Source organism: Phasianus colchicus, chromosome 3, assembly GCF_987193195.1.
Source record: "Phasianus colchicus chromosome 3, bPhaCol1.hap1.1, whole genome shotgun sequence".
In the NCBI taxonomy this organism is placed as follows: Eukaryota; Metazoa; Chordata; class Aves; order Galliformes; family Phasianidae; genus Phasianus; species Phasianus colchicus.
The window spans coordinates 36,602,054-36,745,711 of NC_143438.1; the positions used below are offsets into that span (position 1 = coordinate 36,602,054).

A 143,658-nucleotide genomic window follows, 5' to 3' on the forward strand; every position below is an offset into this window, starting at 1 on the left:
GCACTGTGAGGTCAGGAGAGCCTTACTGAGGCTGAAGGATGCTCCTTTGGAGTGCATGCAATAGGCTTCAGCTTATAGACCTCGTCAGAGATGGTCCCCACCTGCAGAAGTCACTTCAATAAATGGGAGAAGAAAAAGGATGAAGAGAGGAAGTTTACAAAGAAGCCAGCCCAGCAGGGCCAGAGCCAAGTCTTCTCCCTTAGCCACTAGGCCAAACTGCCTTATTTTCCCCACGGGGACTTGAACAAGTGTGGTGTTAAAGCAAAGACAAGCAAGAGAGAGCCTCCTGGGACCTGAGCTCCTCAGGGAGAAGCTTACTGCCTGGAACAAACAGCAGTTACACCAAAATTCATACCTAGGAGGCTCTCAGCCTCTTCCATACCCAGTTGGGAAAACAGTTTCTCTCCTGGGAAAGGGGGCAGAAGGAAGCCTGGCCATGTAGGCAGCATGAAGGCAGGGGAGAGGAGGAGGTACCTTCCAGGGAGCAGAGAACAGTACTCAAGGGGATTTAGGCCTTTCTGTATCATCAAAAGTACCGCCACAGGATTTGCTCTGGGACAGATGCACGTGGCTCTGAGGCCTGGGCTGGGGTTAGGTTTAGGTGCCCTAATGGGGCTTGTTCTGTCTTCTGTCTCATCTTCTCCACTTGGGCCTATTTAAGCTGTGTGCTGCTTAGGAGGTCAGCTGTCTTTCAGCCCTGCAGAAACCCAGTGGCAGAGCTTTCAAAAGGATAAAAAAACCAAAACATTAATTAGGGATGAACTCATCTCTGGTTGTTACTCATCTGCTGGAAGCTACAGTGACCATTGCTGTGCTGGGAGTTGCACTTTCAAGGCTGTGGTGGCACATGCGGTTACAAAACCAAGTGATCAGAGCTCAGTGCAGGTCCGCTGCCATCATGCTGACAGCAGATGGGGCAGGCTACCACTTTCTGCCCCCACACCTGTGTGTACACATATGCACGTGAATGCCATGTGAGTGGCCTCATGAAGCACTGGGACTATCCAAGGCTCGAGCATCACCTGAGCGTATACACCAAGTGTGTTTTTATGCAAGCTTAAGTTCCTAGGTATGGCCCTCTTATAAACTGAGGGACCTGGCAGGAGGAAGTCAACTTGCTTCACAAAGTTCAGAAAACAGCCAGTGAAAGGGATGGTGAGATGCAGAATTAGTAGTGACAGAGATCTACATATAACATGCCTATTACTGACAGAAAGTTTTGCGCCAGATGTCTACGGTTCTGCTGATCTCTCCTCTCCCATCCTATCTCCTCCTCTCCCCTCTGCACAACTCAGAGCTGATCCCTAGGCCTTCAGTAAGACCATGGATCATTATTTCATAGAAATAGAATGATAGAATCACCAAGGTTGGAAAAGACCTAAAAGATCATCCAGTCCAACCATCCACCTATCACCAACAGTTCTCACTATTTGTATGAATGAGTCTGCTTTCACAAATGCAGAAGCGGAAACTGTTGCAACCACGATGTTTAGGAAACCAGTGAGAGGAAATAGCCTCTCTTAGTGTAGGAACTGGTGTGAGCATTCAGTTCTGGCTGCTGCCCTGAGCTGCACCCTCACCACGATGCAGCACACCCAAGAAGACCCGGTTGCATCTGGGGAAGAAGATGATGCCTTTGAAGAAGGTAAAGTCGTCTTTTATTCAACTAATTATTCTCCTGCACAGACTAAAGGCAGTTCCTAGCTTGGGTGGTATTTCTCGGGTAAATCTGAAGTTCTCTACTGAATCCAAAGTGTCAGGGTAATCAGGCTTTCTTTTCCCTGAAAGAATAGGGAACAAAAGCAACCCCAGACATAATAAAAACAACTTTCACACTGCTCAGCAGCTTGCTTCCTCAGCAAGGAGCTTATTGCAGAAGAAGAAAGCGGGGTGGACACACCAAGCGTGTTTTCTACAACAGCTGCAAAGCTGCACATTTGCCATTCAATGCCACACGTGCAGCTGCCCTTAAAGCATTAGGGGCTGCCTACAGGGGCTGAAGGCAATGGGCTACCTAAATAATCTCTGTAAAAGTAGCTTCCTCCTCTCCAGCCTCTGCAGCCCAGGGTAGAGTTGGTGCCGTAGTTTCTTGTCCCGACAACTGGAGGGCCCACAGGTTGTAATTTGTGCCTTACTCATTGCTCCCACTTGCACTTGAGCGAGGCTGGGGGATATGGCTCATGCAAATCTCCCAACCCTAAGCAGTTTCCAAGGGAGCTGGAGGCACAAAGAGCCACCTGGACCAGCTCCAGGGACTGTGACCCTTTAAACTCACTTGCAGCACTGCTTCAGCAAACCTCATTTAAACAAAGCTCAGCTGCGGTTGGTATGGAAAACTTAGCAGTGAATGGTGCCAAATCAAGTTATCCGAGCCTCACTGAAAGGCATCAGCCCAGAAAAGAAAGCAACTTCAGTGATGTACTGTCTGTGCTCAGATACATTTCTCACGTATATATGACCCGGCTCCTTGCCCTGTGTCATAGTTCTGGCTCAGAGGGGCAAAGGATTTGCAGAAAGGAGAGGTCAGAGCATTTGCATTTGGGCAAAAATCCCAACAGCCCAGGGAGGAGCTGGCACCCCTGGGCCAGATCAGCCTGTGCTGGGAATTGCATGCCCACAGTTCGTAAGGGGAGACTGCCTCTTGCAATGATCAGCAACCTGCTCCTATTCCATGTGGATTTCTGTGACGGGATTTAGGTGGGTGTTGCTGCTGCTTCTGAAGTCTGTAGCCCATGTTCTTAACTAGCAGGGTAGGAGGGGAAGAGAAGAATGTATTAGATATTTGTATCAGGAAAGATACAGCTCTTGAAAAGTCCTTTTGAGCCTCCCAGCTATGTTGATTCTGGCAGGGCTATTCAGCACAGCTAGCTAGAGCAATAGCTAGAGGAGGCTGGCTTTTCTAAGGCAGGGACATTCTTAGAACCTCTCCATGACCTTGCTGGGAGCAAGAGTCATTCTATGAGGTCCCTTCCAACCTGGATCATTCTTTGGCTTAGGGGCTGGTGCCCACATCTTCCACTCCATCCACATGCAGCTCACAGCAGGATGCTGGCTCCCAGACCTACAGCTGGAAGCCCCATGTTAGTATGGCACAGCATTCACCCTCCCCTTCATCCATCTCTTTGTTCTCCTGAGCAGGTTAGCAGGTAAATGTATTTTTGGCTGGTTAGGATTGGCATAGGGAGATGCAACACCAGTTTTAATTACAGGGTATGGGGGAAAAAAATGGGTAATAGCAAAGATAGACCTGTGCCTGACAAAACCTCTGGTGGGTCCGCTGGTGCTCCTGTGCTTTGCAGTGCTCCTGCTGAGCTTCCAAGACCATGTAAGTCCACCCATACTGGGGGTAGACCTGCTTTTCTTATAAGAGTAAGATGTCCATCCTCCCTGGTAGGGTTTGGAAGAGCCCAGCTCAGCAAATGAACTTCTCTAACTATGTTAATCCTACCAGGTGCTGAGCCAACACCTGTGCTCTCATGCTTGCTTAGGCTGAGACTGGAAATTAAAACGCTGCTGCTGTGTAACTACACAAGAAATCTATTTCTGTCAGAGGCTTGCTAAATCTGGTGGCTGGGGGCTGGGTGCCCCCTCCCTGGTACCTCACAGGGAATGTTAGGCAGAGCCAGCACCACTATGATACCTGAAACCCCAAACTGCAGAGGGCATGTACCAGCTAAAACCTTGCTGTGGGTTTTTGGGCCAGCTGGAGCTATTTGGCAGCTGCTGACCTGGGACTTTCAAACCATAGCTCTGAGGGTGTGGGCTTGTTTTGTTCTCTTTTCTTTTTTCTTTTTTTTTTTTTTCACATCCGGCATGGTTTGGAAATAGGTGATGGCAGAGCTTCCATGCAACTTCTAAAGTTGTCCCAAAGACAACTAGTCTAGTTTAGTTACTATCTAAGTTATCCCAGAGATTAGTTAGTTTAAAAAAGCTGCATCTTCCTTGTGGTGTTAATTTGTCTTGGTTTTGGAGTTTGTTGCCCAGGAGAGCAAACAACTTACTCATGCTGTAGGTGTGTGCCTCATACAACTGCACACAGATTGTACTCACACCACTCTTATCCTTGTCAAACAGACGATTGTCAATGGCTCTTTCTGTATAAGGTGTAAGTTCTAAGGCTTTTGAGCATTTTCATGGATCTTCCTGGGACCAGTATGTTGGAGATGTAGACATCAGCATGGAGCAGATTGTCCCTGTTACACCAGGAATAAATCCAGAAGTTAGATGATCTGCCACTCATACTTGTGTATATCTATCTGTATCAGGATTGCTTCAAGGATCAGTTAATATATACAAGGACTGCTTGAATCCTTTCAGGCTCCAGCATCACATGAGGATATACTCCTCGTAGGATTTTTCTCTACAATCTTCAACACATTCAGCATCAAAATTTGAGAATACCATCAACGCTATTCCATAATCATGGCCCACATCCTTCAACTGCAGATATGCCCATCCTAAACCCAGATGAATCAGCTCACTCTCCCAGTAGTCTTTTCTCCCAGTTATTTACCACTTCCTCAGACATAGAGCCATCAGCATATAGTCATAGTCCGATCTTGGGCTTTAAGAGAGTTAAATCCCACAGGGATAAAACCAGTCTGTGTAGGTTCACACAGTATGTGGGCATCCTTGAAGACTCCTCAACTGGTTTACTTCTGTCCCTCAGACTTGCTTTGAATCCATCCAGCACGCCCCCAAACTGATTACATCATTTCAAGTTTCTTAGTCAAGCCCTCATGCAGTACCAAGTATTATTTCTCACGGAAGCCCAAGTATAGTACCAAAACAATTCTTTTCAATAAAACCCTAATTAGTGCTGCTGGTTGTATTTAATCTCCTTTAATTTTGCTTATATTACTCCTACATCAGCTATTCCTTGAGGAGGTCAGGACTGCCTGCCAGGCTGTCTCTCCATCACTGACAGAGCACTGTGAATTCCCCTCCCTGGAAGCATTGAAGGCCAGGTTGGATGGAACCTTGAGCAACCCGATCTATAGGGAGGTGTCCCTGCCTATATCAGGGGAGTTGGAACTAGGTGGTCTTAAAGGTCCCTTCTAAACCTAAGCATTCTATTATTCTATGATTAACTCAGAGTTCCCTGAAGTTGAGACATGTTCTTCATTTAGCAACAGTTCAGGTTAAGCAACCTTTCTCTCCCCCAAAACAACAGAAGACATTACACTTTCCTTGGAAGTACCTCTCAGGCACCATATCTAAAGCTGCACAAGACTGGTGCCACAGCTTGCCCACGGTCCATGGGGCCAGGCTCCTTTCCATGCATCTTCTGTGAGAGCCAGACACTGCACAGCCCATGGAGCACATCAAACTCCTGCTATCTTGAACAAGCTGCATCCACTAAAGATGTTCCCATGTGCACAACAGTGCCATATTCCAGCAGGTGTGTACCTCAGAGATATAATTTATCTTATATTTTCACCCCAAACTGTGTCTGAGATGTCTATCTCCCAACATGCTGAGCACCCAGCACATGGGAAACCCTTAGCAAAGACAAGCAGTCTTGCGTCCCCAGCATGACTACTGGGGAACAACGGATGGTTGTCCTGCAGCTCCCAACAGCCCTTCTAGCTTATCTCCCATGCCCGCAATGGAATAGGCATGTGGCACATTCACTGCAGTGCAGAGGAAGGAAAAGTCCTAATTCCTCATCACCAAGGCAACCGTGCTTACTTGAACCAGATAGACGGATTTTAATAAGAGGTGTTTGGCCTATAAACTTGGGTTTAAGAACTCTAAGAGCATGGACAGACCTGTTCAGTCCAGATGAGGGCAGAGTTGCAAGGTGGCTGCACAGCATGGAGCAGCTGTTCTTGCTCCTATCTATGCGGACTGCTTGGATCCCCTGCTCTGCACAGCTGCTGTTCAGGGTTGGGTCTGTGGGCGGTGTGGGTAGGTCCTAGCTGACCCAGAGCAAGAGGCTGTGTGGGATGCCCATCACCACCCCGGAAATCCCACAGCTGTCCTGGAGCAGCTGGAGTCCTATTTTTAATGGGGTGTTGCCGCAGAGATGATCAGGTCTGGAATTTAAAAATAGCTGGAATCAGGGGCACATTGTCCTTTGTTGTCTCCCTCTATTCTAATTGAAGATCTTTGATCTTTTTTTCCTTTTCTCCACGTCTTGAAGGCAGCTTGTTTCATTTCTGTTTGTCTGCAATATTTCTAGATCACTAATAATAACAGCAGTGAGGGAAAAAAAAAAAAAAAAACAGGTCAAATAATAAACAAGTGGCATTTAACCAGTCCTCACAGAAAAGGAAGTAACTAGCCTGTCAGAGACTGCAGGTGTTGGTGCTCGGACAACTTTCTAGGCTCTCCAAAACAGCATCTCACCAAAGCCTGATGACAAAGTGCCCTCCTTCCCAATTTTTGGTTCCTGTTTTTGGACAGCCCTCTTACAGAACCCTGTAAACACAAGTTTTTTTTTTTGTCATCCAGCCCCTTTCTTAAAGCCACAAAATGAATGTGGCCTGGCTGGCTGGGGTGGGCTGACAGAATAAACAGCTTCCCCGCTTAGTGATGCGAGGCACAGCTCGCTGCGTGTGGAACGCTTCCGCCTCTCTGTGCTGAAAACAAAGGTCTGAGGCTGGTGTGCTGAGGGTGTAACACCACAACACAGCCCACCAGGAAGCATGAGGGTAAAGGCTGTGAGTGAAAATGAGAGAAAAACAGAGAAAACAGCATGATGACATGAGTTAAGGGGATAGGATGGAGCAGCCGAGCACTTGGCAATATTGCTAGAGCACTGTAATGCTGGTAGTGGGATGGTTTCCTGAGGATAGGACTTTATCGTAGAAATACAGAATCTCAGAATGGTTTGGGTTGGAAGGGACCCCAAAGCCCATCCAGCCACATCCCGTGCCATGGGCAGGGCTGCCCCCACCAGCTCAGCTGCCCAGGGCCCCATCCAACCTGACCTTTGGTGCCTCCAGGGATGGGGCACCACAGCTTCTCTGGGCAGCTGGGCCAGCGACTCACTGCACTCTGAGTGAAAAATTTCCCTGACTTATAATCTAAATCTCTCTTTTTTCAGTTTTAAGCTGTTCTCCCTTGTATCACTGTCTACCCATGTAAAAAATTGATTTATCTTTCGTTTATAAGATTCCTTTAAGCATTGGAAGCCACAATTAAGACTTCCTGGAGCCTTCTCCAGACTGAACAAGCCCAACTCCCCCAGCCTGTCTTCATAGGAGAGGTGCTCCAGCCCTCTGAGCATCTTTGTGGCCCTCCTCTGGACCTACTCCAACAATTCCATGTCTGTCTTGTGTTTGGGATCCCAGGTCTGAACACAGTACTCCAGATGGCGCCTCACAAGGGCAGAGTAGAGGGGGACAATCACCTCCCTCTCCCTCCTAGCAACCCCTCTTTTAATGAAGCCTCATTATCACAATAGGGTGAGGGGTGCTGTCATGCTCCATAGAATTCAGAGCAGTACTTTCAAACCTTGGACCAGCCACCTAAGAACAGTAAAATTATTTGAATGGGAGCCTTGTTGTGACTGTCACCTCAAAAACAGCCCTTCTGATGGGTGGAAGGCACAGCTGCAGCAACAGACCTTCTGCTAAGGGTGCAGAAGAGCAGCCACTGTGTGCACAGCCACTGTGAGCCCCCTGCACCTCATGGCTGGGCAACAGGTGGAGCAGCTTTGCCAGGAAATGCTGAGTGCAAGGCCTGTGCTGTGTAATGTACAGATGTGGGGGATGATGCTGGCTCACTCTGGTTTAAGTGCAAGGAGCCTGGAATCAGAAAATTCAGAGCTGGAACTTGAAAATTAGGCCTGGAGCTCAAAAAGTAAAAAGATGAAAAGGCAAAAACTGAGATGGAGTTTTCCTCTAATTAATAGCAATCTACCTCACAGAGAAGGAGACACTGAAAATAACCCAGCCCCAAATACTGAAGCCTCTCCTTGAGGCAGGACTTACAGTGAAATGACTGCCCTGGGAAGCAAAGCCCTCAACTTCCCTAAATGCTTATGCCTGCCCAAGGTGCAAGTGGCATTGCACACGAGTGCTTGCAACACCTCTCGTTTCATCATGTGAGCGTGGCTCGGCACACAGCGTTCAGGGAGCAAACCTAAATTTTCTTACTTGGAAAGAAAAAAGAAAAAAAATAGGAGAGCACCCAGGTGATGCCATGGAGTTAACAGAAGTAGCACAAAGCAAATTAGATCTTTTACTGCCTCAGAAATCAGCAGATCAGAGCCCATTGCAGCTTCTTAATGGAGATGATGTGCAGAGCACAGCCCATTCCTCTAGGGAACTGCTGACTTCTGTGGTGGCATCTGGAGGAGCTGCCTTATTTATAAACAGAACAGTTAGGGGAGCTTTTGTTATGTCAGGTCTGGTGATCAAGCTATGACATTTGGCATTCACACGCATCTGACAGATTTCCTTCCAGGAGCAACTTGCATGAAAGATTTTATGGGTGGACATGGATTTGGTGCTGGATAGCAGCTCTGAAATCCCATTGCAAATGAAGCTGAAGAAGTCAAACCTCCAGCATGACTGAGCACAGCTCTGGAGTTGGGTGGCCATGTTTTTTTTCAATTTTCCCACGGAAAAGCAGGCAGCTGGGAAGGTCTTGAGCTGCTCTGCCTCTCCTACCGCTCTGGGGAGCTTCCTGCCCTTTCTATTCCTGCTGCCGGCCATGAGCCAAAGAAGAGTTAGCTTAATCAGCAACACCAGCCACTGATCAGTGCCAAGCTGTTGTCATTAATCGCTTCAAAAAGCACTGCACTGAATACACTACCAGGGTCGGATGTTCAAAAATTGGCCCCGTTTCCCTGGTGTCGTGTAACCCCATTGCATTGCCATGTCACACCCCTGGGAAGGCAGCTCCTGCAGCTGCAGGGCTGGCTGGATCATAGGCAGCCTGCCTCCTCCCCAAGAGATACCCCTTAGAGATGCTCACAGCACCAGCCTGAGGGCCTGGTCAGCACTGAGGACTCCTCTCTTCTTTGGCATCTCAGCCCAAATATTTGGCAGATGCTCTCTGGGCTCCTTATATTACTCAGGCAGCATGTTCAGCGCGCTCCCCCGAATGGCATTTCATATGCGCTGCACTTGTTTTATATCGGCTATATTTAAGCCACAGAAATATGCAGCAATGAGGAAGAGGGCTGTGGGGTATCTCAGAGGTATCTCACACTGGGGACCTGGTGTGGGTCAACATGCTGCTGTCTGGCTGGAAGAGATCTCCAGGCAACTCTGCTTTTATGCTGAGGATGGAAACTGCCCAGAGCCTCTGCACCCAGGGGACTCCTCTTAGGTTTCTGTAATGAAACTGTCATATTAGGAGCCTGTTTTAGCATGAAGTTGGACTTGATGATCTCCAGAGGTCCCTTCCAACCCCAGAGTGTCTCACCCCTTGTAACAACTGTCCTTCATGACCTTCCGGGCCTGATGCCCTCTTGGTAACATAAGGTGAGCATGGATAGGGCTGGCCCAGACAGTTCCAGGCAGTCTGGATGTGGTTGGGCCCACATTTCAACTGCAGTCCTGCTGAAACCAGCAGGTTTTGGAAATGGACATTATTATCCATCCCAAAGAGACACCCAAACATAGCAGCAGCTCAGCCTGCTGCAGGAACACACGGATTGGGGCAGATAGTACCCAGGAACCAAGAAGCAGGAAGGAGCCAAGAGAGGGCTTAAAGATTCAAGATGATCCCAGAAGGAAGACTTCTGTCCACACGGATGAATCCTGTCCTGGAGACAATCTGATAGGGCACTCTTGCTCCTGTCCTGTGGAGGCACCTGACATGTGAGCCCATACCTCATTCCCCTCAGGAGCCTCCCACCCTCCTCAGCCCTCTGGGCAATGTGGGAGCCAGGTTTCAAGGCCATCCAACACCAAGGGCTCAGCTCAGCACAGAGGAGGCTGTCTGACAGCCACGCTCCTAAAAAGCAGCCTGACACCATCATACCTCTCGCTCTCTGATCACTACAGTGGCTTTGATCATTGCATTGCTTTTCTGACTTTCAGCTGTTCAGGAAAGCAAAATGAATTTCCAGCAGATCTCAGTGTAACTTAAATTAGCAAACTAGGGATACGTTTTGAAAACAACAAGGGACAAAGCTTAGGGTAGAACTGCAGCAATAGACATGCCATCCACACACTTGGTGTGCACAAGAGCAACTCAGCCAGCCCTGGTTGCTAAGCAGGCTGAGGAACTGGAATGTGCTGCTCCCTCCAACCCCTCTGCTCCTTGCCATGGCCACCAAAACCTGCCTGGGAGAGGGGCTGCCCACTGGCTTGACTCTAAAGGGAGATGGTTCAGGGCGAAAAACAGTATGGTCAGTGGCTCCTTTATCCTGCTTCCCTAGGGCAGGTATCTGAGGGCAGGTAGGGCGTCCACTGCCACAAGACACATCCACATTCTTATGTACGCATCAGTCATTCCCAAAGACCCAGCTGTGCTGAGCATCTGGCCAGAGGTTCTGGGAGATTTAATTTTTTCCTAAATCACTGCAAAATATCAGCTGAAGTGACCTTTTTATTTCCCGTAAAGTGCCGTGAGAGCTGCAAAAGCGACGTGATGAAGAAAGTAAAATGGGGAACCTGAGGGTGGAGCAGCCACACAGTGACGGGAAGTACAAGGGGGGAAATGGTTGCACAGTGGTTAAAGGGTGTGAGCAGAAAAACAAGTGACTACCAACAGACTCCAGAAGGTGAGCAACAAGCGCCGCAGGAGGGCAGTGAGCACAGGCTAGATGTGCCGAGCAGCTCCATCTGACAGAGAAAGACGGGAATGGGGTAACCAACTTGAGGAGCGTGTTTAGCTGAGAAAAAAGGTGAATTTGTACATGGCCAGCCCTGCCCAGGTTGTTTCTAATCAGCATCAGGTCTTTGGCTTTTAGCTCTCCAATAAAGGCCTTTCCAAGTGGAAGCACCTGTCTTGCTTTCTGCTCTCAAACTTGATCACTCCCTTTCTTTTTGCACTGAGGTCCCAGGTTTGTTACCTGTGTTCCTAGGGAGCCTTCCCGGGCATGCCACCTGCTGTAGGCATCTCGTGTGGATGTCTTCCATGAGGTGAAATGTACCCAGGCACTCCCTCCCACACAAATTGGAGGAGACTTCCACAGAAACACAGCAAGGAGCTACAATAGGAAAAAACATACAAAAAGTCTTCCATGAAGGCTGGGGCAGGCCTAATCTACCTCAGACATCCAGGGCCCCAGGCCACCGTCTAGTGGCCACTTCCTCTAGCCTCTTGCTCACACAAATGTGCTGATGAGAGACATCCATGCAAATTGTTGTCTGCACACTGTGCTGAGCACTGCCACTGAGCTGTCGGCCAACCCCAGCCCCAGATTCCAGGTGTCTGAAGTCAGCCAGGACTGGGATGTCTATCTGCATAGCAGAGATGTGTCCCTGTGGTACAACAGGGAAAGTACAAGGACATCCCACACTCTCACTGTGATCCTCACAGGGTCCTCCCTCAGAGAATATGATGAGGGGAGTGATTCCCCACAAGCCTCCATCTTTCCAAGTTTCTGTAGAGGACAGTGGCAGTGGGCCTGAAGCTGACTGCTTTGCTCTGCTGTTCTGGGGAGCCAGCACCTAACAGGGACTACAGAAAAGACAAGGAAAGATTCCTTATTGGAGAGTGTAGTGACAGGACAGGGAGCAATGATTTTAAATTCAAATGGGAGATTTAAGTGAGATGTCAGGAAGAAATTAATTACACAGAGAGTGATCAGGCGCTGGCACAGCTGCCCAGAGAAGCTGTGGTGCCCCATCCCTGGAGGCTCTCAAGGCCAGGTTGGATGGGGCCCTGGGCAGCTGAGCTGGTGGGGGGCAGCCCTGCCCACGGCACGGGGTGGGGATGGAGGGCTTTGGGTTCCCTTCCAACCCAAGCTGTTCTGCGATTCTATGATATCTATCAGCCAGAAAATCCTGCTCGGCCCTTGCAAGAAGCCTTCCAGGTGTCTGGGAATAGCATAGCATTTAGGTGTGCTCTAATCTCTCCCCTGGTAAGCATGATTTGCTCTCTGGACTGAGAGCAAAGGCTAATAGAAAGCAGAGTGCACCCATGAAGCCCAGCAGGTAATTGAAGAACTCAGGCTTAGATCTCTCAAGTACAGCGTGGGGCTGCCATTGCTGGAAGTGTTGCTTGTAAAGGTGCACGGCAGCCCAGCAGGCATGTAAGTGCAGCACAACTGGCAATTGCTGTTTTGCAGAGGTCATTCTCTCTTGTAGAGACAAAGCCAGAATCGGTTTTGCTGTTGTCACTTGGAAATTGCACTGAGGACATTTGTGTTGACCTATTTTTAACATAACAGCAGATTACACTGCAATCCAGTGAATAATTTATGGGGGTAGTAGCATGACCATGGCCACAATACAATGGCAGCCTCGGGTCTGGACTAATGACGGAGGGAGGCAGAGCTCTCTGGCATTTTCCACTGAATTAGCAAAACAAGACACACGTGGAATGACTGACCCGATCCTTTCAAAAGCATGTCTGTCATGATGAATGCGTGCTCAGAAGGACTGTGTGGAGCAAAGATTTTATCTAGAGCATCCTCAAACCTGCTCAGCCTTCCCTTTGGCAAGCAGCAGCCCTGAGAGCAGGGAAGTGGGAACACATGTAGGGCTAGAGGTGACAGGAGGGAATTAGACTTCCACGTTTGCTATGCAAAACAGTATTGAGAAACAGAGAAACAGATCCCACATCCCTCAGCACACGTATTTGCATAGGACGGAGAACATTTCCTTGAAAGAGGAGGCTGCAAATGAAGGAGGCATTTACATCTGCAACCTTAGGTTCAAAAAATCTTCTGAAAGTAAAGACTGACGAGGCCAGAGGGAATTTGCAACATGGAGCACATGGAGTAATTGCCAGGAACTACTGTGGGAGGCACAAGGTTGAAGTCAGATGCTGCAATTAGCTGACAGCACTGAAAACCTATAACAAATTAACTAGTCTTCCACAGTGAGAGCTGCCACCCCCTAAAAGGCTGAAATGGACTCAAAAGCATATTAAGTATGCATGATGAGACATTTATAGCTTTCAGCATTGCCACAAATATTCCCTCTCCTCTTCCCCTGACATTCCACAGCTCGAAACACGCAGCTGCTTTTTTCCAGAAAGCGACTTCTCTTCCATGCCTTCCTCATTCACATCCCATGTGGAGCACATGGAGATGGTCCAGGCAGAGACCTGCAGGGATGACCCTAAAAAATGCCCTGAACCCTACAGCAGCACCATGGTGGCAGTGGCAGCCTCTATACTTCTCCCTTTTAGAGAGTCTGGAGTCATTTTCTGTTGTTTCTACTTCTGAAGGCTTCAGGGTGCTGTTTATTTTCAGCATACGATATAAATACCACATGTTCATTAGTACTGCTGGAAATTACTGAAGATTGTAGGTCAGCTGGAGTTGGCAGCTGGGATTTTCTTTTATTTGGTGATGCTTTTTTTTTCCTCTGAGCACAAGGGTTTGTGGAACCCAAACTTATTGCCGTTTCACAAACTCCTCCACACAGTATCACCCTGTGTGCTCCACAGACAACACCGGCATTTGGAAGGGTGAATGTGACCCAAGTAGGGAAGGATTCAGGCATAAAGGAGAGTACCAATAGGGTCTTCTTGAGCCACCACCCAAACTGTGCCAATTTACCAAGCCCACAGCCTTGCCAAGGGGTCCCCCTGTCCCTCTTCCTCTCCCTCTTCCTCTGCTATTTGCATTCAATACAAAAAACAAGTAAATATGTTAATGAGGTGTTAAGGTGCATCTACACGAGGCACAGGTTTGAATTTTGCTTAAAGTCAGTTAAAGAAGGTGTTGGATCAATACCTATTTCAGAGAAATGGGAAGAGCTTGGTGAAGGGCTGTGCAGCAGCTTGAACTGTTGGAGGAGGGACAGCAAATCCTATGGCAAATAGGGCATAGGTGTTGGGTGCTGCTGTCTGGTGATGGCTGAAGTAAAACCCTGTAGAAAAAGAGCTGTGGAAGAGAAAGATGAAGTCAGCAATTCAGAACCTCATCGCTGAGGAGATGCATTTATAGCAACGTGGACTGTATATTTTGAATTGAAGACTGAAATTGAAATATTATGGTTGAATATTAGGAAAAATTACTTATCTGAAAGTGTAGTGAGGCAGTGGCACAGGCTGCCCAGGAAGGTGGTAGGGTCACCATCCCTGGAGGTGTTCAAGAGCCATGTGGATGTGGCACTGAGGGATGTGGTGAGCGGGCACAGTAAGGGTGGGCTGGTGGTGGATTAGATGGTCTCAGTAGTCTTTTCCATCCTGAATGATTCTATGGTTCTATGATCCTATTATTAAAATACCCTACAATCTCTGTGATGATGCAGCATTCCTATATTTTTGTCTTTCCCACTGAGATGCAGGATAACTCTCAGTCCTGTTCATCGGTGCGTTCTTCCCTCTGTAACACCTTCGGCTGCTGCCTCCTGCCCTCGCAACACTCCATTTTTGGACCTATGTACATTACTGCCAGCAGCAGACAGGGCAGCAAGAGGGCAGGAGACCGCTCCTCATCCCTCTCGCTAAAAAAAACACGAGAAAGATACCATGGGGCAAGTCAAAAGTACGGGGCTGGCCCCGGCGCCGCATAGCCCTCTCAGAAAGAGGTGCACAGCCGCGGGAGCGGCACTGGGAACGCGCCGGGGCCCCGCACCGCCCTCACCGCGGCGGGGGCGGGCAGCGCCGCGCCTCCTCCTCCTCTTCCTCCTCCTCCCGTAGCTCGGCGAGGAAAAGCCGGCGGCGGCTGCGCTGGCTGCCAGAGCAGCGGGCAGTGCGAACGGAGACAGCCCGCACCCCTCCTCTTTAAAAACAACAACAAGAAAATTCTGTAAATTATTATTGTGAATTTTTCCGAGGATGGAGCGCCGCTGTGCCCGAGGAGCCCGGGGCTGCGGAGGCAGCGGGCAAACCATATCCCAGGGCGCGCTGTGAGCCGGCGACAGCTGCAGGTATCGAGGGTCGAGAGCTGGGATCCGCCGAGCTTCGCCTCCGGAGCGGCCGAGCCGAGCCCGGGGCTGCGGGGCTGGAGAGGGCGCGGGGTGGGCGTTTGAAGAGGGGAGCGGGCGTGTGCGGCTTTTGCCGTGGAAATAAGGTGAAATTCTCGGGGTGTTCGTAGAGGGTAGGGAGAGCCACGCGGGGGGCTGCCGTTGTATTTTCACTAAGTGCTCTGCTTTGGTTCCGTACTAAAATAGAGTCTCGGCGTTTCCTCTGGTGCTGTCTTTCTATTTCCAGTGAGCTTCCATGGTATTACGGCTGAGGAGAGCTCAGACCCTCTTAAGTTCTCCTTTTGGTCCCTGGCTCATTCCCAAGGGCTGATGCAAACCCATCACAGCCTGGCACTGCTCCCGGGTTTGCCCCGGTTACAAAAGGTCGCCCTTATCCTGGGGCCGACCTTCCCACTGCTGAGCAGCCGGGCACCCTGCTGCCCCTCATTCAAAGTTTTGCAAAGCTTTCTGGAAACGGTGTGCGTGCGTCTGTGTGCGTGTGTGGCCATTCCTCCTGCGCGCCTTTTCATCCATCCCCTCAGTCAGGAGCCCGATGTGTTCCCAGCCTGATCTCCGTGCCCACTCATGTGGCCGTGCACACTGCCATGCTCACCTTCGTGACTGTGCTCTGGTGCTATCACACGGTCGGAGCCCCAGGCAGGAGCACTCCCAAGCAGCAGCATTACCTTTGTATTCCCCAGCAGCTAATTAGGTTTCACCAGCATTGCTCTCTTCTGAATAAACAAAAGGTGGGGGCATACCTCGATAGGGGCTGGAGGAAGGGGTGAGATTCCCATGCTGCCTGCCCTACCTCCTCTGGGGTATTCCCTTTCATTTGCCTGTCACAGGGCAGGAAGAGATGTAATGTAGTCCAGGTTGCCGTGGCCAGGTTGGAGGATGTTGTCCGCTATAGCCACAGTGGCACAGATCACCCCACACAGCCTCCACACCTCAGTAGGCACAGGTGGGTATATATGGGGCAGCGTGAGTCCCAAGGCACCACATCCACATTTTCTTCCATAAATATGACATTTTCTCAGTCACTGACTAAATCTAACTTAAGATGGTGCCTGTGCTGCTCATTAGTACAGCAAGCACTTGCACAGGGTGGACTCTGAAAATCTCAGCATCCATAACTTTGCTTTAAATTTCAGCATTTGAGCAGCACTTCCTTGGTAGGATGAGGAAGTTTTGTTTGTTTGTTTGTTTTGGTTTTCCTTTTGAGGAGCAACAGGTGGAATGCATTTCCAGGTTCCTGCTTAAGGAACAGAACAGTTTGCTTTTCCGTATCTCCTTACTGCTCTCTAGAATAACGATGCAGTTATGGCTTAGGGCTTCTCTGTAACAGAATGAGCAATGTAACGGGAGAAGTCTGTGGTTTGTGCACAAGGGGTGCCTGGCATTCCTGTATGAGAAGGGTGCTCTGCCCCTCTGAGCTCCCAAGGCGCACGGCCATTGTGTTCAACTTTATGAAATCACCTGACTCTGCTCTCTGTGACAGCGACAGGGCCTGAGGGAGCAGCATGGAGCTGTGTCAGGGAAGGGGCAGTTAGGGGTGAGGGAAAGAGTCTGCACCAGGGGGCGATGGGCATGGAACGGGCTGCATGGGGCATGGCCCCAAGGGCCGGAGTTCAAGGAGCGTTTGGACAGCACTCTCAGACACAAGGTTTGGCTTTCAGATGGTCCTGTATAGAGCCAAGAGTTGGAGCTGGACTCAGTGATCCTTGTGGGTCCCTTCCAACTTGATTTATTCTAGGATTCTATGATATTTTATCAACTCTATTTTATTTATCAACTCTATTCTATCTTACTACAGAGCAAACACTCAAGGTGATTGTTGCACAAAGCGTGCCCCGAACCTCACTGCGGTGCATTCATGAACCCCCAGAGCTGCCTTTTTCTCTGTTCTTCTATAGCCCAGCCAGAAGCAAGGTGACTCGCAGACAGTGCCCCCACCTACCCGCTGCGAAGAAGCGGCAGAGAAGGCGAGAGGCAGTGTTTGCTGTTTCCAAAAAAGGGCTGGTTGCTCTGCCTCTGTGCCCGTGCTATGTGCAGCGGGCAGAGGCAGCCCATGGACAGATTTTGGAAACAATAAAAAGCAAGGGGATGCACCAGCTCCTCCCTGTACAGCTGTGCCTCAGGGAGGGCTGAGCATGGAGGTCCCTACTTGTGTGCTCCCCACAGTGCTCTGCACTGCTCTGGTTTTACTGCAGCTGTGCCCAGCCTGGGACGTGCTGCCCCAGAGCAGGGCCGATCCCTTGGCACACTGCAGTTGCTTTTTGGCAGCTGCATGCACCAACCTCGCCTCTCTCTTTGTATCCAGGCTCTGCACGCGGTGGCCTCTGTAAGGAGCAAGTCCTCTAAGTGTGACGCAAGAACTGTCTGCTTTTTTTTTTTTCTTTAAATTTGTCTTTTACTGCTCTGTTTTCATGTTACAAGGAGATCCTCTCATTCTTACCCCCACCAAGTACAAAAGAAATGACAGATTAGCCCCGAAGTACGGGAGCATCTTTCTTCTCCTCAATGGGAGGCACAAATTGAAGCTGACAGTTCCCTGGAAGCAGCACAACCCTCGGAGCAGCCATAATAACACATGCCATCTCCCAGCCCTTTTAAAGCCTCAGCCTTGCTGCTGGATGCCTGCTCTGCCGGCCCCAAGCACCCCATGTACTGCAGCCACCAGAGCCTCCTGGGTCAGACAGCTGCTGGTGGGCCTCCAGCCACCGATTGATTTCAGATAATCACTTCTCCGAAGTGCTTTTAGTCTTTAATTCAACAAAACACACGACGCAACCACTTAGCTGCAACACCCAGAGATTGGTCAGACTTGGTTTTGTCCTAAAAATAGCACTGATGGGAAAACTTCAAGCTATCCGTCAACCCCAGAGAGGCTTGAAGAGTTGCAGCAGAGAAAACCTATGTAGTTGTCCCTGAGGTGCTGGGTTTAGCTTCTCTGTCATGTATTCTTGCAGCTTGCCTTCACGCCCACAGAAGGTCAGCCTGGGCCAACCCTACCTATTCATATTTAACCATTCCTGTTCAAGCTGACCAAAGGAATAGAATCACAGAATCATTCAGATTGGAAAGAACCACTTAGATCATCTAGTCCAACCACCAACCCACCCCCACCATGCCCACTGACCACGTTCCTCAGTGCCACAGCCACACATTCCTTGGACACCACCAGGGACAGTGACTCCTCCACCTCCCTGGGCAGCCTGTGCCATTGCCTCACCACCCTTTATAAGAAGAAATTTTTCCTAATACCCAACCTGAACCTACCATAGCACAACTTGAGGTCATTACCTCGTCGTATCACTGAACCTATTTACAGTGTTGGAGGCTGATAGGCAAATAAGCACTTGCAAAATCCCTGTGGGAGGTTTGCACTTGGACGGATGGGGCAAGGCTAAGTACTGCTGCTGCCTTTCTCTCTCCCTGAGATACCTCTGAACAGCCCTCACTTCTTGCTCTGTCTCCCAGTACCTCTCCCTTCAGTTGGGTTTCCCTTTACACCTACTGGAAGACTGAAGCAGTACAGAGGGCAGATGTGGTTTGTGGAGCTGCTGCGTAGGAGTGCATGGGGCTCAGGCCCTTGGTACAACCTGGGGCAGGCAGATGGGAAGGGGGATGTAGCTTTGCATTCACAGATGGGCATTTTCTGGTTGTACGACAGTAGGGAAAAGACTTTTTCTTTAATTACATAACTTAATCTCCTCTGTTTGTCTCTAAGTTAAACATGTTTGGGCTTAAAACTGTAATTGTAGGTGCATCTATTGCATGTTTGTGCATTGATATCCCAGCAAGTGGTTTTTGGCCGGTACATCTCCCTGGGTGCAGAGGCACCTTCTCTGCCCATCACTGGAAGCATCATTGGGTTTTGGTAACAGAAGCCATCCCAAATGTACAGGCATGCTTGTGGGTGATGGAGCTGCTGAAAAAATACTGCTGCTCAGTCAAGTGTATGATATGCCAAGCCCTGCATGAATGAATACCCTTTCCTTGTCTTGATCAGTACGTCCGCAAAATGCCATTTTGTTGGTTCAGAGAAGGACTTAGGTTTTTGCACAGGGCTGACTGTGGGCTGGGGAGCAATTGGCTGTGAGGTGCTCTTTGAAGCATGAGGCATTTTCCTGAATTCAGCGTAACGCTCGCAGGCCACATCTATTTAGATAAACGCATCTTTTTAATCAGAATAGACATCTGCCAAAGTGAGCAGAGGGGACTGCTTGGTTTATCAGACGTTTAGATTAATGAACCCAAGAGCTGGAAACACTCATTAAATCATCTGTGCTACACAGAACCAAACTGAGGCCATATTAAAAATGGTAAGACCAGCTGATGCCATGACTGGAGAATAATCAGCTTAAAAGCCTGCGTGCAAAGCCAAGATTTTGCTTTCTTTGCATTCAGAGAGCAGTGAGATCAAAGAGCCTTGCTGCAGGCGCAACCAGGTTGGAAGGGCTTGCAGTGCGTTTGGCTTCCATGCCCTACGCTGCAAGCAGAAGCTGCCCGATGTTCTTTTTAAGGATGGAGTCTTTGCTTCCTTGTTTTCTTGTACCCAGAATGCCCATTGTTGCTGTTATGTGAATTGGAAAATGCAGAAACCTCAACAGAGAACAAAATGAGAAAAGAGCAGGAGGGCAGTGGAGGACAGAGTGTGGTGCCGTGCCTGGGAAATTTTCGTTGGCTTGCAATGGCCCCGGTGGGTTCCTTCTTTAAACAGCAGAACATGGAAAAGTGGGCCTGTCCCTAGATGCACACAGCCCTCTTTTATGCAATGAAAAGTTCTGCCAGATAATTGCCTTGTAGTTCAGCAATATAAATGCTGTCAGATCTCTTTAATCCAGCCTTGGTTTATCTTTCATGTCTCTGTATCTACACAGACTTAAATGGTAACTAGTAGCAATGCTGCAGTGTATGGCGTTTGAAATTCAAGATTTCTTTTTTTAGTATTCATTCCAGTTGAAATTTACCAATTGAACTCAACTAGCTCTACTTACTATATACTCAAGAGTCTCATCAGGTTTGCATTGGCCATGCCTGTAGCAGTAAACTATATCAGCTCAGGGTTGCTCTCCGGCGTTAATAGCAATAGGCACTGGAACACGCTTCCCAGGCAACAGGCACTATTTCATCCTAATATCGATTCTGAGTCTCTTTTCTTTTAGTTTTCAGTTGTTCTCCCTTGTCCTTTTGCTGTCAGATGATGTAAAAAGTCCCTCTACCTCCTGTTTAAAAGCTCTTTTTTAAATACCATAAGGGCGCAGTGAGGTTCTCCTAGAGCCTACTCTTCTCCAGGCTGAACAAGCCCAACTCTCTCAAGCCTTTCTTCACGGAAGACGTGAAAAGATTGTCATCAGAAGAATACCAACCTCTACCTTAACTTCAAATTAAAAAAAATAATCGAGGTCATCTACATCAGCTGTTGTCTAATGTGAGATTCAAGTTGTGAGCGCAGATGAGCTGAAGCCAAGGAATGGCAGTTCCATCAGAGCACACGGCCTCGCTGGGCTGTGCACGGACAGTGTTCCATTGTTTGATGTTCCAGAGAGGAACTTCAGCCGTACACCATGGCCAAGTATAAATGAAGTAACATGGGACTTCTATGGCAATGCTTTGGGAACAGACACACTTGTCAAGTGTTGAAAAGATTAAATAAATAGATTGCTTCGGTGCTCACACCTGGGACAAAAATGTCCGGCTTTATGGACAGTGTTCTGTCCTAAACTGTGCAGCAGTGTATCTTCAACAATATATTAATGGGCAGTGTGCCATTAAGACACTCCTGGAAACAGAACTATCATGTAAACATTGAAGGCATTTTAAGTCTCCCTAATCCCAAGTATTTAAAGAGGAGCAGCAAAGTGTTTGCATCTCATTAGTGCCTGAAAGGGTTTGACAACAGAGATGTTTTACTTTCAGGGATGAAAAGCCTGCCTCACTTGTTTAATTTATCTCACGCCTGCTTATGTTAGAGTGAACATGGAGGGGATACTGAGTATGGCAGTGGTTGGTTCGCCTTGGCTGGAGCAAGCCCAACAACCCCTAGAGCAGCCCACCACTTACCCACACAGTCCTACACAGAGCTTGGTGCGTTTACTTTCTTGAACAGGCAAAGAAATGAGGGTTGTAAACACAAAAACTGGTGCAAAGTGAGAGGAGAAAGCAGCACTCTTCAGAGTAGTTTTGCATTAAACGCTGCTACGCCACTGCTTTTCTCTCCCGACACAGGGAAGATTTTTATGTTCATTGCTTACACGGTCTATGAAATCAGGTCACTCTCCTGCTTACACCTGACGTACAGCTTTAGATCAGTGCTCATCATGGATTTTTGCCAAATGACTCCCACCGGAATCACATGTCATTACATTAGGGCTGGCTCACCCAACTGCTTTCGGATCCCACTGCTGGGCTCATCCAAGGGTGACGTCTGGTCAGTAAGGGAGAGCACCACTCACTGAGCCACCGAGGGCTGCTGACTCCCCAACTCCTACTGTTAGTGCTGGCAAATGTGCAAGATGGCTTCATCACCTTTTGTGATCCCCGCTGAGAAATTGCAATTCTACCCAACATATATGGGCAACCTTACAGTAGTTGCCTGGTGATGGTTGTAGAGGTAGAGAAGCAGCCTGACTGCTACCAGCGGTAATCCCACAGCCCGTTCTGCATCCTGCTAGTTTTATTACTTCTCACAAGACCACATCTTTTAGTATATCTCCTGCTACAGTGAGAGATAACACCGCAGCACAAAGTCTACTGCATTTCTCCCCACAGCACTGCTAAATGTCGGTGTGATTCAGCAAGGCACGGACTGCTTGCACTGAGCTACTGCTGCAGATGCAGTGAAAGCTGGCTTTCAGGCACAGGGAGATCATCCTCAGCTGATTTTCAGAAATGCTTTTCTTTACGTTATTTTCTTACACTCGAATGGCAGGGGGCTTTGCTTTTAATTAATTCTTTAATTGACATGAAGAACAATCGATGATGAGTAGAATTGGAGTTGACTTCTAATCAAAGATAATTCTGCATCCCAGGGTTAGTTTTAAATGAACGAACGTGAAATCTAATTAGACAGGCAGGCCCTGATCTCTCGGCCGCACTCTCGTGTGCCGTCCCAGCGCCGCTTCTGCTGAGCCGCGCTAATACCACCTGGATGTGGTCGCTCTGCACTCAGAGAGCTGTAAGAGAACGGCATTAAGGACGGCACTGGGTGTATTTCACGCTCACAGTTGCTCCAGCTGCCAGCACGAAACAAATGTTGGAACTGAAAAAATGAGGTCAGCCACCGCGAACCCATCTGTCATGTGTGGGAGCCATTTAGTCTCAAATTTATTTTCCTTGGGTTTGTTACAGCAAAATAACTCCTTAGCGTTTCCCTCGCCTTATGTTTTTGGCATGTGCTAAACCAAAATTGAGGAAGATGCTGGAGGTGTTTCTTTGAGGGGGACTGAAGCAGAGGAAAGGGCTCCATGTGCCGGCAGCTCTGCCGAGAGCAACCACGGCATGGCTGCGAGGCAGCAACATGCTGCTTTGCTGCAGCCACCAGCAAAGCAATGGGAGTGACAGAAAAGAGAGGTTTTACTGGAAAATAAAAAAGCAAGTTAGACGTCCCCACGTTGAATTTGGCACTGTACTACTGTAACAGATTGATACGAGCTGAATTTGCTGGAATTATGTTACAATAGAAGTGTCAACCACCAACTCCCATATATGCACGGGCACAGATGTCATCACCGTTCTGCTGGTGACCTGAATGCTTAGCTTTCTTCTTATTACTGTTGGTACTGCTTTTTGGTTTATGTGCTTCATCCAGTCAGGTAGGAAGAGCAGAACAAACAGCATGAGCCACTCCAGATGGTAGACAACTTGGGTTTCTGCTCAGGCTGTCTTGTGATGAGCTAGCAATTACTGCAGCATTTCAGGTGAAAACGTCCTTACATGCAACAGAAAAAATGTTCTTCCATAAATGGAACAGTAAAGTACAAGTCTTGTTATTAGTATCAAGCCTTGGGAGGATATTATTTGACACCAAAGCTAAAATTTGTCACCAAAGTACCCAAAGCTGACACTCATTTATTAGAAATAGGTAATGGCACCTTGTGCTCACTCCCAGGGTTTTCTGCAATCAAGCAGAGCTCTCAGCTATGACTTTGGCAGAGCCAGAAAGACCTTGTGCGCTATAAAAACTGAATCCACCCAAACTGAAGATATAAAAATACAACTAACAAAAGAAAGTATCCCTGCAAGAGGAGAGCTGTCAGCCAGCAGTGGGCCCACACCTTTGGGGAGATTCCGCTGGCGAGGAGACCCACCTGAGGCGGTGCTGCTTCCATCTCAGAGTCTTGGAGCTGCAAAGGGCTGACCAAAGTTAGCTCCTTGTGCTGGAGCCAACAAGGCTGCTTACTGCCTAGATGCCCTCCCCAGCACAACCCAGGCACTCCCGCATCTCCCTTCAGAAGGAGAGGGAGCCAGCTTGTAGTTCCTCCGTGTGCAATACTGTTCTCCGCAGCCGTGCTGATAAGCCCACGTGTTTCTTTTTCTGTGCTAAAATTAACATTTGAAGCTCACAGATCTGCTGGCCTTTCACTGGCTGATGTAGGCTCGGGAAGTGTACTTCTCAGTGTAGCCATATGCTCCTATTTAGGAGTACCTCTGACTTGGACTTTGATGGAAAAAATGCACATGATTTTGTTCTGGCAACCCAGAATAGTTCTTCAGATGGAGCTCAGATGTCTGTACTGCTCTAGCAAACTCTGCCCCGCACAAGAAGTAGCAGCTCAGACACTGGGAGCATAAAAATGCCATCAAAGTTGTACTATATGTAATCCAGTCATCTTCCGATGTTTCCAGGAGATTCCAGCCCACAGAAATGATCCTGACACATTTAGAAAGTAGGAGCCTATGTGCTAATGCATAAGAGTTTTTGTCCTAAAAATGTTAACACTCCTGTAAGAGAGTTAATTTCCTTGTGGAAGCTTTTATAATGCTTCTGGGGGCTCTTACCCCAAAATTATTGTCAACCTTTTATATTAAAAATTCATCCACAAGAATGTCTAAATTGTCATCCAAGATACGTACCTCTTTGCCTCTCAGGAGTCTGGGGAACATGGAAACAGTAAATTCCATGTGGTGGTTTGGGCTACTGGCCATGCTGGCCTTATATTGCCAGGGTAATTCAATCAAGTCAGAAGGAAGGAACTGGGAAATTGATATTAATGAAGACTAGATTGCAGACCACAAATGCAAGCAGCACTTGCTGCCTTCTTAGGAGCTTCAGGTTGGGTATTAGGAAAAATTCCTTCTCAGATACAGTGGTGAGGTAGTGGCACAGGCTGCCCAGGGAGGTGGTGGAGTCACCATCCCTGGAGGTGTTCAAGGGACTTGTGGATGTGGCACTGAGGGTGATCAGTGGGTATGGTGGGGGTGGGCTAGTTGGACTAGGTGGTCTTAGTGGTCTTTTCCAATCTTACTGATCCTGTGATTCTATGAATGTACACCGAATGAGCTTGGAATTGGACTGAGAAAGAGTGCAGAACTGAATTGTGCTCTTCAGGTTTGTTCATGCAAAGCAGAAAGAATTGGCTTGCTGTGCAGGGACCGTGAATTGTAGGGGATAGTCAGTTTCTTCCCTTGTTGTACTTACTCTTTTGGAGGTGTACATTACTAAATGAGATTTTATTGCAATAAAGCATTTTACCTTTTGGAGTTAACAAGCTACTCTGATAAGCACACCATAATCCTTGACACAAATGAGATATGAATATATTCTTTCATTATTCAGTAAGTTCCCAGTTCATTTGTTAGATGTATCCAGTTGCCAGGTTTTTGTTTAAGAGGGGTTCCTCACATGCACAGCTGAGCCCTTTGGCTGCTGCTGCAATCTGCTCAGAGCAGTTTAGTGGACCCTCTCATCTTACCTTACCGCAAGCAATCATCAATAAATCTTAATGCACAGTCTTCAGACCGCAGATCTGCACAGGGTACATCAGACAAAACACTTCACTATGGGGATTACATCTTTGCAGATCCAGTGGGGGCCTTGAGACGCATGCCACATAAAAAAATAAGATAGGAACAAAGGATTATCAAGGATCAGATCGGCCCTTGAATCTACCCCCACATTCCCATTTAATCAAGGATTATATTTAATCCAAAAGCGTCCCCAAAGCCGCTGTGCCGCAAGCCCTCAGCTTCAGCTCCGTAACACTCTACAGCAAACCCAGAACCTAGAGCCATAACTGCAGATGCTGTGAGAGAGCGGGATCTACCATAGGCACCGCCAACATGTATTTATTGGTGGTCTCTAGGTCAGTTAGAGGGGGAAAGCCAACAAAAAGGTCAGTCTTGATTTAGCAAACATGTTTCCGACTGAATTTCCCATCTCTTAGCTTGAAACCTGCACTGTTTATAATATATGTTGGCATTACAGGAGGTGCAAGTCCATTCAGAGGGTGACTGAAAGAGGGCAGCCCTGTGGAAGTGATGGGCTCAGCAGTCACTTCTCCTCTCATTAGCTCAGGCTCAGCTGTTTTAGCTGTAAGGAGAGATGAGAGCAATGGGGCTTTATTTCTCCAGGGACAGAGGCACCGTCAATTATCTGCCATTCCCCACTGCGCACTGTCACTGAGTCAGGCAGGAAAAAATACTGATACAATTTCACCTTATCCCTCAGCACTGCTGCTAGACTCATCACTCAGCTGCCATACACTTAGCACGGGCAATACTAATTGTATTAATTATGCTCACACACACATAGTACATGTTTATCTTAGCAGGAAGTGGACTGATGATTTTTTAAAGTGAAACGTTGGCACTTCATCAGCTATAGAGATTTTAAAATGATAAAATAAGATTTCAATTTCTGCTGGTTCAATCCACTGCTGAGGCAGAATCTTGAATCTCCAAAACTTTTCATACCATTTCAGATGCACATTCTCATAAAATCATAGAATGGCTTAGATATGAAGGGACTTCAAGGATCATCAGGCTCCAACCCCTCTGTCACAGGCAGGGCCACCAACCTCCACATTTAACACTAGACCAGGCTGCCCAGGGCCCCATCCAGTCTGGCCTTCAACACCTCCAGGGATGGGGCATCCACAGCCTCTCTGGGCAGCCTGTTCCAGCATCTCACCACTCTCTTGGTAAAGAACTTCTCCCTGAAAATCCAACCTAAATCTTCCCTCCTTCAACTTGAAACCACTTCCCCTTCTGCTATTGTCTATCCTTCAAAGAGTTGGTTCCCCTCTTGTTTGTAGGCTCCCTTTAGGAACTGGCAGGCTGCAATGTGGTCACTCTGCAGCCTTTTTTTCTCCAGGCTGAACAAGCTCAGCTCCCTCAGCCTGTCTTCACAGGGGAGGTGCTCCAGACCTCTCATCATCTTTGTGGCTCTCCTCTGGACCCTCTCCAACAGCTCCCAAAAGCATACCATGCTTTAATATTGAGAGAAGAATGCATATTGTAACTAGAAGATGGTTGCTTTGTATCAGATAACTATTAGAAACTTGGTCACTATATCAGAGCATCACCAGAATCCCCCTGGAGCTGTGCATCTGTAGGGACAGTGGTCAGTTCTGTAACAGATCTGGGTGAATACTTGTGGACAGAGCCTTAATGAAACTACCCCAGTAATTACATACATGCATACAATCAGCATACAGCTGTATTATTCAACTCTGAGGTAAGCTTGTTTAGCATGGGGGCTTGTGAATGGTTTAATAATAAGCAGGAATATAACTGCTCCTCAGCAAAGCATTTTCCCACAGCATGGCAAATACTCATCACCCAAAGGGTATTTGCTAGATGTCAGTGTCGTAAATAATCCATGAACGTGAACGTGGTGCCTGTGCAAATCTGGGCTAAGGGGCTGCTGCTTCCAGAGGGGGTCCGTGCAGCTGTGTGCGGTCAGCTGGAAACATTTGAGGTGTTGGCAATGTAATGTTAAGTCTTAACAGCAGATTGTGTTTGTATGGTAGAGGCAAACTCTAACCTGATGAACATATATATTGAGCACAAGCCAGTGTGGGCTCTGAGTTCTGACTGTTCTATGCAATAGCAAAGCAGAAGTAGCTCCAGGCAGGTCTCCAGTTTGCATTTCAGTTGCACTTCATCCACATTTGCTTTTGGTACTGTGAGCAAAGCCCTCACTACTACAGCACTGCAAAGCCCCTGAGAACTTCAGCAAAATAAGTAAAATAAATTAATCAGTAAATTCCTTTTTCAAGATTGTTGCATTTTTAAGCTTCTCCAAAACAAAAGAACTATGTTTTTATGGCCAACATATCCATGATTAGCACCCAGCATCAGGTTTGCTCTTGTTCCCCTTGTTTCCTGAGCGTTTGTGAGCTGATGTTTTTTGTCAGCGGGATTTAGCTTCCACCCTCACATGTCCCTGGAGGTGTTCAAGGCCAGATTGGATGGGGCCCTGGGCAGCCTGGTCTAGTATTAAATGGGGAGGTTGATGGCCCTGCATGTGGCAAGGGGGTTGGAGATTCATGATCCTTGAGGTCCCTTCCAACCCTGGCCATTCTGTGATTCTGTGATGCTGGCCAGGCTGTGCTATCCATCCTGCTGGACACCCTCAAGGCTTTCTGCTCCTCTCAGGGGGTTTTGGGCTGGTTCTCAGAAGGGTTTTCGCAGCATGATCATAGCTGCATAGTGAACATAATGAATACAACAAACACGCTGTTAGATGAACAGGGTGCAAGATTTTGCTTCCAGGTTATGGCACTGGCCTGCTGAAGACAATTCTGTATCCCAAAGTTGATCCTAGCAGGTACCAGTACCAGCACAGCGGAGGTGAGAAGTGATGGCTGGGAGCTGGACAACTGGCAGCCAGGGCTCACATCTGCAGATACTCCTGTGGAGCTCTGCCATAAACCCGTCACTCCTGCTCCTGTGCTCCAGGCACAAGGCCAGATGAATTGGAATGGTCTCCAGCTATAAAAGTCTCCCAAAAAAGGGGTCTGGCCACATCCAAGCTGCATGCTGGAGTAGCTGGAATAGCCTCTAGCCCATGCTAATTCCCTAGATGTGCCTGGGGATTGTTCCGGAAGGCTCTGGTTGGCATAGCTAGCTTGAGAGAGACCTCAGTGGTTGTTCTTGTCCAGACATGAGGCTGGATGGAGACAGAAACCTTTCCAGACCTTCCCAGGTAGATCACAGCTACCTGCTGGTCACAGCAATGGAGAAAATTTGGCTTAAGCACACCTATCACAAAGCCAAGGCTGCATCTGTGAGGGCTGCCCAGTTACAGGGTACTGATCAGTTCTCACTTCCCAAATCAGGAGATCGATGCTCTTTGGGTTGTGTAACGGAGAAAATTTCACATCGCTAATAGCGCTGACAATTCTGAGGCTGGAAGAAATACTTTTGGCAGAGCTCTTGTAGAAATATTCCTGACAAAGCAGCTCTTCTTGGGCAATATAATCCTCTCCAGAGAAAAGTAGCAGCTCGCTACGGTGCTGAATGCCACCTCAGGGAGTATTTGTCCAGCCTAGCATTACAAATCAAACATAACTGGACTGTGCACGACATTTCCCCACATATTTGCTTTTTCCAGTGAGTGTTTGCCGTGGAGGCACTGCATAGCTCTGCTCCTTATCTGCAATAAATACGTTTGGTTGTGAAGGCTCAGGCTGCAAATCTGTGGTCCTCACACGTGGCTCCCTTTTGGGCACTCAGCTATGGATTATTCATTTGTGGGGATGAGAGGCTGCTTTAAATTTACCCACTGAGTCCCATAGGCTGCAGTGTCGCAAAGCATCAGCTCTGCTGCCTGCAGGCAGCTCCAGCCCTAATACCTGGAGTCCTGCTGCAGCCCTGTCTCAGCCCCAGACTCATCCACAGCTGTGGAGGAGATGCAGGGTGAAATGAACTAAGGATATGGGGGTGTGCCAGGGTCTGCTTTTAAAATAAATGGGAAAACAATATTTTTGTTCATTTTTTTTGGTCAGGTTATTTTAAGCTGGCTTAGTTTCTCCATGTGTTTCCCAAAGCAATGGTGTTAGCACCCCAGGAAGGAAGGCAGTGGTGAATGGATGGGTCCTGTGAGATAGGGATTCAACAGGGTCCGGGGTCCTTCTTAGTTCACTGACCACCTCAGCGTAGTGTAGCACTCAAGGGGTAGCACTTCTGGTGTGGCAGACGGTGACGCTGGAGCTGGGGGAGAAGCGTGCCAGGCATGGCATGAACTGGGGCCACTGTTGGGATTAGCATATCACAGCAGCTGGTTACCAGCCCCACACCCAGATCCTCATTGCAGCCACAACATGGCTTTCATAGTCCAGGACAGGCATACAGCTGTATGGGCTGTAAGTCAGATGTTGAAACAAGGCCACTTCTTTCCTGAGGTGAGACAAATGAGCTGGTGAAACCCTCACCATTTCTGCTGTTTTCCATGAACATAAGACATCCTTGCAGGCACTCCTGTAATTTATTCTGCAAACCAAGCAACAGACCTCAGCAGACTGGAGTTGAGGGTTGCATTCATGCCCTGGCTCACAGCCCCTCCTAGGGTTGGGTTGCCCTTTTTCCTTTCTGATACCCCTGCTTCACAGCACGCCTCCTGCCCACCCCGATCCCTGACCTTCTTTCTGTTGTTTTTCAGGAATATCCTCCCGGCTTCCGGAAATCATGTCAATAGGATCACATTCATTCTCTCCAGGAGGTCCTAATGGGATTATCAGGAGCCAGTCCTTTGCTGGCTTCAGCGGTCTGCAAGAGAGACGCTCCAGGCAAGTACCATGTTCTTTAAGTGGCTTTCACAGTCAGGTGCTAAAGGGGCCTGAGGGCTTAGAAGGAAGAAAAGAGGTGATGGAGAACTTCCTTCTCCCCAGCTTGCAGGAATAAGTTTTCTAGGCTAAAATCTCCTTATATATTGGCCGTGTCATTAAGCTGTTACCCTGCATCTTAACTACGAAGTACTTCCCCTCCACCCTTAATGCAAGGCTTCCTCACATTCCTCAGAGTTGTGAGAACATCTCAGAGAATGATTTTAATTTAATTTCCTAACTTATGCAGCAATCTTCTCACAAGTAAAATGCACAGAACTATGATAAGCTTTCCACCGCCCCCAGCTTCACACTGCTGCTACCTAAAAGTCAGTTTTCTCATTGCTGCTGTGAAGTCAAAGCAGCCCCATTTTTTTTTTGCAGAGCTGTTTCATCATCCTGCTGGAAGCAGATCCTGGTGCAGAGCCTTTCCATGCATGGTCCTTTGGCTAGACAGGACCTCAGGCTTTGAGCCACGTACTTTACCGGGTCAGCCAGAGGCTGCTTTCCAATTAGTTTCAACTTGTGTGAACCCCACCAAGCTCCAGATCACCAGTTAGCAGTCAGGGAGGAGCCGCAGGGTGAAGAGGTCACCTCCCGATTGCCAGCAGTAGGGTTAGATGCTGACCTGTAGGAGGGGAGCCAAAGAGCCACCTACATGCAGCACAGCTGTCCTCCATTTGTGGTCCACAATCAAGACCAGCAGTATGATAGAGAATCATACAATAGCTCGAGTTGGAAAGGACCCACAGGGATCATCGAGTTCAATTCCTGCCCCACACAGGACCACCCAAAATTCAAATCCTATGTCTGAGAACGTTGCTTTGAACTCTGGCAGCCCACTCCATGCCCACCACCCTCTGGTGCAGACCCTTTTTGCCGAGCCCCAGCCTTCCCTCCTCTGACACAGCTCCATGCCGTTCCCTCGGGCCCTGTCGCTGTCACACAGAGCAGAGCTCAGCGCTGCCCCTCTGCTCCCTGTGAGGAGATGCAGCCACCATCAGGCCTCCAGACACACATGTAACCAGTCCCCAGTCTTAGGAACCTCCAGACTTTACACCTGAAATTATCTAGGCACCCCTTTGCTCTTAGCCCTTTCATGGCTGCATCTAAGCAGCAGGAGGCAGGACAGGCACGGGATAAGACAGAGAAATGCCTGATGAGCCTGGGACTTCATATCTGGGAAAGGCAACTGGCACATCAAAAGCTGATGGCACACATCCCAGAATGCTCAGACCTCTCAACCTGTAAACAAACACAGCCCTTTAAGCGGCAGGCATGTAAGCAGACCCATTTCTCTAGCATAGATAAGATCAGGAAGATCTCTTTAAGCTATACTTCTTTGAGATTGTTATGATTTATAGGGATTTTCTCCTCTTTTATGTTCACTTTGCAGGTGTAATTCTTTTATTGAAAATTCCTCTGCGCTCAAGAAGCCCCAAGCAAAGGTGAAGAAAATGCATAATTTGGGCCACAAGAATAGCACCACCCCCAAGGAGCCCCAGCCCAAAAGAATGGAAGAGGTCTACAGGGCCTTGAAGAATGGCCTGGAGTAAGAGCCTTTATTGTGCTTGTTGACTGAAGCCTTCTGGGACATTTTAGTGTCTAGAAAAACATTTCACAGAAGCAAAGATCCTTAACGGTAGGATAGAAAAATGTACCTGTTGGAGTAACACTTAGGACTGGAAACATGTAGGGAAATTCAGTCCGGAATTCCAATTCTGTTTGCTTGAAAAAGTCCCAAGGACAGGGATTTCAACAGTAGATATTTTTTTTCCCTTCCAGGTTTCCTGGAGTCATATCAGAAGCATGTATCATCCTTAAGATAACGCTTCTGATGATAAGGGCTCTTACCAACCAGACACAATAGCAGCAATTGGAAAGCACCAGCCTGTAAACTAAGCAGAAGATAGCTTACTTGAAGGTGGTTGTTTAACATCAGGAAAACACTGGGCTGCTTAAACAAGTGACTTTGACTTATTCTCAGAATGGCAGCAGGGAAACTGTTTTTAGAACAGATCAACACAGATCAGCTTTTTGAGGAAGGCCATTTGTTGCAGAAATTTCCTTGTATAGCGCTCAGGAAGCGGCTCCATGATGCACTGCAGAGCTCATGCCTCCCTTCTCTGGTTTGTGTTTACAGCGAGTATCTGGAAGTGCACCAGACAGAGCTGGACAAGCTGACTGCTCAGTTAAAAGACATGAGAAGAAACTCACGCCTGGTACGTGTCATACTTGTGATTGTGTTGAGAAGCACAGTACCTATCCAGAGGTACTGGAACAGGCATGGACTGGGAGTGGGAAATCAGGCATGTGCATGCATGATCTTTGTCTCTTCCAGCTCTCATCTTGGTTTCAATTTCTATTCACTGATAAATATTATTGTCTTACAGTGCTCTAGCACTGTTATGTTTCAAAATAAATTACAGTTTCATCTTCTCTGTTGCAGGGAGTCCTGTACGATTTAGATAAGGTACGTTACCCTTTTTAACACTTCTTGCAAGGTGGCATTGGTATTTGTATGATTTATGGAGCTGGAAACTCTCAGCCAACTCTAATAGCCAGGCTAATGTCATTGATACAAAAGTTACCTGCAAGCCATTTAATCAGTTGCTTTGTGCAACTTTGCCCTGTAACCCCCAGTAGGGGTGGGAGGCTGGCAAGGGCACATCCTGGGTGTCTGCAGGTCAACCTCAGAGGAACGAGCCAAGGGCTCAAGCAGCTGCCTTTCCTCTCACATTATGCTCCTCTGAGTGAAAGCCAGCCAGCACTTCATGGCATGGACATTCAAAAGAGCAGGATAAACTCCCCAGAGGATTGAAATGTATAGAGGTGGGCTTGCTGATAGCTGCCCTTGGAGTAATTCTAGCCTGTGTGGTCACTGCTTACTCCTGCTCTGGCCACTGCTGGGAGGAGAACAAGCTGAAGAATTGAAAGTATTCTTTCTGTATGGGAAATTTTGGCTGAAACAAAATAAAAGCCCTCAAAAGCTTTTCCTGAACTATCTGGCTTTTTTCAATTAAAATGACAAGCTTGATTTTGCTTTCAAAAACAGTTTATTCAGGAGAAGAATAGGTTTTTGAAATGCAAAATCTTACCAGTTTTAATATAGGCTTTCAAAGTAGTTAAAATACAGAGGTTTTTAAGCCAAAAGTGCTCAACTTATTAATTTCAAATGAACTAGGGAACTTGCATCAAAGAAAATTGATGCAGACTCCATCAGAAAGCATGTTTTCATACCTAAAAGCATATTATGTGCAGATATCAGTGAGCTCCATTTTCAGCAGCAGCTTAATCACAATAAGGTGGGACAGTTGAGGCTGGATTCGTGGTCAGCAATGGCTTGCGTGTGTTAAGGAGGAGTTCCTCAGACTCCTGGGAATCTGAAGACCACAAGCTAATGTGGAGATATCTTGCAGACATGTTCACATGTGCCTCACTCTCTACCTTTCTGTTTCCCCCAGCAAATCAAAGCAGTTGAGCGATACATGAGGAGGCTGGAGTTCCACATCAGCAAGGTAACAAGCACCCCAAGCATGTCCTACATTAGAAAAAACAACCCCTGGGCCTACTACTGCTCCCCTCCCTCCACCTTCCAGGGAGGTGGATTTGACAAAGCCTCTCCCAGATTCAGTATTTTTGCTCTAACAGCTTGGTGCTCAGAGATAAAGAGGGTTTTCATTGGTAACCTCTGATGTCCAGCTCCTCTCCATGCCCCACAACACTCCCATGCACTTTTAGCCATAGTGAGAACATAGGAACAGATGCTTTCTCGGGCAAGTCTCTCAGAGTGTGCTTATTTATAAACTATAGGTAAAAGTGGAGTGACAGTTGAAAGCCATCTACTTCTCCAGCTGTAACTCCACAGCACATCACACCTAGGATGTTTTTGCTGGTCTCAGTCATCTTGTGCATCTTCTGCTGCATGGTTTGGTGGGCTCACATCCTCTTGATTGCACTGGTGAGAATGAGTCTTGTACCCAGTAGAGGTACTTTGTGATTTATACCTATACAGTTCAGAGTTGGATGAGGCTCACGACATGCGTTCTCTTGGTTATAAACATATCTGCTAGCTATTAGTTACTTTTCTGAGCCTGACAAAAGAAGGAATTATTTTTGATGGAGGAAATGCCTTTTGAGAGCCATTTGAAAAGCATTCATACAGCTTGAAGTGCTCCAATTATGACAGCCCATCCAAACCTTTTAATTTTGTGTTCTCTTACTCTGAGAGCTGAAAAAAAGTCAACAGGCAATAGACTGAAATTTTGTTCCCCCACCCGCTTTCTTTCTTGCTGGCAACATGAATGGCAAAATTACTGCTTGGGGAACATTTCCATTGAAGGCCTTCCCACTCCAGCCCTGTTAGAGCTAATGGTTTCTATGCTTATAATAGGAATGAAAGGCACCAAATGCAAGAGGATAACGCTGGTCATCTGAGCACATTAGTTTTCTTCCTGTAACCCACAGCAACAGAGGCAGGAAGAGCAGAGTTGCATTGCATTAAAACTTGTGGGCTTGTTCAGGTGACAGCACAGTTTTGTTTCAGATGCCGAAGGGCTCTTTCAACCCTGTGCTGAACAAGGGCACCCGCTGTATAGGAAGCAAAGGGTGGGAAACAGCATGCAGCAGCAGACCATACTTATTTATCAGGGCAGATGAGTATGTTCTCACTGGAGATAGCAGGACGAGCTCAGTGCTCCACCCTGATGGCAGGAGTCAACTCCAAGCAATGGCAATTTATAGGAGCTGTCTTTAGCATAGGGAACAGTGCTAACCTAGAAGTGGTAAAGTCGTGGGTACATTGCCAAGAAGGTTTTTCCTGTAACTCTGAAATGTCAAGATGCTGCCTAAGGCTTCCATTACTCTTCGCTGCACCATTTCACTTGGAGAGTAGTTCCCATGTTGGTTGGAGAACCAACAATAGGGGCTTCTGCTATCAGGAATATAAGTCTGCCTTATACATGTCAACGTTGTGCTTTGAAGAAGTCAGGAAGAGCAGTCCCACTCCAAACAAATAATCAGTGACACCTTTCGCTAGAGATTAAGCAGGCTTGAAAAAAAAAAAAAAAAAGACAATTGTAGGACACCTGGATCAGGATCATTTCTAGCACAGCAAAATGATCATAGGCTAGCAAAACCAAGGTGCTGGAAGCTTCCACAGAGAGAAATTCTGCTGCAAAAATCCATGAGAAAGCACCAGCATGGGTAGGCCAGACGCTTAATGTCAGAGAACAACGGAAAACAGTTATTCTAGATAAAGAACAGATATCATTCCATCCTCACAGGGACATTAGAAGCAGGAAGAGATGCATCTTTCTCTTTTCCTCTCCTCCCTCGATAACGTCAGATAAGAAAACCTGTCTTCTCAACCATAAGTTAAACTATACCATTGTAGACTTCTACTGGACAGCTTGGATGGCGTAAACCATATACATTCAGTGCAGGGATTAGAGAGAAAAGGGAAACCAAAACATAAGACACATGTAAATCCACTGCAGGCTAGATCCATGTGAAACTTTACATTGTACGTCACCAAGTATTACAAAACCTTCAGACTGCTTACTGAATGACTGGTGCCTCGGCCATGCCAAGGACTCTGAGAAGATCACAAGGAAATTACGCAAGAATCTATGGAGCTGAAGTTCAAAATACTTAATTTGACATTAGTTGTTTCTAAACTTTTTCTTATTCAGATTACAACTCCTAGTTCTTGAGGTTTTAAAACCACTCCTTTCTCCCACTATTACCTGTCAGTCCAATATCGCAACAGTCTTAATGCATGGCTGGCATTAGCAATACTGAAGACACTGCCATCCCTAAGAAATGTGCCAGTTAACATGCCACTCCCATCTGGCAGTGTAGACATTGTCCACATCTTTGAAAGAGCACTTACGACACCAATATATTTTAGAAGCTTGCTGCATTCCTCCCGTTCAGCTGCAATTGCACATGTCTCAAACTGGAGGGAGAGGCACCAGCAAAACTTAAGGCATACAGGGTAAGCAGATGAGTTGCTGCAAAGCATCTGTTATCACGGTAGTGAGATTTATGCAGTAGAAGACACTTTTATCTTGTGCTGATTTTTTTTTTGGTCAGCTGTAATAGTATGACAGCTTCATTCATCCACTCACTCTCCATCTGAGGGTTTAACCACTTGTTTGGCTTAGTTTCCTTGTAACACAATTGTTTTACTTCATTGAGTTCTCAGTTTATCTTTTTTTTTTTTCCCCTCCCTTCCTCACTGTTCCTGTTGTTTGCTCTAGGTGGATGAGCTTTACGAGGCCTACTGTATTCAGAGACGTCTCTGTGATGGTGCCAGCAAAATGAAGCAGGCCTTTGCAATGTCTCCTGCCAGCAAAGCAGCTCGAGAGAGTTTAACCGAAATCAACAGGAGTTACAAAGAATATACAGAGGTATGTCCTCATCCATTTGGTCTTTCATTTTCACTGTTGAAAGGCCATGAAAACTTGGCCACTCATTTCAGTGATAATCACATCCAGATAAAGGGGTTAGATGTAAAACTAGTGAAGGAAGATTGTTAATTATTTATTTGTCCTCAAGTGAATGCCTGCTATCTTATAAAGACAGGTGACATAAGCCCATAGAGTTCTTTGAAATAATAATAGTTATGTTCCAAAAGACCAGGACTATACCGCAGGAACCACTGCTTGTAAAGAAGTAAATCTGCCCTGAACCTACGTGTGTTGCAACCATACATGCTCCTTCCCACCCTGCAGACATTAGGGTGGCAGGGTAGCTAGAACAAGCAGACATCTTGTGCTCTGCATCCAGTTTCAATTGCTGTGATTACTATCTCATTTTATTAAACCAGCAGTTTAATTATGGAAAGTCTTATAGTGCTGCAAACATCACAGTGCACAAGCTGTGGCATCTTGCCTAGCTCTTCTGGGGAGGGTCAAGTACCCATCTCACACAGTCTTTATTTTTAATGTAGTCCATGTTTCTTGGGAGATTAAAAACACGCTGGGAGCTACTCTGGCACAGAGCTGCTGCTGGCCCACGTTCTGGCTTGGAGAAGACAGGGACAGTAGCCATGCTATTCTTTAAGGGCCACAGCTGCCCACTGCTAATGCCAAGATTAGATCTCAGGGTTACATTCAGCTTCAGTGTGAGCAGGCATAGCTCAGCTGCTTTTTAGGGCCAGATTTTGCTAAAAACAAGAGTAGCTCTTGCATATTGATTTTAATGAAAAATACCTTTCCTTTGCATAATAGAAGTGTTTATTTATGAAGAAAAAAAAAAAAGACGGTTTTTCTGACCTCGCTATTCTGTCTTTCATAACAGAACATGTGTACCATTGAAGCAGAGCTGGAAAACCTGCTGGGGGAGTTTTGTATCAAGATGAAAGGTAATTACTTTTTCACTTTTCCTTTCACTGAACAGCAGAAGTCAGTCTGTGCCTGATACTGAGGGCACTGAGATGCTTTGTTTTTATATGTACTTAGAAGCATGCTTTCCCCTCCACTGCACTAATTGCTGAGCCTTCAAACTCTGACTTGCACCTCTGCCCTTGGAAAGGATCACAGAGCTGGGGGCAGTTTGCAGAGAGATTCTTCCAATAAGATGATTCATGTTTTCAAGGGAGATGTGCTAGTTAGGTTCTCCGAAATGCTCTTCCCAACAGCCAAAGCAATTCAGCTTGAAGGCTGCTGCACCTTTTGCCTCTATCCCCACAACCCTTTAAGAGCTACACGAATGTCCATGGAGCTGAACTTCAAAATAGTAAACCTGAGGCCATGCAGCACAGAAAGGAAATTGCATCAAGCTGCACCCCTCATGGTATTTCCATAGTTGCTGCAAATGCAGTGTAATGCACAGTTCAAGACAAGGTGATGTGTCATAGAAGGCATCAGGGCATCACAAACAACTGGGCTGAAAAGGCCTGGCCCCTTCTCTCTTATATGCCCAAGTCTTCTAGGAATGCCCGTGGGCTACAGTGGAGCAGATAGCTGTTATCTGTGGTTTGCTCTATCTAAACATTCTTGTACCATAAAGAAGCCAAATGAGAAATTAACAAAGAGAAATAACATATTACTAAGTATTTTCTAATTAGGACACCATGACTCCTACCTAGGTTACTTTCCCTAGGAATGAGAATCCAGTAGGACAATCCAACTTTTGCTATTAGCACAGCTAGAGCAGCTCCAGCACAAAAGCCTAGTGATCACATAGCAAGCATCCTTTCATTGCACCACAGCACAGCCAACTAATTTTAGAATCTAATGTTAAAAATCAAGGTATTCCTCCCCCCAAAGCTTACCTGTTTCTAGCCACTCTAGTGACAGTTATTTTAGTGTATACTCTGTTGCTTACATGAAAAGCAAGCCAACCCACACAGCACCATCAGGAAGCAGGGAGCCTATGCTGTGTTTTTATGATTGATATATGTATGGGAACTGTTGACCACGGCCTGAACCTCTGATTGACCACCTGAGGCAAGCAATGAGTCAGCCACAGGAGCACAGGTGAAGGCAATTCACCTGTGCTACCAGAAGGGTTGGAGCCTGACTCCACCTCTCCTAGAGCCCATTTAAGTGCTGACTTCCACTGAGGAAGGATCTCTTCTTGGAGATTGCTCCTCGTGGAGAATATTGTAAGCCTACAACATTAGTGAGCATTTTTCATTTATTGTCTTTCCACCACGATAACCCTACTTACCCTAACCACTGTATACCTGTTGATCGTACAATACATAACTTTTTTTTTTTAAAGCCTAATGAATTCTCAAAATAAAGATAACAAACTTGCAAGAATGAACAGTAGCTCAGGATTAATCAGCTGAAATTAAACAAGAAAACCCAATGTGGGACTGTAGAAAGTCTGCATGGGTAAGCCAAGCACCTTGTTACAATGCACAGAGAAGTGCCCTTGCCCTTCTTTGAAGCCCCGGAACAGCAGACAGCAAAACACTCAGCCATCTCAGAGCAACACTGGTCCAGCAGTGAAGTCCACCTGCCCACATTCCTGCACTCGAGTAGAGCTATGCATGCTGCAGAAGGCTTCAGGGCCCTGAACACAAAATATGTTTGTGTTCTGATACCTTATATAGCCACCTAGCAGCCCTGTCCTGCCACTAATTGCACTGACCTCCCAAAAGCAACCACCTTCCCCTCCTGTATCTTGAGCCCAGGACACTGCTTTTACAAAGCTATTTGAAGTTGTACAAGCAGGAGGTGGTAGGGAGATGGGGATTAGCCTCTGCTCCAGAGGTAACAGCAATAGGGCAAGAGGGAATGGCCTCAAGATGCATCAGGGGAGGTTCAGGTTGAATATTAGGGAAAATTTCTTCTCTGAAAGAGTGGTAAGGCACTAGAACAGGCTGCCCAGTGAGGTGTTTAATAACTGTGTGGGTGTGGCACTGATGGATGTGGTTAGTGGAGATGGGTAGATAATTGGACTAGGTGATCTTAGTGGTCTTTTCCAACCTTAATGATTCTATGGTAAGAGCCGTTGGTTCCTGCTATACACTGAGGCCCCAAGAGCCACTCATGTCACCAAAACCTACGTGCCTTGTGACAGGGATTTGAGCTCAACAGCTGTGCACTGTTTGGTCTGCCCATCATCTGGCTGCAGAGACCTGAACAGCAGCCTTAAGACCTCATTCCTAGACCTCAGCTCCTGCCTAAGCTGGTGCCTGGCAGGGCCTGTCACTGAGCATAGACCTCAGCTCCAGACAGCATGCACACAGAGGCCCCAGCCACATCCCCCATCCAGTGAGCAAAGAAGGGGCCTTTTATGTTCCTCAGATGTTTTCAGAGATGCATCCCAGCAGAGATCAAATTCCTTTGTAAAAGTGTGCCTAGGGAGAGGGGAGCAGCAGTGGAGTGCTAGAAAGTTTGAATTATTTATAAACAGTAAATAAATTAGACAGGAATTGGTAATATGAGCTCTGAACAAGGGCATCTTTATTCAGCTAAGCAATAGGATGAGTGAAGAAAACTATTTTCTGATGAAAGAAATGAAAGATCGGCAGATGACAAGTACAGGCCATGACTGCACAAAAGGGATCTAGTTGGTCCCACAGTCCAGCTGCAGCCTGGTAGTAGAAGCCAACACTGGGGCACATCTTAGCTGTGCTGATGCTAACACACCTCTTTCTCTCTCTCTCTGAGAGTACCAGTGGCAGCTGGTATGAAAAGACAAAAAAAGATGTGGTATATGCCTGGGGTGGTGAGCAGCTGAAGGAAATGAAGCAATTAATTTTTCTTGATATCAAAATAAATGCAGTTGCTATCTAATGAAGAGATCAGTGAGGAAGAAGAGATTCCCTATGCAGAGAGTTGGGTGACCAGAAAGCAGCCAGTTGTCCCCATCCTGCAAGAGGGCAAGTTACAAGGCAGGAGGAGGGTGGTGGCTTCACTGGGACTCCAGAATGGTCACAAGCCCCAGGAAACGTTCCATTTCATATGTATGGTGCCTACACAGAAATAGCATCATGACATCCTTTTAAGAAAAGCTCTCAAGCAGACAGCACAGCAAAGCTGTTGTGGCATATATCTCACCCCTCTGGGGAAAAACAGGATAAATGTCATATTACAGAGGTCACTTGTGGTTCTTGATGTAGTTAGTGCTCAAAGACACTGGGGTAGTACAGCAGCAGTTACATTATGGATGCAGGAGTTCCTCTCCCTCACTGTGTTTCCACTAGGAAGTTATAACACAGACTTCTTGTTAGAACTGATAGTTGGGGCTGATTTGAGTTACCATGCAGTGCTTGCTGGTTAACCAGCAGCTCGCCTACGCCTTGTGATAGAGCATGAAGCCCAGATTCTGAAGCCAGGAAGCTATTTCTTCTGTTTTATATAGTTATTACACAAAAGGGAAAAGTATGCTCGGAGGAAAAAAAGCTGGGAAGTGCAAGTCTTTGATATGCACAAAACCACTACATGATGAATTTCTGTATCAAAGAAAAAAAAAAACCAGCCCTCTCCTGTCACAGCTGGTGGCTACCGGGTAGACCCAGAGGGCTGTTTGTCTGCACTGACCCTTTCTCCCTGTCTCTCTCTCCAGGTCTGGCTGGCTTCGCTCGGCTCTGCCCTGGGGATCAGTATGAGGTATGTAGCACTTGGCTTCCAGTTCAACAGAAGAAGAATTACAAGGGAGGCAGGCTGCATTTTACTCCACATTGAATAAAACTTACTGACATCTCCATACCAAGAAACAGCTGCTAGTTTTCCTGTAAGCTTTCTGAAAATCATTGCAGGTCTCTTATCTTCCTTTGTTAGGGCATCTGTCACAAGACTTGAAAATTACATTTGGAGCACTGGGTGATAGATATTCCATGAACTACAAGACTTCTTTTTTTTTTTTAAAAAAAAAACAAAACGAAAATAAGGCTTTTTTCTTGTGTTTAAGTGTCTCCCAGAATTAGGGCATGCTTTTCACCATCTTGTTCTCAACAAGCATTTCTAATTCTTCTGGAAATAAAGCATATGCCTCACCCTACGTATGCAGCTCACTGAACAGGTCCTTGCAAACATTCTTAACTGCATGCTGGAGTTTTCTTGATGAAGCAAAAAGACACAGAATCATTTCTTTTGAGACCCCAGTGCTACACGGTGTGAAGCTGTGTCAGTATCTCAGGTCATTGCAGTGACCTAGAGAACATCAAAAGCAGGTTCATTAGAAACACGTTAAACTAAAACCCTCCAGCTCTGTCCAGCAGGGAATTTGCAGTGGTTTGATTATGGATTCCCCCTACAGTCTGCACTTCACAGCTGTCTTGGTCATTGATTCCCCACTCTGGCTATCATCAATTTTTCCCACCACTTTCATGCCTACAAGCCTCTGCAGGCCCAATGTTGGTGCTGGTTTCACCCAGCCAGCTCTGAAGTCCGTGCAGCCATACCAGCATACCACCTCAGTTTGAGGTGTTGCACCACTCTGTTTTCATCATCAGCCAAAGCCCTGCAACTGCAGAGGCCTCTCAACAGGGGATGGCCAAACCCCACCTAGCCTACCCATCAAGCTCTAGGAGTTAGGGAACTGCAAAAGGGGACCTTCCCTTTCTAGTATTCAAGCATTAAGGGAGCAAATTTCTCAGGATAATAAGAGGACTTCTCTTTTTCAGATTTTCATGCGTTATGGTCGCCAGCGATGGAAATTGAAAGGCAAAATAGAAGTGAATGGCAAGCAAAGCTGGGATGGAGAAGAAATGGTCTTCCTCCCTCTCATTGTTGGACTGATCTCCATAAAGGTATGCATACTAACTTGTCTGCCTGCAAGCAAGACAAGAGCCAAGAGACTTCTACGTGCACGATCAGCAAAAATACAGTAGACCATGTAACTTCTTTGAAATGAGTCATAATTAGTATTTCAAGCACACTTCACTGAATGAAGTGCCATAGTACTATGCAATTCTAGATGCTACAAGGCTAATCAGTTTGGTAGCCCTGTGGGAGAGGTTGTCTTAATGCTCCCTGTACAGGTACCTTTACTAATGTAACCCTTGCCTCACATTGCTCTCCAGCAACTCTTAGTCATTTGCACTAAAGCAACATAAATCTGTAGAAACTTATTTGCTAACAGTATTCAGCAAAACAACAACAAAAGCAAACTGAAAACCCCAAAAATCCACTGCTGATGAGTTAGTTAATGCTGCTCAGATAAAAGAGCAGCATCTGTTGATCTGGAGAAACGCAGAGGTCTCTAGTTCAAACACATATAGGGGACAATCAGGTGTAAGTTGGAACAGCCCAGAGCTCAGTCCTACCACCCAGCTGCGCTAAACAAACTTGTGCACCTGATTCTTTTTGCAATTCCCACACAGCAGTTCCCAAAGTTTAACATCTCTCTTCATGCCTGACTCCAGATCCTGTCCTCTGTACAGGATCTGCATGTATAATTATCCCTCTGAATTTTCAGGAAAAGAGATATACACACACATAAGCTTGAATAGCGCTATACTCTACTCTTACTATAAAAACTTATATGGTTTTATGAGGGATTCTTCCCTACTAGATTTGTGCAAGTCTTTTCCAAACACCATTGTAGATGTAAGGATTACATATGTTCAGAGTTACTGGAAACAAATACAGAGACATGAGTCCCCTTAGGAGTTACTAGGTAGGCAAACTTTATTAGGAAATGCCCTAATATGAAAGCTGCCTATTGCAGAGAGAACGTTAGATGAAATAACACCAGATACACTATGCCTGCTACTGCCATTCCCTCAGACTCTGCATGCAGTCACTGCTAAATAACAAGTACAACACAAGACGGTCCTTGGTCTGACCCAGTCTGCTTGTTCTCTTCTGACACCAACAAAAACCATAAAGTAAACATACAAGATATGCCTATGTTTCATAAGCATGATTGTGTGCAATTATACATCTATGAAAAAATTTCATTTTTCTCCTAAGTAATGAAAACGCAACAAATATAATCATATTTTAAAAGCCTTCTAGCAAGAGACCCAAGACCAAAAAAAAACTAAACCATTTATTGTAATTAAGGATTACAGTACCTTGCATGATCATGGATATCCTGTTTTTTTTTTCTCTCATAGGTGACAGAAGTGAAGGGACTTGCTACTCACATCCTTGTAGGAAGTGTTACCTGTGAAACAAAAGACCTATTTGCAGCTCGGCCCCAGGTGGTTGCAGTAGACATTAATGACCTTGGCACAATTAAGCTGAACCTTGAAATCACCTGGTAGTAAGTAAAACTGGTTGGATGGTCTCTGGGTCAAGTGGCTGTTTTAAAAAAAAAGTAGATAAAAATCATACAGTCTATCAATATGGTCTCTTTGTGGGAAAAAAATATGGCTTCAAAGCTGGACTTTGTGGTTTTTGTATGTGGCATGAGGGCAGTGGGAAGTTTCTTTCCTAGCACTGTCTATCTGTAGTGGCGAGATGGGTAAGCTGATAATGTTTGGATTCAAACCCAATTCTCAGTGTGTTTTAATGAAATAGATAACTGTCATTTCTTAAGTAGTATTAATGTTTTTAAGTTTTACAGTCATGTATGCTGTTTCTTGTAATGCAATAAATATGAAGCTAGCAATGGCAGCATCTGATTTCCTTTATAGTACAACAGCTCTATTAGCTACTGTTAAGTCTGCTGAGCACCTACCTTGTTATCACACGTTCTATCTGTCAACTCAGCTCCAAGAATATTCTTCTTGTGAGAAGCAGGCAGTACTGCATAAAAGGTTTCTGAGAATAAAATGCTTTTAGAAATGAAAACTGTACTTCTGAGCCTGCTGCTTAATTAACATTTTCTTTTAAAACACTTCAGTTAAAAAAATGCCACCTCTGAGTTTTGATGTGCTAATAAACACCCTTTTCAAAAAATCCTTTCTGCGGACCTGAAATTCCTTCTCCATCAGCCTAACAATGCTTTTTTATTATTTTTTTTTAATTATTTTTTTTATTTTCCCCCTGTCCGTGTGCTTGCAGCCCCTTTGATGTGGAGGACCTGACCCCCTCCACGGGAAACGTGAGCAAGGCCTCTGCTCTCCAAAGGAGAATGTCCATGTACAGCCAAGGCACTCCAGAGACGCCAACCTTCAAGGATCACTCGTTCTTTGTAAGCCTTCCTTGGCTTCATGTTTATGTAATGAGAAACCCTAGCACAGTTCAAACACTGCAAACGCTTCATTGCTTTCTACATCTAGGCTTTTTTTCCCTGGTGTCAGCAAGTTACCCTCACAAATACTTACAAAGCAAATGCATTTCTAGCTCCTAATCCTCAAAGGTGGCGGTAGTCCTGGCATGCTATATGGCCAACTACCATGTAACTACTCTTCTCCCCTGACTGCTGTGTTACTTGAGTAATCTTTATAAAATATCTGTTCCTCCTGTAGCAGTGGTTAAAGAGCCGTTGCAGCAGTAGTATTTTTAATGTGTTCCCTGGTAAAAAAGAGATTTGTAAGGTGCTCTTAGATTTTGTGTGAAAGAAATTCTGAATGCTTTATAAGGACTGTGTATTAAGCTGAATAGGTCATCTGTAGAGATATGAATTTTACAAGTCTATGTCCCATGCCTGTAATTTAAATACTCTGCTACAAAGCATTCAGTTAACCTGCCCTCCTCACCATGTTTGCTTTTAACTGTTGAAGAAATGGCTGCATCCCCTGCAAGACAGGCCAAGGTTGGCAATCTTAGATGCTCTGCAAGACACTTTCTTTGACAAGCTTCGGCGCAGTCGCTCTTTTAGTGACCTGCCATCGCTCAGGCTAAGCCCCAAAGTGGGGCTAGAGCTATATGTGAGTCCTGGTATTTGTGTGCTAAAGGAGTTTATCAGTCCCCATCTGGCATCTCCATTCCCATGCATGCCTCGTGTGCTGCTCTCTGGTGCAACTTGCTTATTTTGCTGACTGCTGATAGGGGTGTGAGTGTGAGACCATGCTGCTTGAGGTAAAGCAAAGTTCCTCTTGGTTTTTCTTCAGGGGTAATGTTCTGAGTGCAGAGGGGAGTGCAGAGCAGGAGCACAACCCAATATGGTATTCTTAAAAATGGAGTTATTAAAAATGGCGTGCCATACTGATTGATGTTATACATTTGCTGAGTGACTTGACTTTCAGCAGTAAAGGAGAGGCTGAAAGTATACTCATGTGAGGGGAAAGAAGAAATAACTCTTAAGAGTATTGTTATGTTTAGGGAAAAAAGCTGCTGGGAAAATGATGAAAATTTTGAACATTTTAACTGTGAGTACCTTGCCAACATGGGAGTGCCTATAGTTCCTTCCAGCAAATTGTCAGCAAAATACTAGTTGTCATTCATCTGTGCTGTGCTTTTGCATGAGTTTGACACGTAATGAAGGCTAAAATTTGCTTCAGAGCCCATCAGTGTGAAATTTCAGGCTTTGATTTATTACATTCTGGCTCCAGGCAGGTTCTTGTACTTCCCCTCCTTACTGCTTTTTGCCTTTCTTTCTGTTCTAAAAATTGTGTAAAATAATCGAAGGATGTGTACTACAGCTCTGAGATGCTCCAAACCTGATAGCAGGGAAAAAGTCAGCAGAAATGTTCTAACTCTCTCCAATGTGCAGTAAGTGAATTTAACAAGAGATAATAATTAAGGCAAAATTTGTAGGTCAGATAAGCAGTGGGATCAGGTAGACAACCTGCAGTGAGTATCCCCGTAGGTGAGCCAGAGGTGAACATATGTATGTGCTGATAATCACTTTGAGAGGTACATATGATATCATTTTTGGATCTATATATTCTGTTTTTGTTTCCTATGTGATCAGTGTCCTGGTCAGTACACCACCACACAAATCCTTCTCTTTCCTTTTGGATTAAATTCGTGTTGAACATGATTCTTGTGTAGCTCACGTTCAGCAATAGGCAGAGGTATCTGTGCCACATGCAGAGTGTAGTTTCTACAGGAAAGGAATAGCATGGTCATATCCCCATTAAAATGATGTGACACTGGAGAAACTTTTGGAGCAGACTGTTTTGCAGTTTAGGGATTGCTACTTTAAAAGTCAGGAAATAAATACTACAGAAATCTGTAAGAGCATGAAAATGTAGCCAAGATAGCTTGAGTGCAGCCCACCAAGAGGATTTCCCACAAGAAGTGGGGCAGTGCCATGGAAGTGCTGTCGGAGTCAATTTGCTTAGACAAACAGTGCTTGGGGCTGCTGTGGGACATACTTACCAGAGCTCTTGGCTTACCCCAAAGAGATGTTGAAGCTAGCGTTCCCAGCAGAATCCTACTGGAGTCAGGAACTGTGCCAGATGAAAGCACAAGTTGGATTTCAAGTGATTTTCCCAATTCTCAAGTCTTGACTGCTTCTCTAATCTTATTCCTTGCATTTGTCTTGCCCAGACACATAGATTTTTTTTTCTTTCCAATGAGACACGAAAGACATTTTCTCTCTTTTTCAATTATCTTTTCAGTCAAACTTGCCAGATGATGTCTTTGAAAATGGAACGGCAACCACTGAGAAGCGGCCTCTCTCCTTCACTTTCGGCGACCTGCCTTATGAAGACCGCGTGCCCCCTGCCAACCCAGCAGAGCCCTCCTCTGCTCACGTCAGCTCCAGCCCCGATATCACCACCACTGCTACTCAGCACCGAGCTCTCAAGTCATCCGAGAGCTCGAGCCCAGACTGCAGCAGCAGTGACTCCTGCAGAGATTCTGTCCCTGAGCCCAAGGACCTGCCGTGCCCGGGAGAGGCAGCAGTGACCAGGATCAAGGCCACCCCTAGGGCACATTCTGAAGTTTGCCAAAAGCCCTCTGATGCCAGGAGTGATCGTGTCTTTATAGAGGCGAGCGTCCCGGTGTCTCTCCTGCAGGACACAGATGAAGGTTCTGAGCTAAAGCCGGTGGAGCTGGACACCTATGAGGGCAACATCACCAAGCAGCTGGTGAAAAGGCTTACATCTACTGAGGTGCCTGGGACCCCAGAGAGGCTGCCGTGTGAGGGGTCCATCAGTGGGGAATCAGAAGGCTACAAGTCTTATCTCGATGGAAGCATTGAAGAAGCCTTGCAAGGGCTTCTCTTAGCTCTTGAGCCGCATAAAGAGCAGTACAAAGAGTTTCAGGACCTGGACCAGGAAGTGATGCATCTGGATGACATCCTAAAAGTGAGTACGTTTTCGGAAAGTACTACACTAAAGGAGGTCTGAGCAAGCAGAATCTCTTCCTCTTCCATGCAAACATCAAATCAGAGATCACTAAACAGGTTTGCTCCTGTTGGAGCACCCTTTTACAGTGTTGTATTTTTAAACTTGTCTGCAGTGTGCTGATGGTAGCCTTGTATGCTTGAGCAATGGATCCTTTAATCTACTCAAAACGTGGGGGAAAGAGAAAAAGGTACAATGGCAGAGGGGTAATTACATTATGCCTTTCTCTGCAGAAACCGCTTGAGAGCCTGTTAGTTGTGCCATACTGGAGATCAGATTATAGCCAATCTTCTGCGTATGAAATTCACAGGCCGCATCCTTGGTGGGTGTACTTTGGCATTGAACTACACAAAGCTCTGCAGAGCTACACCAGCTGAGGATCAGGCAATGTATGCATGGCAGCTGAATTTTCTGAATTGCCAAAGTAATTTTTGAAGCACAGATCCTGCTGAAGGTTGCCATTCCTTTCCTGCTTTTTTCCCCAAGCCTTTTCTCTTTTTCCCCCATGCATTTTTAAAAGAAGAAATCCTGTCTTTACACCAGGATGAACCAAACACATTGGAGATTGGAAAGAAGTAATGAATTTTGTATGTGTGTTGTTAATATGTTGACTGCTGATCACTGTGACTCATATCTCCCCTGTGAATAATAGCTCGTGATGTGTTACTGTGCAAATAGTATCACATGGGAAGTAATCATTTCAAATGCTTCATATTCATATGCAAGTTGGTCTGATAGTCATTTAAACCTCATCCTTTAAAAACAAGGCTGAGGAGGAAGGAGGGAAGCATTCATCTTTTAACAAAAAAAAGCCCACAGCTTTGTTAACATCTTTGTTTCCATTGGTGTATGCAGCTGCATGGTATTTCCCCAAGTTAGGTGGGGTTTTTTTGACAGCCCCTGATTTTCGTACTATTTCCCCAGTATTTGAAGCAGGCAAAGCTACCATTGCTGTTAATTTTCAACTTCATGGCTGCTCTGCCATGAAGTTGAGTGTCCAAGCAACACAGGGACAGTGGAGACTGCTCATTCACTTTCCTTTTATCAGAAGCCATAAAGGGACAGGCATGGTGGGGGAGAGGACAGATGTGCAGACAGGAGCCCTGGGGATGGCTGCTTCTCCCAGACCTGCTTTCCATCTGCATGTGGCTATTAACCAGCTTGCAAGTGGATGCACAGCATCCCCAGTGGCTGTGCTGGGCTCAGAAGGCTGAGCTGGAATCCAGCTGTGGCTGAAGAAAGCTCTCTTGGCCGTGTCAGGTGGTCAAGAGAAACATGAAGCCCACATGTTGCTGTTGCTCTTGCCTGAAGAAGCTGCACTACCAGACTTGAAAGAAGTGGCAGCTAAAGCCATCTGTGCCACAGAAGTATGACAGCCCTGTGGAGATGTTGTGGACTGTGTTTGAACAGCGAAAGACTGTGCTGTCAGTTCAAGGTGACAAGCATCATAAATGCTAACATACAATTTGTGCAAACAAACTAGAAACAAGACTTCAAACATTGACAGTTCTAGAGGAGCCAAGTCCAAACTCGGAGGCCAGCTTGTTTCCTTTTACAAGCTGAAACAGAGTCCTGGTTCCTACTTGGGACTGGAAGATGCAGCTTTGTGCCTGCATCAGTGGTCATGCAGTGCATGAGGTGCAGAAGTCCTCACACAACTCCAGCTGCTGATCATCATTTGCTCTGGCAAAGTAACCTTGGCATCAAGTCTGTGGGCACAGCTGGATGAAGCACCACATGTAACCAGGGCTTTGGTACTTCCTGCAGCGCCAGCAATGCCTTGATGATATTTCATCCCAGAAGTGAGATAGGATGATTTCCTCCCTCTCTAGGCACTGTTGGTTTGCAGGTTAGAATGCTACCTTTTTCTGTCACCTAGGAAATCAATGCATGATTAGCTTTTCCTTCATAAGCAATGTGGCTTCAAAGGCCACAGAAGTCCTCTGTCTTCCATCACATGTATACATCTGCAGATGTGGGACCAATGTGGCTTAGCTTCATTGGAGTTATATCTGGAATACATTCAGTAGTGCCATTGTATATGTATTTACATATAAACCTGCTTTTGTACCTCTAACAGCCATTATGCAATGTGCCTTTCTTTTTCAAATTCCAGTGTTCTAATTACCATCTCTCCTTTTGGAGGGTGTTGAAAGCTGTGTCACTTGGACTTGAGATGTACCTGTCCTTTCTATAAAACATGCTGACTTTTGCCTTTGCAGGTCTTCTCTTTGGGCAAAAGAGGAGGTAGGAGGGGGAGGGGAGGAGAAAGGGATTTTCTAGTTCCCAGGCTTTGATTGTGTATGCTATGAATATGAAGGTTTGAAATGAAATACCCAATAAAATGAAGTATTATAAATAAAATGAAGAATTTGAAAATTTTAAGCTTTATCCTCTATGTTTTTCTTTCAGTAGTAGCTAATATCTGGGGTTTTCATTGGTTCGTTCTGCCTTTGCAGTGCAAGCCAGCAGTAAGCCGAAGCAGGTCCTCCAGTTTAAGTCTAACAGTTGAAAGTGCTTTAGAAAGCTTTGATTTCCTGAACACCTCTGACTTTGATGATGAGGATGGTGGTGGTGAGGAGGTTTGTAATGGTGGAGGAGGTGCAGACTCAGTATTTTCAGATACTGAGGTTGAGAAGAATAGGTAAGTTTGTAGCAACTGCCAGCTGCGCTTAAGCCAAACTGATCCCCCAGCTCTTTGTTGCTAACAGAGGATCCCGGTGCACACATTATTCAAGGAAGACTGACAAATCCTGGAGGAGTTTATAGGGTCAGAGGGTTAACGGTGGCTGCTGCGTACCAAATCTTTAGCTTCCAGGATAATCTTTTCAAATATGCACAATCTGCCCCCTCAAAAGAGATGGGTAAATTAAATTAAGCTGTCATCGATACTGGCAGAGCCTCTTCCTTGACATAGGTTTGGACCTGGCTTTCCTTGGATGTAATTACTAATTCCTCTGTGGTTTTTCCCCCCCTCCCTTTGTCTTTTCTCTCTAGCCGAATGAGTCTTTGCAGTGGATTAAGCTTGTCAATAACAATAACACAGGGCCAGATTTAAGCAGCATGGTGTAGGTTTCCTTTGGAATGTAAGAGTGATGACTGGTACTCTGTCCATGGCCCTGCGTGTTACCTGCCCTTCTTTCATCACTTCTGGTCTTTTTGAGGGAAAAAAAAGAGAAGAAAAAAAAAAAGCTGTGGTGTTTTGTGTCGTGGTTTGCCGTTGTTGTGTGACCGTAAGATGCTGTGTTTCAATCATTAGATCCTAAAAGCACATCTGCTTCCTTACCACTGCCCATGTGTGGCACTAGAGCAGGAAAAAAAGAAAAAGCAGAGCTCAGCTCCCATGCTTTCCAGCAGGGGAACTCTGCTTCTCACACCTTATTATGGCCTGTTCAAAACAATTCTGAGTGCAAACAAGCAACAACCATTCAGATCCCATTATTTCACTGTGTTGTCTCTTCCCAGGCTGGGAAGAAAAACTCAGAAAGTTATTTTGCTTGCTGTTCTGGTATTCTGAGCTTAGGTCACTGATTTAAAGATTTGGCTTTAAGCAGGCACTTCATCATAATTTTAACTTGAGCAGAAGAAATTGAAGTTAGTTGTAAGCTAACTTGGAACCTAACTAAAATCTTAAAGTAGAAGTTAAAAATCTCATTTTTTCCCCCTGGGCTCATCCCAGACAACGTGGATTCCTGCTTCCACTTTTAGCTGCGTGTGACTCAGTGTAAGGATTGCAGGCGCTGACGCTCCTAGACCTGCAGCCAAGCACACTTGTAGTCTGGGACCTGACCTTGGGCTTTGTATTTAAACACAGGGAGGATCATTTGTACAAGACGAAGCTGGAAATAATGATTTAAAACACAGTGAGAACAGCTTTACGCTCTTACAGAAACTACTGGCAAACTAAGCTGTACACAGTGTGCCTAAAACAGCCTATGAAAATATCATGTCCCTTATTCCAGCAGTGGTTTCCCTTTCTTCCTGTAATGACCATTGAATTTGGCACCAGAAAGATGCTGATAGCCTAAATCTGCTCTCAGCAGCTCAGTACTTGAGACCAGACAACTGTAACGCTATTTCTTCTGGACTAATATGGGAGATAATTTATTGAGAGATGGGTGTTTACTCCCAGTGTTTGTGCTCTATGTGACAGAAAGGTTATAGACACTTGCTGGTGCAAACACCATGTTGTTCAAGGTCTGTCCCTACCGTGCCTCACATACCACTGCTCAAGTGTGACACGATGTCTTCATCACCATGTTTCTGGCTTTCTAAGGGCTGTGTGGTCCCAGGGCGCTGCTTTCAGCTCTGCTCCGTGCTTGTTGCCCATCTCTGAGTGAGCGTGTGTCTGTCTGCCCAGGCAGCCACAGCCCCACACTAACCTTCTCCTCCCTCTGCAGTTACAGGACTGAGCACCCCGAAGCCAGGGGCCACCTCAGTGAAGCCCTGACTGAGGACACAGGAGTAGGCACCAGCGTTGCTGGCAGCCCTCTGCCCCTGACCACAGGAAGCGACAGCCTCGATATAACCATAGTTAAGCACTTGCAGTACTGCACACAGCTCATCCAGGTACTGAGCATAGTTCATTTTCGCGTTATATTTTTACATTTTCATGGGTGTAAATGGTTTAACAAGGCCAGCAAGTGCTGGGATGGCTGTGGTGGCAATGGGAGCCTCCCCTCCCCGTATTCTTCACCCCCACCACAACAGTTGCAGCATTTTGGAGCAGACTGACCTCAGATATAATCAGCAATTTTTTTCCAGAAGCCTACTGGAGCAATGCAGAACAACTCTAATTCCAGTACCCTTAGCACTGAGCTGGACACTCCACTGACTCACAAGTATGAGAAAAAGGGAGTTTGGGGCTCATATACAAGAGCACACAGTGAATATGCAGCTGAGGGAGGCAGGCTTGATCACTGTCCAGGTTTGATATGAATGATGTTGGACTGCTGAAGGAAATGCAGATGTCAACAGCAGGGAGTATTGGCCATGGGAAAACACTAAACAAACACAGGCAGCTGGGCAGGGGATCGGAGCCAAAGCAGAGCAGAGCAACAAGAAATATTTGATAATTCCAGGCAAAGAATTTGCCATTGCATTTCTTCAGGTGCCAGGTGTTTCAGAGGTTTAAGTTTTGAGGCTTCAAAATGACTCCTTTTCCTCCTTTCCATCTTGTCTCCATTAGCAAATTGTCTTCTCCGGTAAAACACCATTTGTGACAAGAGACCTCCTTGATAAGCTGTCCAGGCAGACTCTTGTAATGGAGAATATTGCAGAGATCAGCACCGAGAACTTGGGAAGCATCACCTCCCTTACTGATGGTAAGAGACACATTAGGGGGTCTTCCTTCTGAAAAGGGCTGGTTTGGGCAGGGGGCCTGCTGAAATAACCACCGTAACTGCAGGGAGTGCACCATAGCAGTAGACAACTCATAAACAGATCTAGCACTCACTGAAGCTAGTCAGGGACCTTATTCATAGAATCCTTAGAGTTAGAAGGGATCTCTGAGGGCCATCTAGTCCAGTTCCCCTGCAGTGGACAGGGACATCACAGCTAGATCACGTTGCCCAGGCCTTATCCAGCCTCTCCTTATTCTGTCTTATGTGCTCCTAGTCAGAAATAAGCAGGTGAGAAGGGGTTGTACTGATTCTTATCTTGCTTGACGCGCAGAAGGTGGGCAGGGGGAGCTGCAGCAACAGGGTGGGGATGCTGCCACTTCAGCAGCCAAATTTGTTCTTCACCTCTTTCCCAAGGAAATTCAAGATCTGCCTTATGCTACAGGAGTCATAAGACAACTCCTCAAACAGTTTATCCCAGATGGAGTAACTTACTCAAGGCTACAGAGCAGTGCTTGGACAGGGACCAGTCTCATGCAGATCATTTATTTTCCCTAGTATTTCTCCTAATAATTCATGGTATTTTAAAGAGACAAGACAGTATCCAGAACTGGATCAGGAGCAGATTTTCTCACATCTTCCTTCAGGAAACAGAAACAACACATCACAAACTTGGGGTCAGCATGTGACCACCTCTGTGAAGGCAGTGACACAGGGTGACCTACCTTCCATCAGCGAGATGGAGCGGACGTCCTCCACATGCATCACATTTCCCTTTAGGAAGACAGTGCACTGAGCACAGTTTTGTTTCATCGTTCATTTTTTCTTCTTCAGCAATCCCAGAGTTCCACAAGAAGCTGTCACTGCTGGCTTTCTGGATGAAGTGTACTGGTCCTTCAGGAGTCTATCACACGACTGCAGACAAGATGATGAAGCAGCTGGATATCAATTTTGCTACCACTGTGAATGAGGAATGTCCAGGGCTTGCAGAAACAGGTACCTCCTGCTGCAAAAGAAAAAAAAAGTTATTTGTCATCAGAAGGGAGAACAGTTTTGCACTAGGCTTTACTCAGCTTTCATTGCTTTGTTTTCCAACCCCTGGAGGTCTGTTTGGGCATGGTTCCAAGATGTTATTTGAAAACTAATACAACAAATTCTTGGAACAATTTTGGCCTGAAATAATCAGATTGGAATAGGAGAAAAAAGTGAAAAGAAATCATTGTTTAAAGACTCATGAGGTAATCAGAAAGTGCATTCCCAAATACAGATTTGAAAGTGATACAGTGCAGTAGGAATCCCCTCAATTTTATACAATCATTAAGGTTGGAAAAGACTACTAAGATCATCTAGTCCAACTATAATGTGTTTACAGAACATCTGTGTCCCATTACAGTTCACTGGCATGAAATGTGTACAACTTCAAGTGTGTCTATCTCAATATAGGTTTCTTTTTGGGGTTGGATATACCACTTGTCAAACTCCAGCTCCATTGACTAGCTCTCCCTGGGCAGGAATAGGATGGCTTGCTCAGACTGCAGATGCCCACCCAGGGTGGGGTTTTCCTTCCTGTTCCATTCTGCTGCTCTCCAGGACATTCCCAGGCTCACTTTCTGCCCACACACCTGGGCAGGAATGCTAGCAGCTTCTACTCTCACTAACGCATCCTTTTGTCCCTGCAGTTTTCCGAATCCTGGTATCTCAGATTCTGGACCGAACAGAGCCCGTCCTCTACTCCACCATGTCTTCAGAGATCATTACAGTCTTTCAGTATTACAACTATTTTGCCAGCCACAGTGTTAATGACCTTGGAAGCTATTTGCTGCAGCTTGCAAAAGAAGGTAGGGTATATAAGATATAGTAGCTAACAGGGATTGCATTGATGTCCTTCTGATTTTACAGAAGAGGGGGGGAGAGGCAAAGAAAGGCCTTGGATACTACATGTGACTGCACCCCAAATTGCACATATCAAAAGGGAGGAGCTGAGGTAGATTCACTCTCATTCATTTCTATTTCTACAAATGAATAAGAAAAAACTGTTAAGTTACTTTTTAGGAAATAGCTGATAGTGCTGAGCCAGGCCCAAGGCCTGGTTAGTTTTCCATGCCCACACCTTTCCAGTCTTTCATCCTCTTTTATGGAGACATCTCATGAATTCTGTGATTCTATGAAGTGCTGAGATCTTCTCAGGAGCCAAGGGATCGCAGCACCTAGATCACTGGTAGCTCTGCCTCCAAGACTTAAAGAGAGAAGCAGATGTTCCACAAAGCATGCTAGACTGCAATTCCTGGAAAGTAGAGTTTTCACAAAGTCACAGAAAGGCTTATGTTTGAAGGGGCCTCAAAGATCATTGAGTTCCAAGACTATGCTGTGAGCTAGCTGAGATGCAGTTTGAGGAAACTTGTCTAGACTTCCCTTTTATTTGGGCTAACTGGACAGCTTTAATCAAAAGCCTAGAAGGAAAAAGACATTCAGCTCACTTCTGATACACATCAGCCCTGGCTGTTGATGGGGGATATCAGCCTGCCTAGGAAAACTTCCACAAAACTACACTGGAAGTCAGTTCGTTAGCTAGGATATTGGTTTTCCATTGTTATGATGAGAATTTAAGTGACACGACAGCATCCCATTTAGTCCATCTACTCATATCCTCCTGTTATAGCTGGTGTTACAGCTGGAAAGATTATTCCAATGAAAATAGGAAAAGAAATGCTCACCTTTATCCAAAAATCTAGGCTTACAGAAAAAAACTACACAAAGAAGTGATCTTCAGAGAGAGATCCTTCCTCAGTGGCAGTCAGCCCTTAAATGAGGTCTAAGAGAGGTGCAGCCAGGCTCCACCCCTTCTGGTCACACAGCTGAATTGCCTTCACCTGTGCTCACACAGCTGACTCAGTCCTTGCCTCAGGTGATCAATCAGTGGTTTAGGCTGTGACTCAACAGTTTCCATACACCTCCTTAAGAAGAATGTCTGAGAAACAAGCCCAATCTAAAGCCCAGTTCCCCGTGAAGATACACCACAATGCTGCAATATTCAGATGGGGATTTTTCATCTGTCCTCTGTATATAGTGACGATTGCTGGTGGGGAAATGAGAAATCTGAAACACAGGGGATAAAAAAAAGTAACAAAAGCCTTCCTCTTGCACTTCTAGCCTCTGTGATTCAGATGTTGCAGTCTGTGAAAGATGGAAAACTGCATCAAAACGTGTCCAAAATAAACTCCAACAACCTTCCACCACAGCAAGAAGTTTTGAGAGCTTTGGCTTTACTTCTCAATGAAAATAAAAATGAAGTTAGTGAGTCTGTGGCATCGCTCCTGACAGCTACTGCAGAAAACAAGCACTTCAGGGAGAAAGTAAGTGGCAGAAAATCACCTATTGGATAAGGGACCTGTATAATCATAAAGTTTTTTTTCTGTCTGTGTGTCTCAAATATCTACATTTATAAAATAATTGTTCTGAGCCTGATTTAAACTGAACCAGAGGGATTTTCCACCTATTTTTTCTGCAAATATGTAAGTTCATTTCTGTCATTATGCTAGTCTGCTTCTACCTGTCATTATACTAAACAGGTGCTAAACCAGATCGCACACATATTTAGGAAGTACTGAACTCTCCAGCTATCTTCCACATCTTGGCTTTTGTGCCAGCCTACCTTAAACCCAGCTTGAAGGCAAATCCCCAGCTTCATCAGCACGCAAAGATGTAGGTTGCATTTTTTTTCCCTAAAGGAAGCTGGCAACTGAGATCTCCCACCTAAGATGTGAGTCTAGCACAGATGCTGAAGGCAGGAAGTAGGACCAGATTAAACACAGAAATTAAAGATATGAGAGAAAAGGAATGAGAAGAAATTAGGGGATGACTTCCAGCCATTCGTGGCAGACTCCACTCTCCAGCCTGCTGCTCCACACAGCCACAGACATTTTCAAGGCTACTTCTCTTTATCTTTTTCCAGGCCTTGATTTATTACTGTGAAGCGCTAACCCAGCCCAACCTCCAGCTGCAGAAAGCAGCCTGCCTGGCTCTGAGATACCTCAAGGTAAGAGACAAGGAGTTTAGTCATGGTTCTTGGCAGTACTTTAAAGAAAGGACACCTGAGAGGTGAGAATGATAAAATAGAAATTGCAGTAGCAGCAGCAGTACTGCTTTTGTTTTGCATTGCTGCATTACAGATTCCTTTTTTGGAAACAGTTTCAAAGCATTGTTTTAAAGGAGAGAAAGAAAATAATCCTTTTCTGGGATAAAACTAGCTATAATGCATGCAGATTGCAGCAGTAGAAGAGATACATAGCTTGTTTGTGACATTGCACAGAAAGACTGTAAGAGGAAGTTTAGGCTATGCTACATTATAGCTCACCTCTGGTACCACTTCTGCACATTAAAGAAAGGAAAAACAGTTGCTTGCTAACTCAGCTGATACTGGACACAGCAAAAAATATATATTCCATACAATAGACCTACAGCAGTGATAGCTTCTCCTGCATGAAGCTTGAGATACGGGGTTTCTCATGTGAGTGCTGCAGAAAGGTGAGCTGGGTGCTCCAGCAGCTTTCCCTGCATAACCTTCTGGCCAAAGCTAGTGGAGCAGGAGCCCTTCTCATCCCGCATGAAGTGAGACAGAGCAGAGGGGTGTGCATGTTGTCATGCAGTTTGGCTTGTGAACACTTTTAAGACAAGACCAAGGACACAAGATGGTATATCCATGTGCATAGCGAATGGGAAAGGAAACACAGAGGGTGGTAAATACTCCTATATGATGTTCTGAAATTAAACCGTAATAGGCAGTCTTAATATGATTCTTTTTTCTATTTTCCAGGCTACTGAGAGTATTAAAATGCTGGTCATGCTCTGCCAGTCTGACAATGAAGAGATTAGAAAAGTAGCCTCTGAAACCCTGCTCTCACTTGGTGAGTTGCCTGCTTTACAGCAGCATTTTGTTTTCTTTTTGAACAGAAATACATATAAAACACTTGAATTACACAAAAACAGGTTAGAAGTATATGTTCATATGTATTATTCATTCTGAAAATCATGAAAATGGACCAAAAAGAGAGAAATTGAACTGTCTGAGTCTAGGGGTGAGAACAGAAATGGAAAAATAGAAAAGGAAAAGTTGACAAAAGAGATCTACTTCATAATGACTTTATGCTTGAAAAACAAGTGTAGGCATTCAGTACAACACCTTTTATTAAAGTTATGTAGAAGAACAGTATTTGTGTTCTGCTTCTCCTAGGGAATGTAACCTCTCCTCCTTGAGGAGGCAGGACCAGCTCCCCTTCTGCAACATATCACACCCTGTCCTCCTGGGCATCCTCTGCTGTCACTGTACCCTGCACTTTCTAGCTATCTAAACAGCTTACTGAAACAAATCACACTTGCAAGTGCCATTAGCACCACCAAGCTTTCATTTGAGCTGAATGATCTCTATATGCTTATTTGGACAGATCCTAACCTACAACGGCCCCTTCACACAGAACCTCAGGCACCTTGCAGAGACCTTCATTTTTCCCTGAGACAACAGCCACCCTGCTCAGTAACTACTGTGACTGAAACTGTGGCTGCACAGTTTCAGGACCCCAGTACTTAAGTGGCACTATTCAGTACTGAAAAAAAAAACAAAGCTGTATTTTTCTGACCTGTCCTCAACTCCGTAGGGCAGACACAAAGTTTTGCTCATGGGTATATGTCCATTTCTAATTTTACTTATGCAAATTCATCAAACACACACTCTTCATTTACCAATTTAGCAGGAACTCACTCTGCTGCCAATGTTGTTACTCAGCTTCTGAAATGTTTAACCCTATGTCACTTGTGTAAACTCTGGGAGATTGTACCATTCTTCTAGATGATGTACCAGAGACCTTTTTTTGATTGCTAATGGTGAACTCAAGATGTGGTTAGACTCACTTCTTAGAAGTGCCAGAAAGCAAGAAGTGGGTGAAAGCGCCTAAATTAGAAATAGATAAACATCATCATCTGCTTCAAGCATATTACAGCTGCAGCTGAGACATGGAGCACTGCAGGTCGTTTAAGTAAGACAGTTGTACAGATACTGTCATCTAGCCATACAAGCCAGAGCTGCTTCTGTTTTGCTCTAAATAAAACCAGCAACCCGCAACGGCAAATTAAGAAATAGTTTGAACATTTTTTTCCAAGTAATCCTTAAGTTAGTTGGACAAGCATGCTTAACTTTCTAAGTAATTTCTGAAGTTGCCTTCAACAATGTAAGAAATGTTAAGAGGGAAAGACGTTACTGGTAACCTTCTAATAGCAGAGAATCCAATAGTTCAAATGTTGTACAGCAATGATATAGGTTGCTATGATGCTTTAACATGTTGTGTTCAGGTGAAGATGGGAGATTGGCCTATGAACAGCTGGACAAATTCCCTCGGGAATTTGTCAGAGTTGGAAGTCGCCGTGGAACTGAATCTGCCACAGCTTTTTAGGAAAAGAACCTGCCTAAGTGTAACAGACATGAAAGAAAGACGGAGCTGCCATTAAGCATGGGAAGTAGAATGAAGACTTTGAAGGAGTGTCCCAAAATGTAGCAATTCACCAACTTTTTAAGGAAAAGCAAAATCTAAGCACAGCTAAAGAGTTCCTATTGGCTCCTCTGCAGCTTATGATGGAACAGCCAGATGAGGCTGAGGAACAATACTTTCTTGACTGATTTGTAATAAATAATGCATTGCAGTTACTCAGCCTTGGCAAACTTCTGTGAGTTTTTAGAATCTGGCATCTTTGTATATTTTACTGAGCATTAATTATGTTTACTTCCTTGAAATGGTCATGAAAACTTGAGACGTGATGTGTATCTGAAATGGATGAGTAGGAGGCCACTCGAGCAGAACCACAAAGCAGCTTTCTCTCCAACGCCGAACCAAGCGCCTACTGCCTCGCAGTGTTCCCAGAACCACTCCAGCAGCCCAGAACACCACAGTGCTGTCTCAGTAATGAAATACAGAGTGAGTTTCTTCAAGTTTTGCCTCCAGAAGCAGCATGATGCAAGCCCAAGGAGGTGTCACTATAGTGACTCATTCTGAATGCCTCTACTGGTCTTTTATTTCCTTTCTCTCACCCTCCAGCAATGAACCATCATTAATCCAGAGACTGATGAGGGGAATCAAATAACCACGTAGGTTTTGAAAAACTAAATGAAAAGGTAAAGCGCATTTATTTATTCCAAGAAGTAGTGATGAATACAGCTAATTGCACAAGTCCTCAAAGCCATTCTGTCCTGCAGGTTGCAAGCAGGATTGGATTTCATACACTGTAATTAGTGGAGGATAGCTTCTATAGAATGATTTCAATAAAAAACTGAAACAAACTAAAGCAGACCTCGGAGGCAGTAATAAACAGTGTGAAGTGAATGCATTCGCTCCCCCACTGCAAGAATGAAAGACAGTGCTTCAAGCTGTTGATTATGAGCCTGAAGATAACAGAGGAGGTGAACAGAATTTAACAGAAGAGTGTTCCTGTACTGTGTTTATTATGCATGAAATGATATTTAGATGTCAATTATAGTATCCAAATTTGCATAGACTACATAGAAAAGATTGCAAACAATTCACATCAAAAGGAAGCCTTTAGCACCAAACACATTGGCAGGCAGAAGTTGTTCTGGTTTTTGTCGTTTTTTTTTATCGTGAATGTTACAACAATGTACATATCTGTATATTTATAAATATATATATTCTTCCTTAATTAAAAAGGTACATTTTGTACAGTTCAAAATACAGTTCAAAACGCTTACTTGTTTACTGAGGGACATAGACTCTTTATACAGAAGGTGAAATAACCAAGTTCTGGTTTTTGTACCACACCTGTTCCATCAGCTGAATTCTTTCAAGGTGTTCTTTTGTACTGACCTCTGCTTTTTTTTTCCCCTTTAGTTTTGTGACATTTATTTCCTATCACATTTAAGTTATAATAAAGATTATTTTTTAAGTACTAAGCACATCAGTCCATATATATATGTAATCTTTCTTTCTACCAGTATCCTCTCCATAGTAAGGCTTATATAATCTTTACCATGGAAATCACCTCCCACTATTGTAGTAGCTCAGCAGGAACTGCCTACTTGGAAATCACAAGATCACAAGATTTTATATTAAAAAGTTCAGCTAAATTATGCAAAATCACCTGCTAGATTTCCTGTGGTGAAGAAATGCTTTTTGTTTCATACCGTATCAACATTAAGACTTGGCAGAACATTAAGATCCGACAAATGTCTACATTTGAGCAAGAAAGTAATACACACAGCAAAGAGTACTGTGTGAGGACAGACAGAACAACAACATCTTGAGCAGTGTAGAAATGGTACTGTACTAGCTCATGTTTTAGTATACACAACTGCTGCAAGTTCATTTTTTCTGTTGACCAAGGGAAGGTAAGCAGCAAGCTGTTTTAGTAACAGAAATAGACACACAAGTTAGAAAGTTAGGAAAAATAGAGGGATGAAACAATAGTGAAAGACTGCTCTTAGTTGTATCTCTGTAAGGTGAACAAAAGCACATTTAAAAAAAAGTTCTAAACTTGAATAGTATTTTTGAAGCATGGTGAAGACTGCATCCTCTTAGCACTCCTTCTCTGTTTGCTTCAAGTGTCTCTGTGTAGGCACCCTTCCTCCTGTCCCAGAGCATCAGCAAGAAGCACACAGTGTTTAAAAAGAAACCAAATATATTCTTATATTCTTCTATCTGTCAACAGATCCTGCATGCAAGACAGAACACCTATCAAAAGCTTGCTTGGCCACAGTTTGTGCATCACAGAGCAGAATGCAATTTTTTTTAGGGGAAAAGCAATTTAGTCAAAGTGTAGGTGTTGCATTGTGAACTGTTGCTTAGATACCAGTTAGTTCAGCTTACTTTTGAGCAAGCACAAGCACCCTAGATTTCTGGCTACTTCTTAAGTTCAGAGTAAAACAGCTTTGTGTGTCATTCAAAATACTTATTGAGAAAGGCTAACTAAAATATGTTCCAGAGGTCCCAAAACCATTACTTTGCTTTCACTGATTACGTTTTCCCTACTGAGATCAAGAACCATCCAGCAGAAGCTGGTTCATTTCATCTTTAGAAAATTTTGGAATATGGCACCGATCTGAGGTATACAGAAGTGCTCACATGTACAGGTATTATATCAAATGGAGTTGATGTCACATACCTGCTTCTGTCTCACCGTAGTTTAAATGAGTTTGTTAATGTAAAGCTCATCCACTACACTATTCTAATCATTAAAAGCCCCATATATACAGCTCACACCAAACAGGATGAGAAAATTGTGCCCTCAGACTCAATGAGGAAATTCACAAAAATCTGAGTGCAAACATTGAGACACAGAGTTTAGTTCTTATTGTGGTACCTGAGACTGACAAGCTTGAACCTGGCATATAGATGTATAATGGCTAAAGGTAAGTTTAAGCATCAGCTTTCTTTTATTTACTTTTTTTCTAAAACAAGAAGTCTTGTCTTGACATGATTTGTGACAACATACAGGAAAAAAAAAAAGCTACATTCAGTTTAAGTAACCAAACAGGAATCTCAGAACTTTCTGCCCTCAGCGTTACAAATTCTTAAAAAAGTGAACACCTTGAACCTTCTAAAACCCCAGAAAAATTAAAACTAGATCCAGGGCACCCCAGAAAAGTATGTGAAGAAAACAGTTCATGGACCAAAGTAACTCAGCAGTAGTGGAGACGAAGTAGCTTGCCAGGTTAAGTGCACCAGGAATCGAGTTTGTCCAGTGTTTGTGTCAGTAGCTTGTTGTTACTTTTTGCCCCTCACACTTTTTGTGAACTACTATGGTTTCCACCATGCTGTTAGCATTGCTGGGTTCTGCCCAGTAGATACAGTCACATACAGCCTCTAGCTACAGCAGCAGGAGCAATCTGCCTGCCCAGAGCTTCTCGTTGCCATCCAGAAGATTCCTCCTGGAATCAGTATGCCTCCAAAAAGCCATCTAATGTAGCTTTGCTCCATGCTGCAGTCTGTTATATACCAATTATTACTTGAAACATTCAAAGCTAGAAGTCTGTAGGATTGCTAAACTGTATATCCTATACATGGACCTCAATTTGCAATCCTACCTGATGATAGAATCCACAGTGCTCCTCTTCAGCTGATTTAGGTGCCCTACAGGTATCGCTGTCCCCAGGGGTTCAGCCTTGAACATGACCAATCACATTTTATCATGGTCAGTTAGCAGATCTACAAAGCAGCAGAAAATAGAGTTTTCTTATCATTTCCTCATCCTTATCATTTCTCAACTACCCTGTTATTACGTGAATGGAAACAAAAGTTAACAATACACAATAATGATTTCTAAAGAAAGAGCTGGTAACAATGCAATTCAGTCTCAGCAAGAATAGAGCACTAATAACATGAGGGCTTGATAGATTTTCAAACCTGCTCAAAATCTCAAATTCAGTTCTAAAAACAACCTCAGCTGGCCCTTAAGGAAAAGTAAATAATACACAGTGTACTTCCTTTGAAAAAAACATAAGTAACTAAACTGATCTTTCTTTCTTATTTGCGCGCAGGCTGCAAAACAAGCTGCAGCACGTTAGTGCTGTGGTCACTCAAGTAAGCAACACAGTGCCAAACATCAAGTGATTTTAGTTGTCCAGCTAAGGAGTTATTATGGTCTAATTCACTTCTCTGTGCATTGTCTTAAATACAATGGACTTTTACACTGAGATGGTTATTTTTGCTGAGCTTGTCTTCCAGCTAAAACATTCTTCCTAACATGAGCTCCCTCCGCACCCATGATTGCTTGTCTCTGCTAGTCCAGGCACAGCTGTTCCTTCCTGAAACACGTCCAGACTCACAATACTTCAGTCTTACATACCTGACATTCTGTCCTCAAGGCATGCACATTTCTTTGTGGAAAAGCACCAGGACCCAGTAGACGCATCCCACATCTGTGAAATTTTAAGATCCATCAGCAAAAGATAAAACCGTGGCCACAGGCTGTACAATGAAAAAGAGGCAGCATGCTGGTCAGGTTGCTGCACAAAGGCATTTATGACTTCTCGGAAAAATCACCTTCTCTAGTTAGGTCCCAGCACTGATAATTTTGTTTTGCATGACAATGTTTTCTGTAATTTAGCTGGATATGAAATGCCTTTGTCTTTAGTGATGTTTTTCAGCTACAGAGCTGTGTTTCAGTGGTAGATGAAAGTTCCCTTACATATTTGAACAGAAATAAAAGGTCAGATGTCTGTAACAGATTACAAACCTACATGTAACTTCTAATCATTTGACAGGTTTTTCCACATGCATAGAAAGCTCTTGTACTTTGATAAGACAACTTTAATGCATGTATGTTTAAAAAAATGAATTCAGGACAAAAAATGAAACAACTGTTTTAGGACATTTTCAAACAGCAATGAATGCAGCAGCACAAGGCTCCTGATAATGCTTCTATAGGTTATTATTTCTGATCTCACAAGGAGCTATTACTTGATCAAGGTCCAATACATCTGCAATAAAGAACACATTCTTTGTGATTCAGCTTCTAAGCCACAGTTCATCTCTCACAGCTGGTCTTCTCACACAGTATGTTTTTCTTCCAATAACAAAACTACTTTCTCTGATAATTGCCACAGTATGTTCTGGAGACGTCCAGTGCAAGCATGCTGTATTTACTAACTGATCTGTGTATTTTTGAAAGTTTGAAAGCAAGAGGCATTCTAACCACAGGCCGACCAAATGGTGCAGGTTGTGCAGAACACATGAATGACATGAAAGATTTACTTAGCACAAAGTCCTTATCAACTCAAGGAAAGATACTCAAAGAACTGTCTTTCCTTTGTCACTTGAATGTAAACAATCAAAAAACAGCACACAATTTAAATCTAATAAACATTCTTCTTGGCTGTTTTAATGAAGATGAGACACAAATGCAAAATAAAGATGGTGCATGCGAGTTCTGGGTTTAGAGCACTCTGACAATTGTTTTATTGAGCATTAGAGCTTGTGTTGTAGCAATTAGAAAACACCAAAACATGAGCTCCAACAGCTGCCTCCACTGGATTGGAGTAACTGGCCAAGGAATTATGTAAGAGAACTTCATAGCCTTCTATGGCTGAGAAAATGTAAACTACTCCAGCTGTTGAAAATAACACTAAGAAGAACAGTTATGAACTAGGAATAAGTCAATTCCACTGCATAAAAGGTCTGCTATGAAAAGTTAAAACTGTCTGTTTCATCAGATACTACTGCTTATCTACTTTGGCATGAAGAACCTTCACTGTCTTAGAATCCAGGCAATAAGGTCACTCAACCATGTTACCCATCAAAAAGAAAACTGGGATTACTCTACAAAACAGTTATCCAGTATCCAAGCTGTTAGTTTTTTTTGTTTTAGTTTTGCTAAATAGAGCATTATTGCAAGTTAAGGGAACACCTGCAATGGAAAGAATGTTTAGTCCTCTGAGTACAACTGAAGGGTGTAATCTTTTGTTTACTATACTCCGAGGAAAACATGATGCCTTGCTTACCAGATTCAAGACTAAATGGAAGCCAGAAATCCTGTAATGATTTCAACATTCCCATTTAAGTGTGTTGTGAGACAGGTGTTAACTGACACCCATGTAGAAACAATAATATACAGAAGAAATGTAAAAATACTAATCTGATAGCTCTGAAGGTGTTTGTGCATGTCCTGAAGCACCTGTTTTGGAAAGGCCTGATAGAAACCCATTAACTAGAATCCCTGATTATTTCAGCATTCCGCATTAAGCTCTTCACAAGGTATTGCAATTGCCACCACTTTCTTCTAGAGCTTGTCCAGGGAAGACAACTGCCAAGATTGCACAAAAGACTAGAAAGCTTGCACTACTCTCCCTTGTACTTCAGCACTTGGAGCTGGAAATACTTACTTCCTGTATGTGGCTATCAGATAAGGCCCTCAAAAGTTTTTGAAATGTACCTTTTGTTCTTGTAAACACTTCAAGACTTTAAGTGTTTACAAGAGAAACATTTGTAAACACCGTACTGCAAACATACTGCCTCATCCCTTGGTAAATACCAAGAACAGTACTTTGAAAACAGACAGCAAGTTTCTGTTTGGAACAGCTCTGAAGCATGGCTACTTCATATACATCAAGTTATCAGAACAGCTGCTGAAGAGCTAACAAGAGCATCCATGGGAGGCTTTAGAGGGATCTAGTTACCATAGAGAAGGGTAATAGCAATAGCATGAAGTTTAAAGGTAATTGCTGGGTTCTATGCTTCAAACAGTAATGCCAGGCACAGGTACAGACTAGGAGATGAGCAGCTTAGCAGAAAATGACTGGTGGTGGTGACAGCAGGCTCAGCATGTGCCAGCAGCATGTCCTAGCAGCCAAGGGCAAACCACATTTTGGGGGGCATTAAACAAAGCATAGCCCAACAGTGAACAGAGGCAATTCTCTTGCTATACTTGTACTGATGCAGTTCTGAGCCCCATAATATAAAAAGATATTAAGGCCTTTGAAAGCACCCAAAGGAAGGCAAAGCTCGCAACAGGGCCGAAAGCTACATCTTGCTAGGAGAGGCTGAGTACACAAGTCTGAGTGGCCTCCCTCTGTTTCCTCTCTTCAAGAGAGAGACTTTGCTCCCTGATCACCAATAACAGAACAGCAACAGCACAAGACAGGCAGGGGAGTTCCAGACAGGACATAAATGAAACAGTCTTTACTGTGAGGTTGGTGGAACACCAGAACAGGTTTCCTAGTGAGGTGGTAAACACCATAGCTGTCAGCAGCTCAAGAGGAATTTTGACAATGCCCTCAGTGATGTGCTTTAAACTTTGGTTAGCCCCTAAAGCTTTCAAGCATGTGGACTTATCTCCGTAAGTCCCTTCCAACTGAGCTATTCTATAAGCCAACAAACTTAAATTCCAAAAAACCCCTACTATCTTCTATTTAAGCTTTCACCTACACATCTTGGAAAAAGCTTCTTTTAAAGACAGGGGCAATAATTTAAGACTGACAAAGCAAGAGTTTAACTAAACCTCAGGATCAAGCTGAAGTCTTATTATCCATTCCTAGAAGTCTTAGATCTCGCCAACAGCACTCAAGTTTTTTTTTCCTCCAGCTTCTGCATTTCCTTATCCCCTCAAACCATTCTGTTCTCCAGAATTCTGGAAAAAAAATAAATCAAGGGAGTTCAGAAGTGCCCAGGCAGTACTCCTAAAAACACTGAGAACTTTCATCTACAGTAGCCACAACCAACTTGCAGAGCTTAGAATTAGCCATCCCTCAACTCAGACAAGACACTGCTTTGGTAAGGCAAAAGTTTATTTCTCAGTTCTCATGCATGTCATTTGATATTTAAACAACAGTTTGAAATACACAGTATTTGCATTTTAAACAAGCAACTAACTGCAGCCTGTAATAAGTTTTACAAGCAGTACAGAGATACTCCCTGCTACATAATTTCAGTTAAAAGCCACTGTCATGCTCCCACAAGAGTTTCTATACCTGAGAAGATGTAGTACATCCTTTCAAGGGGAAATCTGCAATTAAAAGAATCCACATACATTAGCCTACTTAAGGTCACAGTTGTCAGTAATTTCCTTCACTTGAAGCAAAACACTCTTCCTTAAGTCAATGATGCTTGTGAAGGCCCTTCTGAAGAAGTGCTGTTTGCATCACCGCCAAGGTTAAGTTCTTCATTTTCTTGGTGGGATTCATCTAAAGCCAGACTTTCCAGTGTCTCAAGATTATCAGATTCTTGCCCCGTTAGCCTCTAGGAAAACCACAGCAGACTATGAATTTAATAACCAGTAAGACAGTCTGAAATGAATTTAGTAATCAGTAAAATACTGCATATTAGATTAAACACATTATCTTCAAGCAGACATGGTTCATATACATCATTCCTTCCTCAGAAGATTATGTAAAACATTTTCAAATAAAAGTAATGCTTTAGCATTATTTCAAACTTATTATTTCTGCATGGAAGTCTGTCAGTAACAAGCAGCACTCCCTGAATAACAGAAATATCAGGTGCAGTAAGTCAGTGAAGTCTTAAGACTGATCTAAATAATCACACTAACTGAAACTTGAAGATTACTGTGAAATTCATGAACTTGATCAACTCCTCCAGTCCAATCAGATAACTTAAGTAGCCTGCCAGGCACCCAGCTTATCTCAGAAGAGAGCTCAGTCCAGACACTAATCAACTAGATGATCATATGTATGTCCTGGTTTCATGGCTGCTTATTTGTTATAGTTCCAGAGCTGCTACAGGCAAGCTATTCCTACTTTTACAGACTCAGCAGTAAGGCTACCAGTCCCCAGAGAACTTAGAGAAAGCACAGCAGCTACTTCCAGAAATTAAGTCTACTGTAGGTCTGCAACTTAAAGCACAAAACATTGTTTCTAAAAATTATTCAGAGCTAGTGGAATCAGCCTTAGCTCTTGCAGGTAACCGTTATCCTGCTTGAGGCATAGAGATGCTCTGCCTTAAAAGTTAAAGGCTGTAACTAAGCTCTGGTTCCCAGAGCTTTGAGACCTTCTGCTGATCAAGCATACTTTTCAATTTTTTAGTTTGGCAATATTAGCATCTATAGTACCAGTTTAATTTAAACAAGCCATTTTACAGTTTACAAGTTTAAGCCTTGCAAACAGGCTTTGTACATTAGACTTTTCTTAGGCCACAACGTGGCAAAAGAAAAATTAACTCATCCCAGTAAAGTGCAGATGAACTCTTCCTTTGCATGTCACTATCTCTAACATGCACAGTCTGTTCTTGTGAGACAACAGGTTGAATCTTCCTCTTGGAGAACACATGTCCCAAGTACTTCTGGTACTGCTGCAGTTTCTTACCCAAGTGGAGTGTGAGATGGAAAAAACTCATTCCCCAGAAGGGGCTTTTATGCCTCTTATAAGAGCTAGCCCATGGAAAGCAGCTCAGACAGTAATTTATGTTTCTATGAGGACACAAATGAAGCCATGCTTTGCTAGTAACAGCCTCACAGATCTCATGTTTCATCTTACAATGCTACTTTTAAGTACCTCAATCATGCTGGTCAAATAATGCACATGCTCAGCCAGTGACATAAGCTCCTCATTTTCCTCCTTTAGGCGGGCGATTTCACCATCTTTTTGTTCAATCTCTTTGTGCAACTGAATTCAACAGAACAGAGTGTTAAAACAGAACAATAGTCCATGGTACAAAATTTAGTTAGCTTTCACTAGCTACCTTTTCATTTTCTTGAAGCACTTCATACAGAGCCTTCCTCCTTTCTTCAGCCACTTCTTTCCAATATTGAGATGAAGGACTTTCTAAAGTAAGAAGCTACAGTAAGTCCAAGCTAGGACTGAACTCAGGAGATCACCTTAAGGTACCTAACTCAAGCATTCCAGATACTGCAAGAATAGAAACTGTGTAGTGTTTTCCCCACACACTTAGTAGCACATTTACAGTGAGAAACAAGTTCACAGAAAAAGATCCCACATTGTATTAGTGGCTATACAGGCTGTCTTCTAGAAGCTGCCCCAAATATTACAGCATGTGGAAGACATGAGTCTTACTCCTAAGTCACTGTCCACACTGAACACTGACACCCACTAAACCCACAGTATTTTATAATTAGTCCTGAGAAACTCAGGAGCTTCAGTATCAGCACCCTACACCACAACAGACCTTCATTTCAGCTTAGTCACTTGAAAGCCCATAGATAAGCTGGAGTAGAGAACTAATAGACTTAACATTGCACAGTGAGTTCATGGTAACCAGTATTGGGAGCCACTCTTAACAGCAGACAGCTATACTGCATTTAGCATACTACAGAGAGAAAGTATCATTAGCTCCCCCTAAACACTATATAAAAACATTTATCTAACAAGAGAGCATGCTTCAAGTCATATCAAGCAGAAAGACAGCATTTTAAGAGCAAGAAAATATTTTCAGAATTACCACATACTTTTTATGAGATCCACAGCTTGAATGACATCATCTGTATTCTCATTTTCTTGCTCTTTGTCCACAGATTCCTCAGCTTTACAAGCTGAAGAGGTAAGCCTGTTATTCCAGAGTTTCCTCTTGACTGAAGATTTCTTCTGCATAAAACACAAGCAGGTTTAGCTTCAGAGCAACATTTAAATGTATTAAGAAAACAATAAAAACATACAAGTTAGCAAGTCCAAGCTTGTCCAGGACTGCAAGTAAGACTACCACCTCAGATTTCTTTACATATTTTAAGCTTTTATAAAATTTCAACATAGCAAAGTGCAGAGTTTTGCACTTGGGCCAGAGAAATCCCAGGTATCCATACAGACTGGAAGGAGCGGTCCTTGAGAGCAGCCCTGTGGAGAAGGACCTGGGGGTCTTGATAGATGAAAAACTTAATATGAGCCAGCAGAGTGCTCTTGCAGCTCGGAAGGCAAACGCTATTCCAGGCAGCCAGCATGGGCAGGGAGGTGATTGTTCCCTGCTACTCTGCTCTTGTGAGGCCCCATCTGGAATACTGCATCCAAGTGTGGAGCCTCCAGTACAAAAGAGACAGGGAGCTGTTGGAGAGGGTCCAGAGGAGAGCCACAAAGATGATCAGGGAGCTGGAGCACCTCCCCTATGAAGACAGCCTGAGGGAGCTGGGCTTGTTAAGCCTGGAGAAAAGAAGGCAGGGTGACCTCATTGCAGCATTTCAATACCTAAAGGGAGCCTATAGAGGGGAGGGGAATCAACTCTTGGAAAGGGTAGATAACTGCAGGATGAGGGGAAATGGTTTTAAGTTGAGGGAGGGGAGATCTAGGCTGGACGTCAGGGGGAAATACTTTACAGAGAGAGTGGTGAGGTGCTGGAACAGGCTGCCCAGAGAGGTTGTGGATGCCCCATCCCTGGAGGTGATCAAGGCCAGATTGGATGGGGCCCTGGGCAGCCTGGTCTAGCATTAAATGAGGAGGTTGGTGGCCCTGCGTGTGGCAGGGGGGTTGGAGATTCATGATCCTTGAGGTCCCTTCCAACCCTGGCCATTCTGTGATTCTGTGATTTGATTATGATGGATGTCTTCTATAAGAACATTCCTAAATGTTTCCTCAGAAGTACTCTGAAATTACTGATTTTAAGAATTGTTACTAAAACAGTAAGCTTAGATCATGTCAATAATTAGTGGATTGTACGCTTTTTCAGTTGAAGCTTCAATACAAGTAGAAATAATTACACAGCTACAGGTGATTCTCATACCTCATTACACCTTCCAATCAGGCAACCTTTTGCAGAAGGCTGAATCATCTTAAGAGTCCGTCTTGGGGCAGCACTGCATGTAGTGTCTGTGAAGTACTTCTAAAGAAAGGAAACATTGCTTAGAAGGGTTGCCACACTTACCTACATAAACTGAAACTCAAGTTTGCCATGTTGCCATCAGCGTAATGGCCTGTTCGCCTCTTCAAGAAGAAATGATATTTTAACCTACTTTAAAGTCTATGCAAAGAAGGGAATATAGTCTTTTACAACAGCAGTAATCTTATCAAGCGAAGCTCAGTCTCTACCCTCAGTCTTAACTGAGCTTGAACACGCCACTGGGCAGAAATGTGTAACTACACTTCAAGGCCAGCTGAAAAGCAGTATCACACATACTACAATGAAATCTCCCAAAGCCACATTTGACAACAGCAGTATTACACTCTGGAGGGAACAGAAACAAAGGCTGCAATAGCAAGTTTATTTAGCATATCTACATTGTTTTATTGGTGGTTTTACTGTCTATGAACACATAAATAGTATTCATTTATACACGTGTTGCTTCAGTTAGCTAGAGTGAAGCCTCAACTTGTTTGCTTGGATCCAGACAGGCTATTGTTTTGTATAAATAATATGTTTGTCACTTTTCTTCTCATACATAAATAGATATTTCCTACACTAACGCTCTCTGATTGGGTTGGCTACATGGCCACCATGGGACAGCAAACAATGGCAGAAAACCAAGCAAAAATAACCAGAGTACAATGCCACACCAGCGTGAGAAAGTCACCGATCCACTCCATGCTTCGTATGACAGGAGCTCACCTTTCCCACGGTAGTTTCTGCCACCAATTACCCTGCTGTTGAACTGCAGGACAAACACTAACCACTGTGGGAACAGGAATCACACTGTGTCAGACACTGCTTGCTGCTATTGGGGACCAGCATTCAGTACGCTCTGCCAAGGAACTACTGACTAATACTTGACTTAACACATTCAAATACTTATTGTGAAGTACAAGAAAGGGCAGACTTATCAAAGACCATTTTCACTGATAAATTCTTGTTGTAATCAATCTCTTCTGAGTGCTATTAGACTACATTATGTCATATTTTCCAGTTCCAGTTAAGGTCTATATTTAACTAAAAAAAAAAGTGAGTTCAGTATGACTTTAGGTAACGTCTAAACAGCTATCTCAGAAATAAAAATCTTTTAAGCTTCTCTATCATCTCAAGGCAACTAAGCCTTATTAAGACTTATTTTTGGAAAAAACCTACAACAACTACAGTATGCTCAAACCAAGATGGCTTCATCTGTAAGCTCACCCCCACAGCACAACCCGCTCTGTAGAGCCCTACCACACAGACCAATCGAGTAACTGAATTGCAGTGGCATCTAGAAGCTTTAAGACAGCAAGCTACCTCAGTCTGAAGCTAATACATCCTCATTGTGTACTGCAGAGCACTCATAAGCACATCTGCTCAAGCAGAAGACAGCATTCCCAAGACAAGAGAATTAAGTCAGGTGGGAGCACGCTGCACTCCTCAAGTGAATATATGGTTTGTGTCTCTAACAGCCCATTTCCAAGACATCACAGTGCACACCTTCAAATGCTCTGAGGTTATTCACAACGCAGGCCCCATCAAGTTGCACCTTGCATTTTCTGCTCTTTACATGCTCCTGCACTCTAGCAGCAACACCTCAGAACTCATACCTGCAGAGATCCAGATGGGTTCTCCATGTTCATGCTTTGTTTCATTTTAGAATTCATCAGATCACTGCAGGATAAAAAGTAATAATAAAAAAATTAGAATACCTGACTACAGCTAAAGCCAGAGTATTACAACCCCACTTCGCAAGCTCTTATAGCAGCACTAAGAACTCGGCCACAATCACGCGGTTAGGAAGCTCCTGCAGCACAGCATCCACGCGTTTTAGCCCTACACCAGCAAGATGCCAGAAGTCACCACGAGCTCGGCAGCCGCGGAGCCTTCCCACAGCCTTCCCGTAGCAGCCCGGACACCCCTCAGAAGGACCGTATCTCCGTACCTGAAGTAACGCACGCCCAAAATGGCGGGAGACGGAGCCCCGCCCCCTGCGCCGCGCAGCCAATGAGGAGGCGCGCCCGGAGCCCGCCAAGCTCCAAACACAGAGCCCTCCAGCCTCGCTCTTCTCCAGTAGCACGGTGCCCACACTTACCGCCGGCCGCTCGCGCATAGGATACAGCAGTAGCACGTACGCAGTAGCACCCAGCGAACTGCCCCCTTCCCGCCAGTCCGGCGCCTATAAGCAGCTCTGCCGATGCTGGACCCTCCCCCGTCACGTGACCCGCTCGCCGCGCTCCGAGCCAATCGCAGGCCACGCCGGCCGCAACTCGCCTATGGGAGTCACGCCTCCGGCGGTATGAGGGGATGGGCGGGAAGGGTTCGTGTCAGGTGGGAGGTGGGGTGCGCGCCTGTGCACTGCAGTTCTACACCGTGCAGAGCAGTGCACACGTTCCTGGCCGTCTCATAGCTAGCCGTGGACAGCTTTCGGAGTCTTTTCCAGGCAGTATTGTGAAGCACAATTACAGAGAGAAATGGCAATTTAGCGTCCCACACATCAGTCATCTGCTTGGAAATAAACTGCATGGCACTTACGAGAATGTCTCAAGGGAAGTTATAGTCTGGCAAAGTAAAGACAGACTACAGAGAATGATGAATTAAACAGTGTTTAAACAAGTATAAGGAAATAAAGCTGATCACTTGCATAAACTTGCTCAGTCTCCCATTGACCCATTTAAAGTTTCATTGTTCACCACATCCTTTGGCAAGTAGTTCCGGAGCTCAAATAGCTGTTGTCTGAAGAACCCTCACCTTCCACTTTTTTAAACTTGGAACCTGATTCCCATTGCTTTGCTTGATGTCCGCAGCCCTTGAACTGGAAAAGATAACAGCCAGTCCTTCCCAACCTTCTCTAGGCTTCTTTTGTCCACCTCCTTCAGCTCTACTCAGTAAATACAAAAGCTGTTATGTGTAAATGTCTGTCATAACTCTGAGATCTTTTTCTTGAATTGCAATCACTTCAAAACTTGCTATTCACCATGTACAATTAAGACATTTTTTCCCCCCTGTGTATTCATTGACATTCATTTACATTGGACTTCACTGACTGCCATATTCTGCTGCTACTCAGTTCCATAATGGCCTTCTGCAGTTTTTTGGTCAGCCTTATTCCTGTTATATGAATAATGTGGTGTCATCCACAAACTGTCACTTCAGCAAGCTTTGTCTTCTATGAAGAAAATAAAAATGACATTTAGAAATGCCTGTCTAAATTAGTATGGCTTTGCTACACTAGCAAAAAGTGCTTGTGCTTTTAAATTAGTTCTTGTTGTTTCTAAAATAAAATTTGAAATTCCATGTTCCAAAGCACTAGCTGTTATACTAAGCTCTGATTAAGAAGTCTCTCCAGTGTTAAATTTCATTTCAGAAAGATCTGGATATGGGTGAAGCATTCATACAGATAGAAATGTAAAACATAAATACACTATAAAATATTGTTATCTAAGAATGTAAACACTGTATATTCGAAATATATACAATGGGAGATGCTTTATATATAATGTTTAAATTATATACAGGCATAACTTTACAGAAAAGCATACATTTACAGAAAAGGAAAGGCATTTTCTGCCTATGATACGATATGTGCTATTGTGACACAAAAATGCTAGTATTTTCAAGTGAAACCTAATTAAAGATTGTCTTTTCAAAATTAAATTTTTGTTTATAAAAAGTTTTCAGAAAAACAGTTCAGAAGTGGAATAATTGCTTTTGAAAACGTTGATAATTGGAAAGGGCCACGGCAACGGATGATGGCTCTGATGTGACAGTTCTGTTTGCTTTTCTTTTAATCTGTTCCTTGCTGGAGGCATGTGATCTGGAGTTTTATTACAAAGATGCCACTCCTTCAATTTATCCAGCTGAAGAACATGTCCCATAATAAACCATTGTGTTTCAAGAGTTCTCCTTCCGTTGAGTTTCTTTGCTTTGAAAAATTTCTAAAGAATCCCTTCACTGTGTCAGAAGCAGTGGGAGCTCATTATTAAGTTATTCATTGATTTACTGTGGGAACCAGCATAATTATATTAAAAACAAACAAAAAACTAACTAACTAAAAAACAGACAAAAAGGTGTCAGTTTACTTTTTTTGGTAGTAATTCTCATTTCTATGTAAACAGAAGTTTACATTTAATAAGAGGATTTTTTATGCAAAAACCTGTCATATCCAATAGCAGCAGAATATACGCTTCTTCAGATGGAGGGCAACATGCTGCATTTCAACTTAAGTTTCATAAAAAAAAATAAAACTTGGTGTGATGAGTCCTTATGACTATTTACATTTCAAGTGAGCCTGAGCAAACACGCCAAGGTTTCCCATAGAGCTCAGCCATTTTGTTAGATTAATCATGGCAGTAGAGAATGTGTACTTTTTAGAGCTTTGATAAACGTTATCAGTTTTCACAGCACAGACTGTGCAGAAACTTCCTAAGCATTACATAGCAGAGCTCACTGCAGGATTTGGACTTAGCTAGCTGAATCAAGTACTAGCAAAATCCCTGGAGACATTCAAGGCCAGGCTGGATGTGGCTCTGGGCAGCCTGCTCTAGTGGTGGTGACCCTGGACATAGCAGGGGGGTTGAAACTCGATGATGATTATGGCCCTTTTCAACCCAGGCCATTCTATGATTCTATGAAAATGGTATTTTATTTGATAGTCATGCTGTGCCTTTCACCAAGGCCTCTCTTGTAATTCACAGAAAATGAGCAAGCTTTAGGTTGCTTTTTTTTCTTCTTTTTGTTTAATCTGCTACATTAACCACAAGTAAATTGCATGGTTATTTTGTATTTTCTAAATTACTTTATTACATATAGTTTCCTGTATGTAATATTACGTACGCTTTCCTATTTGTTACTATTTGCAAATAGGAAATGCTGTGGTTGTTTTAGATGCAGAGAATCACTGTGGAGATGCTCAAGAGACTTGAGTACAGTGCTGTGCCTTGGGAGCTTGTGAATGTCTCACCTTAGTCCTGCTCTGGGTGCAGCCCTCACAACAGGTTCCTGCAGAGGAAGCCCTGAGGCTGGGTTTGGGATCTTTGGGTAAGTAAACAGGAATTGTGGCTCTCAGGATCCCTTACTGCTGTTCTCTTCACCTTTATGTCCAATAAAAGGGCCATTTATTTTACTGAAGGGATACAAGGAAAAGCAGGGAAAAGAATACAGGGAAAGCCTGGGCTGCAGCAAATTAATCACTGCTCTTAGTCCACGTCTTGCTCGGTTGCCATCTTCTGAGAGACCTGGCACTGTGGCAGGTTTTGGGGATTCGTCAGAAGTCCGCAGGAGGCTCAGAAGAACACCGTGGGCATCCTGCCTGTGCTGAGTGCCTTCTGCTGTTTCCACGTAGCTCCGGCCCCTGCTTGCCGAGTGCTCGATGTGCCCATGGAAATCAACCCGCTACCATTCCCTAGGCGACAGCAGGTGGCAGCGTGGCCTTGCTTTGACCCTCCATCACCGCACTGTTCCTGTGGCATTGCTATACCTATACGTAAGAACTTTGTGCGTCACCGACAAGTTCGTGATCTATCTTCTTTTCCCTAGCTTGATAATCATGGAAAGCTGTATTCCAATAAAACTGTCCATAAAAGGGGTTTATATACACAGCATGATCCAAGCAGGTTTTCTATAGTGGCCACTGCTCTAAATTAAATCACCCCAGAGAATCTGTAATTTCTTTTTGTCTAGTAAAAGAGAAGACTGTCCTGTGAACAGTGATTAATAGTGCTTCAGAGGGGAAAGATTAAAAGAAAAATCTGTGCCTATTCTGATTTTTTGCTTAGTTAACTACTGAGTGAGTCACTAAGACATCTCCTTAAAAGATGGTTATGTCCTAACCTCAGTAGTATATCTACCTTAAAAAAATATATCATTTGTCTAACGCTTTAAGATTTAAAAATGAATCATCCTCTATAAAGGCTAGGAGTTGATTCATCTAAAGCTAATTCCAATTCTGTTGATTGCCAGTATTTATAATACTGTTTATAGACTCAATAATTAAAACATGTTTCAAATATTACTCTTATTCTTGCAAGCATCTGCTGAGCAAACACAAAAACTCATTTGGAACCGGACTACATTGGCCAGCCCACTGTAGCAGCCTAATAAAGACAAATGCATTTGCACAGTGCCGAGAACATAAGTTAAAGGTAACACAGCAGAGCAACAAGAAGTCACTTGACTTTCAATATCAAAGCATTTTCTCCAATGGAATTTGATTCACAGGTTTCTGTACAAATTGCAGGCAGAGACTTTCTTTTAATGTGCATTTCAGACATTCTCAAAATAAATGCTAAAGTTTTAGAGATGAGACGTGTACTTTCCACAATAATACTGAAGCTGCTAACCTCAGAAATGACCACCATTCTCTCAGAGGTAATTCATTGTCTGTATGCCAATTCTTGGGGATGCAATCTTCTCAGCTAACACACTCAGCTAAGCTTTAGTTATTTCTAATATCATGACTGCACATACTCAGCACTCCTAAGCAAGTAAAAAAATTACAAACTGAACAAGCACAAAATGAAAAACACACATAACCATCTGTATTATATATATAACCACACACGTAATTAGTAAGACAGAACAAACCCAGCAACATAGTAGGTATAATTCTGCCAAAGTTAAGGATCAATATCTCCTTTACCCAAGGATGTATGATCCATTTTATGACCGGAGGTGGTACACAGAGAAGAGATGAATGAAGCCTCAATGCTGTAGCAATAGCTGTGAGGTGGATATAGTTGTCCACAGCATGCTGCAGGGAACGCTTTCCACATGAAACACTGATATTTCTCTATGCAAAAGCATTCCTGTTATGTCTTAGAAACTAATGTTTGCTATAAAGGCAGAAAAAAAGAGAGTTAGAGTGCACTCTTAAGTATATGACAGAGTTTTAATTGCCACTAATTTGTCTTGTTTGAATTATAAAGGAATACTAATTTATTCTTGTCTGATGCATAAACATTTGGCACTGAATTAATCATAGTTCTGTTTTTGAAGCAAGCAGCCTCAGGGCTGATACTATTTCTAACATATGCAGCCAGTACAATGCAAATAGTAGGTACAAACATAAAGAGATCAGACTCCATCTTATCTCTTCCTATCTATGTCCAACCTTTTAAAAAAACAGAACTAATTATTAAGTTGGAAATCAAAAGCACAGGCATTAGAGTACCATTTAATTCTGCGAATAGGAGCTAGAATCTGAAATCACGCTGATTTTGGAAACAAGCAGACAAGCAAACTAAAAACAATAAACAAACACAAAGTTGTATAACTAGAAAGAAGCATAATAATACACAATTAGCTGGTCAAGAGAATTACAGATCAATAACATTTAACTGTTTGTTTTACTAGGTCTTAACTCCCTCGTCCATTCAGTAGAAATGTTACTGAAATAATAGCGTGTACTATTTTAACTAAGGTGTTGATGTATGATTTTTCTACTTTTTCTTTTTTTTTTTTTTCTACTGATGACTGGTGTTTTTCTCTACTTTACGATATGCTTTTTTCCCTGCTACATTTTTTCTACTTTATGAGCTTCACCACTGCGCACGCAATGGAGAAAAAGAAGCACAGTGATATAAAAGTAGGACAAGACAGCTATTACTCATGGCTTTATTAGGGCAGATATTTCTGTGTGTATATTCACCCATATAATAAACACACTTGAGCTGGTTGGTCTACTAGCTTGTGTAAAGATTGTCAGGATATCTTTACTAGCCAGTGATTAAGGAGAAAAATATCCTTTGCTAAGCATGGCAATGGAGAGGGCAGCTGGAATCGCTGGGCTGGAAGAAAGCTCCTTGCTTTCTCCTCTGCAGGCGGGCAAGGTGCCAGGTTCTCAGAGAGCAATCCCTCTCAGAGCCGTGCTGCTGCACCAGGCCTGTTGTGTGTCAGAATGAGGGTTGCAGGCCAAGTGTGACTCAGAGCTCAGAATAGCAGTGGACGCAGCACAGGGCAAAACGCAGCATGGGATGGCACAGCAAAGCAAGCCGCTTCAGTTGAGCAAGGAGGAATCTAAACACAGGTCTCACTAAGGCTGGGCTGATGTTGTAGCTGAAAAAGGTGGGCATTTTGAAACTGTCCCAGCAATCTAGAGCTCATGTGTAATGCTGCTGGTTAGAGACCATGCTTCTACCTCCACTCACAGAGTTATTTTCTACAGGCATTGCCATGAGGAGTGAACAGCAGGCTGCAAGTTGGTGAAAAATGGCCTGCTTCTGCTCTGTTTGGAACAACAGGGGAGTGTCCTGGGTCACGCCTGCAACAGGGAAGGCAAGATGGAGGTCTGACTCAGAGGACCTGGCTGGTGGTGGGTAAGGACAAGAGCTAAGGGCTGAGGCATGACAGCTCCCTGCCAGAGACAGACAGGAGGAAGGAGTCAGAGGGAAAGTGTGCGAAGGAGAACTGAGCCAAAGGGAAATAACCAACAGGAAACGGAGAGAACAAAAGAAAGCAGCACAGCCAAGTCACAGCAGGGGAAATAAAAGACTGACATTTACTGGAGTTTATCAGAGAGAACCCACCGCCATGCTCTGTGAGCTCTGAAACAGTCAGCCCAGACGGACAGTGCCTGCACTCACCTTCTGCTTGTAATCTTTCCTAACACCATTTCTGTTCTGATGAGTCACGGACACTGCCAGAGGGAATGTGGAAGGGGTGCCTTCACCCCAGTGACACACTTTTTTTGCTGCAGTGGTGGTACAGTCGTGAAACAGCGGATCACTGCCAGCCCTGCTTCAGCGCAAGGCAAGCCTAAGGCCTGTCAGAAGCAGTCTACTTCTGGGCAATGCCGGGGGGGAGGCTTGTCTTTTCTACCCCATGTCCCTGGCTATGGGGAAGAAAAGAGGAATGGACAGTCAGGAGCCAGGGCACAGTGCAGAAGGTGACCCTTATGCCCACACCTATGGGCACTACCACTGAAAGGAGCAACTGGGAACGTGAACTGTGTGCCTTTGCTTTTTCTGTGGCAGAAGAGCTGAGAAATGGGTGGCATCTAGATAAGAAATGTCTATTTTTATTCAAGGATTAGGCTAGGGTCTCCGGAATAGCAACAAAAAAGCGAGCAGCCTTCCTCAGGCGCACCTCAGCCACACACATTCGCTGCTGCAGAGCCACGTTGGAGGTGGGCACCACCTGGCGCCTCGTGGTCAACTTATTTTCACACGTGCAGTTTACTTCGTGCACACATTCTGAGCTGAACCCAGCACTCGGTGAGTGAGATGAAACAAAAGCGGCCGCCCCGACACGAAAACCACCACACGCCTCGTAGAACCCGTCTCTCTCCGGCAGCTCCCACCGTGCGGGAGCGGCGTAAGGGGGGGGGGGTCGCTTCTTCCCCCGCCCGAGTGCAGCGTTGAGCAACTCCATCCGGGTTCCCGTCGCTCAGGGGCACGTGGGGCGCGAGGGCAGCGACACGGCGCGCCGGGGGGACAAAGGAGCAGGCGAGAACCGCCGGGCTTCTCGCCGCGCTGACGGCTCGGAGGAGCCCTGCCGCATTTGTTGTCTCCTCTTTATTCCTCCCAGAAGCGGGTGCCCGCGGATAACGAGGCTGCCGCGGAGCCTTCCGACCCGCAGCCCGGATCCCTTTCCCCCGCGGGCCCGAGCGCTTGGTACGCGCCGGCCGAGCACGCCTGCGCAGTGCGGGCAGGGCGGCACCCGTGTGACTCAGGCGCTGCCATTTTGAGCGCTCGCTCCTGCCGCGCGGCTGCTCTCGCCCTTCGCTCCCGTGCCGACGGCCAGGCGCAGACCGCGGCGCTCCCGCTCGCTCCTGCCGTCGCCTCCGAGGACGTCCCAGGGTCGCCTGGGCGAAGAGAGCCCTCGTCCTCCTTCGGGCTGTCCCCGTCCTCCGCCGCCGTTCCGGCGCCTCTATGCCCGCCGCCTTCCTTGGGAGCCGCTAGCGCAGCGACCCGCCGCCGTCTCCTCCTCCTTCCGTTGCTGCCGCCGCCGTCGCCTCTTCCTCCTTCTCCTCCTTCTCTCTCCGCCACCATTTCCCCACTCCCCGGCACCGGGGCGCTGAGCTAGACTATGGGGACCAGGCTGGGGCTGAGCAGCGGCAGAGCGGGCGGCCCGGTCACCGTGTCCACTGCGGCGGGGATGGGGGGGCTCGGCGGCTTGGTGGCTTTATCTTGACATGGCTCCTCTCCGTGCTGCTAGCAGCGCCGCCTCCTCTGCCCCTCCTGCGCCCGCCGGCTGCGGGTAGCGAGCGAGCCACGGCCCTGGTCTCTTGTCTGAGTCTCTCAGCCTCTTGCTTCAGTTAGGGGGAAATTGGGGGAGGAGTTCCTTTTTTTCTGTTTTTTTTTTTTCTTTCTTTGTAAGGAGAGGAGGGGGGAATTTTGTTCCCCTGTCTTTAACCTGGTCCGACGAATTTGCTAACCTCCAACCTTTAAATCCCTGCTAATCTAATCAAACACCTCGGGGGGCAAAATGTCTGGAGAGAGAAGGAAAATAACCTGATAATTGGGGATTTGCTTTTCGGGGGGGAAGGGTATTTGGGAGGTTTAAAATCACAACCTAGGCTTGTGATTAAAAAAAAAAAAAAAAAACCTCGCCAAAAAAAAAATTGCCACTGAAATCTGTTTGGCAAGAAAAGCAGAAGCAAAACTCTCCATGTTTTCCAAGTCGTGACCATGAAGTGAGAGGAGGAAGCGTCGCGCTACTGTGGGTGTGCCAGGCCCCGGGCACGGGCCGCCCGCTCCAGCCTCTGCCGCCTTGCATAGGGAGGCCCAAGGAGAAGCAGGGAGCACTGGTCATGCACAGCCTCGGCTAGCCGAGTGCGCTGCAGGCACAGCAGCAGTAGAGAGAGAAGGATCCCCCAGGGGTCAGCAGCCCAGGGAGCCTGTGGGGCATCGGGGGATGTAGAGCTCTCCTGCTGGGAAGGAGTCAGGGTTTGGGGTGTCTGTTTGGGTGTTAGTCTCTAGGTGAGATAATACTGTCTCTTAACCCCTGCCTGCTTCTCATCGGTGGCTGTCATGCTTTCTCTTCCCTTTGGCAGCAGAAGCCTCAGGGCAGTGACGTGCCCGATGTTGAGCAGGATGAAGTTAGAAATGACTCTGCTGTTTTTTCTCTTTGCTTCCCTTCAAACCAGCACTGTGTTGTCTGTAGTTGATTTTGTTCTTGTTGGCAGAGAAATGTCATACCTCCCAGGATGCGCACTCCTCCTTTGCACCCTTTTCTCTGCCGTCCACCAAGTGTAATCGTCGTGAAGGGTAAAAAGCAGCACAGCAATAGTGGGAATCTGAGAATAATAATCAGTAGAGTCATGAATCTGGCTGGGGTGAAACGCAGTTTGTAATACCAGCTTCATTTTTTTGTAAGCAGAGCAAAAATAACCCCCCCATGGATTGGGTTTGTGCCAGTTGCTTTTTATTGTACACATAAATTGTGATAAGATTTGTTTTTTCATTCTCGCCCACTTATTCCTGCAGCCAAACTGTTAAATTTTTTTTGTTGTTGTTAAAAATTCTTAGGTTTTTTTTCTTGGTTTATGGTCAAACCTCTTGTCCAGCCATGGCTGGGCAACTGTTTATTTTGTTTCTTGGCCCTTCCAATATGACATTCCCATAAAATACTGCCTGAGGTGCGGTTTTGGGTTGCACTTGTGTTTTTATCTATTCAGTCATATTAGCAGGAATAAAATGACTTGTTTCTGTTGTACTTGAGTCTTATGAAAAAGTGCCCATAGTTTAGCGACAGTTTCCAAAGGCTTTAGTACCACCTATATAACAAAATGGGGGACCCAAACTCCCGGAAGAAACAAGCTCTGAACAGACTTCGTGCTCAGCTTAGAAAGAAAAAAGAATCTTTAGCTGACCAGTTTGACTTCAAGATGTACATTGCCTTTGTGTTCAAGGACAAGGTAACTTGGTTCTTGTTTATCTGCTTCTGTGTTGCAGTGCAAGATAACTATGCTGGGCCAAGTCTTTTATCAGTAGTTTGTTCCCTTGAACGTTTTATGTCTTTTTATTGCTCATTGATATTTGCCTAGTTCTTATTTATTGTCAATTTGGCTTTTCTTTTCATGTGTTTGTAGTTCTGTAATCCTGGGGGTGCTAATGCATTATTAAATAAGTTGGTAGCTTCTGTATTGGAGAAGTACAAGTTATGTTGTACTTTGTTCAGCTTTATTATGGTCTGAGTTGTATAATTGTTTGCTGTGAAATGGTTCAGTTAAGAAACGAGACCTGACTGGTGCAATTGACAAAGCTACTGCACTTATCTGGTTAAAGCAGAAGGGAGAACTTGGCAGCTGAAGGGAGCGGCTGTTAAAGGCAGTTTTGCAGTGGCCCGAGGATGTTGACGTATGTGAAGCTGCCTCCCCCTTTCTGAAAGTAGGGGGAAAAAGAGGAAGTCTGTTCACTCAGCTGTCTTGTAGAAGGCTGTTGGAGGCTCTAAATGTGGACCAAAATGGGAAACCCATTGGCATTCTAATATCAGCTTAGAGCCAGAATTGTAAGATTTCTCCGTCCACAGAAGGAGAGGAAAAGTAGATGCTCAGAGTAACATACTGAGCAAATTGACTGAGTGAAGATGGAAGCAAATTGCAACTAAATGGACAAAATAAGGAAGCACGTGTACATGAGCACTAAAACTGTTTATTCTATCTAAATGTATGGTTCTTTACATTTGGTAGAAGTTACTTCTTTTTAATGAAGACTGTTCTCCGGACTTCATTTAAAAAATTCCATAAAATTGTTGTGTCCAGTTTGTTCATCAGTTCTTGTTCAAACTCTGCATTCTATAGTGTGACATAGTTTCTGGGTATTGCATTGCTATTGCAATGAGACTGCTGAGTGAACTTGCTTGTATTAAAGGACAATTCATTATTTTTTCCTTCTGTGTTACTTCTCCCAGTAGTAAAACATACCACTATTTCTAAAGAAGTACAAGTCTAGTCAGTGGTAACTGGATTTTCTTAGCTGATGAGGTTCTAATAAGCCAGTCTCCCCACTGTTAACAAACATTGAGGTGAAAGACTTCATCAGGTTTACTTGACTGGCAAATAAAAGCTTGTGGAGGACTCTTGGTCAGTCTGAAGTCATGCATTCTGCATGGTGGAAGTTCAGTTCTAACAGTGTCTGGGTAGACTCTTGATATTTGATCCAAAAGAAGATTATGAAATCTGAAATAAATTAATTACAAGTACCTAGAAATGAGTGTAACCTTTAATGCAATGTGTTTTTTTCTTTTGCAGAAGAAAAAGTCAGCGCTTTTTGAAGTGTCTGAAGTGATACCAGTCATGACCAATAATTATGAAGAAAATATTCTGAGAGGTGTGCGGGATTCCAGCTATTCTTTGGAAAGTTCCTTAGAGCTTCTGCAGAAGGATGTAGTACAGCTTCATGCACCCCGCTACCAGTCTATGCGCAGGGTAGGGTTATACTTTGCTTGCTGAGTTTCACCTTGAGTTTTGAATTCTTGTACTAGTATTTGTAAATCTTGATGCTAATCCTGCTTCCCTATTTTCTCATCTGCTGCTGCTGCCTGAAAGTTCTGAAGGGTTGTTTTTGTAGGGTCTAGTTTGAAGGGTAACTTAGAATCATAGAATTGCTCAGGCTAGAAAAGACCTCCAAGATCAAGTCCAACTGCAACCCAACCATACTACCCTAACTCTAACAACCTTCTGCTAAATCATGTCCCTGAGCACCGCAACAAAATGATTTTTAAACACATCAAGGGATGGTGACTCAACCACCTCCCTGGGGAGCCTATTCCAGTGCTTATAGAACTTAGCACATGCTTTCTGAAATTCTGCTTGAATCTGCAGTGCTTGTGCTTTATCTTAATGTGTCTCACTGAAATATGCCTTGGTAATTTTTTGCTGGCATCTGTTAATAGGTATGTACTGAAGCAACTATATACATATAACTAAGTGGTTTTGTTAGATGAATACTGGAAAGCAAATAACCTTTCCTAGGAATGATAGTTTTCCTGAAGCTGGATACTTAAAACTCACTGGAGGGTGAGGAAGATTATAGTTCTTTTGAGTAAAACAAATGGGGAAAAAAAACCCACACAAACATGATAATAAGTATCACCTTTTAATTTTAAGCCTGTATAGGCAAGTTGCTTATCTGTATCTCCTACTAATAGAGAGAGTCTTAAGTACAGAACTCTACCACTTGCAGGATGTGATCGGCTGTACCCAGGAGATGGACTTCATTCTCTGGCCTCGTAATGACATTGAAAAGATAGTCTGTCTCCTGTTTTCTCGGTGGAAGGGATCTGATGAACCCTTTAGGCCTGTTCAGGTATTGTTTTTAACTGAAATTACGTTTCTGGGGGTGGGGAAGAAGGGACTAGGCAGGAGGAAGAAGGGGAAGCTTAATACTATCTTTACTTAACTGTGATAAGGTCTGTGACTTCTGTGCATGTTAGAAAGCATTCCAGTTAGTTTTAATTATAAAACAATCTTCTGAGTTCTGCTTCATGAATTGTGATCTTAGCATGAAGGAAACTGTATGAAGGACCTTTTCAAATGGCATATATAAACAGATGCATATTCTTAGTGTTTCTAGTAACTAATTCAACATGGCTCTTCTCAGTACAATGTAATCTTTATCTACATATGTCATTAAGGTTCTGTGAGTACCCCTGAGTTGCTGTATTTTATAAATGGTAGCAGATCTGAAATAGGTGGGATTATTGCATTGTAGTTTTGCCTTGAAACAAACAAATTTCCAACATTTCAAAATAACTTCAGTTGCAGTAGTAAGTTATTGACAGAAATGTGCTGTATAGCTGATGCACAGATGTTCTGGTTAGAATAAGCTGAATTTTTTTCTTATGTAGGCAGTTAAAGTTGCACCTTGGTTTGAATTATAAATGCCATTGGAATGAGTCTAAGCAGTTTAACTTCTGTGCCAAGACTGTGTACTTGTTGCTCAGGTCCCAGATTGAAAGAAATTAATTATAATTGCGTTTTTAGCTGGGTAAATATTTCCCTTCCTCACACAATGCAGGCCAAGTTTGAGTTTCATCATGGTGACTACGAAAAACAGTTTCTGCATGTTCTGAGCCGAAAGGACAAGACTGGAATTGTTGTCAACAACCCTACCCAGTCAGTGTTTCTCTTCATTGACAGACAGCACTTGCAGGTAAACTTACTGTGTCCCTTTTCTGTGATACCCAAGGTGTGTTTTAGGAGTGTCTTAATCATCAAATGCTTTTTCTTCTTAGGAATGTTAGTGACTTGTATTGCAAAATATCCATGTGGAAAAACTGATTGTGCATTCGTGCTTGCGTTTCAGCTCTTAGAGGAAACATGCTATAAATAGTATTTGCGCATGCATGAGCTATTTACAGGGCAGAGATCTGGCTGCACAATTCTGTAATTTTTAATACAAAAACATGAAGTTCTGAAATAGACTTAAGTATTTCGGAGACGTTAAAGTATTGGCTGAGTTTATGTGATTTTTACCGAAATGGCTGAAGGGAAAATGAACAAAATAATGAGAAGATTTTTTAGGTATTTGGAGTCTTTTGTTTAGATTGTGTGAAAGACAGTGGCTTTTAAATGCTGTGTTCTGCCACAAACATGCTGTTAATTGCATTGAGTCTTCTGAGTGTCTGCCTGTTAGTCTTGAGTTGGCTTGCATGTTTAATTGCTTTTCTTTGTGTTTTCTTTGCCTCTAGACTCCAAAAAACAAAGCTACAATCTTCAAGTTATGCAGCATCTGCCTGTACCTGCCACAGGAGCAGCTCACACACTGGACGGTTGGTACCATAGAGGATCACCTCCGTCCTTACATGCCAGAGTAAGGTACTGGCCAGCAAAATGGGGAAGATCACAGAATGCAGCAGTGAATTTTTCACTTTCCTCACCACTTTATTCTTTCAGGATTTAGAAGAAAACGGACTCATGTTCAGAACACTATACATTGTGAAACTTGATCATCCTGGATTTTTTTTTGTCATTTGTATCTCAGAACTTTAAAATTTTAAGTTGTTTTCTGCATGGACCTTGTGAAAGAGAGGATGCTTTGCATACTTCTGCACTGCATCAGCATCTTATTAAAATGTGAAATGAAGGGACTGTACACTGAAACAAATGTATCTGAAAGCACAAGGTGATCATTTGTGGTGGTGTTCCCATTTGTGCTGGTCATGTCCCCTAACATCTGTGTTAACCATCAGTATTGGGAGGGTGAGAAGTGAATGTAAATGGTTTAAAAGCCTTACAGCTTAGCTGTTAATGATTGTATCAAAGAGCAGTATCAGATTCACGTTAGTGAACAGAAAAGTGGCTATTACAATAGGAGGTAAATGTGGGAAAGACTTCTCTCTTCTTTTAAAGCAAGGAAAAAAAGCATCTCATTTAATGTGTAGGCATTTCTTGCCTTTTTTTTTTCTTTTGCTGGGCCATGTATGAGTTTACTGGCACTTTCATTTTGGATCTTTCCCCAAGTTGCTGTATAACTGTATGAAAGTATTCTTTTGAGTTGGATGCATTTATACAGATGAGGCAGACCTGGAGTCTGAAGTCGCTAAAGCAGCTAAAAATAAAGTAAAATAATAGCTGCAGAAACAATGTTGGTAGAGGATTATTTTTTCTTGAGAGTTGAGACTTGTAGACTTGCTGGTGAACTGTGCAGGAAATACTGGTTTCTAAAACATTTCTTATGGAAAACCTGTTGAGGTTTTTTCTTTTGGAATAGACAATATAAAACAATGTAAGATAGTGTTTGGAGTGTCAAAAGTTGGTTCTGACAGAACATTAAGATTGTGCAATGATAAAAGAAAGACTACTGTATAGTTTTGATGACAAAGAAGGTTTTGATTAAGGGTTGAGTACTTTACTGGAGTAAAACTGTATAAGCCTGCTCCCTTTGGATAAAGCTAGTGCTTACCTGTTTAAAACTTGTATTTAGCTTTTGTTTGAAATTGGAAAAAAAAAATTGGAACTTAAATAAATTAGGTGAAAGACATTCTGTGTTTATTCATGGAAATCCTGTGAGTTTTACCAGTGTCTTACCTTTTGACAGTGTCACCTGTTGCAAGCACTAAAAAAAAAACACACAAACTGTAAAATGATGTTACGATTAACATAACATAGTGGTTAAAGTTTTCTTTTTAGTAAACGGGGAAAATGTTTATTATGGAAAAGCAGCTGTTGGAAATCACAGAATCACTGGCATACTAGTGTGTATGCTACATGGGTATTTTTAGTTCTTTGGTCATAATATCCTACAGGTTAAACTGGAACAATCCAGAAAAACACTGCCTGAAAGCTGCATGCCTCACAAAGAAATCATATTGAAATTTCTGCTCTATAAAATCCCAACCAACGTATCTGCAGGTAGTGCTTAGTTTCCCAACTAGTTATACCATCTTCATGCCTGTAAGAGTTTACCTTGTAGTTACCTTGATTAGTGAAGCAAACATCTTCATGTTCCTGATGTAAGAAGTCACTAAAACAAATTTTAAAAACGCAACAAAAACCTCCAATGTTGGCCTAGTTGGATTTGTACAGTTGTTTGTATAGTGTCAACCCTGGCATGATCCTTAATTTATAGTCTTCTGTAATACATAGAGAAATGAATTCAGTTTAGTTGCTTTGAGAGTCTTCTATGGGTTGCAAAAGATGCACTGGTTATTTGTTTATTCTTTGTGATGATGATCCCAGAGTTAAATGCAACTATGCTTTCATGGGAGAAGAATGTAGATGTGTAATACTGATTCTGGTAAATGATGTGTTCCACACAGCTAACAAATACATTTTTTGCTGTGCTGTCAGATGGAGTTGATGCACTTCTGCCTTTTGTAAGTAGTCAAGATAAAGGGAAACAAGAGACTCAAGGGCATCAAAATCTCATTGTATAGGAGTTCATATCATTGACCATCTTTAGAAGGCAACTCTCTCTGCCTGCAGAATGACTTCGGAGGAAAAAGATCAAGCTTAATGTTACTGTACTCTTAATGGAATTTCTAGTTTAATGTCAGCATTATTCTGTTAGCTTCTGTAACAAAAGCACTTTTGGAATCAATGAAATCAATACCTTGCTTATGGTTTCAGGCCCTCTGTCATAGTGACTTGATAGGGTTCTTCAAAATGTAGGTTTAATCTCACAGTACTCATGCTTACAAAGCATAGTTTGTGTAAGCCTAATTACTTTTTTTGCAGGGGATGTGTGTAAATACATGAAGACCTCTCCATGTCTCTCCTGTACTGAGGACTCACATCTGGATACAGTATTCCAGGCGAGGTCTCTGCAGTGCAGTCTTCCCTCTCCTTTCTGACCATGTTGCTTTTGATGCATCTTGATCCCAAGATGTGGTTGCTTTTCCAGGCTGTGAGGGCTCGTGTTCAGCTTGTGCTCTTGCAGCTTAGAAAGCAAACTGTGAACTGCATATTGTACGTACTCCCCTCTTGAAAACTACAGGTTTCCATGCCCATTTCTGTTTTGCTGCCAGGAGAACAACATGTTTTCTTGTGCTTGTCATTTGCTGAGTCAGTAAGTTATGTGTAGTTAATGAAATCTGTTTCATATTAAGTCTGACTCTGAGGGTTGCATAAAAAGTAGTCCTTTTAGTTGTTTGGGGGTTTTTTGCTTCTCAAATGTGAGATTACAAAAAGCACTGCTAAAGATTCATCGAAGATTGTTTTAAAGTTCCTGCCAGTAGTATGAAAGTTACTAAAGTCAGGAATTTATAGATTACCTGTTTCATGTATGTAAGCACAGACATGGCATAAATTTACTTATTCTGTAGCATTAGACTGGAAAAGCTGCTTCTATTTTCAGCTTTGCAGTTAGGGAAAGCAGGAAGTACAGAAACTGCATAAACCTAGAGATTCTGGGAAAGCTTTCTGGAATTAAGTAATGAGAGACAGCTATAATCAAATTCTGCAAAAATGAGAAAGTTTATCTGCTGAAGTTTTGAGGCAAATAAAATACTACGAAAGCTACAGTTCCATCTACACCTCAGGGGTCTGCTTTGTGGGTTTTTTTTTCCCTGCAGCATATATCAAACAGAATGTCCCTCACAGATGATGCACAGGGATAGATAAATCAGCTTGCTTCAGTTAACCTGCAGAGCAAGTGATAGGCAAGTGTAATTTTTGCATGACTGACTGAAATGCTTTTTAGGGCTGAAGATATCTATGACCTAGTTTTTCTGCTTGAAGAGTATTTACGTATGGGAAGGGCTTGTAATTTGAGTGCAATTGCTGTATGCTAAAGCCATGCTGAGCCTACGGCATCTGCTCTACAAGCTGCTTTTCTGGGCTCCTGAAAAACTATGTGAGCAGCTACTGTTTGTTTTAAGCAGAAGAATGTTAAAGATACAACTTCCTACTGCAGTGATACAGCCCAGATAGTAGTGTTTCAGCAAGCAGCAGTAGGGAGTTTTCAGGATAGCCAGTGCTTTCCTTTTTGTAAGGGCTTCCAGGTAACTTACTCTCATTGAGAACTGCATGTAGTGCAGTGTCCTACAGCTGTGGCTACTTGTGCCTGTGGGATTTAGTAAAGGCAGTCATTCAGTGAATGAACTATAAGATCACAAAGGCAGTAACTGTCAGCATGTTGTCCCTGAACTCTTAAGGAGTGAAATAGGAATCGGAGTCCCTCTTTCTCCATACCTGTGGAGAGTGAGGTAACAGTTTGGGGGGTTTCTGTTTCTACTGATCAGATGATTTCTGTAGACAGCAAAGTTGTGAAATGGCTAATGGTAAAATGCAATCAGAAGTTCTTACACATCTCCTGGCAGTGGCTCAGAGCCAGTCAATGCAGCAGAACAGAATTTAGCTGCTGTTCAGAACAGTTACTTAACAGCCTAATTCTAATTCTGTCCCCTTCCCCTGTTTCCTTTAAATGGCTTGCCAGTTTGAGAGTTGTAAACCAACTAACTCATAATTAAATTGGCAGAGAACCCTGGGTGAAGCTGTTCAGCCCCTTGTGGCAGGTGGCTTCAACTGAAAAACCAGCAATGAGTCCTGATGGGTACTGTTGAAACAGGTTTAACTTCCTTATTCTCCCTTCTATTCAGTTTGCCATTGACAAGTTGCCTCTAACCAAGAGTTGGAATCCTTAATGACAAAACCCTCTTCACAGCGCCTTGGCTGCAATTGGTTTTTGTTCTGCTTAGCATCTGGGCTCTTGGTTTTAAACACTGGGAGGAATGATTCTTTGTTGATTCCTTGTTTTTCCAAGGGATCAGTTATGCAGAGTTCCACTGTGGCACAAATACTCAGGTGTCAGTCTGAATGTATTGATGCAACAGCCAGTAATAATGTGAAACCAGCATGCAACACTTAGCTGACCAATATATTGCATACAGTGAGAAGCTGCAGTTGCTTTCAGATAAAGATGAACTGTTACATGATGTGTCATTCCACTATTTAAAAGTTTGATCCTATGAAAGAACAGATCTTTAGACATGTAGGAATGTTGTGTAGGTGTTTGATGTGTTGGAGGGAAAAAAAAAGCACCAATGAACTCCACAATATGGGATGGATAGTGTCATCTGTAAGGTATGATGGTTACAAGTCAGTTACTGGATATGTGATTTCTTATACAAATACGATGAGACCGTCTTGTGATGCTTGTCTCTTTATTTGCTTGTGAGGGAGTTATGCCTAAATCTGCAGTGATAGAACCAGGTCAACCCCACAGGAGATCTGTTTGTTCTGATGCCAGCTGGAACCACGTGTTATTCGTCATTATTATGCTAATTATTTCTCATTCTTTGCTTTCAGACCTAGCTAGAATAAGATGCAGATTTTCTAACAGGCAGGTTTAGAGTGGAAGTGGAAAAAGAACACTTCAGTATAAAAGTTTGGTACCTTATTCCCAAAGTAAGCCATCTTAATGGTAACAATTCCTTCAAAGGCCTTAAACTCTGTTATTTTGTGAAATAAATTATCAGCACTGTTGCTGACGGAGTGCTAACAGACAAGGATGTCTTAAAATAATGACTTTAATGAACTGCTTCTAAAACAACAGGCAGCATGTTAGTAATGCCCCTTTTGTTAATTAGGCAGCACTGAAATACCATGTCCCTCATGACAGACTATTCTGTTACAAGGAAGAAAAGAATTCACTTGTAATTTCAGGAAGGTTTCCCTCTCAGCCTGCAACTGTCCTTGCCAGGCTTGAATAGGAACACAAGAATACTGTTTACTTGGTGACGTTTGCTATTCCTAATTTGCCCAGACACTTTTCAATTGCAATTATGTAGATATGATGAATACTATGTGATAGAATGAGACCATTTAACTGAGGCAACCAGTTTTGATGGGGGGAAGGTGTTAAATTGCACTGGGACAGTTATTACACAACTGCAGAGTTGCCCAGGCATGCAGCTAACTGAAGTGTGTTCTGAATCTTTCAGCACTCAAATTCACTGCCTCTGTCATTCTTAACCCTCTGTCTCTTGCTTTGATAATAGTCAAAATAGATGGTAACTGGTCTGCACAAACAGATGGTACCACATATTCACTGAATCTTCAGTTTTGAGAATGCACAAAAGAGTTTGAAATACATGGAGTGTATATTCAGTCATAAAGCTGAAATCACCAAAGACTCTGCTTGTATAACGAGAACAACCTTGCATACACTTTATCAGTGTATACTAATGCTTTATATAAACTTGCACTGTGCATTAGGCATTGCTATTTTTCTTGCAGTGTGGTAGATGAGAGGTGATCCTCTGCAAGGCTGTTTAAGGAAAGCAGTTAAACCTGTCAACAGCAGTGCAAGAGGAGACAAGTCTTAGCTGATGAAACAGCAGCTGAACTCTATAACGTTCAACATGTGTCAGACAACCTTCAACTTTGAGCCTGGCACAAGGCTTTCAGAAATCCCTTTCACACACTTCTGAGTCTCACCTGTTGATTTTTTTTAAATAAATATAGACAGAGCTTTAGTTAAGAGTTGGAAAGCTCTTATACTGCAGCTGAACATTCACAAACAGAATCAACGAGAAAATAAATTAAATAAATTTCTTGGGTGAATTGGTGTATGCCTGTTTCACTGCACCCACTTTCAGCCACTCTGTCCTAACAAACTTTTATTTGAAACAAAGAGATAAAAACCTTTAGAAAGGTAGTTTCAGAAAGCTTTATTGAAAAGATTTGAATGTGTTATGGCATCAGTGAATTATGCTTTGTATTAGCTTGCTTCACACTTTCCATAACATGAAATTAGTTGCTTAATAATAAGGACCCTTCACCACACCCCTACAGAACAGTTAGTAAGCATACGCTGTAGCATGTGAATACAATAGTCATAAGCCTGGAGAGTGGACTGCTTACTCACATGGCTACATAACAGCAAAAACAAAACAGATCCTTTAACACTGTCATGCTAGTAAACCATGTTGCTGTTCCAAAAGCTTTTTGTTATCTTGACCCTCAAAGTCCAAACAGATGCATTCTCCTGCTATTGTGTTGTTTTTCATCCCCAAATAGGCTTTAATTTTAGGCATTTAACCACTTTGATGGTAATAAATTTGTTCACTTATCACGGAACAGAGACAATTCATGTTATACAATCAAAAGCGTGGAGATTGTCATCGCATAAGTGAGAAAATTGTTCTAGAGGGGATTCTTAACCCAATGTTATTATTTTTGAAATTTGCTGCATTACTGTCCTATATACTTTGTATGTCTGCCCTGCGCAATTAACTTTCCTGTTGCCTTATTTGTTAGATCCACGCTGGCAAATGCAATATTTCTTCCTTGCTTCAAAATCTGAGCCGTAATCAGTACTTCTTCTCCAATTTTAGCAGCTGAGGTATATCTTAAATGAAGAAGAAAATGAACAAGTAAGGATCTGTACAGAGCACAAATCCAAATTTATTTCTTCATTTTAGATTATCACAATTGGAATTAAGCAAAACCAAGTAATAGTCACATATCCTTATAACTGCCTGCTTGAAAATCCCTGCTGCTTAAAGTCCTTGAACTCCTCCAGAGTACTGCAGTGGTAGTTTGGTATAACATCCTCTGAAGAAATGGAGGACAAGAAGAAACCCACCACTTGGTTCTCATGAAAAGTCCTTTCTGGACCAGGAAGAATTAGGTACCAAAAATCTGATACAAGCTCAACCCTAAGTCCTATTCTAGCCACTGCAGGCTCCTCGTGGCATTTCTAAGCCAGTCTGGCTGGTTTCTGCAGCATATCTCTGCAAGTAACATATCCAGAAGGTCATTTCTGTGTAGAATCTAATCACAGGTTAACTGCTTCTCATAGCCTGGTCAGAGAAAAGCCATAGAAATTTGGGAGGCTTTCAAAACTTCCCCGGTTTAACTCCATTTCTATTCATTACATGACTTTTTGTTTTATTTACATAAGTGTGTGGACATGCTCTGAAAACACACTGTCCAGGAATTAAGAAGAAATTTTACCACAAAAAACTGGGAAAGAATCAGGAGGAATGTGATCCAGCCCTGACCTGAGGTAAGGGAACGCTACTCATATACTTGCACAGGAGACTGTATAAGTGCTGGATACATAACTTCATCAACCAGATCATTTTTATGCACAACACCATGTTGATCATGTCTCATGCTGCTGTTGCACAAGCCCCATTAGTTTTCAGGGGGGCAGGGTCTCAGCTCCCAGAGGTTGTTGATCCTCTTGTGATTTAAATAAATAAGCCTTCTGTTTCTCCCTGTTCATTCCATTACTGAAACACTGAAACAGTTTTTTCATGATAGGATCTTTTTTAAAAGCTTTCTCTAAAGGAAAACAAGGTGGAGTATAGCTATATTTGATATCCAATATCAATTGTTCATTGAAAGCAGTACTTCACTGCAGTACTTTAAGTTTTGTTTGACCCTCATATTTCCTAAACTTTATGCTACTTGATTATTTTGCATCACCTCCAGAGAGTATTTTCTTGAGATTTTAACTTTTTATAATTGAGCAGGCATTTTTGACGGTGTAAATAATTAAAATGTTGGTCTCTCATTACACTGCTGCAAGGCAAAATTAATCATGTGTACATTTCAAGTTTTCATTTCCAGAAATTTCCTGGTCATCGCAGTGTCAGTGGAAAGCTCCAGTCCTACATTACCAGTGGGAAATCAGAAGGCACTGGGAGAAAGGAAGGCATCTGGTAAATATACAGATCACTCCCCACATATTTCCCTACATTTTTTTAGGCAGTTATAATGAGGAGTTATTTCTCCAAGATTTTTAGTGCTCAGTACTAGTTATTTGTAGGACTACTTTAGTAGTCATAATCTCTTCAGTGGAAGTAATGAAGCAAAGCTGACAAGCTGTAACAGCACGATCAAAGAAGGTTTCACACATTTTTTTTTAAAGGTACTATTTAAAAATTGCATTACAGGAAGAACTATTCTCAACCATCAAACACCCTAGAGTAAAGGAATCTTCTGTCAGTGAGAAATTCTGACTCAATTTTTAATTTATCCTCTGAGTATAAAACAGAGCTAAAATGTTTCCTTTTTTAATCTTGGACTAACTCTGAAAAAGGGTTTATTGAAAGCTGTTTCAAGCCTAGATTTTGCTATTTGAGGCCAATAACGAATCTGACCAAGCAAAGAAATAAGCCAATTGTGTAAGACTAAAATTTACCATATACCACCCCTTTAACATTCTGTGAATGAATGGGTAGCAAATAAATAAAAACTGACTCAAATTTTGCAGATATGCTTCCCTCCACCCACAACTTAGTTTATTAAAAACAAGACTTCAGATGCCTTTTTAAAGCAGGCAGTATTACTCCATTACGCTTCCGCTATGTGTTAATACCTTGTCAGGGAAGAAAAGTTAGTGCTAGGCACAGTGGAAGATACCTACGTGATGTTCATGTCCACGCTGACCCCAGGTAATGCTCTTTCTGTGTACAGCAATGCAACTGTTGATACCACGTCCACAAGCGTGGCTGTCAAACCTCCGTGTAACGTGCCACCTCTGTTGGTATGTTCCTCCTCCACTTTCAATTCACACACAACTTTTCCTGGATTTGCAGAAAGAAGCTTCATCTGTATAACCAAAAATGGAATAAAGAGCTTACTGACAGAGTACCAACTCCAGGTGTTGCCCTGAATCAAGCTGAAAGGATTATTTTGGATTCATGAAACAGATGGAAAGACATAAAACGCAGTAATTTAACTGTCACAATAGATGTTTCCATAAACTTTGAGCTAATCCCATTGGCCTCCTTGAACTGAAATTTGCATTCCTGGGCACAATTATCCAATGCTGAATCATAATGTACTACAGCACCATAATTTATGTACACACTTCTATAGTGTTATGTAGAATGGTGTTACACAGGAAATCACAGTGCATTTGTGGAACTACACTTCCCCATGTAATCAACAAAGGCAGCTGGATTTTTGAGACCAATAAATTATTGCATTTCAATTGCTTAAATTATTTTACTCTACTCTCTGCATTTAATAGTACTACATCCAAATTCTGAAGACGGATGCAGACCTGAGATAAGTACTATATATATATATATATATATATATATATATATATATAGTACTTATTTTTCTGCTTGTAGCAAATACTTTGAAGAACCTTCAGACTGCCACAAGTGAAACGTGGACATAATATTTACTGTAACTCCTACTTTTTTTTTTTTCCTGATTTGTTTCACCAAAGAATTGAGGTTTTTTGTTTTTTTTTTTTTTTTTAATTTCAGTGTTTCCATAACATTTCAAATGGATTGACTTATTCTCTTTACTCTTAAGATTGAAATGTCTCCAGTTTCACTACTGCTTAGTTATAATGTGATATAAGAGCTCAATTCCAGCTGAAGTCCCTGATAGGACAAAGTTTATGCAAAATTTGCAGAAAAATGATAGCAAGATAAGTGGTAACTGAGTACTCAGTCCAACTTCAAATGGAAAAAAAAAAAAGGGGGAAACCACTGAGGCAGTGTTCTAGTGTAAAAATAGCACCCTGACCAATGAAGATCCCAAGCCTATGGGGAACAGCCATGCTATAATACACTGTTTCAGACATAATTTGCAATCAAGGTCTTTTCCCAAGGCCTGACACTGGCAGCAGATGATAGTTTCCACTGCCTTTAGGGAGCATTCCAATCTATCAGCACGTCAAGGATGGCATCTAGTCTCTGATCTGGCACTCATGCCTTCTCCCCTGACAGCAGTAGTTGGGTACTTGAATGCTTCTAGGACTTACAGAGCTACAGCTGCTAGTTTGTACATCTCCAAAGCCTCTGTGCCTGTCCTCCCATACATCTCAGTGAGCTGCTTCAGCTCCCAGTCACATCTGTGATGCACCACTTTTGAGAATGGGCTTAAAACCCACAGTTGTTAAGCCCTACGTGGATACCACGTTGGAATTAAAACAGAAAATTCCTCTGATGCTAAAGCTGAACAATCTCTAAAGCTGAAAAGTCTCAGCTTAAAATCTGTCCTCTCCAGAACAGGAAAAAAATCTAAAGTAAGAAAGGCTTCAAGTAGCTCCCAGAATCACAGGATCTTAGGGGTTGAAAAGAACCTCTGGAGATCATCTAGTCCAACCCCTGCTGAAGCACTGATAAGATCCCCTCTCAGCCTCCAGGCTGAACAAGCCCAGCTCTCTCAGCTTTTCCTTGTATGGGAGAATGCTCCAGGCTCTTAATCATCTTTGCAGCCCTCCACTGACTCTCTAGAAGTTCCCTGTATTTTTTGAACTGGAGAGCCCAGAACTAGACACAGTATTCCAAATGTGGCCTCCCCAGGGCAGAGCAGAGGGGGAGGATCACCTTCAACTTGCTGGCCATGCTCTTTTGCTTGCACTCCAGGATACCATTGGCCTTCTTGGTCATGTGGGCACGCTGCTTGTTCATGGCCAACCTGCTGCCCACCAGGATCCCCAGGTCCCTCTCTGCAGAGCTCCTCTCCAGCAGGTCTACCCCTAACCTGTACTAATGCATGCAGTTATTCCTCCCCAGGTGTAGGGCTCTGCACTTGCTCTTGTTGAACCTCATCAGGTACCTCTGTGCCCAACTCTCCAGCCAGTCCATGTTTCACTGAATGGCAGCACAGCCTTCTTGCTGAGGGTGCGTTGTGTCCTTTCATCCAGGTCACTGATGAAGCTGTTGTATATGACTAGACCAAGTACCAACTCCTAGGGAACACCAGTAGCTACAGGCCTCCAACTGTACTCTGAGCTGCTGATTACTATTCTGAGCTCTGTCAGTCATAGAACCATAGAAAGATGTGGGTTGGAAGGGATCTCAAGGATCATCAAGTACCAACCCCCTGCCACAAACAGGATTGCCAGACACTACATCAAGTGCTAGATCAGCCCAGGGCCCCATACAACCTGGCCCTAAACACCTCCAGAGATGAGGCCTCTCTGGGCAACCTGTTCCAGCACCTGACCACTCTCTCAGTAAAAAACTTCCCCCTGACATATAATCTAAATCTCCCTTCCCTTAGTTTAAAAACATTCCCCCTTGTCCTATTACTATCTACCCTTGTAAAAAGTTGATTTCCTTCATGTTTATGAATTCCTTTTAAATATTGGAAGGCCACAATGAGTCAAGCCTGCTCTCAATCCACCTGGCTGTCCACTTGTCTATCTCACACTTCTTAAGTTTACCTATAAAGAGACAGTGTCAAATGCATTACTGAAATCAAGGTACACAACATCTGTTGCTCTCCCCACATCTACTCAGCTGATTATGACAACAGCAGATGCTTGAAATTAAAACAAAATTATTATTTTATACCATTTTGCTTCTGGAAGTGGGTTTCAGAAGCAGTCACAACATTTCTCAAAGAAAGGTAAGAAGCCTGCCTCTCTAGGCTGAATTCAGTAAGTTACCTTTTTTAGCTGAGTGCTGCACCCATTATCGAATTAATGGAATTTTAAGGTGCAAGAAGAGTAGAATCAGCAGGGTGAAGATGTCAGTAGGAACTGATTGGAGTCATCATAACTAAAGGACTCTTTACAATTCTGTGAGCTTCCTAAAGCATTATACTTTCTATACATAAGATCAAAATGTCTAGGGGAAACATAATGATAGTTGCTTTCATAGAATCATTTGAGTTGGGAAGGACTGTTAAAGACCATCTAGTCCAATTCCCCTGCAGTAAACAGGGACACCTACAGCTAGATGGAGTTACTCAGAGCCCCATCCAGCCTGACCTTGAGCGTCTCCAGGGACAGGGCATCCACAGACTTCCTGAGCAACTTGCTCCAGTGCCTCACCACTCTTACTGTAAAAAACTTTTTCCTCATATCCAGTTTAAGTCTCTCCCTTTGAAAACAGTAACTTTCTTTAAGGTAATGGAGCTGACACTGAGAACACTGCTTTTGCTATCAGTTTTGCTCCTCCGTCTAAAAAAACAGAGGTTCTGGCATGGCTGTTTGCTCAGGTGCATTCACTTCATCTCTGCACGGCAGGGTTCCACACACACATAGACAACAGAACAGCAGAAACAGAACCCTGGCTCTGCAAAATGTAAGGCCCTGAAACCTGCTTTGTGGGAGAACACGTCAGCTGCACTACCATGCACTGCAATACGCAATAGAAATAGTAACACCATCTTAACTATGTTTTAATTGTACTGTAGCATCACTTTATTGTAATATCCCTTCTATAATTCTGTGACCGCAGAGCAGCACCAGACCACCACATTTCTGAACACTGAGCCTTGCCGGCAGCTCGCAGACCTGTGACACGTTTGCGTAACTTCAAGGTGTCTGTTATAATGGCCTCTTGTTTTTACTTTTAAGCAGAGAGCAGTAATAACGTTTCAGCACTTCACAACCATAGAAGTGACCTTGGCCACGGGCATTACGAAGGAAGCGTTAAGCACACTACTCCCATTTCCCACCGCGCTGGGGGAGCAGGGACTCGGCAGCCCGCCCTACCTTGCCGAGCACCCTGTCGAAGCCCTCCGACTGCACCATGTACTTCATGGCATCTCGCAGGCCCTCCACCGTGAAGCGCATGCTGCCCATCCCGGTCGCGGCGCCCTGTGACGGCGGCGCGGCCCGGAACGGCTCGGCCCCGCTTCCGCCCCGCCCGCAGAGCCATGGAGCTGGAGGCGCGGGCCGAGCCACGCTCCCCGCGGGCGGGGCGCGGGGAGGAGGATGAGGAGCTGCGGCTCGCCAAGCGGAGGAAAGTGCTGTGCTCTGAGTTCGCCGCCGTCACCAGCAGCGACGAGGCGGTGGCCAGCGGCTTCCTGGCGAACAGCGGCTGGCACCTGGAGGTAGGGCCGGCGGCGGGGGGCGGCGGGAGCGGCCGCCATTCATCTGCACTCTGCCTCTGTGTTTCAGAGGGCGCTGGACGCTTACTTCGAGGCGCCGATGAACGAGCAGGCGGCGGCAGGAGGGGGCTCGGCGGGGCCCGGCAGCTGGTGAGCGCCCTTGGTGGGGACAGAGGGAAGAGCCCCTCTGGTCTTTATAGCTGAGAACAAGCTGTGTTTGGTAACTGCTCGACCCGAAACCAGGTGAGGTCGGCCTCTTCTCACAGGTGGCGGCGATGGGATGAGAGGGAATGGCCTCAAATTGTGCCAGGAGACGTTCAGGTGGGATATGAGGGAGAATTTCTTCTCCGAAAGAGCGGTGAGGCAGTGGCTGCCCAGGGAGGTGGTGGAGCCACCATCCCTGGGGGTGTTCAGAACTGTGTGAACGTGGCACTGAGGGATGTGGTCAGTAGGTGTGTGATTCTATGGCTCTATAGAACATACATCTTTTTTCATGTAACTGTATGAAAAAAGGAAGCTTACCAAGCATCATTGTTGCCATCCACCTTCTCCACAGCAAGTCAGAAGATGACTGCGTTGAACTGGAGGCACCTTTTCAAAGAATCATAGAATGGCCTGGGTTGAAAAATGATCATCTAGTTTCCACCCCCCCTGCTATGTGCAGGGTTGCCAACCACCAGACCAGGCTGCCCAGAGCCACATCCAGCCTGGCCTTCAATGCCTCCTGGGATGGGGCATCCATAACCTCGTTGGGCAACCAGTGCTAGTGTGTCACCACCCTCTGAGTAGAAAACTTTCTCTTTTCTCCCCTGTTGTCTTTGCACTGCAGCTTCTGCCTTGAGCACGGTGTACAGGTGGGGCTCTGTGGGCTTCCTGGCGAGAGAAGAGCACAACAGACTTCCTAATGTTTTGCTGCACAGTGTTTGGCTTCCCAGCCTGCTTTTAGCAAGCTGCTGCTCAGCTCTGTGGTTGCACATCTCACGGTTGGCTGGGACTTGTGTGGCAGTGTAATCTTGCACTGTTAGTTCAGTACAACATAAGAAAACAGTACTGTGTTCTAGGAAGCATAAAAGATTTAGGGTTGGAAAAGGTCTCTAAGATCATCAAGTTGAACTGTCAGCCCACCCCCACCATGCCCACTAACCATGTTTCTCAGAGCTACATCCACACGGTTTTTGAACACCTCAAGAGTCGGTGACCTCACCACCTCCCTGGGCAGCCTGTGCCACTACCTCACCATTATTTCAGAGAAGAAAATTTTCCTAATATCCCACCTGAACCTCCCCTGGCACAACTTGAGACCATCACCTCTCATCCTGTCACTGTTACTTGGGAGAAGAAGCTGACCGCCACCTTGCCACAACCTCCTTTCAGGTCATGGTAGAGAGTGATAAGGTCTGCCCTGAGCCTCTTTTTCTCTAGACTGCATAATACCAGGGAATAGGTATTATCAAACTCCAGTATCCCAACAGCTGAAACAGACTTAGGTATACTATTGAACATCATTTGTTTTACATTCTCACTTTACTAAAGGAATTTGCTTTGGACCGTGCTTCATTGGTAGAGTCCTCTTTAGGGGCTTTGTCCCCAGGCAGTGACTGGATTGGGCACTGGTACCTTGACAGTGCTTTTCTGAAGTGCAGTTTGGAGTGAATGTTCCCCAAGAAAATGACTATCAGTTTGTTGCATGTTTTTTTATTGAGTTTGCACATGCCCAAGGGGAGCTCAGAAACCTCAGCTGCATTATAAAGATGGGTTCATAAAAACAAAGGCTTGGCTGCAGTCTTTGTTTTTAGTATCATGGAGAATGTTTGCAGATCTTACATGCGCAGTCTGCCCCTGGCACAGTGAAAGAAATGAATTCCTCAGGTGCATTGGATAGAGTTGGTTGCCATCCAATTAATTTCATTTGGAATGGTAGATGTTATTTTATGTATAAGGAGGAGGAAGAAACTCTTTCTTCTCCTGTGTACTAAGGCTCCATGTGATTAAAGTTACTGAACTTCTTCTGAATTGCAATAAGAGATCACGTCACGTTAACTTACTTGTTGAGAAAATTTTATACGGTTGTCTGTAAGTTGTGATGAGTGTAAAACATTGTATTTTAGAAGATAAGAGAGGCAAATGCAGTAAGAATAATATTATGCATGTTGACAAACAATGTCTCTTTAGTATCGACCTCACAGCAGATGAAACTGCAAGTAATACCAGCAGCAGCAGTGCAGGCTCCAAGCAACAAGATGATGACAGCAGCTTCTCGCTGATAACCTGGAACATTGATGGGCTGGACCTGGGAAATCTGCAGGAGCGAGCTAGAGGTGTCTGTTCTTACCTGACATTGTAAGCATGGCTTTGTCTTTGTATTGTTATGCATCCAACTTAAAGTGAGCTTCTCATTTTAGATAATGAAAAAATCTTCATGTCCAAATTATCTTCAAATTAGATGCAAAAATGCATTTGTTGTACAAATCCTAAGACTGATTGGAGGAGGTGTGAGCCTGTGCATTTCAAGTTAAAGACTTTGCAGTGTCTAAAAATCTTTTGGTAACGAACAGTATTGCTTACATCAAGTTTATGCCTTTGTCAGGAGCATGCTTCACACTTCCATCTTGTACAGGAAAAGAGGGTGAAACTGCTTGTTTACTTCATTCTGGTGGTATGAGTAACTTCATTCTGGAGCAAAGTGTTTGGAGGACCACCAGCATTCTTTGTTTATTTGATTTGCTATTTGAAAAATGGATCCCTTTCCAGTATTGTTATTTATCTATAAAGGATGATAATGTGCAAGCTAATATGAAAGCAGTAGTATCTGTGATTGCCTTTTATAGTTGTACCATTTGAAGCTTCCTGTTAATACTCTTATGATTAATTTGATAATTATATAAATTGGTGAGTCTTAATATGGTAATTTATCAGTGTAAATTAAACTGGTTTAAACAAATGTTAATTGGTTCTTCTGAACCCAGCAGAAACCCTTAACTAAACTGATTTTTCTCTTGATTTCTAATAATATGTTTTGATTTTTTTTTTTCTGTAGAAGTGATCTTACAAGCAAGTGGCGACTTCTTACACAGTCTAATAGTGATAGGACAAGGGGGAATGGCTTTAAGCTGAAAGAAAATGAGATTAAGTTAGATGTTAGGAAGAAATTCTCAGAGTGCAGTGAGGCGCTGGCACAGCTACCCAGAGAAGCTGTGGTGCCTCATCCCTGGAGGTGCTCAAAGCCAGGTTGGATGGGGCCCTGGGCAGCTGAGCTGGTGGGGGGCAGCCCTGCTCATAGTACGGGGTGGGGCTGGGTGGGCTTTGAGGACCCTTCCAACCCAAACTGCTCTGTGATTCTATGAAGTTTGTCCTCTGACTGCTTAGAGAAGGTCTATTCAGCAGTGTATAAAAAAGGACAGCTACAAAAGAGCACTTCCAGGACTCCTACCCCACAAGTGCTGTTACTGGTGGCATAGCTCTAAGGAACTTGGCATTGACAAATGGCAGATTAGCTGAGACGGATATGTTGTAAAGGAATGAGATGGAGGGTAGAATTTCCTAGAAATCTTATCTGTGGCATAATATGATCCAAAGCTGCTTTTCAGCTGTTTATGTTAAATTCCTTGCGTATGTAATAACTGAATAATAATTGAAAATTGTGCAAATGTTTTCAAGATTAAAGGAAGTAGGGCGTTTTACTGCCATGTTGGTACTGTGCCCATAATAGTTATTGTTTTCTGCCATAAGCATCAGTGGTATCTCTATGTGCTACTATATGTCATTAGAGAGCATCTTAAAATATCTAGGAAGGTGAGGAAAAAATCCACCTGAAATCTCTGACCCTGTTCTGTTTGACATCAGAGTGTAATAATGTTATTTTTCAGTAGATAACTTCAAAACTTGTTTTGCTGATTTCAGATACAGCCCAGATGTCGTGTTTTTACAGGAGGTTATCCCACCATATCTCTGTATTCTGCAGAGGAGAGCAGGTGGTTACACCATTATTCCAGGTATGAAGTAAACCTCAATTTCTTAAGACAAAAACTGGAAAAAACAGTTTTGTTCTGTCTTCCTTGCCAAAAGCTCCAACCTGCTGTAGCAACTGAAAAGAGTAAGATGAAGAAGAAAACACTTAAATTACTTGCTCTATTTTACTACCTGCATATAGTTGGATTCAAATTACTCCCATGAAAAGTTTGCTTGACAGATGGTCTTTGTTTTGTATTTTTTTTCCCACATTTTGAAAAACTGATAGCAAAATTATCCCAAAAAGCACCATAGATGAGTAGTTGCTTAACCATTTGTATTAAAAGCATATTCAGACCACTGTTAAGAAACTTTTGAGTAATCATTTTGTACATCTTGCAAATTAAAATTTTTCTCCCAAATGATAATAAAGAGATCTGTGGAAGAGCTTTAACTTTATCCTGTGGCAGAAGATGTCCTTGACCTTTTATTTGCCTGTTCCTCTCCAGGTAATGTAGATGGCTATTTCACTGCCATGCTGTTGAAGAAATCGAGAGTGAAAGTACTAAAACAAGAGATAATACGTTTTCCAACCACTTCCATGATGAGGAACCTTTTGGTTGTGCATGTGAGTCAGTCTGTCAGTACTACAGCTGTGTGTCTGTCTTCAGAACAATAGAATCACAGAAAGGTTGGGCTGGCCTTATTCAATGGCAGTCTTAAACAGCGCATAAATGTTTCTTCAAACATATGATTCAAATTGCATTTGGTACTAATAAAATTAAGTCTCTTATGTTGCTGGCTGTACTTTGTTTTCACATCTGATAACCTCTGAAAACAAATTAGAAGCCTGCTATCTTCCTCTAAGGCACTTCTCCAATTTATAACAAATATTAACCAGAGCTCTGTCGTTCATTAATTTATTTTCTGATTAGTTTTTGTCTATAATCTTCATATCACAGTGTGGAAAATAGCATACCTGTTTTGTTTCATGTACAGGTGAACATATCTGGTAATGAACTTTGCCTAATGACTTCTCATCTGGAGAGCACTAGAGATCACTCAAAGGAGCGTATGAAGCAACTGCAAATAGTGTTAAACAAAATGCAGGAGGAGTCTGAGTCCACTACTGTTATATTTGGGGGAGATACAAACCTCAGAGACAGCGAGGTAAACAGAAATAAGCAACCTGATTAATTTGGGAAGGTATTCTGGTAAAATCTTGTCAGACTTTTCTATTATCTTCATGAGAAACAAACTGCACAGCAGAAATCTGCAACTTCTTCTTCCCCTTTTTAAGAGCTAGAAGCGGTATTGCTACACTGTGGCTTTGTTACAGCTGAGATGTTGTTGTTATATACACAAAAGGAATGGTTTTTTTTTTCCATAACACAAAATGCATAATTCTCAAAATGTATTTCTGAGATGTTTCAGCTTTCAAAGTATCTTCTGATTTTGAGAACTTGATCTTTTTATTAATTCAGCTCTCTGCTTCTAGGGACTTAATGCTAAAAAAGAATGAATGAAAGAAGAAGGTGCTCTGGAGAAATAGATCTTGGGAGTTTAAAATCCAGCCTCTTCATGGAGACATTCAAGATTAGAAGCCATTTTTGGCTGCTCATGTTAAGAGTGAAATTTCTGCATTATTAGTAAAAATTCTTTTTTCCCTAATAGTGAAATTCCTGCTATGAGCAGGAATGACCTTATTTCAGAAAACATGGCCTTGACCCTCATGCCTGATTTTGTAATTGAACTCTTTGCTTTGTAGCATTGAAGTCTAATGGCACCCTGGCATGTATCAGGAATGGTGTGGTGAGCAGGACTAGGGAAGTCATCCTGCCTCTGTACTCAGCTCTGGTGAGGCCTCACCTCGAGTACTGTGTTCAGTTTTGGGCACTTCAATACAGAAAGGACATTGAGGTGCTGGAGCAGGTCCAAAGAGAGGCAACAAGGCTGGTGGAGGGCTTGGAGAATATGCCCTATGAGGAGAGACCAAAGGAACAGGGGCTGTTCAGTCTGGGGAAAAGGAGGCTGAGGGGAGACCTTGTTGCTCTCTTCCAATATCTGAAAGGTGCTTACAGCGAGAGCGGGGTTAGTCTCTTCTCACAGGACAAAGGGAATTTTTCTATCAGGAAAAACTTCTATACTGGAAGGGTTGTTAAGCACTGGAATAGGCTCCCCAGGGATGTGGTTGAGTCACCATCCCTGGATGTGTTTAAAAACCATTTTGTTGCGGTGCTCAGGGACATGATTTAGCGGAGGGTTGTTAGAGTTAGGGTAGTATGGTTAGGTTGTGGTTAGACTTGATGATCTTGAAGGTCTTTTCCAACCTGAGCAATTCTATGATTCTATGATTCTATGCTTTGGATTTAGAAAAGTATGACAAAAATTGGTCACGCTGTAGAATCTACTGAGGAATAACACAATTTAGAAATTCCTCTAGTAGCTTTGTTCTTCACGACTGGTGTTTTGCAGGGGAAAAAAGCGATATTTTGACAGCTCAGTTCTCTTTTCTCCCTTCAGGTGGCTAAACTAGGTGGCTTACCTAAAAACATCACGGATATCTGGGATTTTCTGGGCAAACCCCAACACTGCCGCTACACGTGGGACACAAGCTCCAATACCAACCTGCGCATAGAGAGTAAATGCAAGTTGCGGTTTGATCGCCTTTATTTTCGGCCTGCAGCAGAGGGGGGACACGTCATTCCACGAAATATGGACTTGATTGGATTAGAAAAACTGGACTGTGGCAGATTCCCAAGTGATCACTGGGGTCTTCTGTGTCACTTTGATGTGATATTATAATGAACAGGGCTTTTGTTGTTTGGTTTTAAGGGTTCTGTTTTTAAGAAAGTTTACACTCCCAGTTTAAGCTGACAGTTGACAGTTTCAACCATAGCAAATTCTCTGCTTTTGGCTCCTGCTGGAATGTCTTCAGTTAATTGCCAGGCTCCTTTTTCCTCACTATACGCATCTGCTGTTGAATCATGGCTTTAAATATATATTTTTAACAAAACCAAATTTCAGTTCTAAAACAGGAGATAAGAATAAATAAAATCCATAAATGTACTACCTGATTTTAAAGATGCTTTTATTTTGTCCTGTATTATAAGCTCATAATAAATGCTGCTTCTTTTTTAAAATACTCTTCTGATGACTGCTTTGTTTTGTAACTATTTTCATCATCCTTTACAACAGCGTCTTTTGTGAGACGTACTGTGTCAGTTTCTGAAGTTCGTATTGTAAATACATATAGGCCCCCTCAGGCAGGACAGTAAGGGAACTTTAGAAAGAATAGCTAGGTTCTCACAAACTAATAGTTTCTATCTAAGAATTAAGCCAATATTGAACAGATTTGAGAATGATGTGCTTTCCTTGTGATGTAAAAAGGCTATATAGTATATATAGAAGTTTTATGCTTGAAATGTTAAATACCCTCCTTTACATTAATATAAAGCTGCTTTATTTATATTTATATTAATAAATATAAAGTAGCCATATATTAATATAAAACTGGATAGGAGTTTCAGGCTTGAGATTTTATCATTCTCGTGAGCTTGTAGAAACTGAATACTCTTACAAAAGCAGCTCAGGATTTAGCTGACGTTGCAAAAGATAAGCAGGCTTTCTAACTCAAGAACTGTGTAATCAGCCTTGTGAAAGCCATCATTTTATAGCTGTACAAAGTACTAAATGGTGTCATTAAAAAGGAATTCTTGCTTCTAAATTTCAAGCGTGAAGTTCAGTGCACAGGCACGGAGAGGTAGCACAGACAACCCGTGTCGATGGTGCAAAGTGCACCGAACGTCTGTACTAATGCACAGTGTTCTTACTTACAGGCACTGACAAAGTAATGTTTGGTCTTAAGCCAAAAGCTTAAAAATGACTTGTGTTTTCCTGGGAATTTGTGGCAGGTTAGCCCCAGCTGGCCCAAATAGCAAACAAATAAGAAAGCTCACGGTTCAAGGAAATATTCAGGGAAGTCATTTATCAATTACTCTTATGGGCAAAACAGGCTTGACTTCCAGAAATTCACTTAAATTCATTACTGATTAACATATATCCTTAATTACTAATTCAGGAAGAAGGATAATGAATACCTTTCCTCCCCCTTTCTCAGGCTCCATATCACTCCAGGCATTTTTGAGGAGTTGTTTGTGTACTGAGTGACTTAAGACTGCAAGGTGGGTTATTTCTGTCACTAACATGATTGGAGGAAGTTTTTTCTGTCCTTCTGTAAACAGGCTGTGAATAACACTGAAGGGTGAAGCCAGCATGGGGACAGCATGACTGGAAAATGCAGGATGTCAACAAAAGGCCCCGTCAGACCCATGTCAAACTAGCAGAAGTGAGAGATCCAGCAGTGAGCAGAGCCAGAATTATATCTTGTGATATTAAGTGGCTTAGTCTAATGCATCTGTCTGGATGCTCCAGTCAGCCAAGCATCAAGGAAGATGAAAAGTGTGTGTGAATGTTGCACTACCATCTTACAGTGCTGCTTGTAGGCCAAAAAAGCAGAACTTGGCCCAAGATAGGGCAGTAGAAGGTGGATTTGTGGGTTCTTATCCTAAAACAGTGCAGATATTTAACCAGCTTCTCACGACAAGGATAGAGATGCCTGAGATACATATGTTTTTCACAGGAGGCAGCCTTACTAAACAAGGATATATGGTATGATGGCTATTTTTTGCTTACGTGGATGCATCCTCTGCATTGTTTTGGAGAGTATGAAAAGGCAGCAGGTGTTCTAGGTCTTTAATTTGAAAAAGAAAGAAGGAAAAAAAGTTCAGAGCAGTGTGTGACTTAACTCAGTGCTTAGCTTCCAGATTCATCTCTAGCATTAACTTTGTGTCCTCTGCTTTGATCAGCTGTCCTTAACCTCTGAAATAGTGAGTGGGCACAGGGCATTTTTATTGGAACAAGCAGAGACATAACACTGTAAGAGCCATTTCATTTTTCTAATTATAAAAGTAGGCAAGAGGAAGTCCGTATTTAGTGTAATTAGTGGTTAATCATTCTTTCAGAATGAGGAAATTATGCTTTACAGCCTTTAAAACTCTTCTTCTTGGACTACATTAAAAGCAATCATACTTAAATTAAGATGACGTAAATGCTGCATGTTTCACTGACTATTGAATGTGAAGCACTACATCTTTAATAATTAAATACACTTTGAACCACTTAGTAAGTACCCAAATTACTGACAATCAAGAGCAGCAAGAGCCCTAATATTAATTTGTCTCTTAATTTAATCAGTGATGTAAAAGGTAAAATATCTGCTGAATATGTCAACTAAAACCTGTGAGATAACTGAATGTAAGTATTTAATGGGGTAGAAACAGCAAAGTAAAATAAAATAAAGGATTTCTGGGGCTACAACTTGCAACTTGATTTCTTCTCCTGTTTCAGCAATGTAATACTATGGCATCTATACACTGGGTGACAGTGACTTCATTTAACTTCATTAGGGCATATGTCCCATGTTTTGTGTTCACTAAAAGTATAAGGAAGATTAATTAATGAAGACTCATAAATAACATCTATTTATTTATTGGAGAGAAGACATGCAGCTCAAAGAGAAAAATCCCAGAGACTGCAAAGCCATCAGTTTAATGCTGCCACTTTGGAAACAGTGAAGAAAACAGGATAGGCTTAAATGGATGTTGGAGATCATAGGTGCTCTCAGTGTGTTATAATGCAAGTAAGTTGAGGAAAGGTCAGACAGAAACTTTATGATCATGGTGAGAGCACATTTGGACAGGACAGTCTTTTCTGTTCCTCTGTTCTCTGTACAAACATTGCTACACTACAAAAAATGCATACAGTTTCTGCAATAACTCAGTAAAATCCTGTGTACATGTGACAATAAATCAACCTACTGACAAACAGATACAGTGAAACTACAGCTTTGGAAAAATTACAGCTAAGGAAAAGGATGTGAGTTGGGGCTTCCCCACCACCAGTGCTCAGCAGCTCAGTGGGAACATTTGACATTGATGGGGTGCAGATCAGAAGCACCCCATCAAAACACCTCTGGCCATCCAGCAGAGTCCATGTGCTTCCTGTTGTTAAAATAAAAAGAAGTCTATTGTTAAAAAATACGGGAAAGATGGGAATAAGAGGGAAAGTAAAATAAGCAAGTAAAAAACCAGCTGTATGCTACAGAGATGATATTTTTATATCTTCAGGAAAAACTTTTCATCATTCTGTAGCACTTGCAAAATACCATTTTCCTGAGTTAAGTGCTGGCAATTTGTTTGAGATGAGGCAGGCCCCAACAACACAGCAGAGCATAGGATGTGGGACTTGGACAAGCTGGTGTTGCAAATTAGCATGGAGTCCTCACAATTAAAGTTTGAAATTCATAGCTCTCTGTGTTTTATTTCACTAGGAAGAGAATCTGTGTGCTTGACTTGTTGCCAAGATGAGCAAACTTAAAATACTTCTTTTCTATAGAACACAGACTTCGGTGTTGAATAGTAGAAAGTGTGTATTATTTCCAATTATTTTGTACTGCAACTGTAAAAATCAAAGAAATGTATAAACCATTTCCGCATGTTCTACCTGCAGATACACCACAGACACTCAGCAGAAAGCTGTGAATGAAGCAGCTAGGACAGCACAAAGTCAGAGACAGAAATGCCAAAGATTTTATTGAATAGCTGTGCTGAATAAGCTATGGGCACTTCTATGACGGCTTCAGATGGATGATGTGTGGGTTTTTCAGTTGAACAGCACAGAGTCCCCAGCCCCATATTTTTATGAAAACTGGCATGTAGAAACCAGTAGGAAGGTGAAAAGAGGATGTGCAGATCCAGGTGCTCACCCAGGAGCACCTGCAAGAGAGATGTTGGCTGGAGGCTCCTTTTCCAGTAACTATGCAGCTGGTTAGGATAGAAATTCCCCACTAGAAGCAGCACTGACCCCAAAACATTGAGCTTGGGCCCAGATCACTCTCAGCTCATGTGTGATCTTCATGCAGCGCGATGGCACAGAGGAGGTAGGATCCCTCCCTTATGGCCCTTTGGAAGCCTACTGAGAACGCTAAGTTTGTCTTCTGAGAACCATTACACAAAGCCACATGTATCTGAAGACATTAAGCACTCCGGGGTGAGCATGGGCAATGAATACAAGTGCAAAGTTCCAGGCTTTATTGCAAGGACAGAAGGTTTATCAGGACTGTAAGGTCAGCCTACCACTGAAAACAACTTTCTATGGTAGACTTTCACTAATAAAGTTTCTGTGTATTATTCCCTAAGCAAGAGATTAAAAAAAGAGGTGGGGCTCTGAACAACCTGATGTAGCTGTAGATGTCTCTGTTCATCGTAGGGGAGTTGGACTATATGATCTTTAAAGACATCCTCCATTTCAAATTATTCTATGATACTATTTAATATTTGAATTACAGCCTTTTGCAACCTAAATTGCCAGGTCAAATAATGATCTCTGACTATACTACAGTACCAAGGTGAAGGACAAACCATTACCAAGGATCTGATAATTCCGTTCCAATTGACCATCTTAGGCAGCACTTAGTTGAGGCTTTTCAGATCAACTAGTTTGAAAACAAAACTGTACTTTCTAAAGTGTGTATTTCACAATGTATTTTTGTTCTGTTAGGAACTTGGTAGATTTTCTTCTACCTCCTTGAGTCCACGTGTGTTGCTTATACCATACTTTATCAAAGTCCAAGTCTCTGCAGCTCAGTAAGAAAAATACTGCAGTTTCCCTCACTGACTGAAATAAAGTAGTCTATGATGCACGAACAAGTCTAAATGAAATAATATCCTTAGCAGTGAAAAATGGATTGGTAGTACAGTAATTGAGTAGATTTATTGCCATCTCCTTGAGCTAGCCTGCTGAAACAGCCTGCTATTTTATATAATCTCAGAGGAATTACTGGCTGGTAATCCATCGTTAAACATCATGCAGAATGATGGATTTTCCAACATCACCAATTCATATCTCATTAGCACGTGTTATTTATGATTCTTGTTACAAGATCTACAGAGGAGAAATAGAGACATCAGCTATTGTTGAAATGAGATATACTGTAGTTATGAGTCAATAACTACATACAATAATATTTCCCCACAGGATCAATTACAAATAAAGAGTTCCCTTTCTGTGTATGACAGCATTTTCTTCTATGTGTTTTACTGCTAATAATTCAGTGAAAAAAAATATTTTAAAGCACAAGAGATTATTGTAAAAATTACTTCTAGGATACTAAGGGAGGAGAGGGAGAAAAGCCTTTGCATGTAAGTAAAAAATACACCTTATGGCTTCATTGCAATTCATTGAACACTTGGGACACTTTTTCTCCCCATGTCCCTGTGAACACAGATTTCTCAGCTGTGGCACAGTTGCATTTTAAGGATACTTTTTGTTGACTCACAGCCTTAGTGCAGCAGTAATTACAGTCACAGTGACAACTGCAGCCTCAGTTAAACAGTTAAAGTCATTTTTATGTTCAACTCATCAATGATGGAAAAAGAATAAGAGGCTATTTAGAGTACAGGAGACCAGCTCATATTTCAGATCAAAATGAAGATGAAATGTGGGTTTTATTTGCTTGTGGAATTCCCATTAAGTGCATCTCCGATGGGAGGGAGGTGGATCAATAGCTGGCTGCAGCAAGAAGTTTCTGGCTGTTCAACAACCAGTGGAAAGGAAAGGAAAGGAAAACTTCCATGTTATGATCTTACAGTATCACAGAATCAGAGGTTGGAAAGGACCCCCAAAGATCATGTAGCCCAACTCCCTGCTACAGCAGGTTGCACAAGAAAGTGTCCAGATGGGTCTTGAGTATTTCCAGAAAAGGAGATTCCACAGCCTCTCTGGGCAGCCAGTGCCAGTACTCTGCCACCCTTAAAGTAGATAAGTTTTTCCCCCATGTTCATATGCAACTCACTGTGTTCCAGTTTGTTCCCATTGCCCCTTGTTCTGTCACTGGGCACTGCTGAGAAGAGCCTGACATCATCCACTTGACTCCCTCCTTTTTGATGTCTATAAGCACTGGTAAGATCTCCTTTCAGTCTGCAGGCTGTACAGACTCAGCTCTCAGCCAGTCTTCATCAGGAAATCTTTATTCTACCAGACTGACAGCATGCAAGTACTCTGCTCAGCTTGGGACAGTTCTAATCACTGCTTCCGTATGCAGTCTTAATACAGTATGTTCATAAAGTTTTAGTTTAAAGCCATGACAAATCTTCAATATTCGTCTTTCTTCCCATAGATGGGAACCTTCTCTCAATACTACTTAAATCATTCAGAAACGTTAAGAAAGTACTGTACCAAGACTTTCTTTCTTGTTAAGAAGAATTCACATGTATGTACCTTTTGGGGGTGCTCTTGAAGCCTGACTAAACAATTTGTATATCATTCATTAAGTTGTTGTTAGTACCTGGGCCAGGCTCTGATCCCCACTGCAAGGAGAGATACTACACCCATCTTATTGCATTTCCCCTGCACAGCATAGCCTTTAATTGCTCCTCCAAACTGTAGAGGATATCATTCTTCCAATCTTTTTTCCCCCCTCACTCACACACTTCAATCCCATCTTCTCTTGAAACATTTGTACAAGTTGGCAGCTTCTGATAGCAATGTCTCTTATAAATACATTTTAACCCACAAGATTTTTGTTCATAATCACTGTGATTTCAATACATTTTGAGATGCATACATTTTCTGTGTGATAGTACATTTATTTTTACCTGTCCATGACTGATTGGTGGAAAATTGCACTTCTGCAGGTGCAGTCATTTTTGGAAAAGATGATATGAGAAACATTCCTAGATGTATTCTCATCTTTATTTTTTACTCTTTTTGTAGGTTTAAATAAAAGTTGTAAAGTGGGTTTTTTTCCTGTACATGTTTAATAAATGTTTCCATCAAGTAAATGCACTTGGTGCTTTATAATGGTCATCTATCTTTATGTATATATTGTAGAAGATTCTCTAGCAGAAAGTCTTCATCAATCTTTAACAATCTTTCCTGAAGGCATGTACTACTTCTATTTTCCTTCAAAGAGCCCTTTCACAGGGGAAAGGATACTTGCCATTGAAAGCAGAGGAAACAGCAGTGACCAAATTCTGTAACTTAACCCAGTACTGTAAGCAAAGGTAGCCACGACATCCACCCAAAGCATTGCTTTAAACAAATCTCCAAGAAAAGCCAACTAGTGCTGATTTTCACTAAGAGTGGATTAAGTCTGATGCACCATTGCCACTTACTGCAATGAGCACAGAAGTCCCTCACAGTAACCTAGAACAAATACTTCATTCAGGATCACAACCTTTAATGTTAAAGAGTGTCATAGGGAATGCCATATTTTTCTAGTTTTCCTGGCATGCACCAATATACTTAAGTACTGATTTTCTGTTCTTTCAGAATCTGCCTGATGGTTCCTGGTTGCTTAGACACTGGTAATGTAATATGGCTAAGTTTAGAATATGCTAAGAAAAATGCTTGTAATTGTAGCAGCTCAAAACCTTGGCTGTTACTACTCTAGTACCAAACCTGGTAAGGCTTTTTCAAAATAAATATTTTAAGCAGGCCTTGTGGTAGAGTGCATCATTCTGATTAATTTATGCAATAATGTGACAGTTGTTTTAATGCATAGTGATCAGAAAACTTTCCAAATCTACAAAACATCAGCAGACTTAAGCTTCCAATAAACACCAGTGACTATTTTTACACCACAGCTTTCATTTAACAGAAAAATAAAGTCAGCTTGCATCTGATGAACACCAAATAAAGAGCTTCTGTTCTACCTACAGTGCAATAGGTGCATCTCACCACATTGTTTTTCATCTGGACTATTTCAATCTTGAAAAAGAAAACTAATTTTTATCAGAGAACTATCCAGACATCACAGTACTGACACAAAAATATCTTAAGATCAATGATTTAACCAAGCATTGGCCCATGAATGAAGGAGTCAAAAGTGAAGTAGTATCACATTAACATCAAAGGCAGGAGGTTTAGAGCTTTTTGTTTAAAATACTTCCATATTCTGGCCGTTGCCTCGTCTTTACATGCCTGCTCCAATCTTTTCCTGAGTGAAGTCAAGTCATTATCATCCACAGGAGCAGAGCTCCTTTCACACCTGGATCAGGCTGCTCAGAGCTCTCTCCTACTTTTTCGGGTGGGACCAAGATCACAGTCTTCCCAGGCAAATTGTTCCAGTGTATAACCTCTCTCAACACAAAGAAATTTTATCTTAAATCCAGGTGGATTTCCAATAGCTGGTGTCTACTAATCCCCTCAGTGTGCATCTGAGAAAAATCTCCACAACCATACAGGAGGCTGAGTAGGCATCATTTATGTCCCCCATTGGCCTTCTTTCCTCCATCCTGAAAAGATTCAGCTCTGCCAACCTCTTTGCAATTTATATGCTCCAGTCCTCAGACCATTTGATGGTCCCCTCCTTCAGGGATCAACATCTCTCCTGCAATTAAAAGGGTGCAGAACTGCCTATAATTGAAACACTGCTTTACAAGTGTAAAATTCATGGGAAAAAAATCATTTTCCTTGGCCTGCCATCCATGCTTGTAATAAAGCAGCCCAATATACAGTTGGCCTTGACAGGAGCATCTGACTCCTCAAGGAAGCTGCAAAATTTAGAAAGATATTTATGCAGAAGTGTTTAAAATATAACTCAATTTTCTGAGTTTTTTATACAGCATACTGCTAAGGCAGCCTTAAAACTGTCAGGAGGACTCCCTGGAGCCACACTTTCATCTAAGAGGTGGGAGCCTGTCAAGCTCTACACAAAGCAGCCCCTGGGACAGGAACAAGATGAAGCCACATACAGTCAGAACTGCAGAGGAAGTTGTCTGCAAACAGGCATGGAGAGGAGCAACTTCCAAAGACAGACATCAGATAAAATTTAAGAACAATAGATACCTCCCACTGTGTGACTTGGCCTAGCAGGTTAGTAATATGGGAAAATTACTCCTCATAATTTTTCAATTGGGAAGGCATTACTTTTTTGTCAAGATTAGAGCATTATAAAATATTTCTGCTACACAGTATAAGTGAACCTACCCATTAATAAATCCCTGTGAAGATACGTTAACACTGGATTACATTAAGGAGAGCATTGCCAGCAGAAAATTAAGCATAATTAATGGAAACATACGAATAAACCAGGGCTAGAGGGAAAAAGGGACATTCTCTCCATAGATCATTTTGTGGATTAACTGCTGACATGCTCTAAGGACATGTCAACTGTTACTGCTTTTATAGCAGTGATTTCATATAAGATAAAATCCATGTAATTGTGAATATGCATTGCAAGTTACTGCCAAGAAATAATTACTCTGATCACATGCATCAAATTAATCAGTATAATTTTGAAGGCTAAAAGAGCTTAAAATGTGATATGCAACAAAGACTTGTTGAAGTCCTTCAGTATGAGAGATAATAATAGATAGATGGTAGATATATAGATAGATAACTGTTTTACCAATATTCAAATACTCAGTTTCCAAAGGCCAGGACAAGTCACGTTGTAAGTGAGAAGGTGAGCAACACCTGTAGCATTCAGAGATGAAATTTCAGAACAGCAATACCATGGAGACATTCAAAATTATTTTTCAGATCTTGTTCATGTAATGGCAAACTGAGTAGGGGCACACAGTGAACAAGTGCTCCGGTCATGTCCATTAGCCAACATAAGGAAGGTCTGTATGGTTATTACAGCACTATGAGTGTAGCTACCTTCTGGCTTTCACAAACTTATAGAGATTTGCAGATTTTTTTGTTATTATTTTTTTCACATAGTACAGTCCTCTAAATGAAAACCATAAGGAAATAAAAATAGCATCCCTTTTCTAGGCAGAAGAAAAAAAGGACCTACTTGGTGGTAATAGTTCACCTAAAACATCTTACACCAGTCCCCTAAAATCTTATCTACTCTTCACCACTGCTGTAACCAACACTTTCAAATACTGTACCAATACTGTTCTCATGTTCAAAAGACTTCTGATGAGAGCTCTCAAAAGCTTGCAGAACAGCCCAAGTGAGCAAACTTACTCTTACTAACAGAACAACTATCCTTCCATCATCCTCCTCCACATTGTAACATATGCTCAATTGAAACCAATACAAATAATGGAGAGAGAAGACAAAAAACATGAAGACGACCACTGGTGTCATGCAAAGCACCCATATCCCGTAGCTTATTCTGATGCTTAGATGTTGAAACATGTTTGAGAAGAAAAAGCAAGAAAATAGGACTTCTCATAGAGTTTCATCTGTGATTTTAATTTGCACAGAAGTTAACAACTGTGAACCAAGAGTTACTGTACTGCTTGTAAAAATAAAAATAAGGAAAAGTTGATGCCCTTTTAGTCCTGCTGTGCATATTCATTTTTGTTACATAAAATGGCTATAATATTACTACACAAATTAGTATTTTAGGGAAAAAGGATAAATATCAAAATAAATTTCAAAAAGGCAAAGATGGCACATATAATGCTTCTAGATGATCTTTAATTACTATTCTCAGATGGTTTCCCTTAGCACCTCAGCCTACAAACAGCATGCAACTTAACAGCCAAGTTCAGGGTACCTGTGGACACCACTGCTAACCATTAAATAATTTGGGGGTAAAATGCTGTGTAAATGCAGAGACAATTCAACAGTAATCACTACTTTTTCTACTTGCTGAAAAATGGGGAAGAAGTGAGCTTCTGACCTGTACAAGACATATGAACTCCATCTAGGAAAAAAAAACTGTATAGATACTACTTCAGCCTGCCTTTCAGATTTAGGTTCCAATATCTATTACATAAAACTGTAATTAAATTTCATCAGGTAAAATTCAGCAGAGTACAATGAAGAATTGTTCCATAGAATCTCTTTTCAATGATGAGATGAAATTGAATATATGGTCTTATTTCTTTCATATCATCCATGTCTTTGTGCTGCACATATTGGCATCATTCAAGTCATTGAATTTTGGATCAAAACCAGGTTTCATGGATTGTTCTGTTCTCATCCTCTCATCCTCTGACTGCACAGACATAGTATGTGATGAAGTCATATTACTTAAGGCATCACCAAATGTGCTCAGATGACAGTGTAAGAAAATAGAATGGAAAAGGATAAAAAAATGCTGCCTTAGAAGGAGAATGTGCATAGTGTCCAAGTCGCAGGACACTGATACTTGGAAAAGGTACACTAATATGACACTCATGGACTTGGTGTCACTGAATTCCTTCATTCATCTGTTCTATTATCTCAAACACTCCTTCTTAAAGGGTGAATATCATACCAATTACATTCTGAATTACTGCCTTCTGAAGTGAAAAATGCTCAGGGTTCATGCCATCCATGAAACACTCTATGCAGTATACTTTGTGAAACGGCTTCTGATCACACAGTGTCAGGTGCCAAAAGGTGCTTATCAAACTACTACTGCTGTGAAAGACAGCTTCCAGTGAACAGAATGAAAACAGGACTGCATTTTTACTAATGACTGAGCATTAATAGGCAGTATCCAAAATGGAGTCCCAGAGGAAAGTCGGAGGGAGACTCTATATCAAGGAATGTAGTGATAGAACAAGGAGAAACGGCAGTAAGAGTAAAGGAGGGAAAATTTAGATTAGATGTTAGGAGGAAGTTCTTTCCACAGAAGACAGTGAAGCAATGGCACAGCTGCCCAGAGAAGCTGTAGTGCCCCATCCCTTGAGGTGCTCAAGGCCAGGTTGGATGGGGCCCTGGGCAGCTGAGCTGGTGGGAGGAGTCTCTGCTGATGGCAAGGCAGATTGAACTAGATGGTCTTTAACAACTCCTTCAGCTCAAGCCATTCTATGAGCCTGTGATTTAATGATAATATGTTGTGTGGTAGAAATGGTCATAAAATGAGTTCTTCCTATGGGCTTCAAGATGGGGTGTTACTAGCAAACATGAAACAAGAAAAATCTACATTGGATACATCTGTGATCTTGCAATGTTTTGATTCTGCAAATACATTCTTGTGAAAATAAAGCAAAAATATATTTAAATATTTTTGCCCACTTACCCAGCATCCATTAATATCTAAATTGTGTAAATATTGAATATTTTCTACCTAGAAAAAAATTACTCTTAAGTTCAATTTTTCTTTTCCTTAACATCACTTTACTAAAAAACATTTAATTTAAAATAGGACTCACATACATAGAGTCACATAAGGAAAAATCAAGGGCAGACTTTAGCCTGTCTGTACAACAGCTGTTTTTCCAGCAAACTATATAGACAGTTACGGTCAAAGTATACCCTCCACTGTGCATAATTTCCCAGGCAAAAAAGTCATCAGGCTCTACTAAAACAGACCATTTTGACCACATGAGCATTGATTGTTGATATGATTCAGTTCAGTCAAGTACTTCCTATAAGCTTCTGGTGCATGCATGTAGTAACATTACTTCCTGCATTGATATTTATGATCTGCTCAGTGTTCCCCAGTCAAAATATCCTCATCACTAAATAGTGAGCATACAGAGGATTCCAAACCTAGAACTGGTAAAACTTGCATGATAAAATACAAATGTCCCTAGAAGAGCTTGTTCTCTCAGCTGTTCAGTACTGTTGCATGAGTGCCCTGGAGGCTTAAAGAAAGGAAAAACACTGACTTTGAAGTGAAACCTAGAAATCAGAAGCTTGCAGCTAATTAAGAAGAGGTTTTATTTACTCATCAGAATCACCCAAACATCAGCATGTTAGAATGCATACTGAAATGTAAAATACATTCTGAATCCCCACTCCATCAGTATAATTTCAAAGTATTGTCTCTTAAGCTTACAAGACACTATTTTCCTGGATCTTCCATTTGTTAAATGAGTTTCACTGTATGATTTCCACATACAAATTTTACCTAAGAACAGATATTCTTCTGAAAAGGAGTTGTAAACAAACAAATCCCCTCACACTTATCTGAGACAACAGCATTTACCTGGAGAGGTAAACAGCACACAGTCTTCACTTCAGCTCTTCTGATCACTTCCCCATTTAGAAACACAGAACCTCTAAGGTTAGAAAAGACCACTAAGATCACCTAGTGCAACCACCAGCCCATCCCCACTGTATAATCAATGAATATGCAGATGTTATAATTATGAAATATACAAGAGAGCTTAGCTAAGCAGGTTATTACACCAAGAAAAAGAATAGATGGAGCACTTACCCTTATCCTGGGCTCACTGTAAAACCCCAAAGGAGGGATCTCCAGAAAGAGAGCCCTCCACTCTGGTAATCAGCTCTTAAATGGGTCTAGGAGAGGTGGAGCCAGGCTCCACCCCTTCCAGCAGCACAGGTGAATTGCCTTCACCTGTGCTCCCAGGGCTGACTCATTGCCTGCCTCAGGTGGTCAATCAGAGGTTCAGGCCATGATTCAGCAGTTCCCATACACCCACCATGGTGGTTAAATGACTGCTGTTGTTTTGGATGCTGTCATAGAATCAAAGAATCAATGAGGCTGGAAAAGATCTCTAAGATTGTCTAGTCCAACCATCCACCTACCACCAATATTGCCTGCTAAACCATGTCCCTCAGTGCCACATCCACACCGTTCTTGAACACCTCCAGTTATACGACTGCATCACCTCCCTGGGCAGCCTGTGCTACTGCCTCAGTGCTCTTTCTGGGAAGAAATGTTTCCTAATATCTAACTTGAACCTGCCTTGGTGTTTTTTTAATGTGCTGGTGGTTGTTATGCATCCTTAATTTGAGAAAGAACTCTTTTGAATTCAGAATGAATTATTTCCTAAATAAAGGCATGGATATCAGACTAGCAAAATCTAGGAACTATGAAACACTGAGATTCCTAGAAAGGCCCAGGACCTAGCATTAACTAGTACTGCCTGTGTAGTAGACCGAGTTGGATATTAAGAAAAAAAGGGATGGGAATCTATTTAGATAAATTCCTAGATAAAATAGTCAAATTGAAATATCAAAATTGTCAGTGAATGTATGTTTTTAAACACAATATGAAAAGCAACAAGGGTATGTTAAAAGGTAATTTTAAAAAGTTATATTTATAAATTGAAAAAAAACCACACCATTATTTTCCACTTGAACTGAAAAAACTCCCAATTCGAATGGAATTTTCAACAGTTATCCATTTTCTCAAAGATCTTTTTTTCACCCCAGTAAACTAGTTAATTATCCACATTTTTTTCTGTCCAGCTTCAAGATGCAACGTCAGCTCAACAAATGTGTAGACAACGTATTCTTAGAGCATTCATCAAATTAAATAAGAAACGTGATCCAAAAATCCAAAAGCGTATATGAAAGAAAAAAAATTGCACTCAGGGCAGTATTTCATGTAAAGGATTTCACAGCCAGACTACTCTATTTCCTTGACCAGTAAACGTAGCTTGACTTTATAAATACACTGTCATTTCTCAACAGGATAAAAATAGCAAAATAAATCAAACAGCCATATAAGTGATTTTTATATATATTTTTTGATGTTTCTCAGTGCTACTCAGTTGCCAATTTTCAGCAAATACGTTGTTCAGAGCTATTATACTGCAGACCCGATGTTTTGGAAAAGTGCTTTGTGATTCTTCTAAACAGCAACAAGCAGAAGGCAAGAAAATTAACTGACTGATTTAGAGCTGACAGATGAGATGGCAAAACCAACAAAATGAACATGCGTACTACCTAAAGCAGTTTTCAGTTTTGCATCATGAGAAGGAGATAGAGACTCTGACCCAAATAAATTACAGAAATAACTTCATTTTAAGACAATAAATATGCCTGAACAAAAAAATGTCAGTGGTTTACAGGCTGCTTTGGCTCAGTTCCGTGACTAATGGGGCAGGGAGACCCATGGACAGAGCGTAGTTGCCAGTAGAACCAAGTTGCCTGTTGTGTGATGGAACAGAAAATGGTCTTTCAGAAAACCCTTTACAATTTTTCTGTTTTTCTGCATCCATGCTGCTGCAGCTCCAGGTAGAGGAAAACACAGCTCTGACAATGATTGTCAGCAATTGTGATGCTCCAGAGTCACATCCAGAGTCACCAGCCTTTGCCTCAAAGGATTCCAGCAGATGCCTCCAACCTCCCTATATCACATAGAGAATGGGACAGCTGTCACTGGGCAATGTGATTAATTACCAATACATTTTTCATATGCCTTCTAAGATACACACTGTTCCTATGAAAATGATAGAGTAACAGCAGGTACCAGCAGCATAATACTCCCTATTTTAAATATCCTTTCATTAAAAATAGTTTGAACCTACAACTAGTGAGAAACAAAATGAGTGCTCTTAGATCTTCACTAAAATTTAGGATATGCTTCTCCCTACTTTCCCATCACGTTCTATGTTTGGTTTGAAATATGTGAAGCATGGTTGGAAGACTTTGGTGCTAGAAACAATTTTGTTCTGAGAGATTTCATTCTAAAACACAAAGAGTAAGCAGATGGAAACCAAGTTCCTGTTTTAACTGTTGGTGAGTGTTAAGAGCATGAAGCAATATCTAAGAATCTGACAGTTATGAAAAAAAGTAAAGATAATGGTGACTGCATTTAAGACCACAGCTGCTCTCTGAATAATCACTCAATAGCTGAAAAAGCGAAGAGAATAAAGAGTATGAGCAAAGCAGAAGAATCTAAAATACTCCAACACAGAAGGAAACCTGATAACCTGGTAATGTAACTCTGTTCCTCAGTTCTCAGTTCCAGCACTGATGGCTCTGTAGGTTTTATACCTTTCCCTAATTATAACAAGTAATGATTTATGCTGCAATGTGAACTTGTTTGTTACTTTAATATATGAATCTATATATCTGTAAGTGATGGATGTGCTAAGTGATTGAATACATTGAAAGTATAATAAAACTAAAGAGTGTGCTGCAAACTAAAATCTGTGGTTCCTGACAGATCTACCACTGCACCATAATGAAGAGCCATTCTCGTGGTTTAAATCTACTCTGTAGTAGGTTCATGAGTTTGGTAGCAGAGATTTCCATAGATGCTGTCCAACCTACATTTCATTGTGTGAAATCAGCATTTAAAAAGCAGTTTTGAGCATTAGAGTGGTACACAAGGAGCATGCATAATTAGCTGATTATGAACATTTATCCAGTTCTGATGATGAGAATTCATATTTGATGTGAATATGTCTATATCCATGCAATACAATCTGGGAAGTTTGGCCGAATTTGTGTTGTAAAATACATTTCATAACTGCAGATCTCTAACCTGCCTTGAGAGTGTTATTCAGCCTAATATTGTTTGTGCCTATTTGAATTTGAACTGGTGATCTTGCAGTGCTGTACTTGATTCCAGGGCATTTTTCAGAGCATGGTGCCAGTTTGCTAGCTGAGCATGAGAAGAATTGTTGTTGAAGGAGGACATCTAGTGATGTGGTCTGTATTTACATATCTAGCTGTTTTGTGCAGCCAGTTTGCTAGCAAGTTACAGAATTTCTGGAAACTGCAGTGAGGATGCAACTTGCTTTGCTATGTAGTAGTCTTGGGGTTTTGATAGAAGATAAAGTGCCAGGTCCTGCACTTTGGTCACAACAAACCTAGGCAGTGATACAGGCTTGGGGCAGAGTGGCTGGAAGGCTGTGCGGAAGAAAAAGACCTGAGAGTGTTGGTCGACACTCAGATGAACACGAGCCAGCAGTGTGTCCAGGTGGCCAAGAAGGCCAATGGCATCATGGCTTGAATCAGAAATAGTGCAGCCAGCAGAAGCAGGGAAGTCATTATCCTTCTGTGCTCAACACTGGTGAGGTCACACCTTGAGTACTTCATTCAGTTCTGGGCCCCTCACTACAAGAAACGCATTGAGGCCCTGGAGTGTGTTCAGAGAAGGGCAGCAAAGTTGTGAAGGGTCTGGAGAACATGTCTTATGGGGAGTGGCTGAGTAAGTTGGGATTGCTCAGCGTGGAGAAGAGAGGCTCACGGGAGGTCTTATTGCCCTCTCCAACCTCTCCACCTGCAAGAAGGTGGTTGTGAGATGGGAGTTGACCTTTTCTCCCAGATAACAGTGATAGGACAAGAGGAAATGGCCTCAAGTTGAACCAGAGGAGGTTCAGCTTGGTATTAGAAAACATTCAGTCTCAGAAGGAATGGTGAGGCACTGGTACAGGCTGCCCAGCAAGGTTGGGTCATTCATCAGAAGGTCTGACACGGGAAGAGCAAAGCAGTCCTCAAAGCATTTATTTTTGTCTCACTGTGTCCCTCATTACTACAGTAATCTTAATTATTGCAAACTCCTCTTTAATACCACTGCTCCCTCTGCTGCAACCCATTACAGAGTGCATCTCACACCCTCTGCGCTTTCCTGCAATAACTGTGAGACTCTGAATGTGCTGACCCAGCACTGGTAAGAAGATCTGAGGGAAAGCAAGTCCTGATGGGGCTGAGCTGGTTAGATTGTATGAGACAGCACAGATCATACCTGTTATGACAACATGGTAGTTAATCATTAACTTTATGAATCAGTTTACATTGCGTATATTTACCAAAATGATGGAACAAATTCATTTTTTAATGATAAAATATGGAAAATTAAAACTTTGGAGGGTTTGAGTAGTAAAATGAATAAATAAAAAGTAGATTGCTTCTCAACATACCATTTATCTAATAGTTTTATAGCTTCTAGTTATGTCTTCATATTCAGAATACTCTCTATTTCCACTAATAGCAAAAGTTTAACTAAAATAAGAATATTTGTACTTTATTTAAAAAAAATTAAGAAATATATATTTGGTGAAAATGAAGCTGCACAACAAAGAAGCCCCTCTCATCTCCTCACAGAGAACAAAGCAAGTGTTTGAAGCAATTCTTAAGGAAATTGACTGAATTCTATACTACTGCCTATTTTAGCTCTTCCTCAGTTACTAATTCTAGGCATTCTGTATTTAGAGGAAATGACTTCTTGCTTCAATTTAGCTATTACAGTCCTCTGAAATTGGCACCAGCAAGAATAGCGAGTAACCTATTAAGAAAAAATAATGCTGAGCACCTTTCAATTCTATTACGATTAATTATTCTTAAAATCAATTTGTTATCAAAATATAAATTCCACTTCCCATGCATGTCAACACTTTCTTTCAAGGAGAAAGGCGATTTCTTTGTCATGCAGAAATTTTCATTCCGAAGTTTGCTAAACAAAGTTGGCACTACCATTGCTGCAAATATTACAGTGAACCATCTGACTTTAATATTTTCAACCTGACAGATTTATTTCTTCATAAATAATGAAAAAAATTCCTTCTTAGAATAAAAATACATAGCTTCTTTATATTTCCTGATGGTGAAAATTACCAGGTGCCAAGCTGTGAACATGAGATTGAAGACCTTTGAGGGTGACCTTAAGAACCACAAAGGCAGAGAATAGTGATGTAGCGGTATAGGCAATTTCATTGCAGCTGCTCACTGCTAGAAAAATGAGAAATGTGTTTTCTATTACTGAATATAATGAATTCTCTTTCTGTCCTGACAAAAACTGTCAAACTTCATTAATGAGAAGAAAGATGCGGTACATAAAGAGTAATATGAGTATACATATTTAAAATGAGGAAATATTGGATATTGCTAGAGGAGGATTATTTCTCTGAATCAAGCATTGAACAAGCCTTTCTATATATTTCAAAATTAGCATACTAAGCTATGCAATGTAATATCTATATATTCAGAGTAATTTGCTATTATTTATGTCAGATGTCAGGAAGAAATTCTTTGCTCAGAGTGCGGTGAGGCGCTGGCACAGCTGCCCAGAGAAGCTGTGATGCTCCACCTCTGGAGGCACTCAAGGCCAGGTTGGATGGGGCCCTGGGCAGCTGAGCTGGTGGGGGGCAGCCCTGCCCATGGCACGGGGTGGGGCTGGAGGGCTTTGAGGACCCTTCCAACCCAAACCATTCTGTGATTCTATAAAAAAAAAAATCCATTGTATGTGTGAAGGACAGAGCTTTACCTCTTAATCCAATAAAACAAGGCAACCACTTTTACTAAGAATTGGGTTTAAACACCTAGCTGAATCAAAACATAAAATACTTTTATTTACACTCATTACACATTTTATACTCATTTATTAATAGGATGACATGTACTTTTGCTTCTCTATGCAATTACATTAAATTTGATGTGGCTCAGTTTGATTTTGAGAACAGCAATGGCTTTCAATTATTGTTTTATGCAGTACATGAGTAAGTTTGCTCGTAGTAAGAATTGCACAGACTTCTCTTGATAATCACTATAAAATTCTCATTGATATCTTTTCATTTGGATTATGACAAAAGGAAAACTGGAGAAACCACCCTCATACACAAACTTTGATACATCTCCCAGCCTTTAAGCCAGACATATGCTAGTTAGACTAATTAAGGAATAAAGCAGAGGTTAGTGAAATCATTTTGGACACTACAAATGGTTATTCCACAGGGCTCTTCTAACTCAGCTGCTATTCTGAGCAATATTAAGGGCTTACATGTGTCTTACACTCAAGATGTACACTCCCCTGTACTCCAAATGCCCTTCTGGCACAAGACCCAATTTACATTTTCTAGTGCTAGTAAGAATAAACTGTTCCTAAACTCTCCAGAATGGAGCATCAGTATTTAGACATTTGTAATGGCAAGACTTCTGCAAGTGTTGACATTACGTACATGCCCTAACATTTTATGGTCCTTGTTGGCAAGTGAAAAGTGATGGATTTCCTCTGTGCAAAACTGAAAGGATGCTGGAAGTCATTGAACAACAGAGCAATGTCTGGGAGGTCATTCATATGGACCCAGTTTTTGGCCACATACAAATGCACACAGCAGCCTTCTGGCTTAAACATAGGCAAAGGAGTTGTACAAGTGATTTATCACTCAGAAATATTGCTCTGGCACTTTTTTCCTCTGCTGCATGTTTAGAACATTGCTCTATCTGACTTATGCGGATTATTCTCTTTTCTGCTCTGTACTTAGCCATCTTGAATTTGAGAGAAATGCTAGAGAATTTATAGTTTAAAATTTTGTAAATTAAAACAGAAACCATCTTCTTAAGAAATAATAAATAGAAAATCCAGTTTTCAGTTCTGGACAGAAAGGTTATTTCATCTTCCCAAAGTTTTGCAGGAGTCCACTGTTGCTCATACTCAAAATTGACATCAGAATGATGCTCTTTTAAGCAGAAGTTTAGGCTAAATAAATGTCTAAATAAATATACATGAAGTCAGGGTGTGTGTGCTGGGTATTTGTCACTCATAACCAGTTTTGTTGGAGATATCACACAAACAGATGCACCTGCACAGGCCAGAGAAAGGCAGGATGCCTAGAAAGTATGTCTCAATATTTTTAAAATATAGAGAGCTCACTAGGAAAGGTCGTAATTTTTTTTATATATACTTATATGATGCACTGTAGTCCTACAAGCATATCTATGGCAAAACCATATCTAAACAATCTTACAGACTTTGTGTCTTCCACTCGGAAACAGAAGCACGGTGAGAAATAATGATGTTTTTGTGTGATAAAGATGAGAGAAGGTACTGGGACAGCCTGAAGCAATAAACCTCCCTTCGTGGTGCCAACTTAGTAATTACTGTTCAAAATATTAATATGGGAGGTGGAGAACAGTTTTTCTTAAGATTCAAAGGTTACAAGTCAATGCACAATTTACACTGCATTGTTTTTCCTGTTTCCTAGCAACACACCATTACTTAGATAACACTGATTGAAGACAGACTGTCTCCATAGTGTAATGGAAGCTCTGTTCTGCAAAGTATTGTTCACCAGTAAAATTAGTGCTTAACATAAAAATGGACAATTTATTATTATTTTCTGGGTCAAGGATATCATGCCAAGCCAACCCAGTTCAACATAGTGAAAAATGGAGAAAGTAATATAAATGCAGCTATCTCAATGTTAAATAAAAACTGTGCTGAATGAGATGCCAAAAGCACAAATATGGAGTACAAGTTTTTTTTTTTTTTCCTGTGGACAGTCATAACAGTAAAAGTTTAAGTTTTTCTCATCAAGTATGGTATAATCCCAGGATACAGCAAAATACAAAACCTTATATATTGTAGATGTAAATCACATATCTAATTAACTATCTTGGTCAGAACTGCCAGGTTGTGTCTCATCTTGGTTGGTATGATGAAGTGAAGAAACAAACATTTTAAGATAATAGAATCTTACAAACTGTTAAATGTTCTATAGATCTTGTTCCAGCTTTAGAAAAAAAATATTGTTATTATAGACTGTAATACACTGACAGAGTATCCTTCACTGGCCAGTAAGCATAAACTCACCCCAGATGACCCTCAGCCACTAAAATGTCTTTTCTCCAATCTAACCTAAGCATGTGAGACTTAGAATCATAGAATCATTCAGGTTGGAAAAGACCACTAAAAGCAGCTGGGCCAACCATCAGCCCACCCCCCACCATGCCCACTGACCACCTCCCTAAGTGCTGCATCCAAATGGCTTCTGAACACCTCCAGGGAAGGTGACCCCCCCACGTCCTTAGGCAGCCTGTGCCACTGCCTCACCACTCTTTATGAGAAGGAATTCTTCCTAATATCCAACCTGAACATCCCTTGGCACAACTTATGGCCATTCCCTTTTGTCCTTCCTCAAGGACTTCTTTGAGACATGCTTTTTTTCTGCTGACCCAACAAGCACATGTCCCTAGCTGAGCCGAGAGTATAAAATAGCTTTTTACAAGTGAGAGGCAGCAAGTGAGCAGATGTAAAGCAGTGTCTTGCAGGGACAGTCAGCCTTAGGAGGAACGAGATTGATGGCTGGTATTAACAGCAAAGAGAAGCCCAGGGCAGGGAGCCAGCTATTATACAACTTGCACAGAGCTTGTGCTTGGTAGCCCTGTCCTAAAGGCCACATGAGATCTCATATATCTTGCTGTTCTGTGCTTCAATGGCCGCAGTTTTTCTTTCGGCACATACACCCAGCAGGTAGAGTTTTTAACAGGTAATATTTTGTCTTTGTTTGCTTGCATTGTCCTGCAGAAAAAGCCCAGAAGGCAATCATAATTTCTGGCTAGGAGACATGCAACCAGGGTAGAGAGAGTAGGGAGGAATTGTTAAAACAAATAAAAACATCCCAGGTTTATACATACCAAAGGCTAATATTTAAGACAGTAGGCAGACGTGTCATGTTCCTTCAATACCAGTTATCACATATTAATACACATTAAACAGCATAATTTATTTGGTGACTCAGACAGACCTTAAGGTTAGATAGGAGCTGCTGTTTGTTTTGAAAAGGAGAGAGACACTGCGCAGGAAGAATGAAGAGACTTAACTTTATTTTCTGTGGTCCTAAAAGGTAATCTGTCCTTGGGAAGCCTGGCCATTTTCTTTTGACTTGCCTCTTAGTAATAAATTGTGCTCACGTCTTGTTGTCAGCCACAGCAAAAACAGTCACAGCTTGCACAGTGAGTATTGAATTCATATGACAAACTTTTCTGTTCACAATGCTCTACAGGATAAACAAGAACATGGAATGCATTCTTACTTGTAGAGTTATACACATATGTGTTTACTGATTTACATGTTCGCACAACGCGCAGTAGTGCTTCAGTAAGCCCTAATTACAAATCATTACAAATTATTACAAAGAAAACCTTGCACAAGTCCACTGCATTTACTCTGAGAAACTTCTCAGCAGGAGAATGCAACAAGTACTTGTAACCATCTTCCTCACAGCTTGAATTATAGCAGTGTAACTTTATTGTGCTTGTAAAATAATGGTAATCTAGTTTTAAGGAGTCAAATAAGTCCTCAAAATATTTTGCTTATGCTGTATCTAAAAACCAAAACCTTTTTTGCTTTTTAAGTGGTAGTATTTCATAGTGTAGTATTGACATGCCTTTGTTTCATGTCCCTGAAGATGGCAGTAGTCCCACAGTTCTTCAGGGATTTACAGAAGCTGTTTTCTCCTCTCAGTACTGCCTGTGATTTCTTGTGGCTTTTTTTTTCCTCGTTTTTTTTTTTTTTTTTTTTTAAGCTTCCACTTTTTAAAAAACTTTTAAATGAAACTAAATTGAAACTACAAGTGTTTGTATTAAAACACCATATAGGTGGCTTTCAATGAAGACAAAAATATTTATTACACAGCACTAGAAAGATATTAAAACCTGTTCTGTCTCAGATTGGAGAGCAGAAATTTGTACAGTTGGCTGAAGCTTGAGCTAAGAAGTTTTTAGGATGGTGGTAGCTGAAGTCAGTTTAATTGCAACTTAGAGACTTAACCATTGGAGCAAATGTTATTTGTGTCTGCTGTTATGTCAACTATGGTACACAGGAAAGCCTTCCTGTTTTCATGTTTGCGTTCCTAGTTCTCAGTTTCATGAGAAATCTTATTTTTGGCTTTTTGTTAGATGCCAGAATCACAGAATCACACAGAATCACAGAATTGTATGGGTCAGAAGGGACCTGAAGAGATCATCAAGTTCAACCTCCTCACTAAAGCAGGTTTCCTACAACAGGATGCATAGGTAGGCATCCACGTGAGTCTTCAATATCTCCATAGAAGGAAACTCCACAACCTCTCTGGAAAATCTGTTCCAGTGCTCTGTCACTCCTACCATAAAGAAGTTCTTCCACATGTTTGTGTGGAAACTCTTACAATTTGAATCATAGAATCATATGACTACGTTCAAGTTTTAGGCGGTTACTCCTTGTCCTAACACTACACACCACTGAGAAGAGCCTGGCCTCATTCAATTGCCTCTCACTTCCCTTTAGATATTTATAAGCATTAATCAGATCCCTCCTCAGTTTTCTTCTCCCCAGGCTGAATGGTCCCAGGTTACTCAGCCTTTCCTCATACAGGAGATGCTCCAGACACTTAATCATCTTTGCAGCTCTCCACTGGATTCTTTCCAGAAGTTCCCTGTCTTTCTGGAACTGGGGAGCCCAGAACTAGGCACAGTGCTCCAGATGTGTCCTCACCAGGGCAGAGTAGAGGGGGAGGATCGCTTCCTGTAACTTGTTGGCCACGCTCTTTTCAATGCACTCCAGGATACCAATGACCTTCTTGGCCACAGGAGCATACTGTTGGTTCATGGCCAACCTGTTGCCCACCAGAACCCCCTGATCCTCCTCTGCGGAGCTCCTCTCCAGCAGGTCAGCCCCTAATCTGTACTGATTCATGTGGTTATTCCTCCACAGGTGTAGGACTCTACATTTGCTCTTGTTAAATCTCACCAGGCTCCTTCCTTCCCAGCTCTCCAGTCTGTCCAGGTCTTGTTGATTGGTTTTTCATTTAAAAGTGGAAATGTTAGCACAATAAAAACATTAGTTTCTATTTTTGAAACAAGCTTGTCACACCAGAAATGCAGGGGAGATTGAAGATATGAATTATTAGAACGTAAAAGCCAGGTGACAACTGAAAAGGTGATATTTGTGTATCAGTGTAGGCAGCAGCACTGTAATTTGGAGAGAGATGGAATGGCTTGAGGTTTACCATGGTCACCAATCCTATATGAGGGAGTACAAGAACACAGATGAATTCTTTCCAAGAGTAATTGGCCATTACACTTATGGTCTTGCTTACTGCAGAGGTTTCCAAGTAGCTGATGTATTCTCAAATTCAAAATACCATATCTGATGTGTCAAAACCTTAACTACACCTGCCTACATGTATTTTACTGGTATGATGTCCTTTTTCTGTGTGAGACTCTCAACAGAGCTTTACAGAAAAAAAGATTTGATTCTGCTCGGGACTCTTTAACTCTTACTTGATTTAAAGTATTTTAAAAACATTATTTTAATACCGTCTTAAGTATTTCAGAGCGCTGTTTTTCACTGAGGATCACTGAGTCTATAGTTTTATTTTTTTCTAATCTATAAGCCATTTTAACCCGTGAGCCACTTTACTGTGATTAATACATTTACCCCCTGCTCACTATGGGAACTGTAGGCCACATTAGAGCTATTTTCAGGACCATAGAGGAATTGTGAAGCACCATTTGTGAAATTACCATAGTGGAATCTGAGCAAGTTCTTCCTTGACTACTTTTCCTCCACTTCTTCTGTTCTCTGAACTCAGCTGATTTCCTGTCATGATGACTTGAGACTACTTCAAAGATGAGTGACGAACAATCTAAAAAGCAATAATCTCTCTTGACCTTATTTCTAGGGGAAAAAAAGAAAAAAAAAATATGTTCAGGATAATTCCAAATCCTTCTCTAGTACTTCAGCTGCCAGGAGCTGAATACATCTTCATTACCTTTGGAAAACTAATGAAAGGCCCAAATCCCCTTGAACATCTACAACAGTAATGAACTATGATGATGAAGATACAAAGCATTAGAGACTTCTTCAAAATAATGAGGAGCCTGGTATTCACCCAGTTTCTCAAGTATGAAAGCTTCAGACCCTTTAACTGTTAAAAATGGACAAGAATCATCTGTTGGAAGATGAGTTTGTGCTCCCTGCCTGTGACAACCTTTAAATAACTGCAGTAATCACCAATTTTAAAGTAATCTCTAATCTTAAAAGATTCAGACCAGAAGGCTGATTTACCTGGATCTTGAAGCCACCAGAAGGGCAACTGAAGGAATCAGGCTTTAAGGCATTAAGCCCTTGTTCCCAGAACACATGCATACTTTATTCACAGTATGTTCACAACCTGGAAGCAAATAAGCAAACTCTTTTACACAGAAAGTGTTATTACATTCTCCCTTCATGCTCTATATCAATGAGCATGAGTATTTCTATATGTAGGTTGGAGCCTTGTGTTATTCTCTGTATTTATGCAGTGCCTGCAGAACTTGGTCCACTGCATGCCAGATTGGAAGAGTTTAAAAACCAGATAGATCCATGGGCAGTGCTATATGAGGTCCTTGTTCTGGCACAGTTGCCTGTGGCAAGCTCCCATTCTCCTTGCACAGAGCCTGTGCCTCAGCACAGCTTCCACCACTGAGGTGGTGGAACAAGTAGTGATAAACATGCTTGTTGTGAATTTGCTACTAGTGTAATAGGCAAATAGTAGCTGAAGTTGCCCCTAGTCCCCTACAACTGGAGAAAGGAAAATACAATGTCCATCTTTAAGAGTGACAGTGTAGGGAACTATAAATCAGTGTTGGCCCTCAGGAAGATTATAGAGAAAATCCTCCTGGAAGTCATGTTAAAGCATGAGAAGAGAAAGAAAAGGGAAACATTCAGATTGCATACAGTAAAGATGGGGACGGCCTGACCAACCTGATGACCTCCAATGAAGATGTGGCTGGCTGTGCTGAGTAGAGGATAGTAGTGAATGTTTTCTCACCTTAACCACTCCAACATCCAGACAGGCTCCAAGGGCTGCAGCTGATGGTGTGAAGTCCCATCAGCAGCCAGTCCCCATGACATCCCTCAGGGGCTAACACTCTCACCGAGACTTCCAAGACCTTTGTTAAGGATCTGGACAACAGGATGCAGGCAATGTTCACAGACACCCAACTGCAGGCAGCAATTGGCACATAAGTCAGAAAGGCTGTATATAGAGATCTCATGGGAAATTTCAATAACTGTCACAAGATCCTGCACGTGGGGTAGACGAATTCTAAGCTTCAGACCATGCTGGGGGCAGCTGGCTGGAAAACAAATTCACAGATGAGGTCCTGGCTGACAGAAAATTGAACATCAGCCAAGTGTGCCCTTGAAAGGGAAAACCAGCTGCATCCTGGGCTGAGTCAGCAGGAGCATAGCCCTTGCTGCTTGTTGTCATGCTGCCAGCCCTGGCTATCACTTCTCTGGAGTTGTTCTTCCCCTCTGTCAGGCATTTGAGGCTACCTCTGGAGTACTGTCTCTACTTTAAGCCTCCCAGACTGACAGAAACGTTGACAAACTAGGCTGTAGGTAGGAGCATTTAATATTTAGACCCTCATGTAATTTCATTTTTATCTAAAGTATACAGATTCTGAGCAGGTGCAGCAGAGGTCGCTTCGAAATCCCATGGGAATTAAGAGTTAACAGCTACCCTTCAATCTAGTGCTATAATAAGGAAATAATTCTCAGTTACAGCTGTCCTTAACTATCCTGTAATATATAGAATCGCCAGTGTGTTCTATTGAATAGGTAAGGATTACTCTTATCAAAAATTGCAGCACAGCCCAAAATACACAAACCTGGTCAATGTGGTAGTATGAGGACTGACAGTTCCCCCTCGAGAGCAGGAGCGCAGGGTTTGAAGGTGAAGACCTGCACAGTAATAGGAGCACAGGACAAGGACAGGGAGAGGTGTGTGCTGAAAATGAGAAGTTTTCAGGCACAGCAGGCAGGAGGGCACCACATCATTCTTGAGGAATCATTCAGTGGCACAATCATAACTAAAAGCAGAAAGTTTGTTACCCATGCTTGGGAAGGAATTACAGATATTTACAGTGATGTATATAGTTAAATACCTTAGTATATATCAAATCAAATTCCTCAAGCTTGCCTACAACAGTGCAGTGCTATGTTCTGTAAATGTGGCTGTTTGGTTAAACGGTTCTGCTTGTACTACAAGGGTATGTGAAGCTGAGTGCTCACACTGACCTTTTGAAATGCCCATGGGCAAACTAAACTTCTCAGCTGACCAAGGTGGTTTCTTAGTGCTATTTGCTCCAATTGAGCAACTTATGTTATATTTCTCCAGCTCTTCCACCAAGGCATAACAGAAAGCTAAGAGAACTATGGACACAATAGAAATAAAGAAATTATTTGCACTACTAATATTTTTGCAGTGCTAAATGGGAGAGATTGAATGCTATCAAGTACAATCTCTTGACAATCTGATGTCTTGGAAAAACAGGGTAGTAGACCAGAAAGATGACAGAACTCAGCAAAGCCCAGGACTTCATAAGGAACCATCAGGTTTTTATTCCTACAGCAATTCTAAGGCAACACCAAAGATCTTTTTCTAAAAACCCGTTCCTTGACTTCACTGAGACTTGAGCCTGTCTTGGAAATGAGCACAAACTGAAGACTCCTACCATGCTTTGAAAATTACCTGTAGGAGTTGAATGGAACTTAGAAAAGTGAAGCAAAATTTGGAAGCAGAGAACTTATGTGCCTGAATGCCAGTCCTCACTGACAGCCTATGAGAAAGAAGTCAAATAGCAATGGTTGCCATTATTAGTGTACAAAAAATGGATTCTTGCCATGTTTTCTTTGTTGAAACCAAATCTTTTAGAGCAGAATACTTTTGATTACTTGGCGAAGGTTCCCGGCTAGCTATGAGCAGGAAAATTTTGTATAATGAGTGCCAAACAAAGGGTAAAAAACAGCCAAAATTCAATTTCTGCTATTTTGTCACATTAGCATTTCTAGGTAAATTATTATAGTGGTGATATGACTAACAACTTTGACAGCTTGAACTAGTTGGCACTGAACAAAGCAATCTAAATTCATTTTTGTGACTGAAACTAGAACTCCAGATTTGTACTGCATGGTATTTATATATCTTACATTTCTTTGTATCAGCTTGATTTAGAGGACTTGGAGTGAATAAGAAACAAGTAATCTAACATATTCAGCTTCTTCCTTTCTAACATAACTTCCCCTAGGGTTTCTTTGAGACCTCTGAATCTAAAAAGCTATACTAAAAGTAAGAAACATTGAATATCAGTCTTCTTACTTCCTAGTTCTGCAGTCTTTCCCTTAAATGAGATGACATCAGTGATAATTGACAAAACACATTCACAATAACACTACAGAACGTAAGGGAAGCTCTTTTCCCCATTCACTCTTAACAAATTGTGTTTAATCTACAGGTGAAGAAACCCAACTTCAAAAATACAAAACATGTTTTCTCATCTTGTCTTGGATGCATTCTACGACCTTGTAAAGTTAGCCTTCATAAAGCTGTGAACAAACAGAATGGGCTAATAACTGAATTTATACTTATCTTCTGGTTATAAGAATGTGTAGATTTTTTACATTTCTTGCTTACAGGAGTTAAAAATTACAGTGGTTTTTTTTTTTTTTTTTTCCCCATAAACAAGAATCTACCAAGGGAACGCTTCCTTTTTGTACTTGGTTATGAAATACATACCTATAACAATGAAAGAAAAATTACATAGGAACATATCAGGTATAGAAATCAGAGTGAATTAGATCAGACACAAATCTAAAGTGACTGAAGGTTTTTCCAAATAGCTGCTCTAAACTGGACATTTGCAGACTTGTACATGGATGTTTGCATTGGAAGAACTTTTTTATTAAGGAAAGTACACAGAAGTGGATCTGAAACTCCTCAGTACCACATCATTCAAAATGATCTCCATTTTCCTTTTCTGAGAACAATTTTCTCTGCACATGCTAAATTGCTACTGACAAATATTTCTCTCAAGCCACTTCATTTTTATTTTTGCTTTCCACACTGCTCAAGAAAATGAAGTAAGGCCGATTCACATCATCCATGCTCTTCCAGGTAAATAATTTGTTTTGCACAATTGGCTACTTAATTAAAGCAGCAAATAAGGTTTGACGGTGAGGACAAAGGGGTAATTATCTGAGGCTTCAAACAAAGCAAGCTATCAAACAGCAGCTGGGATGTAGGAAAAGATATCTAATAACCTCGATGCAGCTTTTTTTTTTTTTTTTTTTTTGCTACTTGTGGTTTTATATCTCCTTAGCATTGCCTCTGTGGTTCAAGGAAAGCAGAGTGTGGGACTGGATTTGGCACAACAATGGATTTGGTTGAAATGGTGTATGTATGTGTAAGTAGCATCATAACTGAGTGATTTCATCATGAGGATGTATATGACTGATGTTTCCAGTTCATGAGATTGTACTAGTTGTACAATAAATGCTAAAAGCAAAAACATAAGTGTTAATAGTCAACTGATACCTGGAATTTGTCAAAATAACAAACAGGATGGACCCAAAAGAATACATCATAAAATGTCAAACAAGTCTATTGTAGTGAGGTGCAGCTGTAACAGAAATGCACACAAGTCAGGGCACAGGACCTCAAACCGAATTTTCATCTCATTCTAATCCTGACCTGCCTGTGTGACTCTTTATAAATCATTTCAGCTCCATTTCTCCCACTTGGCCTGCATTATCTACATAGGTCGTAAATTTTCTTTTAAGTGAAAGAGCCTATTAGAAGGAAGAAATTTTTCCTGTAAATTTTTATGGAAAGACAAGTAGCTGACGAAGCTGTCACCCGCTGTCATTGGATGATGGAAACTAACTACTTTATGGTGACAAGCCACAGATAGGGTGAAGTGAGAACAGATCCAATTGAAGACCTGAAAGGGACATTGAGCATTTTATACCTGACATCACGTCTTTGATTTGATAGGCTGCTTACAAGTTTCTATGTTCAACATGTGCTTGTGTGAATTATGAGACTGAGGCTTCAGCTTCATTTTGGATCAGTTACTGGGCAGCGATGATCAAAACACAAGAAAATGATGGGAGTGAGATATCTGTGGAACTTTGTATCCATCAAGGCTAACAGCAGTCCGTTTTGCTTGTCATCAGCTCTGTTCTGTTTTCTACCCTGCAAATTGTACAAGGAATTCTCCACACGTAACACGAGTCCTCAGACACACTCTTTCATCCTTTTCCTCTATGACCATTGCTTTCTATTAAGCATCAAAATCTCATTTTACCCACATTTACAGTTGTTGAAACAATCTTCCAGCACTTTCTCTGAATTTGGGTATTTCAACAATGTAAAGTTAATAGCTTCCACTGAATTGATCCAAAGTAAGCCTTTAGAGAGACTTCATTTGAAGTATGCAAAATAGAGCAAGTTCTTGATACAAAAAGGATTGTAACAAGTGCAACAAATGAACGGTCTCTTGTGTTAAATGAAGGTACCAATACAAACATCAGTTTCATGGGGACTGGAATAAGAATTACCCTCTGTCACAGACTCAGGCAGATGTAAATCAAGTCACAGAACTGCTCAGCATATTGACTGATCACCTATAGGGTGCACACAGCATTTTCTGCATAAATACAGCCAGAAGTAATGTTAATGCATTCTCTACTTCTTCCTGAGAAGATGTAAGCATTGCAGAACAGGATGGAAGCCCTCTATAAGAATGCAAGGATGCATGAAGGAAGAGATCCTAGATTACTGTTTCAAGAATGATAATATTTTCACTAGTGATGATCTGGTCTCTGTTACTCAACTTGTAAGCAATATCAGCTTAGGAAAAAAACTGGAGTTGAAAATAATTCTCTTCTGCCAACAAAGAACTACCCATAGATAAGGAGAAGACAATTGGAAATGTAAATATGTGAACTGTTGCATTCTTTATAATTAACACCATTTAGCTTCACAGTCTGTACAACCTTCCAGCTGAAAGCCTAACACATAAAGAACACAAAGTCAGTAATGATTCTGTGTTTCTATATTGCTCTTTCATACACTGCAACAGGAAGAACATGGTAATACTTCATGGAGACACTGAAATACTAACCTGACTCCAAGCAAGTAGAACTGATCACTGGGTGAGACATATCACCATCTGAGACATACTTAGGGTGCAGTTCTTTAGGTACTTCCCTCTGGAGTATATCTTTTCTTGACTCCTCTGTACCAAGAATACCAGCTCTTCTGAGAAGGTGAAAGCCACTTTTAGTTGGATAACAGATACATATGTTTAGGCATAAGTGTACAAAGTACATTAACTTGGTTTAAAAAAGCTTTTACATGTAGGTTAATAGACTTTTGTTTGAATAAATTCAAACGAGACAGACATTAAACTGGTGAAGTTGTCATGACAACCCAGCAGCTGTAGGAGTGGTAGGTAGAATTCCAAGAATATTCTCCAGCTCAAAGAGAATTTGTTAAATCCCACTTTTAGTCCTATGGTCTCTGAAGCTTAAGAATTTCTAGAACTGTACCTAACAGCACATCAAGCGTGGCTGAGTTGTCACAAACTAACAATAGCTACAGCTGTCAAAACTTATTTATTGCAGATAAAACACTATACTGAAAGAGTTGCTAATGTTTGCTTCAACAAAAGTATATTTAAAAAAAAGTAATAAAAATAAATTCAGAGGTTATCATAAATACTCTACAGCTAGATCATATCACATACAACTGCGTAATATCTTTGAATCAATTAGACTCAACAATAGTTCCCAACTCTCAAATCAGACTGAAAGCCTGATCCACACCTTCACTTCCTTTCTGCCAGCCCACAACAAAATACTATGACAAATCTGATGTTCAAAAACCAAACCACCAGGGTGCATAACTCTACATCAAGGACTACCAGCCTCTCCTCCCACCATCTTCTGAACTGAGGTTGAGCTACTAATGTGCTGCAAATTCAGTCTTCCCTCCCTGTGATTTCCATCAAATTAATCGCAAACTCATCAAAACTCAACGTTTCCAGCCCTCCCTAAATCCTGTGGCCAAGGCCCATTGGGCTGATACTACACTCAACTCAGGTGAGATCTCTAGCTTGTTTTATGCCTCATGGCAAGAACCCATTCTACAAACACCAGGTGATGACAGGGACCTTGGGTAGAGATCAGCTCCAAGCCCAGGTGTCTTCAGCTCTGGAGGACTAGGTGAGGCACCTAGCCTTAACTGATAATCTGAAAGGAGGAGACTGGGCTTAAGCTCCACCTCTAGTGAACTATTATTTATTGTTTCTTACAGAAAGCTCCAGTAAGGAAGGTTGTTATCATTAATGCTCTCTTTTTTGACTCATCAACCTTACCTGAAATTCAAGATGTCTTCAAAAGACTGTGTGTGTGGAAGGGATGGTTCATGTCAAGGGAAGAGAAATTATATTTGTTGAACCTCAATGTGCAAATTGAAGTTCCCATTTAGAAGCAGTGAAATAAGAAATGAACCCGTGGGTTTTACACCGGTGTGACTATTTAAACAATATCCTGTGCACAGGTGTTGCTGCTTATGGGTAGAGCTTTCTTGACAGAGACATTTTCTTGAAAATTAAGAGGCTAAGGAGAGGCAAGAGATATCTCAGCAATGTTTTAGGAATTGGTTTAAGTTTTAAAGTAACTCTTTTCAAATTACTTTTTCTTAGATGCAATGTTTCAGGCTAGTCTACATTAATTCATGTATCATTACTTGGATTTGGAATTCTGTTTGATTTTGTTATGCTGGAAAAGCACCCATATCTACTTTACTTTAAGCATTTTTATGCATGCACTCTTCTCTGGTCTCTTTTTTGTTTGGTTTTTGATGTAACAATCACTTAGAGAAATTGGATAATAGCCATTGTTATACCTGTGGTCTTAAATTATATCTAATATTATCTTTCTCAAGTATTCTGCGTTTTATTAAAAGTGACATTTTCTCTCAAAAACTCTGGAGACAGCATGCATTAAAATAAGAACAATTTTAACCTGATTTTTAGAACTTAAACTGTTAACAGAAGAGGCAAGGGATGGTTTGGTGTTCTGTGTATGTTAATAAGTGAATGTACGGAGAAACATTTTATTATGAGAGTGAATATGAATTTAGAGGTTTTTTTCCCACATTGTCCTTTGCAAATAATTAAAAGTTATTAGGTCATATGATTTTGTTATATTAATTTTAGAAACTGTAATGCTATTGTTTAACTTACTTTGAAATATTTCTCTCAATGTGATAGACCTCAGGCATTACATTAGTGTGAATTTGATACCAAAGACAAAGGGCTATAAATAGCTGCATCAGTAAAAACAGGATATTCAATATTCAATAAATAAATACTCAATAATTTGTTATGAGTTTAATTAAACATTTTTCATTTGTTGTTTCATTATAATGTTGTTTGTATTTTCTTCAACAAGGAAGATAAAGAATAAAATGCATATTAAATTAAGGACTGGATTCATTAAGGAGTAAATCAATTTGATATCAGAAATGAAGTCTAGTATCATGATGGAAATAAAAACTGAAAATGGTTAAAATCTTGGCCTTATTCAAGAAAATGGCAAAGTTCCCTGTGTATTTTAAAAACAGCAGGCTAAAATCTGCTTTCACTAGCCAGGGGAAAAGGATGCAGAAAGCCTGCTTTTTGATTTGTTATGGATTTATCGATGCTAAGCAGAGTAGATTTTGGCTTTATAGCTTAATGCTATGAGGAAGAAAGCCAACATTTTCCATTTGTAATATCTTCTTATTACATTCTCTTATTCAGTTCCAGCAGTGTCTTTATAGCAGAACAAAAATTGGTAACAGATATTTAATGCATCATGAGTGACAAAATATGAAATTGGAATTTGGAAAGAGAAATGTAATGAAATGTGTGTTTGTATTCCATGTGCCCAGCCATAGTAATGAGATAGGAAAAGCAGAAAAGAAAGAAAATGGCCCTAAAATAGTAAAATGAGGTGCAGGTTGACTCCATTTATGACATGGAGCAAAATGATATGGAGATTCAGAAAGGGGTCACATAAAATAAAGGCAAATGGGGGTCTCCAGAACTCTATTTGTGTCAATGCCTTTTAGTGGTCCAGCTGAACACAAATTTTCTGCTTCAAATACTATGCAATATTTAATTTCAATCAATAGATCTATGGTTATAAATCTAATTTTGTAAAAGCTCTAAGTGGCTGGGGTGAGTGACATAGCAGGAACAATAGCTGCTTTTGTGGGTACATTAACATCAACGTGTCTGCCTTTTGTCTTTCTTCCTCTTCTTTGTAGAGTGTGAATCTTTCTTGTGCAATATTATTTTCCTCATTCTCTTTTTTTTTTTTCCTGGAAGAGAGAGTTCATTCTTCCATTTCTGAGTCCCTCCTTATTCTTGCAATGACTGCAGTGTTTATTCTGTAAATTGATCTAGAAATCCCTTTTCTCTATGAAGGCACAGAATAAATAACCTGATGCAATCCACTGTGGTTAGAATTTGCTTCTATTTTCAAAGCTATTTCCTTGGTGGGAAAGTTTTCAAACAAGTGCCAGAAGGTACAGCATCTATAGCAGCAGTTCCTGATATGTCATATGTTTTCCTTTATGCTGTCCTTGTCAAAATAAAACTCTTGGGATGTCTGAAGTCTTCTGATGCAGATATTAACCTATTCAACAGGTGGAAAGAACCAAATACTCCAAGCTGTTACATAAATTTTTCAAGGTAATAGCCTTGCACCAGAGTTTTAAACTTACCGAGGAATGTGAGCTTATAACAGTGATCTTGGTCAAGTCTTAAGTGCTATAGTAAGAGAGAAAAGGACTGAGGACTCCTAATTGAAAAAAGATTAAAACATCTGATGTAGCCTGGACAATAAGCACTGTAAAAGTTTTCTGCTAGAGTTGGGTATGATTTCAGCTACAGTTCAATAATTGGTGCTTTTTTTTTTTTTTTTTTTTTTTTTTTTTTTTTTTCTTTTGTGCTGCAGGGTCAGAGAAAGCCAATAAGTAAGAGAAAGCAGAGGTTATGTGGACCTTGAAGCTAGATCCTGATTCTGACAGAGATTCATCATTTTTTCCCAGGCCTACAAATAACTACGTTTGTGTAGTGACGGTAAATGACCATTGGTAATATAGCACATTTTTTATCACGTCCAAATTTTACTTAAGAGGAGAGATTTTAGACAAGCTTTCAGAAGGTCTCAGGAACTCTTTCAGAAAGCCATAAATCAGAGCTTGATGCCCTTGTGCGTTTACTCAGCACGTGATCTGCGTATGCATTCAATTACTCTGGTAGGAAAGGCTTGTAGAAAGTGATTTCTTTGGTTAATTTTAATCATATAGGTCAGAAGAAAAAGATTTTTAACATATCATGCTGTCTCCCATCTGAAAATGTTTATTTCTTCTGTTGTAGCCAAGAAAAGCAACTTGCGTCCTCCTCACCTGCTCAGAGAAGGTCCCATTTGTCTTTTCATAGAATGGGTTGGAAGGGACCTCAAGGATCATCAGGTTCCAATCTCTCTGCCACAGGCAGGATTGCCATCTGCTAGATCAAGTTCTAGATCACACTGCCCAGCGGCCGACCCGACCCGACCTTCTGGCAGCTATTTTTTTTTTTTTCCAAACTATAATAATTTATTTATAAATAAATGTTTTTCTTATATCCTTATAGCAATTCCTCCATACCAATGTGATGCTATCCGTAAGCCGTAGTAGTAGAAAAAGGTTTCGAATCCAGGTGAACAGCAGAGGGCAGTGTAAGCTCAACATTGCAATCCTGCAGTGCCTGGGAACATTGGAAATCTAATACAGTATTTTGCATGCAAATAGTGCAAGCCTTGGATAAGCAAGTTTAGCCTGCATTGCTAACAGCAAATATGAGAGAATTTCCTGGAAAATGATTTGTAGGAAAAGTAGTTATCTAAATTGTATTGAATTTTTTGGATTCTAAAGAGATGAAATATGATGTGCTCCTTTGCTTGTGCTTTATTATGATACATCACAATACATTAAGAGATAGGAACAGCTGATAGATTTTTACAAAATAAACAGAAATAACAGAAATACTATGGTGAGAGTGGGAAGAAAACAAATACAACATTGTTCTCGTCTCTCCTTAGTTCGTTTCAGGTTAATAAAACTTACAAGAACTAGGAATAAATTCTATTTAAAGTGTTATATATATCTGTATTTTATTCTAGTAGTAGTGAAGTTATTGTTCTTTTCAGCATTTCTGGAATTGTACAATGTCTTTTCAGAGCACAAGGTAAATATGAATCTTGGGTCATGAATGATAGCCTGACAATGGCATTCTCCCAG

At 42.5% G+C, this 143,658-nt stretch overlaps 5 protein-coding genes and 2 long non-coding RNA genes across 7 annotated transcripts; 3 read left to right on the forward strand and 4 right to left on the reverse strand.

Annotated features, from left to right (window-relative positions):
* Nucleotides 1–1,511: 1,511 nt before the first annotated feature.
* Nucleotides 1,512–60,649, forward strand: RIPOR2 (RHO family interacting cell polarization regulator 2). Its single transcript, XM_031589058.2, has 22 exons — nt 1,512–1,645; nt 29,605–29,731; nt 31,164–31,319; nt 31,911–31,989; nt 32,217–32,240; nt 33,232–33,285; nt 36,031–36,180; nt 37,073–37,136; nt 40,799–40,842; nt 41,859–41,984; nt 43,296–43,444; nt 44,188–44,317; nt 46,635–47,324; nt 49,823–50,007; nt 51,764–51,932; nt 52,552–52,687; nt 53,537–53,698; nt 54,382–54,540; nt 55,853–56,055; nt 56,655–56,738; nt 57,516–57,606; nt 59,045–60,649. Exons 1-22 carry the CDS (start codon nt 1,585–1,587, stop codon nt 59,143–59,145), a joined length of 3,144 nt encoding a protein of 1,047 aa, XP_031444918.2. The 5' UTR covers nt 1,512–1,584; the 3' UTR covers nt 59,146–60,649.
* Nucleotides 53,577–64,480, reverse strand: LOC149918513 (uncharacterized). Its single transcript, XR_016465082.1, has 3 exons — nt 63,545–64,480; nt 62,784–62,904; nt 53,577–53,708 (listed from the first exon to the last, which is right to left on the reverse strand). It is a non-coding gene; the product is annotated as an uncharacterized LOC149918513 (long non-coding RNA).
* A 2,482-nt stretch (nt 64,481–66,962) lies between these two features.
* On the reverse strand, nt 66,963–73,051 carry GMNN (geminin DNA replication inhibitor). Its single transcript, XM_031589062.2, is given in 9 exon segments — nt 66,963–67,273; nt 67,276–67,293; nt 67,296–67,431; nt 68,703–68,813; nt 68,890–68,972; nt 69,614–69,749; nt 70,873–70,971; nt 72,585–72,648; nt 72,920–73,051. Coding segments are annotated over 8 exon segments (666 nt in total). The 5' UTR covers nt 72,642–72,648; nt 72,920–73,051; the 3' UTR covers nt 66,963–67,247.
* Nucleotides 73,052–81,179: 8,128 nt separating this feature from the next.
* C3H6orf62 (chromosome 3 C6orf62 homolog) lies at nt 81,180–87,899 on the forward strand. Its single transcript, XM_090137294.1, has 5 exons — nt 81,180–82,831; nt 84,167–84,343; nt 85,101–85,223; nt 85,935–86,069; nt 86,608–87,899. Exons 1-5 carry the CDS (start codon nt 82,703–82,705, stop codon nt 86,731–86,733), a joined length of 690 nt encoding a protein of 229 aa, XP_089993420.1. The 5' UTR covers nt 81,180–82,702; the 3' UTR covers nt 86,734–87,899.
* Nucleotides 87,900–93,015: 5,116 nt separating this feature from the next.
* On the reverse strand, nt 93,016–99,918 carry ACOT13 (acyl-CoA thioesterase 13). Its single transcript, XM_031589057.2, has 3 exons — nt 99,786–99,918; nt 95,739–95,923; nt 93,016–93,710 (listed from the first exon to the last, which is right to left on the reverse strand). The coding sequence occupies exons 1-3, from the start codon at nt 99,873–99,875 to the stop codon at nt 93,554–93,556; spliced, it is 432 nt and encodes a 143-aa protein (XP_031444917.1). The 5' UTR covers nt 99,876–99,918; the 3' UTR covers nt 93,016–93,553.
* A 31-nt stretch (nt 99,919–99,949) lies between these two features.
* On the forward strand, nt 99,950–107,213 carry TDP2 (tyrosyl-DNA phosphodiesterase 2). The gene is made up of 7 exons (XM_031589055.2): nt 99,950–100,126; nt 100,194–100,273; nt 102,296–102,463; nt 104,024–104,115; nt 104,581–104,699; nt 105,071–105,241; nt 106,595–107,213. Exons 1-7 carry the CDS (start codon nt 99,950–99,952, stop codon nt 106,874–106,876), a joined length of 1,089 nt encoding a protein of 362 aa, XP_031444915.2. The 3' UTR covers nt 106,877–107,213.
* Nucleotides 107,214–109,347: 2,134 nt separating this feature from the next.
* On the reverse strand, nt 109,348–120,291 carry LOC116226530 (uncharacterized). The gene is made up of 3 exons (XR_004166343.2): nt 120,249–120,291; nt 120,018–120,090; nt 109,348–110,133 (listed from the first exon to the last, which is right to left on the reverse strand). It is a non-coding gene; the product is annotated as an uncharacterized LOC116226530 (long non-coding RNA).
* Between the last annotated feature and the right edge of the window lie 23,367 nt (nt 120,292–143,658).

Bases quoted from the DNA above. Each gene is read 5' to 3' on its own strand.
- RIPOR2 (XM_031589058.2), top strand. From the start codon at position 1,585: ATGCAGCACACCCAAGAAGACCCGGTTGCATCTGGGGAAGAAGATGAT. The intron at 40,843-41,858 runs GTATGTAGCACT...TCTCTTTTTCAG, and splicing joins GCCCTGGGGATCAGTATGAG to ATTTTCATGCGTTATGGTCG. The intron at 54,541-55,852 runs GTAGGGTATATA...TTGCACTTCTAG, and splicing joins GCTGCAGCTTGCAAAAGAAG to CCTCTGTGATTCAGATGTTG.
- C3H6orf62 (XM_090137294.1), top strand. From the start codon at position 82,703: ATGGGGGACCCAAACTCCCGGAAGAAACAAGCTCTGAACAGACTTCGT. The intron at 82,832-84,166 runs GTAACTTGGTTC...TTTCTTTTGCAG, and splicing joins CCTTTGTGTTCAAGGACAAG to AAGAAAAAGTCAGCGCTTTT. The intron at 86,070-86,607 runs GTAAACTTACTG...CTTTGCCTCTAG, and splicing joins TTGACAGACAGCACTTGCAG to ACTCCAAAAAACAAAGCTAC.
- ACOT13 (XM_031589057.2), bottom strand. From the start codon at position 99,875: ATGGGCAGCATGCGCTTCACGGTGGAGGGCCTGCGAGATGCCATGAAG. The intron at 95,924-99,785 runs GTAGGGCGGGCT...TTGGTTATACAG, and splicing joins TCGACAGGGTGCTCGGCAAG to ATGAAGCTTCTTTCTGCAAA. The intron at 93,711-95,738 runs GTAGGTATCTTC...TCTTCATTTAAG, and splicing joins AGCGTGGACATGAACATCAC to ATATACCTCAGCTGCTAAAA.
- TDP2 (XM_031589055.2), top strand. From the start codon at position 99,950: ATGGAGCTGGAGGCGCGGGCCGAGCCACGCTCCCCGCGGGCGGGGCGC. The intron at 102,464-104,023 runs GTAAGCATGGCT...TGCTGATTTCAG, and splicing joins GTCTGTTCTTACCTGACATT to ATACAGCCCAGATGTCGTGT. The intron at 104,116-104,580 runs GTATGAAGTAAA...GTTCCTCTCCAG, and splicing joins TGGTTACACCATTATTCCAG to GTAATGTAGATGGCTATTTC.